This window comes from Pinus tabuliformis, chromosome 8 (assembly GCF_031772625.1).
Source record: "Pinus tabuliformis cultivar Carrire ecotype Pingquan chromosome 8, CPIR1, whole genome shotgun sequence".
NCBI lineage: Eukaryota > Viridiplantae > Streptophyta > Pinopsida > Pinales > Pinaceae > Pinus > Pinus tabuliformis.
The window spans coordinates 287,623,720-287,745,615 of record NC_142294.1 but is presented as its reverse complement, the minus strand read 5'-3'; the positions used below and the strand labels follow the sequence as shown (position 1 = coordinate 287,745,615).

The 121,896-nt window shown below is 38.3% G+C and overlaps 2 pseudogenes; one reads left to right on the top strand and one right to left on the bottom strand.

Moving 5' to 3' along the window:
* Positions 1-513: 513 nt before the first annotated feature.
* LOC149235254 (ubiquitin-like domain-containing CTD phosphatase pseudogene) lies at positions 514-68,226 on the bottom strand (annotated as a pseudogene).
* Positions 68,227-78,924: 10,698 nt separating this feature from the next.
* On the top strand, positions 78,925-80,718 carry LOC149235253 (uncharacterized; annotated as a pseudogene).
* Positions 80,719-121,896: the final 41,178 nt, after the last annotated feature.

Sequence of the window (121,896 nt, the reverse complement as noted above, 5' to 3'; positions counted from 1 at the left end):
GATGGAATAACACTAATGACAATGACAATGATTTGAATAGTGCAAAAGGAAATTCCAAGGGATATAGTGGTCATGTTGTTCTCAGATTGACAAGTTTGGTTTGATCATAGTGGTAAAATAAAGTTTGACATCTAGTGGATAAACCCTTTTTTCTGAATCTTGAATATTAAGTGATAAGGGACATCAAAATTGCAGGAAGTGGACAGAGTGAGTTTCCTTCTGAAGCTAATGTTAATAGGTTCAAAGCTCAAGAAAGAGAAAATATCCCCTTCTGTGAGAAATAGATGTAATTAATGTAGCATCTTTAGTCTGATTATAGTGTTCTAGTCAGATTAGATTTGCAATGCTTGACAAATGTAGTGGCAATATGATACAATTTTTCTTCATATAATATGGTGGTTTTTACTTGTTGCTTTAATTATTTTTTATCACTATTCATAGATAGTGAGTTGCGACTGCATGTAAGTGTTGACATATTTGATGTGTTTCACTTTGTTACCTCTTTATTTGTTATTAATGGTGAAACGTTTGTATTTTAAGAATCCTTGGTCTTTGCCCTTGTTCAGTGTATCCCTCCTACTTCTTGTGATCGAGGTGGCTAAGATCATTCAATTCTACTATTGCAAGAAAATATTGTGTAAGCCCGACAAGCTCTTAAACAACATTGTGATTCAAATGAGCTTTATGAAAAGGTCATACCACAAGCCCATTCTATGGTTTCTTGAAAAAAATCCTTCTAAGGTTATCAAACATAATTGTATTATTAAGAATGTGGTACTTGGGAAACAAGCCCCATATTAGCCCAAGTGGCTTGCAATCAAAGACACCATGCAAATAAGATTTCATAGTGATCATTGTTAGATGATCAAGAAGGGCCATAACATTGTAATTCAAATTATTGAGAACTCCAAGCTACTCCATATTCACCTCATCCCACTTCATTCTAGTTGCAAACCATATGATTATATCACATTTCTCATAAGCAACTGCCAAAATTTCATGGAGATATGGACACATAAAATACACAGGATTTTCAGTTGTAGATTGATGGTCAAATAATGTGTATTCAATGTGCAACACAACTCAAAATCATCAATTATTTCCAGGGCATCCAATGGATCCACAATAATATAATCTTCCATAATATTGATCATAGTCATATTGAGGGAAGGTTTGAGGGATAGATCGAAGAGCAGAGTGGCACCATTTACTAATAACAGGGGTGCCTCTACCCACTTTGGCAGCACATGCAAACATAAATTCGTAGCTATATTTTTAGATTTCTTGTGTATTTGTATCCGAAGGCTTTTGGTCCTTTTATATTTATTAATGGAAGCCTTGATCTCTACATACCTGTAGATAGTACGCCTTCAAATGAACCAATATTCTTCCAAATAACGATGACTATGGAACCATACCATTGTATTATCCTCTTCCTATGTTTATTGAGAATGGTTGGACAAAGTGTTTTTCTTGTATAAATGAAGATTGGCTTTCATTCTTTTACCATGGGTAGTAAAACTTTTGGGAAACGTGGCATTAGTAGTTATGTTTCATGTGCACCATTAGGCCTCTGTAAGCACTTTACCTTTGTAGAGATCAATGGAGGTGTTGTCACTCACTGCAAATTATGTTTTCAGTCCCCCAAAGTGAAGAAGAGCAGTAAATTTTGCAGTCACCTTCCAAGCCACAGAATCACTCAAAGCTAAATCGACCCCCCTCCATTGCATAGTGCTCGGAACAAGATTTCTAACAGTATATGGAACTCCTCAAATGGACCCCGAAATCAGAAGATATGACCTGTTAAAGATGAGGGTTTTGTCACCTTTGAAAGAAGGAAAGAATCGCAAATCGGAGGTCTGGGAACATATCACAAATCGTAAGTCGACGGATGAGGCATCGATCAGGCTTATCAATGGGGTGAATTGGAGATTGACAATCACAACAGCATAGATATATCACAAATCACAAATTGAGGATCCGTGGCAATCGACGATCACGCTTAGAACATCATGGCTTATTGGCACGCTAGCGGGGTGACAACTCTAAAATATTGCGATATGAGGAGTTGCGATATGTTAGTGTTGAAGCACTGGGAAGGCCGAAAATCGATATACAAAGGAAATCAGCAAAAAACCAAGGGCGGATGGGCATTTTCTCTCTCCTATAGAGGGCCAAGTGGCGGAATACCATTGGTCCCGATAAGTCCATGGTGGCACTGACGTCAGCATGACGTGAAAGTACATCGGACATGTGGCATGCAGATTCAACATGTCAAGGGGTCATAAGGGGCCAAAATAGGGTGACATATGTCACCACTCATAAGGTGACACGTGGTAGAGGATGACATCACATCAGAGATCGCAAATCGGTGTTCGCAGGTTGAGGCATGTTATTACATCAAGGTTAAAACCCCAATTGCGATTCACTGAGAAAGGGGCTCCGATAGGGTCTAGCCCACAGTCACATAAAAATCTAAAAGAACCAAGGGCTAAGCATGAAGGGTGATTGGAAATTGGAGATCGACGTTATGGTGTGCATCAAAAAGGAATCATCGATTATGAACCTTCGATTGGGGAGCTCTCATAAGGAGAATGGCCCATGGTCAAATAAAGAGCCGAGGAACCAAGGGGTAAGCACTGAAGGGCTATTGAAAAATCAGAGTTCGCAAACATGTTGCGGCTCCAATATAGAAACCCCGACTAGAAACCTCTGATTTAGAGGGGCTCTAATACAGGGGCCGGTCCGCAATCACTTGAATAGCCAAAGGAACCGAGGGCTAAGCGTGGAATGTGGTTGGAGATCGGCAATTGGTAACACCTGATATCGCCTCACTCTAAGTTGAATCTTCGATTTTAAAATGTCAACTGGGGAGCTCTGATATAAAGGCTGAGCCCCAAGTCACAACCCCTAGTCATGTGAGAAGAAAGGAAGAAAGGGGGCTAAACCAAAGGGGGCTAAAGGAAATTAAGACCCATTATTCTCTAACGCCTCTTAGCATGAAAGTCTTGATATAGATACGCCTTGATAGTATGGTACAAGGCTTTGAAGGTGGATGGGTTGACATCTGAGATATTGAATGAAGGCATGGTGCAATGGTAAATCAGTATGGGGACTCAAGAATATTAATGGATCACGAAGAGGCTCCACTCAGATACATAACGAAGGACTGCCAAGACAATCTCCACTTCTACTCTGTGACAAGAAAACACAGTCGATTGCTACCAACTACAAAGAGTGGAGAAGTTGGGCAGTTCAAGCAAAAGTGACAGGAACCGACCGAACAACAGGAAATGCATCATGGTAGAGACGTGGCCTAATCAAGGGCCTCCACAAGAACAACAGAAGGACATCTTCCTCCATCATCTTTCCATTTTCCTTTTCTTTTCATTATTCTATAATTTTTGTTTATTTTCAAGAAAGGAATCAAATCATTGGAAATCATTTTGGGCAGCAGAGCTATTGCAGTCGAGGCAGCTAAACAATTAGACAGTTGGCCCTTGGCTAAGATATTTTGTAAATGTTGATCCAAAGTCCCCCCTTCTCTATATAAATAGGGGGAGAAACACTTAATATAGGTTCCATAATTCTACACCCACAGTGGTCGAAATTCTTTGGTTCCATTTTGGTTCTAATCGCTTGTTCATGAGGGACTTGATTTGCAGATTGCTTAATGTAAATGGACTGGTGAATGGGACTCTTTTTGAAGATTAATGAAACTCTTTGGTGATTCCAATCATGGCAATGTGTAGTATGTTTTCCCCTATGTAAATCCCATTTCATATATGTTTTTTTTTTCGTTGAAATAGTGTGATGAAGGCGCAAGTTTCGCCCTCGTTCATGATTGTCTAGTTGTTACTAAGCAGTGACAATACTTGTGTTAGCTACAAATTTACTTATGTACCTATAATCTGCACAAATTTGCTTATGCTTTTGGTGATAAATGTACCCATGAGCTATATAGGATGAAACCTTAATTCGCACTCCACTCTTTCCACTCTTTCATCTCCTCCCTCTTCCATATTTCTGTCGGGACATCATTGCTTAGGATTCTGTATTGCAATCATCCCTATGCACCGAATCCCCTCCTCCCTTTCTTCCTCTTCACTTTACTACAGTGTCAATATTAAGCTACCTATTGTTGTGTGTCGACCACTAGAACCAAACATTTCTCTTTGAGGTTGGCCCGATTTACCCCCTGAACATTTGGATCCATGTATTGGCTTGAGTCTACCTTGATGAAAGGCTATTGAACCAAGCCCCCCTTTTATTCTCTTTTTCAAACTTCGTGACAATTGGAGTGAAACTAATCTCTCAGGTAATCTCAAATGCACTCCTATCTTTAAGAATTAGAATTTTTCCCCTGGGTACAACAAATTTTTACGTTCCCTTTGTTAGGTGAGAAAGGGAAGTGTGGGTTGAAGATATCTCACCTTGGCGACTCCACTGTTTCAATCTTATGGAAAACAACCTAGTGACTCCGCGATCTGAATTTCTACCTCATCCGATTTATGATTCATATGATTTAGAGGAGGATGAGGTGGTTACAAATTGTCAACGGGATCTACTTACAAACTAGTGGGGAGAAGGCTCCCAATAACAAATTTTTCAAGAAGAGTGTTATCGGGAAAACTAGTGTCCATTTAGAGCTGCTAGTCCCACTAAGACGGGCAACTATCTTAGAAACAAACAAACTAAAGTTACTTGTGTTTTCATTTACGAGAGATAGATGAGAGAGAAGCATAGAGTACCAACCTCAGTCTTTCACTAGTCTCCGTGCTTGTTTCCTCTCTCCCTTGATAGAGCTTTCGCCACTCCTTTCTCACTTGTCCCCCTTCAAAGAACACCTGTAGAGTTAAAGCAGAAAAATACCATCAAAGCATAGAGATCTATAACCATAAACAATGTAGGATTAGATGTACATTAACCATATAAATGCATATACAAATACAAGATTCAGAGATATACAAGCATATGGAGGAAAACTCAAATAGCTTTATTGATAAAAGTAGTAGAAGAGAGGATTACAACCAAGTTTTCTGATCCGGTATCATCATCCCAGCATGAAAGCCCTCTTCACCTCATACAAAGCAAGATCACCCAACAATGTCTTCAAAGAGAAACCAACATCACTTCCTTGCAAATTATAAAATTCCAGCCCTCGAATCTCTAGGATGAGGGATCCATATATAGATGTTTGTAGGAGAGTGAGTCAGCTTCTGGGATTTTGATTAGTGTCATTTCACTGATAGTTCTTGGTTCCACTTGGAGATTTCATGATCTCTTACTCATCCCTGGGCGAATTCAGAGAGGCAAGTGTCATATGAGCAGTTTCTAGAAGATTCTTTGAGTTTCCACCTAGCAAACTGCTTCTGCCATTTGTCTACTCTCGCTCATCGCACCCTACAGAAGGGATTTTTAGTATGCATCGCACCCCCCGTGTGTAATAGGTGAGATGCATCGCACCCTTAGCATGGAGCAGTCTGTATGGTCCAGTTTTGACCAGTTCTGAGCAGTTTTTCAGGGAGAACTTTTGGGAAATGATGTAATCAGCTGACCTTGTTCCTTTAGGGTATGAAACAACACTTTTAGGGGTTTAGAAGCCCTTGGTTTATGGACATATGTGATTGGGGTTGCAGTGCCCAAATATGTCTATAACAGTTGCCCCCTAAAGCATGAGGTCGTAAATCTTCTGATGTCGGGTGAAATGCTTTATAATGAGGATCTGAGGTTTTTCGAACTAGAAGGTGACCTGTAATAAGATACAATACAATACATTATCTTCATAACATTTTCATGATCTAGCTGAGGCAGGCATTCCCATGCTCATCTTTATAAATTGATTTTCATGTACATAAGATAGACAATCTTCTATGTGGCAGACTGATGATTCTGGTAGAGCCATCATCCCTTAGTTTGGGTGATTATCTATGTAGCTGTGATGTACATTTGATGTCTTTATTTTCCTAAATATATTGCAGCCCAAATGGATGAAACTAGATCCAGGGTCTTCAAACTCGTTCAATCTTTGCCCAAAGTACAAGTCGATCCATGTGAAAAGATGTTCTAATGTCGAACATGGAAATACATCGCCTGATTACCAGCCAATGATGTAAGATGTTAACAAGCGCGAGAGGAATTACCAATAATGATAATGACCCTCAATGTACTGCAGTACAATTCATGTGGTGTGAATACATGAGTTGATGTCAAACACCAGGCAAAAATATTTCAGTCGAAGGCCATTGATGTACACCTGTCACCGGAAGTGAGAAACTTGCCATTAAGGCATGCAAGCTTCAAAGTACTGAAAGGGTTGTTCCTAAGTCAACTTCTTGGATAATGAGCTGATGTCGACAAGAAATGACCCGTCGTAGGAGGGCATTAATGAATCCCACATCTACGACACGGAACAGAGCAAATGAGTTTGTGGAGGTGAAAACGATATGATGATACAAGGTTCAGGGTGGCGGTCATGAAAAATGGAGAGTGAAGGTTTTGCAGCGGATGAGGCGTTAGCTAGGTTGGTGAATTCTCTAAGTGAATTCTCTTGAACATATCAACGACACTGAAATGGATTGGTAGCGTTAACCCCAAAATGGATGGTACGATGGACCAATGGTGATATGACCAGTGAACAGAATAACCCAACCCGACTCAATCATGGTGACGGAGTGAAAGTGTCATGTTCAAGAGCGACCTGCTACCAATGAAGTTATTCAAGTTTTCTTCCCTTTTTCCCTAGTCATTACTGACCAGTACCTCTTTATTTTTGTCAAGCTTGAGGAGGATAAAATATGCTTGTTCTATAATTTTCCCTTTGGGCAAACCTGTCGCTATGTTTTAACGAGCCTAGCGACAGTGAAACTCGCTCTTATCTGCATGGACAAGTTTGTCGCTATTATTTTAACGAGTTTAACGACAAAGATAACTCGGCCCTTTTCAATTTTAGAGAGTCTAAAAAGAGACGTAAAGGCAACTCCAGTAGTCCTTTTTCGTAATATAATCCCTTAAGTCCATAAAAGTATAAAATAATACGAAAGATATGACTTTTCGATAGTTTTAACAAGCCGAACAAGACAAGCACTCGATCTTTTTGTGTAATGATCCCTCAAGTCCAAAAAGATTAAAATCTAGAGGAGGGATGGCACTTCCAATCACTTTAATGAGCTGAAGAGGCCAATTGCTCGACAATATTTTCATATTTTATGAGTCAGATGAAAAGAGCTTAAAGGAGACTCGTTTTTTGAGGAACAAGTGATGTTTTTGGATAGCAACTGGTTCCAGGTAAGGGAACTTTTTCAATCACGGCAGTGTAAAGAAGGTGGCTAATAGAATCACTCATCGCAGTTGTTCCTCAAAAGGGTAAACAATCAAATGGAGGCGTATGATCGGTTAAAAAAGAGTAGAGGTGATGGTATGAACACGACCAAGGCTCAAAAGCTAATAACTATGCGATCGTAATGGTTATTTACCGAAGGTGGGTTCATTTTTTAATGAGCTTAAACTCTGGGGGAACATTTGCTCATTGCTAGGTTTATTTTTTAACGAGCTTGAACTTCACGTAAAACTGCTCGTGGCTAGGTTTATTTTTTAACGAGCTTGAACTTCGCGTAAAACTGCTCGTGATAATAGTCAGAGATGTTGATTTCACCATTAACACTATGTTCTTTTGACGGTCATACTACCTATTCAATTACTCCATCAAATTGATTAGAAATGTAAATACATGCTTGAAAAATGAGCCAAACACTAATATTTTACTTGAATTACATGAATAGTAACATAAAAGTAGTTTTTACTTCTCATTTTTATTGTTTCATTCAAATTTGGGATTTTTGGAGCTCTGGAGGTGTTTTACCTCTCAATTTTCATTAGCTGATTCTGGGAGATTCTGTGGACTATTTTCGGCGCCATCTAGACTAGGTAGGAGCTAACCCTGAGCTCTTCAATTGCATTCTTTCCTTTTCTAATTCTGAGCATGTTTTCCTGTTCTTCTGGGCCTCTGGGGTTTGAACAATTTGTTCTCTCCCCATCGCACCTAGTATACATCGAAAGGTGCGATGCATACTGAGCTGGCCATTGGCCAGTCAGGATGCATCCCACCTAGTACACAGCTGGGGTGCGATGGGCGCAAAAAGGAAAGTTTATGCACTGTTTTTTCATGGAAATTTTGCCTGTTTTTGCCTAAATCAGGATCTTAATTCTTCTCTTATTTGTTTTTCAGAGATTCATCGGATCAAGATGGTCGTTACATGGCATGAATGCGAGCATGAAGAAGAGGACATGGTTGCTTTACATGATCTGGGTACGGTGACTGCATTGCGGAACTGTGGCTTGCTCAAATTCTTCCGCATATCCAGCATGAGGCAACAAATCAATTTGTTGCAATATTTTCTCGATGCATGGGATCCTACCAACCAAGTGTTCCAGATTCGAGGTAAATCCATCCCTTTGACAGTTGAGGATATCTACTTCTTGACCAGTTTATCAAGGCGTGGTGCCCCTCTCTCACTATCAGGATCCGCCCATGGGGGTGAATCCGTGAGGGATTATATTCGCCAATTCTGTAGAGATGGATCTCAGCCGAGCAGGGACGGCAAGATCAGTATTCGAGATGTCACTGACCGGTCCTTGAGGACTATTTTATTCACCTTTGCTAGATTGGCTGGTAGCGCGGCTCTCCATTTGGCTAACAGGTCCTATATGCAGTATGCTTTGGAATGCCTTGAACCAAAGGTATTCAACTGGTGTGATGCAGTACTTCTGGTTGTAAAAGAATAGCTTACCAAGGTGAAGAATGGAAGATCCAAGAACTTTGGTTATGGTTCTATCCTAACCACTTTCTCCTTGGAGAAGATCCCACTGATGTAGCCACAGTACATTTCACTTAGAGTGCCAGCACCGAAAGAACCACGGATGCAGAGATGGGTTAATTTTATGGCTAGACATTCTAGTCAATCGCAGATTTCATTCATTCTCTGATGCCTTCTTTGAGTGGTTCAACCATCAGCAGATGGTCTTTACCGAGTATTCGTATGCTGGGATGGTTTTACGGGGTGACCCAGATTTGGTGTTGCCGGCTGGCGAGCAGTGGGGTGTTAGAGGTAAAAGATATGACCATATCTCTATTTATCGTCTTTATAATGTTCTTGTGTCTTTTAAATGTTATCAAGGCTAATCAAACCCATATATTTGTGCAGATATTGGACCAGTGCGACCAGCAGTGTGCCCGAGGGTAGCTGCTGTCGTTCCAGTAGGAGAGGCTGTAGGGAGGGCTATCCTTCGTGATCTGGACATAGTTGAGACCCTTGCAGTATTGCAGGATTAGATCAAGGGTCTCACCCTTGGTATTTAGGATGTGAGGACCGATGAGTTACCTCTGAGATTACAGTGCCATACTACTGGCGTGCTGAGTCGATGGACTAGGCTCTTACATTTGATCGCACAGGCGGTGACTTGTTATCACAAGCACCATTAGTCTAGGGTGCTTACCTGCATTTTTTGAGTTTTTGGGTCATGTGACCGATTTTGTCTTGGACACAGAACATTTTGACAAACTACAAACAGTTATATATATTTTTTATTTTCGGAGCTTTATTTTGGTTAAGTTATATGATCCTGATGCAAATGTTGATTAAAATGATTTCTTTTATAAATGCCGCAAATGTCTATCTAACACATAATTTGCTAATGAATCAGTTAATGTGTTTAAGTTTCTGGAAATGTGTTGATATTGAATAGAATCAAATTACGTTTCCAAAATCCTGACCCTTAGGAACATACGATAGATAGTTGGATTCCGAACAGAATAGATGCCAGTAAGTTGTAGGATGACAAGTTGTGAGTCTATCCTAACAATAAGTCGGTGTATGCCACGTGCGATGGCATCAGAGAGAAGTTCTATCAACACGCTATACTCAGCGATGTTGTTCGTTGACCGACCAATACATACTCCTCTGAAACTCACTAACTCGCTGCTTGGATCAAAAATGGCCCAGGCCGCAGAAGATAGGTTCTGCGTACTACGACTAGCTCCGTCGGCATATCCAACAAATGATTCCAATAGGTTCGACATCTGCAACAAATGAAAAAGTGGATTACCTAACCAAAACGATCACTCTTGATGAAAACAAAAATGTAACAAAAGCATATAAAGAGGTTACTACACTTAGTCAAGCATAGTAACACTTAAGGTACAACCCATTTCGGGGTTGCGCCAGTGGAATCCCATCGTAATATACTAGCTTGTAGGCTCCTTTTGCTAACACTCATTTAACAATGTAGGGACCCATCCATAAAGATTGGAACTTACCTGCTCCCAATTTATCGGATCACTGATTGTAAAGCAAGACCAGGTCACCTTCTGAGAACACACAGGGTTTTACATTTTTTTCAAATTTCACCTTAACTCATTTCTTATGAGCTTCGTTAGCCAAGGCGGTGTCACAACGGGTTTCATCCAATTGGATTAGTTCCAAGAAACGAGCCTCTTCCTCTGAAGTTCCGGGGAGAAGGTCGATTGCGAGCTTGAGAGATGAAATCTCACACTGAATTGGTAATACAGCTTCCAGGCCATACACCAACTGAAAGGGTGTAAACCCGGTCGCATTCCTTACCGAGGTTCTATATGCCCACAAGGCTGAGTACAGGATTAGGTGCCAACTCCGTTTGTGGACTCCAATCATCCTTTGCAGCATGCGCTTCAGGACTTTGTTGATGGCCTCAACTTGTCCGTTAGCTTGCAGATAATACGGAGTAGAATTGTCGTGGGACAATCCTAATTTGGTAGCCAATTCGACCATCAAGTGATTGCAGAAATGCGATCCATGATCTGTGACTATAGCTTGTGGAACAGCAAACCTAGAGACTACATGATTGAAATAGAATAGAGCAGCCGTGTCGTTGTTGTTGTTTAATGTAGGCATCGCCTCGGCCCATTTCGTAAAATAGTCAACTGCGACTATGATATACCCATGCCCCCCGGCCGAGGTGGGGTTACATGTCATGAAATCTATGCCCCATTTGGCGAATGGCCCAACAGCAACTACTGGATGCAGAGGTGCGGGTAGTATTCTGGTTTTGCGATCGAAGATTTGGAAAGCATGGCAACTTCAAACTGCGGTTATGTAATCTTTGAACATTTTTTGCCAGAAGTAACCTGCTCGTAAAATCTTTTGCGCCATAGCATAACTAGATTGATGTCCCCCACACGTGACATCTGAATGACAATCATTCAGGACTTTTTCGGCCTCCTCATGGGTGAGGCACCTTCGCAAAATTGTATCGATACCGCGACGGTAAAGCGTATCACCGACGATCATGTAGTCTTTTGCTTGGTATCGAGTACATCGTTGTTCAGAGCGAGAGGTATTAGGCCTGTATGTTTGAGTTTGGAGATAGATGATTATATCTCTGTACGACGGATCACTTGATGAAATCAGAAACAAAGATTCATCCACAATTGTTGCTTTGGATGTTGAATCGTTGGACGACAATGGGAAGTTGCATAATAACTCCGCGAAAACTAGAGATTTATTTGATTTGGATTTTACGAATTCCATATCAAACTCTTGCAAAATAGCTATCCATTTCGAATATTTTCCCCCAATTAACTGACGTGAAAGAATGTAAGTCATAGGGTTGCAATCTAACAAAATGGTAGTTTTGCAAAAGAGGATATAGTGTCAAAATCTCTGTACTACTTGAACAGCTGCAAGAACCAGCTTTTCAACATAGGAGTATTTTCTTTCTGTGTCATTTAAGTTTCGGCTTAAATAATAGACAGGATGTTCAATTCCATTTTCTTCTTGAACTAAAACCATTGTGATGGTTGTATCTGTTGCAGCTAGATACAGGTTAAAGTCTTTTTGATAATCAGGAGCGTACATTAATGATGCTTTTATTAGGGATTCCTTTAGAGCATCAAAGGAAGCTTGCGCAACGTGATCCCAGTTGAAGGGTACTTCTTTTTTCAAAAGACGTGTATAACCTTTAGCAAGTTCGGCGTAATTTGGAATGAACCTCCTCAGAAAGTTTGCTTTCCCTTGGAGTTTCTGAATTTGAAGCAAATTTGAAGGTGGAGGCATATCGATGATTGCCTGAACCTTACATGGGTCAAGTCAAATTCCGTCCTTAGAAACCATGAAGCCAAGTAAACGACCAGAACCAACACAAAACACACATTTGTGTAGATTGAGTCGTATTTTGTAGTGTCGGCAACGTAGAAATATAGCTCTCAAATGCTACAGATGATTAGTCTGCTTTCGCGAATGAGCCAGAAGATCGTCGAGATATGGTTGAACGATGTTCTTGATGTCATGGAAGGCATAATTCATAGCCCTCTGAAAGGTTTCCCCTGTGTTCTTTAAACCGAAAGGTAATTTGCGGTACGCGAATGTGCCCCACGGACATATAAATGCAATCTTCGACTAGTCCTGTGGGCGGATATTTATTTGATTATACCCGGAAAATCCATCCATAAATGAAAAGATTTCGCATCCGGCGCATTCATCAATTATCTGGTCAATGAAGGGTGTAGGGTAGTTTTCCTTTGGACAAGCTTGATTTACATCCCTGTAATCAACACACACTCTAATCGTTCCTTGCTTTTTCATCACAGGAACAATATTTGATACCCAATCAGTTAGAGGAACTGGGTAAATGAAACCAGCATGTAAAATTTTTTCAACTTCTACCTTGATGGCAACGGCTTTCTTCGGGTGCACCTGCCGAAGCCATTGTCGTACCGGTTTGACATCTGGATACATCTTGATTTCGTGTTCAACTATGCTCGAGTCAATGCCTGGCATTTCTTCATATGACCATGCAAAGACATCTCTGAATTCGCAAAAGAGAGCACAATATATTTCCAGTTCTGAAGAAGAACAAGATTTTCCGACATGAATATTCTCTACAACATTAGGTTTGATCGAGATATTTATGGCGATAGTCTCTTCAATATTGGACAGATTTTGCTTGGAATCCACCGTATTTACAGTATTTGATAGAAAATAAAAAACTGAAGGATGATCAAGGTTGCTGGAATAATCTTCATTGTAATCCGAAAGATGGGAACGATGGTGGTAATCTTCCCATGGTGCCTCTGCTATCATCATTGGCTAAATAATTCCTTCGTCTGTAGAATGTACATGTGACCAGGGATCTGAAGAGGTGTCATATTCCTTTGACCTATCTATCTAAACACTTAATGAGCGTTGATTTGGGTTTGCCACCTAGGTCGAGAAAATTTATTGCTACAAAATCTCTATTAGGCTTGGAGGCAATACCTGTTGATGATCCATGCTAACAAAATGTTCAGAAATCTTCTGAATGGAAGATATCATATTGCAAGTTTCTATAGTTGCCACTTCCGCCAGATTACTTGGAGGCAGTAGGTCAAAAGTACCCATCAAGGAAGGGTCTTTCAATAGTCCTACTCCGACATTTTTGAAGCGAATGAGAGCTTCCATGGATCATTGGAATGCTTCTTGTAACTTGTGAACTATTGGGGAGAAAGGTTTGTTGATCAACGATTGTAATTCCTCCTTGAAAAGGAAATGCAATCTTTCTAAAGTAAGTTGATACAACAGCAGCCATAGCATAAATCCAGGGCCTTCCTAGTAGGATATTGTAATCGAGGTTTCCATCGATAACTTCGACGTCAATTTCTATTGTTTTGCCCCCCAATTCAACTTGCAAGTTACTTAAAATCCTATACAGGGTGTATGTTCGTCCATCGCATGCTTTTAATGTCAATGATGATCTTGACAAGGGTGGTGATCCTAAAGTTTTCCAGCAACTCATTGACATAATGTAGGTACATGCCCCCTCATCAATAATTGTTCGATGAACAGTTTTGTTGAGGGCTTTCACTTGGATGAGGAAAGCGAGTTTTGCTGGTAACTGAGGTTCATATCCTTTATGATTAAAGGCCACAGGATTGGAATCCGCTGGGTCAATCCCACCTATTGTTTATAATAGAGCCTGCTTTTGGGAGGGGCAATTTTGTAGTACCTCAAGTGTCGACATAGCGGACGGCGTTTGGGCCAAATCCTCTACTATATTATAATTCTATGCTGCTCGGGCATGAGGATTAAATGTCGATTTGTGTACTACTCCCTTTGGCGGCATTATTGTTAGCTCATGAATGATGGGTGGCACAACTTCGGTTGAAGTTGTTGTTGAACTACTAGGTTGATCTGCAGCCTTATTGTTCGACAGTTGTGGATTCTCGTAATCTTTATTCCTTGTCGATATCAAAGCATCATTTTGTTGCTTCGAAATGGACAACATAAGCACTTGGGAAGGGGAAGAATTGTCGCTAGCAACCAGATTGGCTTCTGGGTTTGGAAACGAATCAGTCAATACTGCTAAGGTTTTTGAACTTTCAAAGAGCTTCTTAATTTCAGCTTTATATGGACAATCTCTCATCCAATGGTCCTCATCGCATATGAGACATGGCCGATTAGGTTTCTTTTGCCTAGAAGGTTTTGCAGAAGATTTTTCAGGAGACGAAACATCCAATTTCTTCTTTTTGCTTTTCCCTTTCTTCTTGCCCCCTGGTTGCTTCAGTTCTTTGTCTTTGTCAGTCGACATGGCATTAACCTCCGAGGCAAGAAGTTCTTCATTTGCATTTTGAACAGAAACCGTATGGCCTTTCTTAGATGTAGCCTTTGCGATTTTCATGCTGGTTGACCTATCACACCATCGTCGGCATGAGAGTCTTTGTTTGAATTAGTAGGAGGAGGAACAAAAAAATCTGGTCTAGGAGAATGAGGGATTTTGTCGTAGAGCATGCCAGACTGAGTATAAATCAAGTCTAGATATTGCGCACGAGCAATGACTTGCTCTTCAGTGAAACCCCCCCCCCCTAGCCACATCTTCTGTAATAGAAGGTAATAATGACTTAATAAACCATTCAGCTAGCAGCTGATCAAGAACATATGTTATTATGATTCGACGATGACGTCGCCACTCATGAATATGATCAAATATGTGAGTGGTTTTCGTCTACTTAAAATTGGTAAGAAGCTCCATTCCTATTTCGTACCTTATGGGTAGCTGAAAATGGGTTGAAAAGGTTGTGGCAAGGGCACTGAAGTTATCGAATGAAGATCTAGACAATTCGATGTACCATTTTGTTGTCGGACCAATTAACGTTTGCTGAAAAAGGCGAAGCCTAATTGAATCATCATTGAGAGTGTTGGACGAACACCACAGATGAAAGGTCATCACATGATTCGACGGATCTTCACCCGGATTTCCATTGAATTTAGGAATATCTGACGGAAGTTTATGAGGAATCGCCAGCCACCAAGGGGCGTAAGCAATTGGATCATTTGTTAGCCGATTCAGATCTGGTAATTCTAAAGTTGTAATGAAAGGCAACTGTTGATTCAGTTTTGGTGAAGCATACCCAGGATAAGATGGTACCGCCTAGGTCGAGAAAATTGATTGCTACAAAATCTCTATTAGGCTTGCAGGCAATACCTGTTGATGATCCATGCTAACAAAATGTTCAGAAATCTTCTGAATGGAAGATATCATATTGCAAGTTTCTATAGTTGCCACTTCCGCCAGATTACTTGGAGGTAGTAGGGCAAAAGTACCCATCAAGAAAGGGTCTTTCAGTAGTCCTACTCCGACATTTTGAAGCGAATGAGAGCTTCCATGGATCATTGGAATGCTTCTTGTAACTTGTGAACTATTGGGGAGAAAGGTTTGTTGATCAATGATTGTAATTCCTCCTTGAAAAGGAAATGCAATCTTTCTAAAGTAAGTTGATACAACAGCAGCCATAGCATAAATCCAAGGCCTTCCTAGTAGGATATTGTAATCGAGGTTTCCATCGATAACTTCGACGTCAATTTCTACTGTTTTGCCCCCCAATTCAACTTGCAAGTTACTTAAAATCCCGTACGGGGTGTATGTTCGTCCATCGAATGCTTTTAATGTCATTGATGATCTTGACAAGGGTGGTGATCCTAAAGTTTTCCAGCAACTCATTGACATAATGTAGGTAGATGCCCCCTCATCAATAATTGTTCGATGAACAGTTTTGTTGAGGGCTTTCACTTGGATGAGGAAAGCGAGTTGTGCTGGTAACTAAGGTTCATATCCTTTATGATTAAAGGCCACAAGATTGGAATCCGCTGGGTCAATCCCACCTATTGTTGATAATAGAGCCTGCTTTTGGGAGGGGCAATTTTGTAGTACCTCAAGTGTCGACATAGCGGACGGCGATTGGGCCAAATCCTCTACTATATTATAATTCTGTGCTGCTCGGGCACGAGGATTAAATGTCGATTTGTGTACTACTCCCTTTGGCAGCATTATTGTTAGCTCATGAATGATGGGTGGCACAACTTTGGTTGAAGTTGTTGTTGAACTACTAGGTTGATCTGCAGCCTTGTTGTTCGACAGCTGTGGATTCTCGTAAGCTTTATTCCTTGTCGATATCAAAGCATCATTTTGTTGCTTCGAAATGGACAACATAAGCACTTGGGAAGGGGAAGAATTGTCACTAGCAACCAGATTGGGTTCTGGGTTTGGAAACGGATCAGTCAATACTACTAAGGTTTTTGAACTTTCAAAGAGCTTCTTAATCTCAGCTTTATATGGAAAATCTCTCGTCCAATGGTCCTCATCGCATATGAGACATGGCCGATTAGGTTTCTTTTGCCTAGAAGGGTTTGCAGAAGATTTTTCAGGAGACGAAACATCCTATTTCTTCTTTTTGCTTTTCCCTTTCTTCTTGCCCCCTGGTTGCTTCAGTTCTTTGCCTTTGTCAGTCGACATGGCATTAACCTCCGAGGCAAGAAGTTCTTCATTTGCATTTTGACCAGAAACCGTACGTGCTTTCTTAGATGTAGCCTTTGCGGTTTTCATGATGGTTGACCTATCACACCATCGTCGGCATGAGAGTCTTTGTTTGACTTAGTAGGAGGAGGAACAAAAAACTCTGGTCTAGGAGAATCATGGATTTTGTCGTAGAGCATGCGAGACTGAGTATAAATCAAGTCTAGATATTGCACACGAGCAATGACTTGCTCTTCAGTGAAACCCCCCCCCCCCCCTTAGCCACATCTTCTGTAATAGAAGGTAATAATGACTTAATAAACCATTCAGCTAGCAGCTGATCAAGAACATATGTTTTCACCATTCGACGATGACGTCGCCACTCATGAATATGATCAGATATGTGAGTGGTTGTTGTCTACTTAAAATTGGTAAGAAGCTCCATTCCTATTTCGTACCTTATGGGTAACTGAAAATGGGTTAAAAAGGTTGTGGCAAGGGCACTGAAGTTATCGAATGAAGCTCTAGGCAATTCGATGTACCATTTTGCTGCCGGACCAGTTAACGTTTGCTGAAAAAGGCGAAGCCTAATCGAATCATCATTGAGAGTGTTGGACGAACACCACAGATGAAAGGTCATCACATGATTCGACAGATCTTCACCCGGATTTCCATTGAATTTAGGAATATCTGACGGAAGTTTATGAGGAATCGCCGACCACCAAGGGGTGTAAGCAATTGGATCATTTGTTAGCCGATTCAGATCTGGTAATTCTAAAGTTGCAATGAAAGGCAACTGTTGATTCAGGTTTGGTGAAGCATACCCAGGATAAGATGGGATCGCCTGAGCAGTGGGTCTTTGCATACCAGCATAATGTATTTGATGCTGATAACTTTGATAAGGTTGATGGGCATAACCATTATGATATGATTGATGGTAACTGTTTTGAATATACGGCTGCCCATTACCCACAAAGCTTTGTTGCTCAGGTCCTCGGTAAGCTTGTTGGAATTGCGGTTGTTGATATTGCACCAACCATGGTTGTGAAGCCATTTGTTGTTGTCCAATACTGGATGTTTGACCAAGATGAGGGGTGATAGTACCCGTTTGAGCCTGAGTCGCTTCAGTTAAGGAGCCACTAATCGGCGATTATGGTTGTGTCGTGGAGACAAGAGGCTGTTGTATTATGACCTGAGAGACTTGAGGTTGACATACAACAGGCAGCGCTTGTACTTGCGACACCATCACAATAGCTGGTGTAGTGGGAATATTCGACACAGGTAGATTTGGTTGCATTGAATATACAACTCTTGGTTGTTGAGGCAGTATTGGCACCCAACCACTGGATGTAATTCCAGCTTGACCTGAATTATGTTGTGAACTCTCATATGGTTGTTCTCCTGAAGGGAATAATGAAAAGGCATACTGCCCCCCATATGGCGGCAATCCAGTGTTCAAAGGAAAAATTGGTCTTTGTAGACTGGAATACCCAAATTGATACTGTTGTGAAGGATCAATTTGCTGAGACTCAACATAAGAAATTCCAGATATTATTCTGGATGAACAAACGGGAACAGACCATACTGTTGAAACAGTCCCTGGGTAGACTTCATCTAGTAGTTGAGAGCTAGTCGGGACAGATGGTATACAACGAACATTGTCGGAGTAGTGGCAGGAGGTTCTGCTACTGCTGCATCGGATGACACAGTCCTAGATGTCAATGGTTTTTCAGACATATTGAGTCTATCCAAAAGACTTCCTAGCGATTCTACAGGAACTTGCAATGAAGGGTGATTAAATTCTGAATTAGAAGGATATAGGTGGATCCCAGTTCCAAAATGTAATGGAATACTGGATGGAAGATCGTCCACAATCTCTTCTATCGCAATCAATCCAGGTGGAAGAGGCAGACCGTCAGGTCCGTAAAATATTTCTGGTGCCAAAGAAGGTACACACTCTACAGCGACAAATGTTGGAGGGGTGACACCTTCCGATTCAGTCCTAGATGGAGTTGGCTCAGGAATAGATGTGTTTACCATTACACTAGGATTAGTTCTAGTGTCCTCTTGTAACTGTGGAACTTCTTCTGTAGAGGCTTGGATACCAGAAATAGTTGGAGTAACTGGAGTCTCTAAGGATGTTGAAACACAAGTTTCAAACAAACCAGGGGACTTTGAACCAGTTAAATGAGATTGCTTGGCCCAGAATGGTTTCGTTTCCGAAGTCAAAGACGGTTGACTCGTTAGTCTCCACGAACAACAGGGTTTTGATTGACTTTCTTCCACGATTGCGGATTACTTGATCAACTCAAAATAAAAATGGGAAATGTTATTCCGAATTAAATGAATTTTATGATGCTTTGACACAACTTGCTTTTTCAATTTTTAAGAGTCGAGAAAAAGCTAAAGATGACTCTAGTCGCCTTCGATTTTTAATGAGCCTAAAGTGACAAGTGCTCAGATGGACCTTTTCTTTTAAGGAGTCTAAAAAGGAATGAAAGTGACTACTCTAGAAATCTAGGCAGAGGGATTACCAAACCAATCGCAAAACTACAGAATACTTTTTACAGGACAGCAGTCAATCTTCCTGAATGTTGTGTTCAATGCATTGCGATCGATAGGGTGGCAGACACGGCTTCCTAAGGATAAAGGATGTAGCCTATTGTGGTCTCCCAATATATACTCGACGGAACGTGGGAGCACAAGTCCGTACTGGTACTTGTCATATCAAAGAGGAGGAATCACCCAACCTACGATGAAGACGATAGTTTCCTGGCTTTACAACGCCGGATACGTCTCTAGCCTAGACTTCTAGATGTTGTGCATTAGGTTCCAAAGCGTTTTTATGTTCATTGAGGTTTATTTTACAGTTGATCTTTCTTAAGAGGTTTTCCTTTAAGGTTCACCATATGATGTAGATATACAATTCCTAAATATGCAATCTAAGATGATAAACAGTCGTTTACTTTCTTTTTGCAATGAAAATCCTAGCTACTAAGGAAAGAGAAATGAAATTCTTTCAACATAGAGCAGAGAGCACACACTAGATGCACTTTTCCTAAATCAATTTCAGCATGCAGTCTAAATGCAAATGCACATGCATGTATTGTTTTTTAGTTTCCTTAATGTGAGAATGACAAAAAGAAAACTAAGTACAAATCTGAATTATTTTCTTTCAAAGCGACAGTACTAACAATTTTCTCTTCAAAAAAATGAAAGGAAGACTAAGACGACACTTTGCGATTTCGAATTTAAAATTGATTTCGACACTTGAAATACTATTAATTCAAAACAAATACAATGGCAAAAGTGTAATTGACTATCTGAAAGAGGAAGGCTTTACGACACTCTTTTTCTTGACTGAAAACAACACTTGCGACACTTTCAAATCAAAAAATGACAGTTCGATTAAGCTACTATTTACAAAGGAGAACTATAAATGATGAAAAATACATAAAAAACATTCACAATTCCTTCTGATGGAGGCTGAAATAATGCAAAGGAAGATGGTTTCAACAGTGATGTACTGATCATAGACAGCAAAACTACTGAATAAAGCTGAAGACAATGAAGAAAAAACCAAAATCTGGAGGTAGAAACAGTCTTAGTCAATCATCGCACCTGTAACACAGGGAAACAGGGATGCATCTCACCTGCAACACATGGGAGGTGCGATGCATCCAGATTGCCAAGAAGAGATAGTGCGATGGTCTAGGGATGAGACTGAGCTTGGTTTTCACTCACAGTTTATAGCTAAGTTCATGGATTTAGGCTAAGGTAATGATTGTCAATAAACACAAAGCATAAGGGCTGATCTAATGAGGTTATTTGAGCTACCACCAGGGCACTTAGGGTTTTCAAGCTAGATGTTCAGTTCATAAACCAACCTGGTGATTGACTGAAGCAGCGTTGATCTAGTTTGCAATTGCATAGCAAAAGCAGTTCGAAGGCTGGCTGGCTTAACTTCAAGCTCTGTCTGTGGTTTATAAAGCAAACAACAATAACAAAACAAACAAACTATTCGCTCCCCAGTGGAGTCGCCATTTTGTTATCGGGAAAACTAGTGTCCATTCCGAGGTGCTAGTCCCACTAAGACGGCTAACTCTCTTAGAAACAAACAAACTAAAGTTACTTGTGTTTTCCTTTATGAGAGATAGATGAGAGAGAAGTAGATAGTACCAACCTCAGTCTTTTGCTAGTCTCCTTGCTTGTTTCCTCTCTCCCTTGATAGAGCTTTCACCACTCCTTTCTCACTTGTCTCGCTTCAAAGAACACCTGTAGAGTCAAAGCAGCAAAATACCATCAAAGCATAGAGATCTATAACCATAAACAATGTAAGATCAAATGTACATTAACAATATAAATGCATATACAAATACAAGATTCAGAGATATACAAGCATATGGAGGAAAACTCAAATAGCTTTATTGATAAAAGTAGTAGAAGAGAGGATTACAACCAAGCTGTCTGATCCAGCATCATCCTCCCAGCATGAAAGCCCTCTTCACCTCATACAAAGCAAGATCACCCAACAATGTCTTCAAAGAGAAACCAACAACACTTCCTTGCAAATTACAAAATTCCAGCCCTCGAATCTCTAGGATGAGGGATCCATATATAGATGTTTGTAGGAGAGTGAGTCAGCTTCTGGGATTTTGATTAGTGTCATTTCACTGATAGTTCTTGGTTCCACTTTGAGATTTCATGATCTCTTACACATCCCTGGGCGAATTCAAAGAGGCAAGTGTCATATGAGCAGTTTCTAGAAGATTCTTTGAGTTTCCACCTAGCAAACTGCTTTTGCCATTTTTCTGCTCTTGCTCATCACACCCTACAGAAGGGCTTTGCAGCATGCATCGCACCCCCCGTGTGTAATAGGTGAGATGCATCGCACCCTTAGCATGGAGCAGCTTGTATGGTCCAGTTTTGACCAGTTCTGAGCAGTTTTTCAGGGAGAACTTCTGGGAAATGATGTAATCAGCTGACCTTGTTCCTTTAAGGTATGAAAAAACACTTTTAGAGGTTTAGAAGCCCTTGGTTTATGGACATATGTGATTGGGGTTGCATTGCCCAAATATGTCTATAACAAAGAGCCCAAAGTTGAAGGACCAAGCAGAGTCTATGACTGCCGGTTACAGAAAGATTCCTGCCAAGAATTCTCAATAGATTCTCCAATCTATGACTTACAATTTGGACAATGAAGAATATATTGCAGATTTACAAGATGGTTGGCCCATTGACAAATGGGTAGCAAATGATCAGCAACAATATTTTCTTGAAAAATCTAAAGCTGAGGAGTTGAACAATATTTGTGGCTGCCCTGACCAAGAAGATATTGGTCTATAGAATTTTCATGAAAATAACGCAGCTGCAAATTTTTCTTGTTAGCTTTATGACCTTGAAGCTAACTACATGACAACATTCTTAAGTCGGCAACAAAGGTTATTTCTAGAGTATGTATCATATTTTTTGTTTGAAGCATTTTCATAGTGCATGCTTGTTTTGATCTTTAAATTTCAGTAGCATGGAGGCATAGGGTCCAGTACTCTAATGTTGGCATGGCTCCATTGGAGCGTTGAACTCACTTAGGTGAATTGAGCCCTATACATAGGTAGAAGTTTTGTATAAATAATCTCACTAGCTGAGCATTTACTTTCCAATTGGTGGGATATATTTTTCTGCATTTTAGAGTGATGAGGCAAGGACTCCTTGCAAGCAAAGATTCATGGAGATTTTATGGTTATACAAGTTCATTATAATTTTAACTACATGCACAATGGTGAAGGCTACTATTCCTGTAGGTTCTCAACACCTTTCTAGCAAGGAACTATCCCCAATTGCAGCCAATGTTGTCACTCACTGAAAATTGTATTTTCAGTCGCCCAAAGTGCAAAAGCGTAGTAAAGTTTGCAATCATCCTCCAAGCCATAGAATCACTCAAGGCTAAATCGGCCCCCCTCCATTACAAATTTCTTAGACCGAGCTTTCTAATGGTATATGGAACTCCTCAAATGGACCCCGGAATTAGAATATAATGCTTGTTAAAGATGAGGGTTTTGTCACCTTTGAAAGAAGGAAAGAATTGCAGATCGGAGATCCGCGAACATATCGTAAATCGGTGGATTAGGTAGTGATCAGGCTTATCAGTGAGGTGAATCAAAGATCGACAATCGCAATAGTACAGATATATCACAAATCGCAAATTGGGGGTCCGTGGTAATCGACAATCGCACTCAGAAAATCTTGGCTTATCGGCGCACCAGCGAGGTGACAACTCTAAAATATTGTGATATCGCGAGCTGCGATATGGAAGTGTTGAAGCACCGGGAAGGCTGAAAAGAAATTTACAAAGGAAATAAGCAAAAAACCAAGGGCAGATGGGCCTTTTCTCTCTCCTCTAGAGTGACATGTGGCGAAATACCATTGGTCCCAATAAGTCCATGGTGGCGCTGACATAAGCATGACGTGGCAGTACGACGAACATGTGGCATGCAAATTCAACGTGTCGAGGGATCATAAGGGGCCAAAACAAGATGACACATGTCACCACTCACAAGGTGACACGTGGTAGAGGATGACGTCACATCGGAGATCGCAAATTGGCATGTTATTACATCATGGTTAAAACCCTAATTGTGATCCACCGAGATAGGGGCTCTAATAGGAGCTGGCCCACAGTCACATAAAAAGCTAAAAGAACCAGAGGCTAAGCATGGAGGGTGATCAGCAGTTGTGGTGTGCTTTAAAAAGGAAACGTCGATTGTGAATCTCTGATTCGGGAGCTCTGATAAGGGGGCTAGCCCGTGGTCACATAAAGAGTCGAGGAACCAAGGGGTAAGCATTGAGGGATATCATAGTCGGAGATCGCAAACATGTTGCAGCTCCAATATAGAAACCCTGACTGGAAGCCTCCGATGTAGAGGGGCTCCGATATAGGGGTTGGCCCGCAGTCACATGAATAGCCAAAGGAACTGAGGACTAAGCGTAGAAGGTGGACGGTGATCGGCAATCGCTGAAACCTGATATCACCTCACTCTAAGTTGAACCCGCGATTTGAAAACACCGATTAGGGAGCTTCGATATAAAGGCTAAGCCCCAGGTCACAACCCCTGGTCATATGAGAAGAAAGGAAGAAAGGGAGCTAAACCAAAAGGGGCCAACGGAAATCGGGACTCGTTGTTCTGTAACGCCTCTTAGTGTGAAAGTCTCGGTACAGTGATGCTCTGATATTATGGTACAAGGATTTGAAGGCAGATGGGCGGGCAACTGAGACATTGAATGAAGGCATGGTGTAGTGGTAAATCAGTATGGGGACTCATAAATATTAATGGCTCAACATGGGGCTCCACTCATATACATAGCGAAGGACTTCCAGGACAATCTCCACTTCTACTCTGTGACAAGAAAACACATTTGATCGCTACCAATTATAGAGAGTAGAGAAGTCAGGCAGTTAAGGCGAAAGCGACAAGAACCAGCCGAACAACAGGAAAGGCATCACGACAAAGACATAGCCTGATCAAGGGCCTTCATAGGAACATCAAAAGGACATCTTCCTCCATCATCTTTCTGTTTTCCTTTTCTTTTCATTATTTTGTAATTTCTATTTATTTTCAAGAAAGGAATCAAATCCTTGGAAATCATTTTGGGCAGCAGAGCTATCGCAGGTCGAGGCAGCTAGTCAATCAAACAATTAGCCCTTGGCTGAGATATTTTGTAAATGTTGATTCAAATCCCCCCCTTCTCTATATAAATAGGGGGGAGAAACACTTAATACAGGTTCCAGAATTCTGCACCCGTAGTGGTCCAAATTCTTTGGTTCCATTTTGGTTCTAATCGATTGTTCATGAGGGACTTGAGTTGTAGATTGTTGAATGTAAATGGATTGGTGAATGGGACTCCTTTTGAACATTAATGAAACTCTTTGGTGATTCCAATCATGGAAATGCACAATATTTTTCCCCCTATGTAAATCCCATTTCATATATGTTTTTCCTTTCGCTAAAATAGTGTGATGAAGTCGCAGGTTTTGACCTCAGTCATGATTGTATAGTTGTTACTAAGTAGTGACAATACATGTGTTAGCTACAGATTTACTTATGTACCTGTAATGTGCACATATTTACTTATGCTTTTGGTTCGAAATGTACCCATGAGCTATATAGGATGAAACCTTAATTTGCGCTCCACTCTTTCCACTCTTTCATCTTCTCTCTCTTCCATTATTCTGCCAAGACATCATTGCTTAGGATTTTGTATTGCAATCATCCCTATGCACCGAATCCCCTCCTCCTTTTATTCCTCTTCACTTTACTACAATGTCAATATTAAGCTACTTGTTGTTGTGTTTCGGCCACTAGAACCAGACATTTCTCTTTGAGGTTGGCCTGATTTACCCCTTGAACATTTGGATCCATGTATTGGCTTGAGTCTACCTTGATGAAGGGCTATTAAACCAAGCCCCCCTTTTATTCTCTTTTTCTAACTTCATGACAATTGGAGTACAACTAATCCCTCAAATAATATCAAATGCACTCCTCTCTTTAAGATGTCTTAGGCACTGGTCTACAATCAACCCAGAGGCTATCTCTAAGAAGCTTTCTATGTCTCCCAAAGAACTTGTGCTACAGGTGCCAGAAAAAGAAACAACAGGAGGCACCAAGGTTGCAAGTGAAAAGAAGAAACCCACTTTTTGCACAAGGTATCAATGATTTCATAATGAGATAGAGTTGCTTTCCAAGCTTCGCCATAGAAATTTGGTGTCTCTGATTGGTTGTTGCAAAGATAATTGTGAGGAGTTTTCACTAAAGTTTGTTTTTATGTCCATAATAATCCTTATTTGAGTGTAATATTCGAACATGGTGGAAAATGGAGGTTGTTAGTGTTATAAACGCTACAAGAAAGAAAACAAATTATACAATTGTTCTCTAAAATTGGTGGTTTCAATTTGAAACTATCTGCAATTGGTAACTCTAGAGAGAGCATTCACCTACAATTTCACCCATAATTAAAACTAGTGCCCATATTTGAGCAAAAGACAAAATCAGTGGCTAGCACAACAAAGGAGGAATGAATCTCAACCACGATGAATTATGGAAATGATTTGTTGTATCTAATTTGTATTTTGGGGAGAAAATCAACCAATATTTCTTTGGACAATTCATTTTGCTAATTTGTATCTATCTCATAAGTAGAAAAATATGGGATTGAGTTTGATCCACCCTAATGCTCTCTTTGTACAAATATTCATATCAAGAACAAAGTTTGGGATGTTAGTCATTCATTTTGTGATAGGCTTGGGATAGGTAGTTGATAGGAGGTTCATTGTAGCAGCAAACTAGTGTGTTTCCCTTCTTATAAAACAAAGCTTATTCTTTGTCAATGAATGTTGCTTGTTCATAAGTTTTGGTGCATCATATCAACCTAATTTTATTAATCTTGACAGCATCACTCAGAATGAGAAGGATCCCTCAATGTTAGGTGATGCCTTGCCTATTTATTTTGGTATTTTAGCTTAGGTTAATCATATTGTTTTTCATGCCTTTACCTTAGTTTAATTTAGACTAATTAATGAGTTTCCTATTTATCTTGATTGGTTTCATTCCCTTACATTATGTTATAATGTATTGCCTTTATTTTCGATCTTTGATTTTGGGAAGCTAACCACCTAAACTAGAATCTTTCGATTCTTCAAGTCCATTCTACTATTGAATGCATGAACACTATCTTATCAAGTGAAAGATTGCATTCTGAGGCTATGTCAGGGGATTTGAGACAAGGATTGGTTTTCGATGTTTAGTTTCAGTTTGTGTTGATTCACACTCATTCTTTCCTTTTATGAACATGTTATTTAATACTTTTCAGTAGTAGTTGCCAACATTATATTAGATAGATTAGGACTTTGAGCCTGCATATATTTTTCTAGCATCTCCAAGTATTACGATCTTGGTTTGATAATAAAATGTTCGTAATATAATACATGTATTTTGACCAACAACAACGACACTATGGGGACAATAACCATAAAAAACATGATGTTTCCATATATAAGAATGTCTTAAAAGAACATCACAAACTTCAAGTGGGGAAACATCATAAAGTACCTCATATTTGAAGGGCTTTAGGCCACAGAATAGGTGTTATTGTTGGTTGACATAAATGTTTTTTCCATGGATCAACCAACCAATGGTGTATGGTTGGGGATGTGGAACTATTGGTAGTTTGAATATCTTGATGACCTCAGCTGATATCAAGTTCTTTTTGCTCCCACTATCAATGATGAAATGGAGTGGGGTCACCTTCGCCCACATTTATAAATGGAAGAGGCACTCCCCCTCTTTAAGCTCTATTAACTCTTTCTTCTAGTTGGATATTTTTTGGTCACTATGGTAGCACTAGATTCTACATCAATGATTAGCTTTCATTTATCATATTCCAAATCAAAATCAAAGCCAAATTCTACTTCATTTTCATTAAGCTCAGCCAAAAACGATTCTTTTGAGCAACGTTCATCAATGTTGTGCTAGGGGCTTTTATGGAACTTACACCAATTTCTAGTGTCCTCTTTTAACTTCCTATTACCATTCTTCACTTGCAACTTGGGGTGGTTTTCTTGAGGTTGGATCTAATTTCTTTGTCCCTTTATTTGTGGGTTAGGGCCACCTTTTCTAGGCTTCTATTGTGGTATATTTGAAGACCCGAACTACTGTTTATTCTATTGCTTCAATTTCTGCTCAATTTTGATAGCATATCGATAAGTGGCTCCCAATGAGGAGATGTCTAGGAAATCCTTCTTTCTTTGGATGTACCTATGTAGCACATTGTAATACTTTAGGACTAGGTTCCACTTAGAGTCTCTAATGCCTATCTTTGAGCGCAAGGTATGGAAATTATTGGTGTACTCTGACACCATTTGGTCTCTCTCCCATCACAAATGTGTCCATCTCCTCTATTGGTCATCATAGTTCCCTACATGATAGATTCCTCCTTAAGGGAATCAACAAAAGTGGCCCAAGTTAGTCCTACATTAAACATTGTAGACTCATCTTCATTCTTTCTCTCCCAATAACTTTCCCACCAATCTTTGACATGAGGGATGACTTTTAGTAACATGAAGGTGGTATTATCATTGTCAATTTTTTTTAGATAGAGTAATAGCCCTCTAATGGATTTAACCATTTCTCCAAATCATCTACATCCATTTTGCCTTCGAGTAAGGGAATATTAAATTTAACTTGTACTTTAAAGGGTTTTGAACTTCCAAAAAAATTTCTTGTTGAAGATGTCTCGATCATCGTTGGAATTCCTCAAAGTATCTAAGGGAAATAGTCCATCAACTCATTACTTTGTTGCACGAGTGATTCCTCGATAAAAAAAATGATGGGATCTCTGACTCCATCATCTCTCTTTTCTTCTTCCATGGGAGGTTGTTTCGGTTTTTGAGAGTGATTGTTCCCAAGCGAAATTAGTTTGAGACCCAACTTTCCATATCTTGACCTCATTGGGGACATGCACTGAGAAACAACAAGGAGAAGATTACTTTGATTCCACTAATCTGAGTTGTACGAGGAATGAAATGAAATATAGGAAAGTAAATGGAACACACACATAGATATGCAACATAGATTACAATAATATGGTGAAAAACCAACTTCTATTAATAAATGAAATAACAAAATATTGCAGAACACAAACTAGCTAGAATGGTGGTAGATATATCTTAATAGAGAGAGATCGTAGCTATGTGAATTCACAAAATTTGTTATAGGAGGCCAAAAGAATGTAATTTTAACATATATAAAGTACCCTAAATGTCCACAAACCTAACTCTAGAAGATGAAACACCAAAAGGTTTGTGGGCCTCAAGGTGGTTAATTGGTACATCAATTTCCGAGGGGCACAAATTTTGCATACAATATCCATTTTGAGTGCACGATAGTTCATTGGAAAGAAATATAGGACTAAAAGTTTGGATTAGGGCTAGGGCAATCCATGGAAACCCATAACCCCACAAATTGCCAAAAAACATTCTTTAGGGCCTCAAAATAACCTTGGAAGTTTGGGACACAAAAATCATAGAAAATTTGCTAAGACAAGAATTGTTGATACAATAGAAGATATGGGTGGCCACTATTAGCCACCTCGATCATGTATCCTTTGTTTCCCGTAGATTTCATATTTTGAAACATCTAAAAGAAAGGTTATAATGAAAATGCCATGATGGCTTGTTTGAAGCATATTTTAGGAGCATTCATGAATCCTAACTTTCTCAAAGAATAGATCTAAGATATCTCTTCTCTAACTCCTTTGAATTTCCCAATTTTGAAACATCTTAGAAAAATTTATAGCCAAAATTTCAAGCTAACTTGTTCAAAGTTGATTTGAGGAGCGTTCGGGAAGCCTAACTTCCTCAAATTATATCTATGAAATTATAGTGCACCATAGTTTGAAATTTCTACTATAGGTACATGAATATATTTTCCCTATCTCCTCCAAGTTTCATGGTCTAACACAAACCAGAAGAAAAGTTATAGTAACAATTCCAAGTTGACTTATTTGAAGCAGATTTGAAGAGCATTAAGGAACCCTAAATTCCTCATATCATATCTTCAAAACTATAAAGAGCCGAAGTATGAAATTCCTGCCATGGGTGTAGGAATATATCCCTCTATATCTCCAAGTTTCATTGTCTAAAACATCCTATAATAAAAGTTATAACAAAAATTCCAAGATGGCTCATTCACTCCGCAAATCACATTTTTCTCCATCTTTGAGACCTCAAGAGTATTCCCTAGCTTTTGTTGCACACCTCAAATCTCTTCTTACTTGGGTGAGATAAAAATTCATTCATTTTTCCTTTATTTATAGTGTTTCTGTGTTCACTTATGGGGTTTACTTGTAAAATTATATGGGTCAACCTGTACTTTCTCACTGGATTGGCCTGAATGAATCTTTCATATCTCCTCATTCCTATGGAGTTAGAAGGAGTATCATATGCCATTGAAAAGGTATTGGAATGATATATATAACCATATACCTTATGCTCTCATTTAAGCTAGGTATTTAGAGTAAAAATGAAATCAAAGACAGGGTATCCAAAACAAGCATTAAGAAAAAAACTAGGTATCCAAATAATGTTCACAACATGTAGAAATTCCTTGTAAATTCAAACTGCAAATTGTAATATGCTAAAACAATTGAATTGAATCTACTATACTCATCAATGAAAACAATAAACGATCGATGAAATCACGAAGCATGTAAGAGAAAGAATTCAATAACACACAACACAATGACATTCTAGGAAAATCCACAACTAAAAACCCTCGTTATCTATGTATTGCATTAGTTAGAAAATATGAGAAGATTACATTGTTTTTCTCAACCCCGAGAAACCTCTACACTATCTCTATCTATCTCACTGCTTCCTAGGCAAGCCTTGGATGAATACAATATGCTCTGCTCAACCTTGATCTCAACCTGCACAAGTATTTTCTATCCTCTACTTGACTGACTACCTTTGGCCAATACTTAGCCAAATTTCCTAGCCTTCCAAGCTCCTACTTCCTTGCCCTCACAAGATCCATGCACAAACTTGTGCTTCCTATTGCTTGGTCTCACAACTCATGCTCACCAAAACAATGATTAAACTTGTGCCTTCATTCCTCCTTTTAAAGGCAATTTGAATGGTTAAAATTAGTGAGTTTTCTAATTGAGAAATGGTTTATTTTAGGCCTTATTCTGATTGCATGCACCATATGTTTAATTTAGATGATTTTACAACTAATAGTACATTGTCCCTGAACTCCAATCTCAACTGGGTCTTTCTCTGATCTGACATGCATGAGTTAATTATGAGTGAATCTTCAATTTACTGGTTGATCACTGTAGGCAGCACCACACTGCACTTCATGCAACACCCCACTATTCGACAGGTTACACCCCACTACTGAACCTCCCACTAATTCCTCCATCAGTTGGAACTAGTTTAGCTAGCTTTAACTCACTTATATTGAATTAAATAATTACAACTAAAAAAAAAACTCAACTAGTGCTCCTAATTGTATGAGACACTTTACATGACTCTAGTTAGACCCTCAACTCGAATTAATTGAGATAACTAAGTCAAACTAAGTTAGTTAACTATTACAATTTGTCATGAGATGTGGAGTTACAATTTTATTCCCAATTTAATTCAAGGACAAATTAAATTAGGATTTTTTTCTTGATGTTATTTTTCACATTTCTTTTTGCTATTTTCAACACAAAAATATTCATCTTGCAATCCTTATCTTGGAGATGTATAGTCTCCCTCTATCTTTGACATAAGTAACAACAATATTTCCAACAATCTCTCCTTTGTCGTTCATGGCAACCCTTAGTTGAACAATATTATAGTACTCCTTAACCTTTAGTTGGGCATCCATCTTCATCTCCCACTATCTTTGACAACAATGACAACACAAAATTTAATGATATCCCCCCTTTTCATTGATGGAAATGCCATAAATTTGAGCATTGTTGCTTAATAATTCCCCCTCTCTATACTTTCTCCCCCTTTAACAATAATGGCAAAGGGCTACTCTCCCTTTCTGCAACTTCTCCCTTTTTCTGAAAGCTCTCTCCTTTTGACATCAATTGTGAATGGATACTCCTCCTAAGCTTACTCTTTGATTTAATATGGATATCAAATTAATTTTCTCCTTTAACTTCATCAAGGACATATACATTACTTGTGGTCCTATTTTCTTTTTCCATTAATATTCATGAACCTGCTTTATTTATTTTACATCCTTCATAATGAAATGTGATGTCATATCTGTGATCACATGTTTTACTCTTATAGTATTGTTTTTTAGACCTTCAATATATATGACATTACAAATTTTATTATTTCCATGATCAAGACAATTATGCCCTTTCTAGCTATCCTTTCTAATGAATTATCTCCAAAGGTAGAATTGCCTTTGTTTTCTTCCTTTGCTTCTTTTGAAAATGCATGATCTCTTTTCATGTGTTTTGAACATGCACTAAATATTTCCAAATTTCAAAACCAAGATACATTAGACAAGTCCTCATCCTTACCCTCCAGAGACATAATTTGTTCCATTGAATAACGTAGTTTTGCTTGTGAAAAAGACTTCATAATTTGCCATGATCCCTTTTAGATCTTCTTTCTAGTGATTGAACTGCTTCCAAAGGAACCTACTCTAATACTGATTGTTGGATTCACATTTATATTGAGTGGTGGGTGGAGAGGGTGGAGGGAAGTAAATCAATATAAGACAATTTCTTACTTATGCAAATATTCATGAATCATAATCACACAATCTCACATGTGGAACAAAAAATATAAATGAAAACTTCTTTATAACATATATTTGTAAGAGCCAACCAACTAATACAAACTTTGTAGGCACCAACCCACTAATACACACTTTGTAGGAACCAACCTACTAATACAAACTTTGTAGGCACCAACCCACTAATACACACTTTGTAGGAACCAACCTACTAATACAAACTTTGTAGGCACCAAACTACTATTAAAAACTTTGTGGGCACCAGCTTATGTGAGACATCAATTGCCCTTGCTACAATATTTGTAGGAACCAGCCTACAAGAGACACAAATACACTTGTTGCAATATTTGTAGGCACCATCCTACATGAGACATCAATACTCCATGTTGTATCTTTGTAGGCACCAACTTATAGGAGATAACAGTTCCCCCTACTGCAATATTTGTAGGTACCAACCTACAATAGACACCAATCCCCTCGACTACAAGATTTGTAGGCATGGACCTATAGGAGACAACAATATTATTTGTTTCAAGATATATAGGCACCAACCTACTTCAAAGAGTCTACCTATACTTCTACCTTCACCAAGTATTTTGTTGCTTCTACTTTCACCGGGTTTGTTTCTCCCTAAACTTGATGTTTTTGGCCTCTTCCAAAAAAAACTGTAAAACATGCCATGTATCCAATTTTGCAATTTTTATTATGAAATTTTTACCCAAGGCACTTCTATATGTATCTTCAAATCTCTGAAATTCTCGCAGTATGAAAGTCCCAAAAAATAAGTTATTGCAAAAATGCTACATTGACTTGTTTGAAGCTTATTTTGGGACTTTTCAATAGCCTGAACTTCCATAGGGCATATTCTGAAATTATAGCAAACAAAAGTCTAAAATTTCTACCATAGGTACCTAGAGATGTCTCCTTTATCTCCTCCAAATATCACCATTTGAAACATCTCAAAGAAAAAACAAAGTTATAGTGAAAATTTCAAGCTAATTTGTTTGAAGCAAATTTCAAGAGCATTCACAAACCCTAAATTTTCTAGAGCATATGTTTGAATTATAGTTAATTAGAGTTTAAAATTTATATCACATGTGCATGAAGATATCCTCTCCATCTCCTCCAATTTTGATGATCTGAAACATCCTAGAAGAAAAATTGTAGCAAAAATGCCAAGTTGACTTCTTTGAAGTAGATTTCCAGAGCATTTAGGAACCCTAAATTCCTCTATTCATATCTATAAAATTACAATGAACCAAAGTTTCAAATTTCTATTGTATGTGTATGAATATTTCTACCTATCTCCTCAAAGTTTCATGGACTGAAATATCCTAGAAGAAAAGTTAAAGCAAAAATGCCAAGATGCCAAATTCACTCTACAAATCACATATTTTCTCCACCTTTAAGATCCCAAGAGTATTCACCAACTTCTGTTTCACACCTCATATCTCTCTTATTATTTGGATGATATAAAACTACACTCATCTATCCTTTATTTAAAGTCGTTATATGTTCACTTATGGGGTTGACTTGTAAAGTTGGCTAGGTTGAACTATAGTTTCTCGCTTGACCGACCTAACAAACCATTTCATATCTCCTCATTCCTATGGAGTTATAAGGAGTTACATATACCATTGGAAAGGTATCAAAATAAGATATTCAACCATATGTCTTATGCTCCCGGTTGAGCACGGTATTTCAAGTATTTTTTTTGTCAAAGATAGGGTATCAAACTAGGCATAAAGGAAAAATGAGGTATCCAAACAATACTTCCAACCATCTTCATCTCACGACCTTTATTTTGGAAATTTATAGTCTCCCCTTGTCTTTGACATCAATGAAACAAATATTTTCAAAAATATCCCCCTTTGTCATTGATGGAAAATATTAGTCAATTCTAAAACAATATTGTAGTACTCACTAACCTTTAATTGGGAATCTGTCTTTGTCTCCCCTTACCTTTTACATCAATGAAAACATAATATTCAGTAATCTCCCCATTTGTCATTGATGGAAAGCCCATACATTTGAGCTTTATTTTTGAAGAACTACCCCTACCTACAATTCCTCCCTCTTTGACATCAATGGCAAAGGGTTACTCCCCCTATATATAACTTCTCCCCTTGTTTGAAACATCTACCCCTTTAACATCAATGGCAAAGGGCTACTCCCTTTTAGCTTACTATTTTTTTATTGATAATTTGAGATGGATATCACATTAATTTTTACCATTAACTTCATTAAGGACATATATGTTACTTGAGGTTCACATTACTTTTTCCACCAATTTTCTTGAACATGATTTCCTTATTTCACATTCTTTAGAATGAAATGTGAGATAGTGTCCTTGATTACACATAGAATAATTTGTTTTAAACCTTAAACATATAGGATGTTATGATTTATAGGTTTGCCATGATCAAGACTAACTATGCACTTTCTAAATATCCTTGCTGATCCATTATCTCCACAGGTAACAATGCCTCCTTTTTCTTCTTTTAGAGTAATAAATTTACTCTAATCTCTTGTCATGTGCTTTAAACATCCACCGAATATTTCCAAATCTCAAAGGCAAGAGACATTAGATAATTCCCTCATCCTTATGTTGGCATTGCTACAACACCCTCCAAATTTTGGCCTATATTCTAACTTTGGAGCCTATTTAACCTTGTGAGTTGTCATTTCTTGTAATAAAAGAAATTCCATGCTTGTCCTCTAAGTTCCCTAGTCCCTTTGTGAAGACAACCTAAGTGTCGTCTTTTGGTAAGGGAAGTGTCTCACATTGTGAAAGGAAGTTATAGTGCATCCTGAAGAGGAAAATTTGGTACTAATGGGTCATATCTATCATAGATACATGTACTAGACTCATTCCCAAAGTTTTATGCACTATTTTGTTTGTGTTGTCACTTGCATCGTAAAGTGTATCTTAAGTGTCGCACTTGGAGGTAAGTATCATTATTTTGTCGTATAAATGGGTTCATGCTAATTTTGGGTGTTAAGTGTACATTGTTGTGTCATCAATCATTCTGAGTATGTGATCATGTTCAAGTCTTGTAATGGTTTTACCCTTGCCTCACTAATCCCATAGTCAAATTCCGAAGAATTCCTTACCCAATAAACCCTGCTTCACTTTTCCTCCCTAAACTGTGCATTGCATAGTTGCAAGCCTCAGTTAGCATCCCTTGCTTCCTAGAAATGCACAATTTGTAATCACCACCTCCAAGGACTGCACATTATGCATTCATAGTGCTGAGAGTTACCTCCTGTCTCTCAGAATTGTGCAATCTGTCTCCTGGTCAATCTCTCACCGTGCACTGTGTAATTTCAGTTAGCATTTAGTCTCATTGTCTCTTTGAACTATGAAACTGCGGAATCCAATGGCCCAGTGTCTCTCTTGAACTACACATTGTGCATTCATAATGGAAATCTTGCCTCATTGTGTTACTATCTCCCTCACATGCGCATTATTGGCCTCCAACCAATGTTCATTGTACAATCATAGTCACCAACCCCTCACTTCTACCTCCTGGAACTGTGCACTATGCAATCCCTGAGCCTTCTCCTCTGTTCAACACTCAGTTTTGGGTTTATCTATAAATTACATGAAGAATACACTAGGAGATTTTCATATTGATTTCGTCTTATCATGAGTGAATTTCATCTGTAGATACCATATCTTGACATGATAGGATGATGCTCAAGAAGGATGACAAGGAGACCATGCAAGAAGACACTTATGAAGTTGTAAAGACAAGATGATCATCAAACAAGAAGATGAAGGGACACTAGATCACGACAGAAGATGGAAGATCAAGATCACATAGGAGACTCCATATATTCAAGCCTTTTGGAGGAGGAAGATGAAGAACATGCAACATCTACCATGAAGATACAAATATAACAACAAGAAGAGAAGCTTGACATTGACACATCATCATAAATTCCATGTCATCAGTGCCAAGTCATGTCTTGTCTAAGTGTCATCTCAAGAGTCATATGAGTCATCATGTTGCCACATCATTTGTGGATGTAATTATGTAATTTTCAAGAAAATGAGAAATGTAAATTGTGTGGAAGTCCAAAGGTCACCCAAAGAATGTGAAAATTCATGTATAAGTCTAAAGGTCTCTTAGGAGTTTGAAAAGTCATATGGAAGCTCAAGAGTCACAAAGGAGGTGAAGAGTCACCCCATTTGTTATGTATACACCCTCATAGCTCAAGCAAATGATTTTTCACCTTGGATTCTCAAGCTAGGCATATGAGAGAAGAATAGGCTTTTGAGAAGCAAGTAGTGGCTTAAAGTTCCACTATTGGAACAAGTGTTGTATCGTTGTAATGGTGTATCTTGGAACTTTCACTTCATAATTTGAAGCTCTTGGAGCTAGCACACTTTGCATGCATATGTCGTAAATGATTATGAGATTATTATTTCATTGTTTATGGTGTATGCTTATGTTAATTCATACTAATGAAAATGAATTATTTTGTTGGATTTAGTATGATTCTTTGAAACGTGTGTCTTATTGTTGAGAATAGCAACAATAAATGCTAAAAATAAGATTCAAAATATTCCAAATTTAATTTTTCCTTGAATTAAAATTCGAATTTAGTCACACCAACTGCTTGAAAAATAATTAATTAATTCATCTTGGATTAATTAGTTGGAGAAATTCAAGCTAGAAGTCTTTGTGAAGTCATGCAACATGTATCCCTTAAATTAAGGAGATTATCCTTCTTTTAAGGAGATAAGGATGAGTTGTATTTTAGTTGTAATTAGTTAGCTCAGTTAACGGATTTATATCCAGTTAAATTAGTTCCAAACAGTTTGAGGAACTAATTGTGAGTTCAGTGAGTTAATGCATGCATGCATGCAACTAGTGTACTCCATATAACTGAAGATTCTCTCATAAATAACTCATGCATGTCTATTATGAGAAAGGCCCAGTTGAGATTAAAGACAGGGACATTGTACTATCAGTTGCATGAGTTTTCCTATAATGGAAACTCATCCATGTAGAAGGAATAAGGTTCCTTGAGGATTGCGTAATTTTACAGGGTGTGAGATCAGTGTTACACTTGGTAACAGTAGAATCACCCAGGAGAAAATGCGCAAGGAAATAGGAGGCTTGGAGGGCTGAGGAGAAGGTTTGTGAGAAGCCTTGTCAACCTGTGAGCATCCAGGAGGATTGTACTGAGAGCTGGCTAGCTGTGAGAGCTAAAGCTTTGTGTAATCTTGATGTATTTCCACCTTGTATGATAATATAGATAGTGGGGTTTTTAGCTAAGGCTTTCCCCTGAGTATTCTTCTGTGTTTCATGTGCATTGATTCTGCTTCTGGTTGTATGTGTTCTTCTTGATCTTTCTCAAATCTATTAAGCTTCCGCAAGTTTGAAAGTAGAAGTATATTATTGTATTTTGCTTTGGTATATTGCATTATCGAGTTAATCTACAGTGAGATTTTCTGCATAGATCTCAGAGGTAGATTTGTAGAGAATTTGTAGGAAATTCTACATGGTATCAGAGCTGTGAATAGTATACAGAGAAGATAATTCAAAGTTTGAAGTTCGGGGTTGCAGGTGCAAATCAAATTCATATCATACTTTAAAAAAAAATAAAAAAATATTGAGATGGGACATTATGCGACTAATTTCCCATCGAAGAAGTCCAAGAAGGGATCCTCGGAAGGATCAGAAGGTGAGGCATTAGCCTCTCAGTTCGAAATGGACTTCACCCTCATCGCATGCATGGTGTCATATATGATGGGATGTGGTTGGTTTCTTAACAGTGGAGCCTCATTCCACATGACCGGTGATAAAAGTTTATTCAATGCCTTGGAGGAGAAAGACCTCAAGATGCGCATAGAGATGGGTGACGATGAAAGGTATAATGTTTCAGGAGTGGGCACGATTGCTTTTCAGAGGGAGCATGAACCTCCTATCACCTTGACTGATGTGAAATATGTGCTTGGACTGAAGAAGAACTTGGTATTGGTCGCGATGTTGGAAGACTGTGGCTATGATATGTTTTTTAGTAAGGAAAAGGTTTTCCTTAGACACATCACCACGAGACAGGTGAAACAAATCGGTTCACGAGTTAAGAACCTGTATGCTCTTGAGGTTCAAGATGCATGCAAAGCCTTGAGGATCAAGGAAAATGTTAGAGACTTGGTGGTTGATAGGGAGATTAAATTACCTCTCAACATGCAGTACCAGAAGAAGTCTCAGACAATTGTGGAGGAGCCACAATTGGAGAAGTGGGCAGAGGGATCACATGCAGCCATACCTCCAGGTGTGAGGTGGGGTGATGCGAAGTGATAGTACCAAGAAGGCTGAAATTGGGCAGGGTCCATTGAGAGGTTTTATCTCATGGATTGTACCTTACTACGGGAGCCCAAAGTACATAGTAGCAGGAGGAATCAGTGGGATTAATGCAATCAGAGATCTAAGTGACAGAGGCTAGAGCAGTCAAATATTGAAGAGCGCAGAGAAGGACTAACAATAGTGCAGAAAGGGTAAGACAGTAGAAGCGCAGAGTTTTCAGTCAACAGAGGCAATAACAATCAGAGACTTTGATGACAGAGGCATCATTCTGATTCAAGTTGGATATTGTTATGAAACCAGCTCACAAAAAGATAGAAAAGAGAGATCCACGCCTTAGAATTCAGCCTCTTCGAGGGGGCAACCTCCTTTACATTACATAAATGAACAATTCTTGGATGATACAAATGAAAATACCTCCTTTCTATATATAGGAGTCTAAGTGGTCCCAATACAATCAAAGCCTACATAACAATAATATTGTAGGGCACAACAATAACAATAGTGGGCTTCTATGTGGCACAATAGTAACAATATGGGCACTACATGGGTACATCAATATAAATAAGGGGTATAACTACAATAGTAATGGGGTAATCACTAGTATTATAGGGACCCAACATGCCCCTCTCCTTCAAAAAAGTGTTGTCCTCAACGCTTGAGTAGTTCAGGATACTTCTGCATAAAATTCTCATCCTCCCATGTGGAATCTTCAGCGGATAAGTTCTTCCACTTGATAAGGTACTCTGAAATTGATCGATTTCGTAGCTGTCGAGTTCTTGTTTTTATAACTGCTTCCAGTTCCAATATAATTTTTCCTTCTTCGTCAAGTTCTGGCAATATTGTTTGAACTGGGAGCTTGTCGCCTATAACCTTCTTTAAGCATGAAACATGGAAAACTGGGTGCAATCGAGAAGCTGCAGGAAGCTCCAATTTGTATGCCATAGTACCAATCTTTTGCAACACCTTGTACGGACCATAATACTTTGGTGATAATTTATTATCCTTCTTAGCTTGCTTGAGGGACATTTGCTTATATGGTTGTAGCCGTAGGAATACCCAATCACCTACATCAAAACTTCTTTCACTGCGATGTTGATCTGCCTGTTGTTTCATTCTATTCTGTGCCAACACAAGGTTATCCTTTAAGAGTTGGAGGACTTGTTGTTGATGTTCGATGTGATGTTCCACTGCCTGAACCTTAGAATTTTCTCTTAAATATGATGTGATGGATGGTGGTTGATACCCATAAAGTGCCATAAATGGGGTCATTTTTGTTGCTGTATGAAAGGAAGTGTTATACCACCATTCAGCCAGAGGCAACCATTTGACCCATTGTGTCTGTTTATCAGATACAAAGCAACGAAGATATCCTTCCAAACATTTGTTTACTATCTCAGTTTGCCCATCAGATTGAGGATGATAAGATGAGCTATGAGCTAACTGAGTACCAAGACAAGAAAATAATTTTGTCCAAAAATTTCCAGTGAAAATGGGATCTCTGTCACTTACAATAATCTTTGGGTTTCCATGTAGCTTTTGAATTGTTTCCATAAATGCAGTAGAAACTGTACTGGCTTTAAATGGATGTGATAATGCACAAAAGTGTGCATACTTGGTAAGTCTGTCAACTACCACCATGATGACACTCTTTCCCTCAGACTTGGGTAAACCTGTGATAAAATCCATTGAAACCTCCTCCCAACGTTGGCTTGGAATGGATAAAGGTTGTAATAGACCCGGTGTCTTAATTGTTTCAACTTTATTTTGTTGGCAAACCAAACATTCTACCACAAACTTTTGAATATCTGATTTAAGGCCATCCCAAAAAAATTCCTTCTTAACCCTGTGGTAAGTTTTTAAAAATCCTGAGTGCCCTCCTAAGGGAGAAGTGTGCAATTCCATAAGAATCTTTTGTTTTAGCTGGGAATTCTTACAGAGGTATAAGCGATCTTTGTACCATAACGAATCATTTTTCCAGCTAAATGTATCAGACGTACTGGAATCTTGTTGTAGCTTTCGAATAAGTGCCCACACTTCTTCGTCATTCTTCCATTCCTCCCTTGCTTCATTTATCCAATCTGGTTGGATAATAGAAATAGCGCACAACAATGCTTCCACATCCTCATCCTTCTTGAGAGTGCATCTGCCACCACATTTTGCTTCCCTTTTTTGTAGATGATTTCAAAGTCATAACCCAACATCTTTGTGACCCACTTTTGTTGCTCTTCAGAGGATAATCTTTGTTCTAAAAAGTATTTAAGGCTATCATGATCTGTTTTTACCTTGAAGTGTCTTCCCATTAGGTAGGGTCGCCATTTCTTAAGTGCATGGAGTATTGCCAACATTTCCTTCTCATAAATAGCTTTGCTTAAAAACTTTCCCTTGATTGGACGACTTTCAAAAGCAATGGGTCTTTCATCTTGCATTAGAACAGCACCAATTCCATTTCCTGAAGCATCACATTCCACAATAAAGGTTTTTGTGAAGTCCGGTGTAGCTAAGACCGGTGCTTGGCACATTGCCTCTTTAAGATGTTCAAAGGCCTTTGTTGCTTCCGGAGTCCATGAAAATGCATCTTTCTTCAATAATGTCGTTAGAGGTGCTGCTATTCTCCCATAATTCTTAACAAACTTGCGATAATACCCTGTCAACCCAAGAAATCCGCGCAAATGCTTTATGGATGTGGGGATTTTCCATTCCTTAATGGCTTTAATTTTGGTAGGGTCTACCTTAACTCCTTCATGAGATACAATATGACCCAAATATTCCACCTCCTGGACTCCAAAGAAACATTTGGATCTTTTGGCATATAATTGTTTCTCTTCCAATAGTTGTAGCACCCTGTCAACATGTTCAACATGATCCTTCCAAGACTTGCTGTAGATTAGTATATCATCAAAAAATACTAACACAAATTTTCTAAGGAATGGTTTGAAAATTGAATTCATCAAACCTTGAAATGTTGAAGGTGCATTGGTAAGGCCAAAAGGCATGACCAAAAATTCATAATGACCCTCATGAGTTCTAAATGCCGTTTTCGGAATGTCTTCAATCTTCATTCTGATTTGATGATATCCTGAACGAAGATCCAACTTGGTGAAGTAAATTGATCCATGCAATTCATCCAGTAATTCATCAATGACAGGAATGGGGAACTTATCTTTAATAGTGAGCTTGTTGAGCTCCCTATAATCTGGACACATGCGCCATGATCCATCCTTCTTGTGCACCAATACTACTGGAGCAGAGAAAGAACTTTGACTCGGTTGAATTATACCAGCCTCTAGCATTTCTGCAACCATACGTTCAATTTCACTTTTTTGGACATAGGGATATCTGTACGGCCTGATGTTTGGAGGAACACTTCCTGGAATCAGATGAATAGCATGATCATGATCACGCATAGGTGGGAGACCTTTGGGAGTCTCAAATACCTTGGAATGATTGTCCAGGACTTTTTGGAGATCTGGAGAAATAGATGATTCCAATGTGGAAACATCTAGCGAACATAATTGTGCAATTACACCCTTTGCTCCTTTTTTAGAAGCTTTGTCATACCATTAGAGCTGATTATCTTTCCTGGTTTCCCTGCAATACCCCTTAATTCAACTTCCTTTCCTTCCACAGAAAATTTCATGAAAAGTTCTTGAAAATTAAAAGCTATTGTACCCAAGGATTGTAGCCATTGGACTCCTAGTACAACATCAGCACCTCCCATTGGAATGGAAAGCATTGGGCTAGTCAATACATATTCTCCCATGGATAGCTTGATATTATGGCACTTTCCAGAGCAATTTATTGTTCCTCCATTTGCAATCATCACTTGACACTCTGGTGCTGGATATAGGAAGCAATTCAATTCTTTTGCTACCCTACAATGAATAAAATTGTGGGTGCTTCCTGAATCAATCAACACTATTACCTTTTTCTTCTTGATTTGTCCTTCTATCTTGATGGTTTGAGGAGTGGTAATTCCCGCCAATGCATTACAAGATATGGTTGGATTTATTTGTTCTTCATCTAGGCTTTGTTCCTGGAGTATATCTTCTTCTTTTGACCTTTCTTGCTCCTTTTCTTCTTCCTCTTCACAATCTATGTAGAATAATTTCTTCTCAGCACACTTATGACCCTTTGTGTATTTGCTATCACAATTGTAACAAAGCCCTTTTTCTCTTTTTTCTTCCAATTGTTGTGGTGTCAACCTTGTAGGTTGTGGAAGACTATGGGCAACAACACCTCCATCTTTATAGTTGTGAATGGTATGCTTTCTAGTTGCCATAATTTTGCTTTCCATTTTTCTTGCTAACCTGAATGCCTTCTCTAATGAATCAGGTTCCCAAAGGCGAACATCATGTTGGATATTATCCTTTAAAGACCCTATGAACACATCAATCCTATGCTGCTCTGGAATATCTTTTACCCTTATGTTCAATTTTTGGAACTCCTCAATGTGCTCCATTATTGAACCCTTTTGTTTGAGACTTATCAATTGGCTAAAAAAAGTGTTGCTTTTTGTATCCTCATAATGTGCTATCAATTCTTCCGTAAAAATTGCCCAAGTGATAAATTGTTTACGAGAGCAAAGCCATTGATACCATACAAATTGATTTGGTTCCAAATATAAAGTTGCCATACGTACCTTTTGTGTGTTTTGCACATTATTGAGATCAAAGAACTGCTCCATCTGTAATATCCATGTGGCGGGATCCTTGCCATCAAACTTCCTCATATCGATTTTTGGAATATGGAGGGTCTTCGATCCAACATTAGAATCTATGGAATCATGATTAACATTACTTTTGTTCACATCATGAGTTTCCTTTACAACCTTTTCACCATTAGTAAGTATCTCTTGTAGAAAATTTGTCAAATCTGTCTTCAAATCTGCCATGTCTGTCTTCAAATCTGTCTTCAAACTTGCCATGTCTTTCTTCAAATCTGTCTTCAAATCAATCTTCAAATCATCCATCTTAGCTTCCATGCCCTTTATCTTAGCATCTGTTAGCTTTTGTGAGCGTGACATTTGTTGCACTTGTTCTTGTAATTTTGATATATCATGTAGCATTTCTTCCTCTTCTTCATGAGTCATGCTAGAGCTTTCAGGTTCCTTACTAGGCGTTTGCATTTTCTTTCCTCGGGGCATCAGTTACCGATAATAATGCTTTACTATGCCCTTTGAATTCCTTCAAACCAAGCTTATGCAAAAATAAAAAATAAAAACTACACACCTTTTTTTTACTTTGTAGAAGCCTGATATTGAATCTGATGTACCTCTGTAATTTCGAATCATCCAATTCTGAAATTGTGATCTGTAGTAGCTTTCTGTGTCCTCTTTCCAATGCCACTAGTCTGAACCAAATTGGATTCTCCAAGAAAGAGTTATGCACAATCTCCCGCAGTGACCTGATTATAGACTGTTTCAGTAGAGCGAACTTGTATGAAGTGCCACGTGTCACTGTTTCAACCCTTGACTCTGAAAAATATATAAACAAAAACTACAGTTCGTCCTCTTTCTGTAACTTCTTACGAAATTTCAATCCGATGCTCAGAAAGAAAGTTATGACGATTTTCCCCAGGTCACCTGTTTTGAGTGTAATTCAGGAGTCTGCAAAAAGACCAACTTCCGCAGATCATATCTCCGAAAATATTGCGCGAAAAGATCTGAAATTCGGACCCAAGGTTCAGCGCCAATTCTTCTCAAATGGGTTTTTCTTTCGACTTCTGAAACGTCACAGAAAAAAGGTTATAGCGAAAATTCCACGATGACCTGTTTGGAGCAGCGAAACCCTAGAATCCAAAGCTCTGATACCAAATGTTATGAAACCAGCTCACAAAAAGATAGAAAAGAGAGATCCACGCCTTAGAATTCAGCCTCTTCGAGGGGGCAACCTCCTTTACATTACATAAATGAACAATTCTTGGATGATACAAATGAAAATACCTCCTTTCTATATATAGGAGTCTAAGTGGTCCCAATACAATCAAAGCCTACATAACAATAATATTGTAGGGCACAACAATAACAATAGTGGGCTTCTATGTGGCACAATAGTAACAATATGGGCACTACATGGGTACATCAATATAAATAAGGGGTATAACTACAATAGTAATGGGGTAATCACTAGTATTATAGGGACCCAACAGATATTTTTTTTGTTTTTTTGTTTTTTGTTTCTGGAGTTGTTGGAGCAACAAAACCATAGAGAAGTGTTGCATGCAGAACATTCCAAAGGTTCACGATTAGGATCGAGTTGAGTTCCTTTCTTGTTGAGAGGGAGTGTTGAGAATAGCAACAAGAAATGCTAAAAATAGCATTCAGAATATTCTAATTTTAATTTGTCCTTGAATTAAAATTGTGAATTAAAACATAAATTTAGTCTCACCAATTGCTTGAAAAATAATTAATTAATTCATCTTGGATTAATTAGTTGGATAAATTCAAGCTAGAAGTCTTTGTGAAGTCATGCAACAGTTATCCCTTAAATTAGGGAGATTATCCCTTAATTAAGGAGATAAGGATGAGTTGTAATTAGTTAGCTTAGTTAACTGAGTTATGTCCAATTAAATTAGTTCCAAACAGTTTGAGAAACTAATTGTGAGTTCAGTCAGTTAATGCATGCATGCATGCAACTAGTGTACTCCCGATAACTGAAGATTCTCTCATAAATAACTCATACATGTCTATTTTGAGAAAGACCCAATTGAGATTAAAGACAGGGACATTGTACTATCAGTTGCATGAGTTTTCCTATAAAGGAAACTCATCCATGCAGAAGGAATAAGGTTCCTTGAGGATTGAGCAATTTTATAGGGTGTGAGATCAGTGTGAGTGATCAGTGTTACACTTGGTAACAGTAGGATCACCCAGGAGAAACTGTGCAAGGAAATAAGAGGCTTGGAGGGCTAAGGAGAAGGTTCGTGAGAAGCCTTGTTAGCCTGTGAACATCTAGGAGGATTGTACTGAGAGCTGGCTAGCTGTGAGAGCTAAAGCTTTATGTAATCTTGATGTATTTCCACCTTGTATGATAATATAGATAGTGGGGTTTTTAGCTTAGGCTTTCCCTTGAGTATTCTTATGTGTTTCATGTGCATTGATTTTGCTTCTAGTTATATGTGTTCTGCTTGATCTTGCTCAAATCTATTAAGCTTCCGCAAGTTTGAAAGTAGAAGTATATTATTGTATTTTTCTTTGGTATATTGCATTATCGCGTTAATCTACAGTCAGATTTTCTACATAGATCTCATAGGTAGATTTGTAGAGAATTTGCAGGAAATTCTACACTTATGATTTCATGAACATGGTTTCTTAGTGAACTATTTCGCAAGATTACTAATGATTCTTTCAAATTTATGTGTGTGTCTTTGCTAGGATAGTACTATTACTTTTCTTTCAAAGACTCACTTTCTTTTCTGTTTCGTGAAAGAACCATCATACACTTTACAATTGAATACATCACAAGGCTAACATACTTGTTTATCTTGAAAGTGCATGCATTTCTCTTGCGTCGTTTATTGCAGCCAAGGAAAATCTTTAAGATAATGGAAACCATCCATACTTTTTGGTTGGGGCTCCTACTCCAAATTGTGTGAGATCTAATTGGGATTTCATACTGGAGAGACCCCCTTATTGTTGGTGGCATCCAACACCGTCAACACCTTATCGTCCAAAAGGCATAATTTGCTTCATCGAATAGTGGAACTTTGCTTGTGAAAGAACCTTCATGATTGGCCATGGTCCCTTTGAGATATTCCTTCTAGTGGTTGGATTGGTTTCAAAGGAACCTACTCTAATACAAATTGTTGTATTCAAGCTTATATTGAGACGAGAGGGCAGGGGTGATGAGTCAATATAAGAAAATTTAACCAAACAATCTCACATATGGAACACAATATATAAATGAAAACTTCTTTATAACATATCACTATAAGCATTGACCTATTGATACAAAATTTGTAGGCACAAACATGTTGTTACAAAATTTGTAGGCACCAACCCCCCTTGTTACAAGATTTGTAGGTGCCAACCTATAGGAGACACTAATCCCCCCTATTGCAAGATTTGTAGGCACCAACCTATAGGAGACACCAATCCCCTTTATTGTAATATTTATAGGCACCAACCTGTAGGAGAGACCAATCCCCTCTACTACAATATTTGTATGCACCAACCTATAGGAGACACGAATCCCCTCTTCTACAATATATTCATAGGAAACGACCGACTTCAATGAGTTTGCTTACTAGTTCTACCTTCACCAAGTCTATTTTTTGCTTCTACCTTCTCTGGGTATGCTTGCTGCTTCTACCTTCACCAAATCTATTTCTCACAAAACGTGTTGGTTTTTGCCTCTTCCCAAGGAAAAACTTATACAACATGCCACACATCCAATTTTACAAATCTGATTCTAAAATCAGTTATGTCTGTCTCCTTGAATCTCTAAAAATTTTACAATCTAAAAAGCCTCGGAAAATAAGTTATTGCAAAATTCCAAACTGAATTGTTTGAAGTTGATTTCAAGACTATTTAATAATCATAAGTTCCATAGGGAATATCTCTAAATTACAGCGAATTAAAGTCTAAAATTTATACCATGGGTACCTAGAGATCTCTCCTTTGTCCCCTCTAGATTTCATTATCTAAAACATCTTAGAAATAAATTATAATGAAAATTCCAACCTGTCATATTTCAAGAATATTCAAGAGTATTCATGAACCATAACTTCCCTAAAGAATATCTCCAAAATTATAGTGAACAAAGTTCTAAAATATCTACCAAATGTTCTTAAAGATCTCTCTTCCGTCTCCTCTAGATTTCATAGTCTGAAACATTTTAGAGAAAAAGGTTATACCGAAAATGTCAAGTTGACTTGTTTGAAGCATATTTCAGGAGCATTCATGAACCCTAACTTCTTATAGCATATCTCCAAAATTCTCATGAACAAATAAATTTTTGCCATAGGTACTTAGAGATATATCCTCTGTGTCCTCTTGATTTTCCAAGATCTTGTTCACCCCACAATTCACATTTTTGCTCCACCTTTAAGACCTCAAGAGAATTCCCCGACATTTGTTGCACACCTCATATCCATTCTTGCTTAGATGATATAAAATGCATTCATCTATCCTTTATTTATAATATTCCTGTGTATACTTATAAGGCTTATTTGTAAAAATTGTTAGGGACAACCTATACTTTATGGCTAGGCTTACTTGTAATTTTTGTTGGGTCAACCTATACCTTCTTTCTGGACCAATTTGATAGAAAATTTCATATCTCCTCATTCCTATGGAGTTAAAGGGAGTGTCATATACCATTGGAAAGGTCTTGGAAAAAGTTATTCAATATAACTTATGCTCTCATTTGAGCTAGTTATTTAAAGTAAAAATGTCGTAAAAAATAGGGTATCCAAATTGGGAATCAAGAACAATTGGATATCCAAATAACATTTTCAACCATCTTCATCTTGTAATATTTATCTTGGACATATATATTCTCCATATAGTCTACCCCTATCTTTAACATCAATGACAATAATATTTCCAATAATATTCCCCCTTGTCATTGATGACAAACCTTAGTTAATTCTGCAACAATAGTGTAGTACTCCCTAACCTTTAGTTGGGAATCCCCCTTGGTCTCCCTAAGATAGATGACAAATAATATAATGATATAATCTAGATCAATTACATAGGTTGGGAATGGGTTCCATTGTTGAATGTGACTGTATGTGCCAACACAACATGAGCATGAGGGAGGTCAAAATACTTATGCATGGTATTGTTGTGATTACCTAGGATAATATTTTAAAAAATGTCCCATATTAACATGATTGATCTCATTGCTCTATATTCCTATTTTCTATGACCTCATAATGATTGTTTTTACGAGCATGGTTGACTTCTTTGATGTCACTCTACCACAATTTTTTTCCCAAATCCCATGAATCTTCTTGCCAACACAAGATACTTACTCAATAAGTGCTCCACTAGCTACTCAATGACGAGCTCCTTCATGTCTTATTAGATGTTCCCTTCCCCCAATCACTTTATCATTATCATTTGCTCATGAAGGCAATATGCTAGTTTTATTCTGGGGTAGTAAAACATGGTAGTATTCTCATAAAAAATTATTGTGTCAAGGTTGCTATTAGTAAGAGAGAAATTGACTCATGAAATATAAATTGACCGTAAATGGAATTTGTCTCCCAAGGACATGTGATCTTGATGAAGGATCCTTCCTAGTTTTGACTGCATCTTTTATTGTCGAGAAGAGCAAAGGGTTTTGAGACATAAGGAAATATTGATAACAAGTTGCATATGCTTCTCATTTAGTGCTCAATATGCCAACTCCATGAAAAATTGAGTAGGTCAAACCTTAGTCATAATAGAGTTTTCCATAACAAACCAAAGGTTTTTCTTAATGATTCATGTGTTAGTTGTATCACAAGCATTATTTTCTTCCTCAAGTGGATATGATTTTTTTTATTTTTGGAAACAAGGATGATAACATAGTGCAACATCTTCAACTTGTACCCTTTAATCGATATCATAATATTAAGCAAGCCCTGAATCGTTAATGGTGACATATGGACATTTAGGAAATAATAGATGAATGGTGATGATAGTTTGGATTGTTGTGTAACACCCCTTCTCATAATGAAAAACACCCATCAACATAAAAATTATATATAATAACTAAAGAGTTCAGAGTGTTGAGTGTAGTGGTTGGTCACATTCATCACAATGAAAATTTATTTCAAAAATAGATGTAAGATGAGCACAAAACTCATGTAAGCTTGTTGGAATAAATATGCTCACATTTATTTAACGTCATTTTGTAGAAATCGTCACTATTAACTTACAAGGGAAATGCTTGTAGCAAAGCTTCATAACCAATTTGGTAAATGAATCAACTTAAAAAATAATGCAATGGTGGTATAATAAGTCCATTTACATTATAAACACATTTCCTCAAGAAACCAAGACACAACCTGATACTTATCTAATAATATAATAATACATTGGTGAATGCATTCTTGATATTTTTTCCCTTGGAAACATAATTGTAATGTTATTTACCAAAAACAATATTATATTTTGTGGATGCATTAAAGCATTGTTAGTTTCCTCAAAAGGAAATCATATTTCAAAAATTATTTCTATCTTCATTTAATCTTCCAACAGTATTTCTCTCTCCAAATTAGTATGGTGGAGATGTTATAATGTAATGTAATGTCCTATAAACATTTTGACTTGGTGAAAATAAAATAATTACATTATTATTATTATTATTATTATTATTATTTTGTGATGGGTAGTTAAGGTAAACTTAACTTGGGTTACCAATATTTTTTGAGCACCAGGTTTATGAGAACCCATGGTATTCATGTGAAATATAGCCTATTTAAAAGGGTAATTAATTTAGCTTAGATCCATCTTAATTTTGAATATACCAAGCACCGAGAGGGATCAAATATCTTGAGATGAAAACCTCTTTTAGAGTGAAAAGAGATTTGGTCCCTCTTGACGCTTGACAAAGCCAATTTAAAATGGATCTAGGCTAGTCATACAATTGAACAACTCCCAAAAAATCACATCTCTTTTGAAGAGATACAACATAAAATATGCATTTAATAAGAATCATAAAGTTTCTAGTCTATCACTGACATATTAATTACATCAAATAAAAAGTAGTAAATAAATACATCATGATAACCAAGGCACATGAATCATTGAAGAACCCTAAAAAAAATAGGGTGATGGAGATATCCAAAGGGATGCCCCTCCAAAATATCTTAAATATGCCAACTTCAAAGAACCAATTATAACCCATTATTGGACATTCCATTCACATCAACAATCTTTTTCTATATAAAAAATATGCAATTAAAAGAAAATTTAAAATATTGAAACTCCTCATAGATGGGCTTCAAATAAAAATTAAAGTCACTTCCTCCCACATTCACTTAATTACCACAAGAGAATCACCAAAAAATTGAAGTTTTCTGGCACCTTTTTGGATTGCTAACATTACAACTAGCTTTAATGTCAACAACTCTACATAGTTGTTTGTTTCTGCCTAAGCCAGTTTGACATTACAAACATGATAAAATTTAAATATAAGATCCCTCTTGCACCACAAACAGGTGTATCCCCTTGGAAAACACCATCAAAATAAGCAAGTTCCTTTCGACAACAATTTTCCTTAAAAACTGTTGAAAAGTGTGCAACAAGAAATGCTTGTTGAGAATGCAACAAGATGATGGAGCTTAGTGAAAAGAGTCACCTTCACTAAGTGGGTCCGCAGGCAAATTATGGCGCAAGTTCTATTTTTTATCACAGTGTAGATGATCACAGTGTGGGTGATCACAGTGTGGGTGATCACAGTGTGGGTGACCACAGTGTGGGTGACCACAGTGTGGGTGACCACAGTGTGGGTGATCACAGTGTGAGTGATCAAAGTCTATTTTTAGACTGGCTGTCAAAAATAGAAAAGTCAAATATTATTGTCTCATAATAATATTTGGACTATAAACTTGATCTTATTCTCTTGGATCACTTCAGGATGAGCTACGGATGTGGTACATGCAGATCCCAGAAGGAAATACGTGGTTACCTATGGGATGACTAATATTTTCATGTAGGACTTCAGTTAGAACTCAAGTGAGTTGAGTTTAGTGGACTGGAGGTGCAGTTGATGGAGTTGTGTTCAGTTTAGCTTTGTTAAACTGGTTGTATTTAGTCTAACTGGCAAATAGACTAGAGATGAGTTGGGTGAATTAGTTATTAATTAATTCACAAGTTATTAACTCATAATGCAACTATAGAATACATCAGTTAACTCAGTTGCATGTCAGTGCATGTTCAGTTCAGCAGGGACAGGTGTTAGAGGATTAGATTGCTATCAGTTGTGACTATAGCTGTGCATGATGATTTGCACAATCAGAGGGATTGGGTATGCTAATGAATTGGCAAATATCAAGAATTGTAGCTTGTGCTCACGTCCAACATAGTGTGAGTGATTATTTGCAGGTCAAATACGAGTTTGGTAAGCCATTCTCATCAGTTCTTGAGCAGGTATTGAGCTGTGGAGGCAGGCAAGCAGCGGGGGAGATTTGGAGATCAGATATGAGCTGTATTGTGTGTAAGAGGTGGAGCTGGTACTGGATTGCTTGTGATAAGCATTGTACTTTGTAATGTTACATGATTCAATCAATATAATATACAGATAGTGTGGGTTTTTTAGCGAGATGCTTTCCCCAGGATACATACTGTGTTAATGAGTTTGATTGATGCTTCTATGTGTGCCTGTGAATGTTTTTGCTCCTGTAAATTGATGATCAACGTAGAGAAGGTTATGTATTATGCATGTTTCGCTTATAAGTGTATAATCAGGATAATCTCTGTGAATATGTGTCATATTATTCAAAATTTCTACATGGTATCAGAGCTAGCTGATTTGTAGAAGAAGTTCTACATGATATCAGTGCTGTATTGATCATCAGATCTATTATTCAGAAAGTGTTTACATTTTATTTCTTCAGGCAGAGTTTGTAATCGGGCCAGGTAGCCTCTGGATTCATCCTTCTTTTGGAAGGTGAGATATCCGGTGAATGCCCATACAGTCGATCTCTGTACAAGAAATAATTTGTTCTCACGAATTCTAGATCGGAAGCGGTTGAGTTTTGAGCTGGTGGAATTCGTTTATTCCAAAGCAAGAGATAAACTCAGAAACATTCAGTGTGAGAATGGAGACAGCATGCCCCAGTATCTCACGAAGTTCACCCAATGCCGGGATGAACTGGGAAGTGTGGGGGTGACTGTCGGATGAGGATGGTGAGTCTAGCACTCCTTGACCTTCCTAAGAGTTGGCATAGCTACTAGGACTCGGTGAATGGAAGGGAGAAACTGCCAGGATGGGAGAGACTTTGGTCGGATCTTGTGCAGGAGGAGATTAGACGGAGCACCAGAGACAGTTCTTCATCTATGCATGATGAGGAGAACTGTGCCTTACTGAGTAAGGCGAAGAAGGGGAAGGAGAAGGTTTCTCTTTTCGAATCCAGTTCTTCCAATGATGGGAAGAAGGTTGACAAGGCGAAGGTGAGATGCTTTCGTTGTCATGAGTTGGGTCATTATGCTACTAATTGCCCAAAGAAGAAGTCCAAGAAGGGATCCGGGGAAGGATCTGAAGGTGAGGCACTTGCTTCACAGTTTGAGTTGGATTTCACACTCTTCGCATGCATGGTTTCATCCATGATGGGAAGTGGTTGGTTTCTTGACAGTGGAGCTTCTTTCCACATGACCAGTGACAAAAGTTTGTTCAGTACTTTGGAGGAGAAAGATCTCCAGATACTCATAGGGATGGGTAATGATGAGAAGTATAGTGTCTCAGGTGTAGGCACGGTTATTTTTCAGAGGGAGCATCGAGCTCACCTTACCTTGACCGATGTCAAGTATGTACCAGGACTGAAGAGAAACTTGGTGTCGATCGCGATGTTGGAAGACAGAGGCTATGATGTGGTCTTCAGTAAGGGAAAGGTTTTCCTTAGACACATCATCACTAGACAGGTGAAGCAGATTGGTTCACGTGTCAAGAACCTGTATGCTCTTGAGGTTCAAGATGCATGCAAAGCCTTGAGCAGCGAGGCAACTGATGGAGACTTGGTGGTTGAGAGGGAGCGTATATTACCTCTCAACATGCAGAGCCAGAAGAAGTCTCAGACGATTGTGGAGGAGCCACGATTGGTGCATCAGCTTCAGGACGTTGTGGAGGAGCCACAATAGGGGAAGCTGAGAGGAGATCGAGTAGAGACATATACTAATCTAGAGACCTCCAGTAGGGGGAAACTTCGAGCCAGGTGGGTTGAGGGATCACGTGCAGCCATACCTCCAAGTAGGAGGTGGGGTGATGTGGATTGATCGTCTCAAGGAGGAGGGGCAGGATCCTTGAGGTACCCAACCTCTTGGATGAGACCTTGCTACGGGAGCCCCAAATGTGTAGTAGCAAGAACTGACTGATTAGGTAGAGACGGATGCGGATGGAGCGGCAGAGAGAGCGACAGTGCAGGGAATCCTAGGACAACGCATAGCTAGCAAGCTGCAGCAATGCGAGAGGCACAAGTGTTTTGCACAGTGCTAGGTGGCACAGAGAGGTGTGCAATGGTGTGAGATGCATGGAGATGTTGCAGTAGCGCAGATGTCAGAGAGGGAGCACTTGTCAGCAGCAAGTAGAGCTTCAGCATCAGAGGATGTTTCTAGCCCAATAGGGAGGTCAGTTGGGAGGTGCAGTGCGGATGCAATGTTAGGAGATAGAACTAGCAGCAGCACGGATGCAGTCAGAGATCAAAGTGACAGAGGCTAGAGCAGTCGGATACTGAAGAGCACAGAGATGCAGAGTCTTCAGTCGACAAAGGCAATAGCAGTCAGAGACTTTGATGACAGATCAAGTGGACCAGCCAGATGTGTTGCATGGAGAACATTCCAGAGTTTCAGGATCGGGTTTGAGAGGAAGCCTTTCTTGTTGAGAGGGAGTGTTGAAAAGTGTGCAACAAGAAATGCTTGTTGAGAATGCAACAAGATGATGGAGCTTAGTGAAAAGAGTCGCCTTCACTAAGTGGGCCCGCATGCAAATTATGGCGCAAGTTCTATTTTTGATCACAGTGTGGATGATCACAGTGTGGATGATCACAGTGTGGGTGACCATAGTGTGGGTGACCACAGTGTGAGTGATCACATTGTGAGTGATCAAAGTCTATTTTTAGACTGGCTGTCAAAAATAGAAAAGTCAAATATTATTGTCTCATAATAATATTTGGACTATAAACTTGATCTTATTCTCTTGGAGCACTTCAGGATGAGCTACGGATGTGGTACATGTAGATCCCAGAAGGAAATACGTGGTTACCTATGGGATGACTAATATTTGCATGCAGGACTTCAGTTAGAACTCAAGTGAGTTGAGTTTAGTGGACTGGAGGTGCAGTTGATGGAGTTGTGTTCAGTTTAGCTTTGTTAAACTAGTTGTATTTAGTCTAACTGGCAAATAGACTAGAGATGAGTTGGGTGAATTAGTTATTAATTAATTCACAAGTTATTAACTCATAATGCAACTATAGAATACATCAGTTAACTCAGTTGCAGGTCAGTGCATGTTCAGTTCAGCAGGGACAGGTGTTAGAGGATTAGATTGCTATCAGTTGTGACTATAGCTGTGCATGATGATTTGCACAATCAGAGGGATTGAGTATGCCAATGAATTGGCCAATAGCAAGAATTGTAGCTTGTGCTCACGTCCAACATAGTGTGAGTGATTATTTGCAGGTCAAATACGAGTTTGGTAAGCCATTCTCATCAGTTCTTGAGCAGGTATTGAGCTGTGGAGGCAGGCAAGCAGCGGGGGAGATTTGGAGATTAGATCTGAGCTGTATTTTGTGTAACAGGTGGAGCTGGTACTGGATTGCTTGTGATAAGCATTGTACTTTGTAATGTTACATGATTCAATCAATATAATATACAGATAGTGTGGGGATTTTAGCGAGATGCTTTCCCCGGGATACATACTGTGTTAATGAGTTTGATTGATGCTTCTATGTGCGCCTGTGAATGTTTCTGCTTCTGTAAATTGATGATCAACGTAGAAGAGGTTATGTATTATGCATGTTCCGCTTATAAGTGTATAATCAGGATAATCTCTGTGAATATGTGTCATATTATTCAAAATTTCTACAAAAACTTCCCGTTTGAAGGTTGTTTGAATGTTTGGAGAATTGCCAAACTTTGAGGGGAATTTCAATAGGAAGAATAAACTTGTTTTCAAAGACACTACTATCAGGACCAGCCATACCCACTAGACTATTAATATAGGAAGATGTTTATATTACTTAACCAAAATGTTGTTATCCTAAGCATGTAAACTTTATTCAATAAAATTTCCTCTTCCTTGGACCTCAAGACCCTAAATATCCTCTAACTCTTTCCAACTTGGACTGAATAACAACAAAATAGTATAAGTGTTGAATATTTTATTCTTTTTCTTGCATAATGGGAACCTACTTAGCTATTCCAACTTCTCTTTTTCAATACTTCTTGGGTGAGAACCTTATTTTGAAGGGCAAGCTACATACAATTTGATATTTTTAAAGGAAAGTTCATGTTCCATATTGATTTTGCACCATTGAATTGTCTCACCCTTACCCATCCTTTCACATAATACCTTATATCCACCTTAGGAGCATATATATGTATAGGTGGATTCTTTGACCAAATCAACTCTCATCAAAATCTCAAATTCTAACATCGCTGGAATTTAGGTTAGTGATGCATGCTTCCCACATCACTTCATCTTCATCTCCCACCCTAATCTCCTGAACACATTTCCATTCCTAACTCTGAGTCTTGTAGCTATTTGACTTAGACAAAACAATCCTTGTTCATGAAGCACATTAATAAGATTATGAGAGAACTTGCACAGGTTTCCACAATCCACCTAATGGTCTTCACTTAACCTAACTCTAATCCCATTTTATACCTTTTAAACAAACTATGTATCAATCAAAAGAAAAGTAAGCATAGTCGCCTTCCAAATTTTAAATCATTATGACAATTCTTTGATGGATTCTTGATCCATTTCTTAACAAAATCAGGAGTTATTTTTGCACAATTCCCAAACACCAAAAATGCTTACTAGTATTTAGCCTCCAAACTTTCTTTGTGATGAAATATTTTAAAATGAATGGATGTTTTTAAGATGACATCCACCTAATACTTTAGCAACATCAAAGACTTTCAAAAAATAGAGACAAATTCTAAAATGAAGTTGATTAAGACCAACCTACTTGTTGTGGACAACGATCTATTACTTCATACTAACAATGTACTCTCTATTTTGGCTATTAGCCAATCTCAATCTTTTACTCATAAGCATTTGGTTAAAAAAAAACCAAATACTTCTAACCATATTACAAATTAGTGTGTTGGTAATGAAACAGTTGGGTAAAAAATATGACACAAATAGAGATGTAAGGCTCAAAACCCTTTGTAAGCATTACTATACTAGAAAGTTCATAACCCAGACGTACATCTATTTCGATGTTTCTTCATTCAACCTTAGATGCTAGGAGAGATGGTTTTAGTGGAGCAGAATAGGCTCCTCTCACTTGTGCCATAGATTTGTGACATACTCATCTTATACATCTTTCTCTTAGACCACCTCTTCATTTTTTAAGTCAACGATCTAGGCTTTAGATCATACCTCTATTATGTTTTTACGTTTTTTCCCTTGTTTTCTTTAGACATCATTATACCTAAAACTCCCATTGACCTAATTCCATGGCCATTTGTCAAACATTAATACATTTATCTTATCTTATCTTATCTAAATTATTTTATTATTATTATTAATTTTCTAATATTAATTTTTTCATTAAAAATTTCAAATTTCAAATTTTAATTTAATAACATCATATTAAGTTAAACATGCTATATCGTGGGTGAGTTGTAAATTACATCTTAATTTTTTTAAATTAAATAATAAACCACTTTCATTTTATTTTATTGAAAAATTCAAACAATAAAATCTTTTAATTAATTTATCTAAAAAAAATTATTTAATAAACCAACGCAAAAGATAAGGATCGGATCATGGGCCCCAAGGGTTTGTCCCTATCATTTTGGTCTTTTGATAAGATTATGAGATAACTTGTATAGGTTTCCACAATCCACCTAATGGTCTTCAACTAACCTAACTCTAATCACATTTCCTACCTTTTAAACAAACCATGTATCAATCAAAAGAAAAGTAAGCAAAATCGCCTTGCAAATTTTGAATCATTATGGCAATTCTTTGATGGACTCTTGATCCATTTCTTAACAAAACCAGGGGTTATTGTTTGCACAATTCCCAAACACCAAAAACCCTTACTAGTATTTATCCTCCAAACTTTCTTTGTGATGAAAGATTTTACAAATGAATGGATGTTTTTAAGATGTCATCCACCTAATAATTTTGTTGAAAATAGCAACAAGAAATGCTAAAAATAACATTTCTATAGATAGCATTTCGAGATACATTCCAATTTTAATTAGTCCCTAAATTAAAACTATGAATTAAAATTCGAATTTGAGCTCAGCAGTTGTTTGTAAAATAATTAATTAATTTGTCTTGAGTTAATTAGTTAGAAAAAATCAAACATGAAGTCTATGTGAAGACATGCAATAGTTATCCCTTTGATTGAGGAAGTTATCCCTTAATTAAGGAGATCAGGATGAGTTGTACTTTGAGTTGTAATTAGTTAGCTCAATTAACTGAGTTAAGTCCAATTAGATTAGTTCCAACAGTTTGTGGAACTGATTGTGAGTTCAGTTAGTCAATGCATGCATGCATGCAACTAGTGTACTTTAGATAACTGAATATTCTCTCATAAATAACTCATGCATGTCAGTTCAAACAGAGACCCAGTTGATATCAAAGGATGGGACAGTGTACTATCAGTTGCAGGAATATTCCCATGAGGATATCTCTTGCATGCAGAAGGAATTCTTTCCTTGAGGATTGCGCAGTTATTTTTGAGGTTGGTGAGCAGTGTGTGAGGTAATTACACACAGGTGGCAGCTTGAGGACCCAGGAGAAACTGCGCAAGGAAATAGGAGGCTTGGAGGACTGAAGGAAGGCATATGTGTTGTCTATTCTGTCTATGAGCAACAATGAGGGATTGTACTGAGAGCTAGATAGCTTAAGAGCTAAATCTTTGTGTAATCCTGGGATATTTCCACTTGTATGATAATACAGATAGCAGGGTTTTTTAGCTGAGGCTTTCCCCAGAGTATTCTTCTGTGTTTCACGTGTGATTGATTTCTTCTTCATCTATTATATGTGTTCTATTTGATCTTGCTCAAAATCGATTAAGCTTCCACAATTTTGTTTGTAGAAGTAGATCAAGTATTTTGCTTTAGTATATTGCATTATCAGGTGATCTACAGTGAGAATTTCTACATGGTATCGGAGCTGAGGTGATCAAAGCAGAGAACAGTATACAAAGAAGGGAGAAGTTTGAAGTTTGAAGTTCTTGATTATAGAAATCGATTCTTATCACTTCTCAAATTTCACCAATGGCGTTCAATGGTTTGAGACATGAGTATGCCCTAGATGGCAGCTCGAATTATATAGCCTGGAAGGATCACATGGAAGTGGTATTAGAGGAAAATGGTTTGAAGGACTTCATTGATCAAGAAGTCCCCAAGCCAGCAGCAGCTAATGCCCAGGAATTGGCGAAATGGAAGAAATGTGTGGCTAGAGCGAGGAGGATTCTTCTTGAGGGAGTTCGAGACCATATTGTCTTGAGTCTCCATGGGAAGGAGACACCTTTTTCAATGTGGAAGACATTGAAGGATCTATATTAGAATAGCAGTGATCAGAGGAAGCTGGCGCTGAAAGACAAGCTTCGGAAAATCAAGTGTGAAAAGGGCGACATGATCTCTACATATATGAACAAGCTCACCACTTACAGGGATGAGCTTGGCAGTGTAGGAATCATGACAGCCGATGATGACATGGTGAGTCTTACTCTCCTCGATCTTCCTAAGAGCTGGCATAGCTACTAAGACTCAGTAAATGGAAGAGAGAAACTGCTAGATTGGGAAAGACTGTGGTCGGATCTGATGTAGGAGGAGATCAAGAGAAGCACCAGAGATGGTTCTTCATCAAAGCATGATGATGAAGAAAATCTAGCCTTAGCGAGTAAGGCGAGGAAAGGGAAAGGGAAGGCTTCCCATTCCAAATCGAGTTTTTCCTATGGTGGGAAGAAGATTGACAAATCTAAAGTGCGATGCTTTAATTGTCATGAGGTGAGCCATCATGCAACAAATTGTCCACATAAGAAATCCAAGAAGGGATCCTCAAAAGGATCAGATGGTGAGGCACTTGCCTCACAGTTCGAATTGGATTTTGTTAATTTTAGGTATGTTCTATGCTAGAGCAATTTATTTAAATTTTCACAGTTAGTAATCACATCAGCATTAAGATCAACTGCAGATAGAACATAAATATAAATCACAAAAGACAAGCCAAGACAAGAGGACACAAGATGTGGCGCTAGCCAGGGACAAACCCCACAATGTGGGGAAACCCTTGATTAATTCTTCTTTTATGTTCTTCAAAGTTCAGCAGAGAAAAAGAGACAAAGAGATAATACATTTACAACAGAAGTCAACACTTTGACTTATCTAGATCTAGCATAGATCATTTCGTATAACGATGAGATCAGTTGAAGACATTCTACTTCAACTGATTCTCCAAGGTGACTCCTTCACCTATCATCGTGCCACATCTGGTTCTCATGCTGTACCACTACATACTGCACCATGTTGCACTAATCATGATTATCATCATGCTACCCATGTGCATGATCTTATCCATCATCATGCTGCCCTTCATGTCCATGATCTCATTCATCATCATGTTGCCCTTCATGTCCATGATCATCATTCATCATCATGCTACCCTTCATGTCCATGATCATCATTCAACTTCATGCTGCCCATACTAATGTGCATCATCATCATGTTGTTGCCTTAACAGATGGCATTCTAGCACTGTTGTTCATTGTGATAGGGCTACTACAGGTATGCCATTCTATCATTGTAGATTATGCTTAGAGTGTAGTAGACACAGTCATCACTTGTCAACATGATCACATCAATGCTGAGACTGAGATAGCAACTACACGATTACTATGATCTCTATTAGACCCAGACAGTGAGGATAGTAAGGTGACAAAAAGCACTTCTGTATATGCCAAGATTAATAACACAGACTTCATGCTAATGTTGTAACCTTATCCGTAGTCCTTTCTCCTTCATCCATCCGTGATCTACAAAGTATGAGATCCAAGATTCATCTAGACTGCACCTATAGGTATGCTGAGAATGGAACCTACTCCAGACCTTAGTTAATGATGTGTCCTCAACGAATTAGATCATGTACCTGAGATCTGGCCATGACTGCACCTAATGCCCAACTGAGGTGCAGTCAAGCCCTAATGTGAATCTTCTTTTGATTGTGGATATGAGAAGTCTATCTCTCCTTGACTGCGTATACCTGTAACCAATGCTCACCCAAAATTTCAGAGAGAAGTGCGAGGATATGATCTATAGCTTCTTGCTCCTTGACTGCGGCTTCACCTTTTTGTTAGTTCAGTCCTCTTCTTGACTGCAGCTATTACTTCTGGACAACGTAGTGTATAAGGCTTCTATACAGTGTGTTAGAGCCTATTCATAAGGCTTCTTGATAGCGTGTTAGGGCCTGTTCATAAGGCTTCTTGACAGCGTGTATTAGGTCTAGTTCATAAGGCTTCTTGACAGCGTGTATTAGGGCTAGTTCATAAGGCTTCTTGACAGCGTGTATTACGCCTTTCCTTAATCACGTTGACAGTGTATATGAGCTCCCTTCACTGCAGCTAGGGCATGGCTTGACTACGGCTAGAATACTCCTTAGACAGCATATAGGTGTCTCTGTTTGCTGCATAGATTGACCTGTGGCTAGGGCATCACCATTAGGCCAGCATATTATTCTTGGTGTCTCACTCCTCCAAAAACCCAAGATGTGGAGAGGAGGAGATCACCTCAAGAATGTGTTCCAAATGACATCAAAACTCTTCTATTTATACCAAAAACGTATAGGTTGAATGGACATGACATTTGGGCTTCTTGAGCCTACATAAGTTGTTGGTCGGCTTGATAATAATTCCATAATCAAAATAAATTCATATCTCCATAAATACTTATCAGAATTGGATGATCTTTAGATCAATCCTACACCTCTTGATGAGAGGGATCCAATAAAAATATTAGCTGCCATAAATAAGCTGACCCACATGGAGTTTGGCCCTAGTTGCCAATTTTAACACTCCCTCTCAACTAGGGAGAACTCCATCCATTGATCCATATGTCCAACTGTACTATCTCTGCCATCAGTGCCCTGCACTTCCCTACTTAGCTCTACTTAGCTCTGCCCAGCTCTGCTCAGCTTTGCTAGCTCTGCTGGCTCTGCTGGCTCTGCTCTGCTCTGCTCTACTCTGCTCAACTTAGCTCTGCTGAATTACGAAGAAGAATAATTGATCGAGAATGTCTCATACCATTCTCCACTGACCCGAAGTAAGTCTCAAAGTGCGTACCACTGGTCCCAGACCAGTCTCAGCTGACCCAAAGTTAGCGTCATAGTGGGTACCACTCCTACTACTGGTCCCAAACCAGTATCATCAGTCTCAGAGAGTGTACCATTGGTCCCAGACTAGTCTCAACCGACCCAAAGTCAGCGTCATAGCATGTACCACTCTCACTGGTCCCAAACCAGTCTTCCACTGACCCTAAGTCAGTCTCAGAGTATGTACCACTGGTCCCAGACCAGTCTCAACCGACCCGAAGTCAACGTCATAGTAGGTACAACTCCTACCACTGGTCCCAGACCAGTGTCATTGATCCCAGATCAATGAAGGTCATCCTAGCATAGGGAGTACGGTAGATACAACAATGCGTCCATCGGTACTACTATGGTCCCTATCCTCATTTCCCTGCTCATTGATCAGATGAGAGGTACTTCCCATGAGTCCCAGACTGCATGGGTAGGATGCCTCGACAGGAGAACTTAATCAATCATGTCCTCATAGGAGAACTAATCATCCTGCTACACAGGAGAGCGAATCATCTTGTCCCACAAGAGATTGAATCATCTTGTTCCACAAGAGAGCGAATCATCTTGTCCACAGGAGAGCGAATCATCCTGTTACAAAAGAGAACGAATCATCTTGTCCACAGGAGAGCGAATCATCCTGTCCATAGGAGAGCGGATCATCCTGTCCCACAAGAGAGCGAATCATCTTGTTCCACAAGAGAGCTAATCATCTTGTCCACAGGAGAGTGAATCATCCTGTCCCACAAGAGAGCAAAATCATCTTGTCCACACTACGCACCACCAGGGGAGGGTGAGTCACCCTATGGTCGTATGTTGCTCCAATAAGAACTACAAGCCCCCAGAGCTCCCAGATCTCAATGTATGCAACATGCAGGACCCTTTTACAAGGGTCTTTCAACGACTCCAAGTTGTTCAAGATAATCACAAATTTGATCTTTCCCCGGGGCTCTGACAAAGTGTAGCGACCTATACATCATCTCAGTGCGATGGAGCCTCCTTGCTCATCGACTTACCATATCCCAGGCAAGGCAGTATCTGATGTATATATACTGTAGCAATCATTGAATATGGGATTCCTCAATAATCGAATCCCACGTCTGGTTGTCACAGAGAATCACAGTGGTATTCATCATGTGTACAACCAAGCAACTTCATACAAGGTCATACTCGTAGTTATGTATCCAGTCTCGACGGTACTTATAACAACCGACTTTTGCTTCCTGCTCATCCATGATATCGAAGCAGAATCCAAAGAGATCCAGCACAAAAAAGTGCTCTGGTGATCCTCCACACTTCCTGCCCAGTCAACATTCGAATAATCATGCAATTTTCATATTGCCAGCAATGTATCTCAATCCATGAGATATTGTGGCCCGAAGATATTCTTGGCATCAATCCAGTGAGGCTCAACCAAATATGTGCTCACCATGCTAATTGCAAAACATATGTTTGGAATCCAACTCCCTCTTACTTCTGTAAATGAGAGGGTTTACACCTGTCATAAATAGGTTGTCCTGATGAGGTGCCAGTGTGAGAGGTCTATCATCCACAACCTTCGAGTAATGGTTTGGATCAGTTTCACTCCTAGTGAATCTCAACTTCATCAAATAGTTATCAATCCTCTCATACTACACCCGGGGTGTTTTGTTTCAAGCCATAGAGGGCTTTCATCCACCTGTATACATGAGATTCCCGTTCATGAATCTCAAACTCCACGGGTTATTCCAAACCTGTGGACCTGCTACATGAGGGGAATGGTCCCCTTGTAAGATTTTCATTCATTACATCTCAAACATGTACCTTCATGCTCTCTTTTTTTTTTTTTGAATTCAGGCATCCCGATCACCATCTGACTCATAGACCTCCAGTGCTGAGTCAATGGACATGGTCCATAGTGGACTTGATACAATCCTGAACTCCAAACATCTTTGAAAAATCTATTTTCAAACACGTACCTTTCCATCAATGAGTGCCACCCTGAAACCTTAAACTTCCATTTCCAAGATGGACACTAGGTTCTTCTTGCGATCAGGTACATAAAAGAGATTTTGGGTTTCCTTGCTTTCTTTGAAGAGACAGTCGTGTCCTTGATGACCTACTTCTCTGCCATTGGACACTCCTTCGCATAAGGGTCGAACTTATTGTAACCAAGGCATCTGCCTTTCCTTCCATCCTTAGATCCAAACTTCCCAATGAAGTGATCTTTAGGTAGGCTGATCCGGATTTAAACAGGAACGCAATAAAACACAGAGATAACCATATACACAAAGATGCAGCAGAAATAATACTTCATTTCATTACTGTAAAATACTGAAATATGCTTACAAACAGAAATGGAAATAAACCAGCTAGGGCGATGGTAGCTTATCCCTGAGAAGAGATGTGGCGGCTACATGCCTCTGAACTGTTCTAAAAACTGTGTTACAATGAGGCTCGAAGGCCTATTTATTGTTGAGAAACAATGGAAAACCCTTCACATCCCGAAACCTAACCCTAGAAGATGAAACGCCAAATTGTGGGCCCCGTTTGGGTAAATTGGTACATCAATTTCCTGGGGTCGTAACTTTGGCATACGATCTCTGTTTGACGCGTACGACAACTCGTTAGAAAGATCTATCCGAGTACTACCACTTTGGGAGGCAACATGGGTCCATGGACCCATGTTGCCCCAGATTCCCAAAAAAACATCGTTTAGGGCCTCAAAACGGCTCCGGAAGTTCAGGACCCGAAAAACTGCTAAAAATAGTAAACTGTGCTACAATTTAGGAAACTAAAAAAGCTGAAAGAGACAGTTGTGGGGGTCCAAATGGGATAGGTGGGTGGCCACCAACATCCACCTGGATCATTCCTCCCCCCTTAGGAAGCAATGGTCCCCATTGCGTTGAGTTCCTCCCTGAGATGAGGAAGCTTCTGCTGAGCTGGGTCTCTAGTGAGCTGTTCTGCAATCTCTGCTGTGACCAGAAATGGTGGGAAGCATGGTCGGCGATGGTCCACATTGAACACTTGGTGCAAGCGAAGGAATGGAGGAATGCTGTGCTTCAAAGCATTGTTTCCCGTAGCCTTGGTACTGGTGTAAGGACCATGTCAGAGTGGTCGGCGCTTCTAATGGGCTCTTGTAAGGCGTTCTTTCTGCAAATGTAACCAAACTTTGTTGCCCACCTAAAACTTATTTGGTACCCCTGTGGGTGAGGAGAAGTTGTTCCTGTGTTCTGTCATGACCATATCCCTTTGCTGTTGCTGCTGCGTGGAGGAACCCTTTGCAGGGGTCATGGATGTAGCAACGATCTTCCCCTTACTTTGGGAGTGAACCAGACAGATGAATTTCCTAGTCTGGGAGATGAGCTTGCTGCCTTTCTTAGTAGTGATCAAAGATGTGGCGGTAGGTGGGGCTACCTCCGGTATCCTGTATAATGAATTATTCAAAGAAATAATGACAGCACGAGGCCTAGACTCATACACAGCATGTCGCCTCCACAAGTATGGCTGGCCTAATAATACATCACAAACATCTAGAGGTGTAACATCACACAATACCTTGTCTGTGAAGGGTTTGATGCTATAGGGAAGGCGACATCGTTGGCGAACTTTGAGATCTCGTCTGCTTTTTCTCTGTTTTTCTTTGCATGTCCCCAACGAGGTCGGGATATAAGGAGTTAGGGCTTGAACTGGTCGAACCTTTTCAAGACCAGCCTCGCAAATCCCAACGGCCTCCCATGGCGGGATGAGAAGAAAGACGAGGGGGTAGGAGATCCTATCAAAATCTTGCTCGAAGAAGCGCTTGAGCGGCAAAGGAACGCGATGATGGATAACTTTGTGCAGATCCTTCAGCGGCTACCCAGAGGTGATGCATCGGCTTCCAACAACGACTCTGGAAACGCCACACCATTTAAGGTACAAGTTAATTTTGAAATCCCCATCTTCGAGGGTCAAATAGATGCAGATGCTGTAGATAAATGGTTAAATCTGCTAGATGGGTATTTTTCTGTTCACGAATTTTCAAGTCAAGAAAAGATTGTTTTCGCTCTTCTCAAAGTAGCCCCCCATGTCAAGGACTGGTGGGAAACCTACTGCTAGCAGAAGGATGAAAGTATAGGCTCACTATTTTCAGCCGCACCCACTTGGAATGACTTTCGGGATGCCATCAAGGAGCAGTACTACCCTGTCGGAAGCTATGAGGACAAATACATCAAATGGACCACACTGCGGCAGGGACGAGACCAAGATGTGCCGAAGTTCACAAACATTTTTCATACCCTTCGCACACAGTTGGGTATCAAAGATTCTGGGTTGCATCTGGTACTCAAATACCGCGGCTGCCTACACAGATACATCCAGGAAGAGATGGTGTTCTTGAACATCTCCTCACTCAGCACAACATACCGATACGCTGTCAAAATCGAGCAAAAGTTCAAACAGAAGAAGCGAGACTTTGGATCTGCAAATCCGAAGCCCAAAGGACAAAGCCAAAGCGGGGTGACCCAAGACAACCCCGTCGAAGCCGCAAGAAAAGAACAACACCATGAAGCCGAAGAAGGACACAAGGAAGTGGTGTGAGTTCCACAAGAGTCCCACTCATAACACAAGTGAGTGTCGGACCAAGCAGTCGCTGGTGGCTAAGTTGAAGGCTTCCGAATCATATGCATGTTCCGACCCTGAGCCAGAACCCGACAAGGGGAATGGCAAAGGGAAGCAGATCATTGATGCGGATCCTAGCGCCACTGTTGCCACTGCCAAGATCCAGAAGAATGAACCTACTGATCCGGATTTAAACAGGAACGCAATAAAACACAGAGATAACCATATACACAAAGATGCAGCGGAAATAATACTTCATTTCATTACTGTAAAATACTGAAATATGCTTACAAACAGAAATGGAAATAAACCAGCTAGGGCGATGGTAGCTTATCCCTTAGAAGAGATGTGGCGGCTACATGCCTCTGAACTGTTCTAAAAATTGTGTTACAATGATGCTCGAAGGCCTATTTATTGTTGAGAAACAATGGAAAACCCTTCACATCCCGAAACCTAACCCTAGAAGATGAAACGCCAAATTGTGGGCCCCGTTTGGGTAAATTGGTACATCAATTTCCCGGGGTCGTAACTTTGGCATACGATCTCCGTTTGACGCGTACGATAGCTCGTTAGAAAGATCTATCCGAGTACTACCACTTTGGAAGGCAACATTAGTTCATGGACCCATGTTGCCCCAGATTCCCAAAAAAACGTCGTTTAGGGCCTCAAAATGGCTTCGGAAGTTCAGGACCCGAAAAACTGCTAAAAATAGTAAACTGTGCTACAATTTAGGAAACTAAAAAAGATAAAAGAGACAGTTGTGGGGGTCCAAATGGGATAGGTGGGTGGCCACCAACATCCACCTGGATCATAGGCCATCAGAAATTTCCACTGCGCCAATCTGATAATATTCTCTGCTTTGACTTCACCATGGGTGAATTATGAGGAACCCATTGATCCTTTTGTATTGTCCTAACTATCTTCGGTGATTGCTCTTTCACTCTTACTTGGGCATTGTCTTCACCTCAGCTATGATACCATGTTAATTTTAGGTATGTTCTATGTTAGAGCAATTTATTTAAATTTTCACAATTAGCAATCACATCAGCATTAAGATAAACTGCAGATAGAACATAAATATAAATCGCAGAAGACAAGCCATGACAAGAGGACACAAGATGTGGCGCTAGCCAGGGACAAACCACACAATGTGGGAAAACCCTTGATCAATTCTTCTTTTATGTTCTTCAAAGTTCAGCAGAGAAAGAGAGAGAGAGAGAGATAGTACATTTAAAATAGAAGTCAACACTTTGACTTATCTAGATCTAGCATAGATCATTTCGTATAACGATAAGATCAGTTGAAGACATTCTACTTCAATTGATTCTCCAAGGTGACTCCTTCACCTATCATCGTGCTGCATCTGGTTCTCATGTTGTACCATTGCATACTGCACCATGTTGCACTAATCATGATTATCATCATGCTGCCCATGTGCATGATCTTATCCATCATCATGTTGCCCTTCATGTCCATGATCTCATTCATCATCATGCTGCCCTTCATGTCCATGATCATCATTCATCATCATGCTGCCCTTCATGTCCATGATCATCATTCAACTTCATGCTGCCCATACTAATGTGCATCATCATCATGTTGCTGCCTTAACAGATGGCATTCTATCACTGTTGTTCATTGTGATAGGGCTACTACATGTATGCCATTCTATCACTGTAGATTATGCTTAGAGCTTAGTAGACATAGTCATCACTTAAACACTCTCTAACATGATCACATCAATGATGACTCTGAGATAGCAACTACAGGATTACTATGATCTCCATTAGACCCAGACAGTGAGGAAGGGCACAAAAAACACTTATGTATATATCGAGATTAATAGCACAGACTTCATGCTAATGTTGTAACCTTATCCGCGGTCCTTTCTCCTTCATCCATTCGTGATCTAGAGAGTATGAGATCTGAGATTCATCTAGACTGCACCTACAGGTATGCTGATAATGGAACCTACTCCAGACCTTAGTTAATGTCGTGTCCTCATCGAATTAGATCATGTACCTGAGATCTGGCCATGACTGCACCTAATGCCCAACTGAGGTGCAGTCAAGCCCTAATGTGAATCTTCTTCTATTTGCGGACATGAGAAGTTCGTCTCTCCTTGAGGGCGTATACCTGTAACCAATGCTCACTCGAAATTTTAGAGAGAAGTGCAAGGATCTGATCTGCAGCTTCTTGCTCCTTGACTGTGGCTCCTTTCTCCTTGACTACGGCTTCACCTTTTTGCGAGTTCAGTCCTCTTCTTGACTGCGGCTATTACTTTTGGACAACATAGTGTATAAGGCTTCTGTACAGTGTGTTAGGGCCTGTTCATAAGGCTTCTTGACAGTGTGTTAGGGCTTGTTCATAAGGCTTCTTGACAACGTATATTAGGGCCAGTTCATAAGGCTTCTTGACAGTGTGTATTAAGCCTTTCCTTAACCACATTGACAATGTATATGAGCTCCCTTGACTGCAGCTAGGGCATGGCTTGACTGCGGCCAAAATACTCCTTAGACAGCGTATAGGTGTCTCTATTTGCTGTGTAGATCGACCTGTGGCTAGGGCATCACCATTAGGCCAATATATTATTCTTGGTGTCTCAATCCTTCTCCAGAAACCCAAGACGTGGAGAGGAGGAGATCACCTCAAGAATGTGTTGCAAATGACATCAAGACTCTTCTATTTATACCAAAAATGTATAGGTTGAATGGACATGACGTTTGGGCTTCTTGAGCCTACATAAGTTGTTGGTCGGCTTGATAATAATTCCATAATCAAAATAAATTCATATCTCCATAAATACTTATAGGAATCGGATGATCTTTAGATCAATCTTACACCTCTCGATGAGGGGGATCCAATAAAAATATCAATTGCCATAAATAAGCTGACCCACATGGAGTTTGGCCCTAGTTGCCAATTTTAACATATTTTACCCTAATCACATGCATGGTTTCATCAATGGTGGGTTGTGTTTGGTACCTGGACAGTGGAGCCTCATTCCACATGACCGGCGACAAGAGTTTATTTAGTACCTTGGAGGAGAAGGACCTCCAGATGTGCACAGAGATGGGTGATGATGGAAAGTACTGTGTTTCAGGTGAAGGCACGGTCGTGTTTCAGAGGGAGCATGGAGCTCCGCTCACCCTGACTGATGTAAATTATGTGCTTGGACTGAAGAATAACCTAGTATCCGTCGCAATGTTGGAAGACAAAGGCTATGATGTAGTCCTCAGTAAAGGAAAGGCATTCCTGAGACACATCGCCACGGGACATACTAAGGGGATTGGGATTCAAGTGAAGAATCTCTACAAGCTGGAGATTGATGATTGTGTTGCATTGAGTTCTAAAGCAGAGTTGGTGCAAAGCCAAGATATTGGCGAGCTATGGCATAGAAGATTGGGCCACTTCCACCATGGGGCCTTGAAGATCATGCAACAGATTTCTACTGGACTTCCCAAGGGTAAACTTGAGCAAGTGGATACATGCAAAGGTTGTACCTTGGGTAAGTATGCAAAATCTTCCTTTCAGGATCGAGACAGTCGAGCTAAAGCAATCTTGGAGCGAGTTCATACAAATGTGTGTGGACCATTCTCGACAACCTCCACCGCTAAACAAAGGTACTATGTTATTTTCATTGATGATTTTTCTTGTAGATGCTGGATCTATTTCATGCAGAAGAAGGATCAAACCTTCTCAAGGTTTTGTGAGTTCAAAGCCTTGGTTGAGAAAGAATCAGGAAAGAAGATCAGGGCCTTGCAAAGCGACAATGGTGGAGAGTATGTCTCTCAAGAGTTTAAGGACTTCTGTGTAGCAGAAGGAATTAAACAAGAGTTGACGGCACCCCATAACCCACAATAGAATGGGGTGGCCGAAAGGAAGAACAGAACGATTATGGGACCAACTCGGGCGATGTTGCATGACCAAGGCCTACCACTTCATTTGTGGGCTGAGGCATGCAATACAACGGTATACTTGTAAAATAGAAGCCTGCATTGCATACTGGGGATGAAGACACCAGAGGAGGCTTTCTCCGGGAAGAGACCAGATGTGAGTCACTTCAAGAATTTTGGCTCATCGGTATTTTGCCATGTGACCAAAGATGCCTGGAAGAAATTTGAGCCAACAGCTGAGTTGGGGATACTTGTGGGGTACATTGATACACCCCACAACTATCAGGTGTTCTTGCCTACCAGTCAAAGGACAGTGGTACGCAGAGATCTCAAGTTCGACGAGCAGAAGGTCATGCGAGTATCCCTTGAGAGGAAGCTCAAGTTGCATGCAGAGGAGGAACTTTTGGTTCCTAAGGAGGAGGAGCCTCAGATTGATGCAGAGCAGTTGCATGCAGAGTATCCAGAAGTGGATACATCCACTCATGCAGAGTCTTCCAAAGATGGGCGGAAACACTCAAGGGAAGCTGACAGATTGTTGATGGATGCGAGAGAGAATTTGGGAGAGCCATCTTCTCTGCGCACACAGAGGAGATCACCTAAGTGGTACACTGGTTACATGGCCCTTGTTGGGGAATGTATAGAGACCGAACCATCTTCCTTTGAGGAAGCAGTGCAGCAGCCAGTTTGGGTTGATGCTATGGTGGAGGAGTATGACTCCATAGTTCGAAACAATGTTTGGGATGTTGTTCCAAGATCGGAGAACAAGTCAGTGGTGAGTTCCCATTGGCTTTACAAGGTAAAGCAAGCAGCTGATGGTAGTGTGGAGAAACATAAGGCAAGGTTTGTTTCCCATGGTTTCTCACAGGTCGAGGGGATTGACTATGATGAGACTTTTGCTCCTATAGCAAGGTACTCATCTATCAGATCGATGTTGGCACTATTAGCACATATGGGTTGGAAGATCCATCAGATGGATGTGAAGACTGCATTCCTCAATGGAAAGATTGAGGAAGAGGTGTGCATAGAGCAGATGGAAGGATTTGAGACCTTCGATCGTGAGTCACATGTGTGCCGACTCAAGAGAGCTTTGTATGGGCTGAAGCAAGCACCTCGTGCTTGGTACACCAGGATCGACAACTACTTCACAGGATTAGGCTTCACAAAGAGTGAAGCAGATGCAAACCTATACCACATCATGGTAGAAGTTAAGCCATTGATCATTGTTCTTTATGTTGATGATCTAATATTAACAGGTGATGTTTAGTTGATCAAGTCTTGCAAGGAGGACCTTGCAAGAGAGTTCGAGATGAAAGACATGGGTCTCATGCACTACTTTCTAGGCATGGAAGTGTGGCAAAAGGATGGGGAAGTGTTTGTGTCTCAAGGCAAGTATGCCAATGAGATACTCAGGAGATTCCACATGGAGAAGTACAAGCCCATGCAGACTCCTCTAGCAGGTAACTGGAGGAAGGAGGATGCTACTTCAAGTGAGGTAGTAGTTGCTACTGTGTATCGGCAACTTGTGGGTTCATTGATGTATTTAGTGAACACATGACTAGATTTGTGCTTTGTGGTGAACCAGCTGAGTCAAGCTATGGTTCAGCCTACCAAGTTGTTTTGGAAGGCAGCTAAGCATGTGCTGAGATACCTCAGAGGCACATCTCAGTATGGATTATGGTACAGACGGACAGAGGGAGTGAAGCTTTAGGGCTTCACAGATGCAGATTGGGCAGGGAGTCCATCAGATCGGAAGAGCACTTCAGGAGGAATTTTCAACCTTGGTTTAACTATAGTTTCTTGGTACAACAAGAAACAGAGGTCAGTTGCACTTAGCTCAGCAGAGGCTGAATACATGGCTGCAAGCCAGGCAACATGTGAGGCCATTTGGATGCGGAAAATTCTAGTTGGGTTGTTTGATCAGAGGATGGATCCAACTGTGATCTATTGCGATAATCAGAGTTGTATCAAACTCTCTAAGAATCCAGTATTTCATGACAGGTCCAAGCACATCGATATCTGGTATCATCATCTTCGAGACTGTGTGGTGAAGAGGATCATGTTGTTGCAGTATGTTTCGACCGAGGAGCAGGATGTAGATATTTTGACTAAGGCATTGTCAAAATGCAAATTCGAGTTCCACAGAGACAGGATCGAGGTGATAGATAATCCCTTATTGAGAGGGAGTGTTGAAAATAACAACAAGAAATGCTAAAAATAACATTCCTATAGATAGCATTTTGGGATACATTCCAATTTTAATTAATCCCTAAATTAAAATTCGAATTTGAGCTCAGCAGCTATTGGTAAAATAATTAATTAATTCATCTTGAGTTAATTAGTTAGACAAAATAAAACATGAAGTCTATGTGAAGACATGCAACAATTATCCCTTTGATTGAGGAAGTTATCCCTTAATTAAGGAGACCAGGACGAGTTGTACTTTGAGTTGTAATTAGTTAGCTCAGTTAACTAAGTTAAGTCCAATTAGATTAGTTCCAACAGTTTGTGGAACCGATTGTGAGTTTATTTAGTCAATGCATGCATGCATGCAACTAGTGTACTTCAGATAACTGAATATTCTCTCATAAATAACTCATGCATGTCAGTTCAGACAGAGACCTAGTTGAGATCAAAGGATGGGACAATGTACTATCAGTTGCAGGAATATTCCCATGAGGATATCTCTTGCATGCAGAAGGAATTCTTTCCTTGAGGATTGCGCAGTTATTTCTGAGGTTAGTGAGCAGTGTGTGAGGTAATTACACACAGGTGGTAGCTTGAGGACCCAAGAGAAACTGCGCAAGGAAATAGGAGGCTTGGAGGACTGAAGGAAGGCATATGTGTTGTCTATTTTGTCTATGAGCAACAGTGAGGGATTGTACTAAGAGCTGGATAGCTTGAGAGCTAAATCTTTGTGTAATCCTGAGATATTTCCACTTGTATGATAATACAGATAGCGGGGTTTTTTAGCTGAGGCTTTCCCCAGAGTATTCTTCTGTGTTTCATGTGTGATTGATTTCTTCTTCATCTATTATATGTGTTCTATTTGATCTTGCTCAAAATCGATTAAGCTTCCACAAGTTTGTTTGTAGAAGTAGATCAAGTATTTTGCTTTAGTATATTGCATTATCAGGTGATCTACAGTGAGAATTTCTACAACTTTATCAACATCAAGGACATCCAATAAATAGGAATAAAATCTAAAAAAAATCAACTAAGACCAACCTACTTGTTCTGGAAAATGATATATTACTTCAAACTAAAAATGTACTCTCTATTTTGGCTAATAGCCAATCTCAAACTTTTATTCACAAGTTGATTTGGTTTAAAAAAAAGCCAAATACTTCAAACCATCTTACAAATTAGTGTGTTGGAAAATTGGGTTAAAAGTATAACTCAAATATAGATGCAAGGTTCAAAACCCTTTGTATGCATTACTATAATAGAAAGTTCATAACTCATGATTTCTCAAGTCCAAGCCCAAACTTCTTACTACTAAAAACCTTTATTTTCTTAGATTTTTATTTTTTCTAAAGGTGGAAAAACCTATCATAACTCAATTGTCAACACTAGTGAGGCCATCCTTGACTACTATCTAGGACTACGATTTAACACATTGTCATTATTCAAGAAAAACCACACCATCTAAAATAACTTGTTAGTTGTTTGTAAGAGGGCATACTTTCACCCTTGTTAAATGCCTCTAGTCTTGGGCCATTAACCTATTTCCTTACATTTAAGGAAGACGATCTCTTAGCCAATCAAACATTATTTTAGGCCTTTCTCTAGGACCAAAAAGGTTGTTTCAACCCTTGATAGTATCCCAAGGTACCAAGTATGCCATGTACTCCATCAATGCTAACCCTAGGCAAAGCTCGTATGATATCAAGTATACAGCTCAACTTGGCTCCATATATAAAACTAAGATACTAAACCCACTTGTAGTTTTACAATATATCCAGGATAATTACTACATTAAAATTCATATAAAAGAGATAAAAATAGTTTTACTCTAGACATGACAACACTTATTCCAACTTCTCTTTTGATTCTTCTCCCAGACGTACATCTATTTCAATGTTTCTTCATTCAATCTTAGATATTAGGAGAGATGCTTTTAGTGGAGCAGAATAGGCTCCTCTTACTCATGTAATAGATTTTTAACACACTCATCTTATACATCTTTCTCTTGGACCACCTCTTCATTTTTTATGTCAACGATCTAGGCTTTAGGTCATACCTCTATTATGTTTTTACATTTTGTCCCTTGTTTTCTTTAGACATCTTTATACCTAAAACTCCCATTGACCTAATTCTATGGCCATTTGTCAAACATTAATACATTTATCCTATCTTATCTTATCTAAATTATTTATTATTATTATTATTACTTCTAATATTATTTTTTTCATTAAAAATTTCAATTTTCAAATTTTAATTTAATAACATCATATTAAGTTAAACATGCCATATTGTGGGTGAGTTGTAAATTACACCTTAATTTTTAAAAATTAAATAATAAACCACTTTCATTTTATTTATTTGAAAAATTTAAACAATAGCATCTTTTAATTAATTTATGTAAAAAATTTATTTAATAAACCGACACAAAGATAGGGATCAGATCATGGGCCTTATTCATGGGCCCCAAGGGTTTGTCCCTATCATTTTGATCTTTCTATAAGATTATGAGATAACTTGTATAGGTTTCCACAATCCACCAAACGATCTTCACCTAACCTAACTCTAATCCCATTTCCTACCTTTTAAACAAACCATGTACCAATCAAAAGAAAAGTAAGCATAGCTGCCTTCCAAATTTTAAGTCATTATGACAATTCTTTGATGGATTCTTGATCCATTTCTAAACAAAACTAGAAATTATTTTTTCCACAATTCTCAAACACCAAAAACCCTTACTAGTATTTAGCCTCCAAACTTTCTTTGTGATGACATATTTTATAAATGAATGGATGTTTTTAAGATGCCATCCACCTAATAGTTTAGCAACATCAAGGACATCCAATAAATAGGGATAAATTCTAAAATAAAGTTGATTAAGACCAACCTACTTGTTGTGGACAACGATCTATTACTTCATACTAACAATGTACTCTTTATTTTGGCTATAGCCAATGTCAATATTTTACTCATAAGCATTTGGTTTAAAAAAACCTAAATACTTCAAACCATCTTACAAATTAGTGTGTTGGAAATGAAACAATTGGGTAAAAAATATGACTCAGATAGAGATGCAAGGTTAAAAACCCTTTGTATGCATTAATATACTAGAAAGTTCATAACTCATGATTTCTCAAGTCCAAGTCCAAGCCCAAACTTCTTACTACTTAAAAATTCTATTTTCTTAGATTTTTATTTTTTCCAAAGGTGGCAAAACCTATCATAACTCAATTGCCAACACTAGTGAGGACAACCATCCTTGGCTACTATTTAGGACTGTGAGTTAACACATTGTCGTTATTCAAGAAAAACCACACCATCTAAAATAACTTGCTAGTAGTTCGTAAGAGGGCATACATTCATCCTTGTCAGATGCCTCTAGTCTTGGGCCATTAACATATTTCTTTACATTCGAGGAAGATAAACTCTTAGCCAATCAAGCATTATCTTAGGCCTTTCTTTAGGACCAAAAGGGTTGTTTCAACCCTTAATAGTATCCCAAGATACTCAATATGCCGTGTGCTCCATCATCACTAATGCTACACAGAGCTCATATGATATCAAGTATCCAACTCAACCTAGATCCATATATAAAACTAAGATACTAAACCTACTTGTAGTTTTACATTATATCTAGGATAATTACCGCATTAAAATTTATATAAAAGAGATAAAGATAGTTTTACTCTAGACACGACTACACTTATTCCACCTTCTCTTTTGATTCTTTTCCTAGATGTACATCTATTTTGATGTTTCTTCATTCTACCTTAGATGTCAGGAGAGATGGTTTTGGTGGAGCAAAATAGGCTCCTCTCACTCATGCAATATATTTGTGACACACTCATCTTATACATCTTTCTCTTGGACCACCTCTTCATTTTTTAAGTCAACGATCTAGGCTTTAAATCATACCTCTATTATGTTTTACTTTTTGTCCCTTGTTTTCTTTAGACATCATTATACCTAAAACTCCCATTGACCTAATTCCATGGCCATTTCTCAAACATTAATACATTTGTCCTATCTTATCTTAGCTAAATTATTATTATTATTTTTTTTTCTAAAAAATTTCAAATTTCAAATTTTAATTTAATAACGCTATATTAAGTTAAACATGCCATATTGTGGGTGAGTTGTAAATTACAGCTTAAATTTTTAAAATTAAATAATAAACCACTTTCAATTTATTTATTTGAAGAATTTAAATAATAAAATCTTTTAATTAATTAATTTAAAATTTTTATTTAATATATATAAATAATAAAGTATTTTTCAAATTTCAAGGCTATTGGATTGGGAAGATAGTCCTAGTCGAGTTCCCATAGTAGTTAGGGTTTCTTTAACCCTCTCCCTCTATGCCTAATTCTAGTTGCTACTACTTCGATGCATGTTGACACCCATGTCTCCTCCCATTAGAATATGCATGGGGATATTTATGTTATCAACTTGTTCTTAGAAGCCACAAATTAGTGTGTCATTACCTTGCTCAGTTAGATATGAGGATTTGCCTCAGACAATATTGTAGGTGTTGTTTGCGGTCTTTCTTCGTCGATCCTTCAATGTAGATTCAAAGGTTTACTCCAATGTTTTTGTTAATTCTCAATGGGCATCCATTCTTTTGGGGCATAATCCCACCTTTGAAAATAACATATGTGCCAAAAGGTCTAATGTAATCCCCAAGTTGGACTTATGACCCTTTGTGGCAAATCAAAATATCGATATATTGAAGGAGATAGGATTAACATGTAAATTTACAGGGCTTTGGTCCAATCCTAACATTGTTTTTGAATGGTCTGTCGAGATTTGGAGTGATCATCAACTCGCTAGAATGTTTTATTGTGGTAAAGGTTTTTTTACTTTTATTTTTGAAAACACAAAAGATAGGGATTAGATCATGGGCCATGGGCCTCAAGGGTTTGTCCCTATCATTTGGTCTTTTGATTTCAATCTACACATGGAAATATCTTCACCCCCTGTCTGGCTTAGACTTCTATTTCGCCCCATTTTTTTGGGGTAATTATCCCTTCACAACAATAAGAAACAAGCTGAGTCATTACATAACCCATGTAGAACCTAAAGACAACATTCTCACCTGTGCTATAGTATGTGTGGAAATAGATTTTGATAAGGGATTGAATAAGGCAACCTAGTTTGATCTAGAAGGATAAAACCATGTTCAATATGTTGATTACGAGTAGGTCCCTTTTAAATGTAACTCTTTCCATGTGTATGGGCACTTTGCAAAAAAGTTATCCAATCCAAAGGTTCCTCGTCTCTTTCAAAGTTGAATCCAACTCCTTAGAATGATGGTGAACAAGGCTTTAATAAAGTTTCAAGAAAGAGAAAAAACCAAGTCCCAAAGGAGTCTTAATTTTCCTTCTAGCTTCAACCTCCCTCCAAGCTAGATTTTCTCTCTAATAATAGATTTGGAGCTCTGCAATCTCAGGATGAAGTTGAAGATGTTCATGATCCCAAATCATCTTTAGTTCCTTTCTAATCAAAGAATCTAGATTCTCCAAAAGTGAATGTAATTCCCATTCAAGGTCCTCTAAAAACTTCTCAAAGCAAGGCCTGGCTCAAGGAAAAGAAGTTCCACTTGCAAAAAAGAAGAAAGAGAAGGTTGGTGATAATGCATCTAAAATTAAGGTGATAAAGCCCCCCTTCTCTTCATCCTTTTCAGGAGTTTTAAAGAAAAACTCATTTCCATCCCTCCTTTGACCAGAGGCAGGAAACTCTGCCAAGAAAGAAATCCGAACTCCCAACAATCTCTAAACTACTTTGATTTTTTGGGGGGTACATTTTCACCAATTCTTGATTATATTATGTTTGGGTATCAGTGTGTGTAAGCATTATGTAAGAAACTACTCTTATAAGCGTGAAATAATAATTTTATGTTTTGGAAGGTCTAGAGTTGGATCCCTCCATTTTTTCCTTTTGATGGGGAAGGATTGTTTTTTGTTTTGTCAACCATCTTTGCTCTAAATTTCTGAAGTACATTTCCTTTGTAACTCTCTTGCATACATTTGTCGTAGTCTTTTCTAATGTATATATTTCCTAATTCTTGTTAAAAAAGAAGAAGTATTTTTTATTTTATTTACATAACAATGACAACTTAAATGTACCTAATGCAATAATGGAATAAAGTATATATATCTCCTTTTATATATCAATTTAGTATTTGAATGTGTTGCGATCTTAAAATTATATTATTAGTAATATAATTTAGATGGTTTAAATAATAAGATACAATTTAAATGGGCCTAATGGAATAGAGTATGTAAATGGGTGTTTGAATGTGTTGTGATCTTAAAATTATATTATTAATAATATAAAAATAAATAATTTATAATTTCTTTATAATTTCTATGATCCATAATGAATTAAATGTCCGTCAAAGATTCTCTTATGTGATTTCTAAAAAAACCTTATTTAATTTAAATTTATTTTTTAATTAATTAGATATTATTTTAATATAAAAATCACTATTTATTAATGTAAAAATTTATTATTTTGTTAAAATATTAGTTTGGTATTTTTAATTTCTCTCCGTAGACAGAGAAAATTGATCCATATTTTGACAAACCAAATTAATTTAAATAAAGGAAGTTTAATAGAATTTATATAAAACTACAATCTATTTATTTATACTTCTCAGTTAGATTCGTTATTATCGCTTACAGGATCCTGTGATGGAAGTTGTGTGAGCTAATTTAAAAGGGTTTTTCAGAGTGTGCACGGTATATCAGCCCTACTGTGGACATAGAATTACACTCACTGGTAGCCGTGAAGGATTGTGAAGTAACCACTGTGAAGTCGGGTTTAAGAAGGAATATCAATGAAGGAGGCAGACATAATTCGATGCCAGATACAGGAATGGTACCCGCGTTTCCACAGGGTTTCCATCAAGACCATTCTCCATCCTTTGCCGGAGCCGTTCGTGGAGTTTCTGCTGGACGACGGTGGCTTATTCCTCCCTAAAACCTCCTCTAGCGATGGTGAAGATGCCTTGCCAACCAGAGTTCGAATCACATGCCCGGATCTCCAGGCAGAAGATTACCATCACTGGGAGGAAGAGGACGAAGACGATGAAGCTTCGGCTCGGCCATCGTTTCCAGAATTGGAGAAGGAGGTGAAGAAATCCATTAAAACCCTAGGAGGGTTCGTGTTTCCCAAGCTGAATTGGAGCGCCCCCAAAGACACCGCCTGGATTGCCACCAATGGTACGCTCAAATGCTCTTCTTTTAGTGAAATCGTTCTTCTTTTGAGGGCATCCGATAGCTTAGTTAACGATCTTTGCCATGCCTTTGATTCGTGCGAGGATAAAACCGCCGATAGGCCTGCTAGATTTTATCTGGCATTGCGTAAATGGTATGACTTGAGGCCGGAAATGGAGTTTCGCGGGTTTGTTCGAAGGGGTTTGCTGGTGGGGGTTTCACAGAGAGAAGTTACCGGGTTTTATCCAAGCTTATTAGAGGAGCGGGAGGAGTTAGAATCCTCCATTTTTGGGTTTTTTAAAGATCACATAAGCGAGGAATTTGAATTAAATGATTATACATTCGATTGCTATGTTACCAGAGACGGCAGAGTGAAGTTGATTGATTTCAGTCCTTGGAGGGCATTTACTCTTCCTCTTCTCTTCTCCTGGGAGGAGTTGGAGAAGAACTATGACGAGGCTCTTGAAAAGATTAAGGAAATGAAATCCAAACCATGTAATGGGGCATGCTTATGTGACGCCTTGACAGAGAATTTGGGTAACTTGGGTTTTGATTTCTATACGGAGGCGAAGAATTGGACGCAGTTGAACTTAAAGTTAAGAGAAGAGGGCCATGTGTTGGATTTCAGGATCGTGGGCAGCGAGGGACGAGTACAACCAAGTCTTACAGCTTCTAGTGGAGTTCCTTATGACTACATTGACACAGCCCCTGGAAGTGCCTGGGACGAGTTTTTAAGGAGAGCTGATGAGGAAGTCAGGAAACAGGCCAATGGTCCTGCTGCAGGAGCGTGAAATGGGTTCATACACGTAACTGATCCTATGCAAGATCCCGGATGATTTGGGTTGTAATCATTATCAAGTAAAGTGGATTCTAATCTTAAGGATCTATGTAATAGAAGCTCCTTTTTTTCTGTGTCATGATGCTCTACAATGATTTTGAAGTCTATTAGGGGATAGGTGTTCCTTGGAAAATATCCCACCTACAGTGGAAATCAAAACCAAACAATAAAATAATTCGAGGAAATTTGGATTATTACATGTTTGCTCCCCTTACATCATTGGGAGGATTGTTGGAACGGGGTTGTTATGCATCAAAGGTCCAAATTAACAAAGCTGTTTACTAAAGGCAATATACTTGATGAGTCAAATTTGTAGGCTTTGCTTGCTATTTGCACTTCCATGTTTGGTGACTATTAATGACATGGTTTATTTATATATACTTGTTTTAATTTGATTTTTCTGATAGTAGTATATAAAAAGAGTATTTAACTACATACTTTTGTTTGCATGCCTGTTAACACCATATTTTTTTGCAAGCAAAATCCAATGTTGACCTCAACGCTTTGACCCCTGTACCTGCACAGACAAACAGAACACAAGTTGAGATCAGATTTTGCAGCTTGAACTTGCTCTGGGAAGAGTACCTTCATGAAGACTTTTTGGGCACTCCTCTCAAGGAAGATCCTTACCTTCTATACATTGTCATTCGAGACATATTCCGATTGGATACCCACTGATTGTAGCCCAGGTCTGCATGAAAGCAGAGTTTTTCTTGAGGTGTAAGTATAGTTTCTGTAGCAAAGTGCAACTTGCTTCTCTAGTTTGTTTTTGTGCTGATTTGGGCATCTCCTTGAGAAAATTTCAGCTGCTGTTGGACTGGTAATCAGTGTTCCATGGGGACGCATACCCAGTGTGGGATGCCCACACCTCATGTTTTCCACGCAACTGGGACTTGGGGATGCTCGTGTAAATAGTTCCCCAAGCCTCCCTTTTGGGGAGACACGGGGAAATGTTTCCCTAGTGTGCTTGGATGCATTTCCACAAAAGGGGTGCTTGTGGGTGTCTTCCCTCAGAATGGGCTAGGTGTCAGACTTAACAATTTTCAGGATTTTAGGATTGGGGGAAATTGCAATGTTTCCATTGGATTCTGTCATGTATGAGGGTCTGGAACTAGCATTTAATCAAGAGCACCAAGCCTAGAAGCACCCCTTTTGAGGGGGACGTCCCCTCAATTTTGTCTAATAACCTTTGAAATTTAAAAGAAATTAAAAAAAAAGCATAAAAAATAAAAAGCTAAAAAGAAATATACATAACAACTATCAAAACTAATTTGCAATCCCTAACTCATTCGACTTACCAAACTTATCTGTACTCGACTTACCCAACAACACTATCTAAATTACCAGTTAATTGTTGCCTCTGCTCCCTCGCGATGCTCCTTCAATGTTCACTGTCCATTTATAATTCACTTTTAACTTTCGAGGCTTGACTCTGGATATCGATGACCTTAGTTTGATTCCTTGACTCGTCACTCTTTACTATTTTTGAGCTTGAGTTATATCTATTTACTATTCCAATCTTCAGACTTCAATATCTACCATAGTTTATTTTGCTTAGTATGAATTAGATTCTAGAATGATGAATGATGAATTAAAATTTTAAATCAATTTAGAATCTAGAATGATGAATGATGAGTATGGATCGGTGTAATTCATTCTTTAATTCTATTATGTATGGATCAATGTATTTATGTTTTCAATAGATATATATATATATATTGCACGAAACTTCTAAGAACCCCGATGTTTTGGGCTGTACTTGTACGCGAAACTTGGTCGAAACTCGGCTGAAACTTGACAGTCATGTAATCATCTATGAGAGTTAATATAGACTTGGTTTTCCTTCTAAATTGTCATCTATGGGTCTTATTCCCTTTATTCTTGCAAGATAATGTGTTATTCACTTATATATATATATATATCTTTTTTTTTTCTTTTTTCTTTTTATGTATATATACATATATAACGTTTCAGATGATGTTTCCATTTTTGGGAGGTGACGTTTCTAAATGTACCCATTTCAGAAACCATGAAATGTTTCAGCGCTTTGTGCAACTTATATATATATCAACTTACATGCGTCAACAACCCCCCCCTAAATTTCCATAAAATTTGAGGGTACTCCCACACATCCCCTGTGCATCTCCCCACACCCATGTCCCCCTGTCTCGGAGTCTTGATGGAAAATAGCTATTAATGACAGAGGGAGGGTGCCTTTCTGAAGAATATAGCAGGAGCTAAAGGGGACAGTCTTGAGGACTTTATTGCAGCATGAGACTGCCTTACTTGATGGCTACTGTGTACCGTTCTACTATTCTTAGTAGCATGAAGGACAAATTAGAGGCAGTTACACTGTTCCACCCTAGAAGTAGTAAAGGTGCCCTTATGAGAGCAGTTTTACACCATTCTTAGCTTCAAACATGGAAGGCACTTCATTAGGAGTTACACTATTTTTTGTACATGCAGGATGCATTAAACTTGGCAGGTAGGATGACGCTGCATCAGTGGGAGCTACACCCATTTTAGTGTGAGGGTGCTGGCATTCCTTAATCACTGAATGCTGATGCATGCAGACCAGCAAGAGAAGATTCCCTTAGAGTTACTCAAGCTGTTATTGGGGTGTGTAAGAGGACATTTGATTTAGGAGTTTAATACCTATTCTAGGAGGTGCAGCAACTGAAGATATAGTCATGACTCATAATTAGAGGAGTTACATTTGCTTAGGGAAGAGTTCCCTTTAGGTGGAAGTTGCACTCGTAATTTTCTATTTTAAGGTTTTTTAATTTCTGAGAAAAAGATTGATGGTAACCTCTTTGTTCATATTATAACAGCTGGAGGAGAGTGAGAGTTAAGCGTTGATTGGTTATTCTTGAATCTTTCATTTCTTCTTCTTCCTCTGTCTTTCATTCTTGTCACCTTGCAGCAGCAGAGGAGTGATTTTATATGAGTTGCTTATACTGAGAAGTAGGAAAATTTATTTACATGATACTAACGAGTAGCAAAGTTTCTGTTACAAACATTGTTACAAGCATAGATGCATGCATTGAGACACTTTTCAGAAGTTCAAGTAGCTGTTAGTATAATGAAGAGCTAGACTGAAATGCATATTTACGGATGTGTCATACGGCACAAATACCACGAAGTTATCCTCTCCAAAAATTTAAAAGATAATCTGTCACATGAGAAACACCATAGTAGTACATCCTTAACTAAATCTGTAGAAAAAAGGTTGCCAGTAAGAATAAGAAAGAGAGGAACTTTATGACATGTTGAAGATACTTTATAGAATTGTCAGATGGATTTATCATAAGAAAACTCAGTTGAACAGTTCATCGATGCATAATAGAATAAAAACAGATCTCAATATTGTGTAAGGAATGAGACAATTCTTCTAACTATTTTAGATTATTGATGGTACACAAAGGTCAATGAGCTTATTGCTCCCAGATCTCGCTTCAAGATCTGTCAGATAGTGGGTAAAATAACCAAAGTAAATTCCTAGTTGCAATGCCATAGCCAACCATATAAATGATGGAGGCAAATGGATATGTGACTATACCTCAAACCCTGACAAGTTGATGTAGTTTGCAGACCACTCTCTCAGTTGGAAAACCTGCTCCTATTTGGAGATTCTGCTCCAGCTCCTAGATCTGAACCTTTACACACAAGCACAAACAAACAAGGGCGAGATTTTATTCCATAGAAGGCAAATTAGCATGCAGCATAAATTTAATGCAGTAAATTGATCAAGTTTCTTACATACATAGACATGAAATGGAGAGGGAAAATAGTTTGCATTCATATCATAGTGAAAATATACAAGGCAATATACCTCAGCTGTAGGATGTGCTCTCCGCCGATTCCTCAATTATCTTCTTCCCTCATTTTATTGAGAAACTGGGCTCATTTGAGATTCAAGATCAGATCACTAGAGTGATATTTCACCAGCATTAGGGTCTCACTAAATAGGCCTTTCCTGTATTCAAGAGGATGGAGATGGACACCTAGGACCATGAGAAGTTAGGAAGCTTCTTCAAGAAATGACCCTCGGATACATGACTTGCCTTCATCCTGGCTTCTCCATCACTCCCAGGATGAAGGCAAGTCGTGTATCCGAGTGACAGGCTGCATCACTATAATGGAGTGATGTGTTACATGATGATAGGCTTGTGGGAGTGATGGGATACTAGATGAGCACAAACAAGGATGAGAAGATACACATTCTGGTCAACAATTGAAAGGGATTGATACTATGTTTCTCTCAATGACATAAAGTGGCAAAAAGGGTTATAACAGGTTTCCTTGGTAGAATAAATAGATATCTCAATAGAACTTTGCATATAACCCTAGAATTGTTTGAATTCCTGATCTAATAATTTTCTCATCCATGTTTGATCATCACTTTTTAGTCTTCAGGTGTATTTGAGAAACAAAATCAATTTCGGCAAAAAAATTGAGAAAAATTGTAGTTGCCAATTTGAGATCCATATGCATATCGTATGACTATGGTAGCTGTGAGAATATAGTAAATCGCTGTTACAAGCTTTTGAGAGTCGAGCTAATTGTTATATACCTTATGTTTTTGCTTTGTTCTAAACACACTTTATAGACTTCAGATAGTTATCTAGTGCAGGACAATCTAATTCCAACAAATAGCAAAGTTGTCGAATATACGAGAATATGGATTTTATTAAACCATCCTCGATGTTAACTAACTTACATATAAAGCTATCTTTGTATCCTTGTGGGTAGTGTCGAACTCCCCCGAATTCTTCATTCTATGCTAAAAATATTGCAGATAAGATTACGAAGAGGAAGAAAAGAAAGCATTGACAAAGCATGGTTTCGTCCAATATCATGGGAACATAAAAGCATTGGATTAATCTTGCCATCATGTTTGCATTGATCCCTACTGTTTCTCCCTGAAAAGCTACTTCCTAGCCACTAATCCAAAGGTAGCAATGTAATTGATAAATAGAACATGCAGTCATTTGATGGATGTAATTATACATAGTAATATTGCTATGGATTAGTCCATTTGCATACTTTAATATTTCCTAGGAAAGAAAAATTCCTATCTTACATGGGGGATGTGTCGGCCCTTGAAAACCCTTCCCGTTCCTTGCATTTCAACAATTCGTGGACCTAGGGACTCGTCAATTATGTTAAAAAAATGACAGGTACATCATAAAGGAAGCGGGGACTTTAATGGCATTCCCAATCCGTACCTGGCACATGACAGAGCGACTAGGGTGTGTCTAGTTGTCCCTCGACCCCACTAACGACTTGGATTAAATCAATGAAAAAAGGGCAGTTTTTTAACTCTGCTTTCATCCTTTCATCGCCTTTCCCTTTGCCATTGTTCGCTCTGTGGCTTCCTTCTCTTCATGCTCGAGTATGGGGCAGTTTTCTAACCATACTCTTTCATCGTTCTGTCGCTTTTCCCTTTGCCATCATTCCCTCTTTAGCTTCTCCTCTTTGTGCTTGAGTTAGTCTCCTACAATGTAGGTTGCTTTAAAGATTGGTTACAGGTGTGGTACAGTGCCCCTTTACCCACATTTCAATCACAGTCGAGGGTTTTATCAACAGTTTGGTTGTGGCTATGGGCGTCACGAGCTTCATCATGGTGTTGTCGTGATCGAGGGCTTCTTCTCCACAGTTCGAGTGTCTTCTGTACACTGTTTCGACCATTCTCCTTTGTGTTTCGGGCTGAGCTGACTTCGGCCCTTGTCCTCTCTATTTGTCGTCGTTCTGAACTAACCTTTTCCTTTGTCCTCTTCGTTTGCTGTCGGGCTGAACTTATTTGACCTTTGCCCTTTGTTTGCCGCCAGTGTATATTCGGCACTTGCGCAGACAGTGACATGTGGTCTAACTTGCTGGGGAAACCAATGAGACTGAGGTTGAAATCCCAAATCTCATAGTATATGGATTTCGGCCCAAGGAGTAGATTTCCTTTTTCTGGGAGTAGATTCCTCTTTTCCTTTTTCTCTAAGAGTTTCCGCTCTTTCTAAATCATAAGATCAGGTATATCTTCCTTGCAGGTTTTTAGATATACTCTTGGTGTTATAAGTTAGCCATGAAAGTGATCCAGGATATCTCTTGATTAGTTCAAAAAATTACCGATTTACCATAATTAAAAAAGCCATCATAAAAACCATCCTAGTTAAGAAAACATTAGTCACTTGTGCACTTCATAGCCTCCACTATATAAATTTGTTTATATTTAGTTTTCTATATATATAATATCTATCCTCAACCTGCCATCCCCTTGAAAATTTGAGTGTGATCTAACCATCTTACAAACTCATTCCTCGTTTCCACTGCCCCCCATCCTCCAAGCTACTTTTTTTATATTTAGTTTTCTATATATATAATATCTATCCTCAACTTGCCATCCCCTTGAAAATTTGAGTGTGATCTAACCATCTTACAAACTCATTCCTCGTTTCCACGGCCCCCCATCCTCCAAGCTTCCCCTTGAAAATTTGAGTGTGATCTAGCCATCTTATAAACTCATTCCTTGTTTCCACGGCCCCCCATCCTCCAAGCCTGTGCAACATAGGAAAATTTTCCTATAAATTAAATTTCTACATTATAGAGGTATTATTCAAGTCGAGAGATTGTGTTGGAGGACCTCCTCAATACATATGCCCCTTGTCCCATAAACTAGGGGGTTTCATACATCAATTTGATATTTGGCTTGGCCGTGACCTAAAAATTAAATAATAATAATAATAATATAATATTTCGACACTATATAGGTATTATTCAAATGGAGAATATAGGTATTATTCAAATGGAGAGATTGTGTTGAGGACCTCCTCGATATAAGTTAATTATAATGTAATATTTTGAATGGTGTCATTAGTTTTTATAAACAATTCCCTATGAATTAAATTCAACACAGTAAAGGTATTATTCAAGTTGAGAGATTGTGTTGGAGGACCTCCTCAAAATAAGTTAATTATAATGTAATATTTTTAATGGTGTCATTAGTTAATACGAGGTTAGAGTATAACCATGTAAGTGGTAAATAGAAGGGGATTAAATCCGTTTTATTTAATTGACTTTGATAGATGATTCACATATTTTTGTATAATGTAAGTATATTTTCCAACTAACCAAAACTTATGAGAAATAGTTAGATGGTGAATTGGAGAAATAGTTAGATGGTGAATTGGTGGCTATGGAAGTTTAATAAATTGTTCAGTCTAATAATAGACGAAATATTTATAGTTTGATATAATATTTTTTTTTTATTAAGTTTAGGAATGTTATAACATGAGTCGGGAAGGATCCAATTTTTTCAAATGTAAATTTATAAATTAATTTATTTTTAAATAGTTTGATATAATATTTTTTTGATTGGTTAAATTTATGGTTAGAAATGTTATAACATGAGTTGAGAAGGATCCAGTTTCATCAAATGCAATTTTTTTATGAGTTGATATTATTTAAATGTTTTCTATAGTTATTTTTTTGGTTTGATTTTTTTTTTCAATTCAGTTTTTCTTTCTTTAATTTTCGTTGAAATGAGCAAAATTTCAACTTTGATGACAAACGGACAAGGTTATACATCAAGGTTACACACATCGTACTACACATCACACTAGTACATCATAGTACATCACACTGGGCTCTAGAGTTACACATCAAGCTGGGTTGTAGAATGATCCTCCACTGGGCTCTAGAGTTACACATCAAACTGGGTTGACTAAAAAAATTAAAAATGTATTAAAATTAAAAAGTAAATATTAAGTTTTAATTTATCAAATTAGTACTATGTTTTTTATATTAAATTTCGAAATTATTTTATTATTTTGGTTGGTTTCGTCAAATACTTCAAGGCTGTAGTTGTTAAACCTCGACTTTACTATGGGGATTTTTAACTTGTAAATAGGTTAACAGATTTCGTTGAAATACCATGGATGAATACCATAGCTTAACTTATAAATAACACGTCTAAAAAACCAGAACTATTTCATAGTTAAAATACTTTATATTATCATTTAATTTAATTTAATTTAATTTTATAACATATTTTTAATTAAATTGAAAAACAAAAGAGCATAAATACCTTTGAAATAACACTAACTCTTTAACTACTACACAAGCTTATTGACATAATGAGCTTGGCATAATAAAGTGATGTTTGTTGAATAAGTTAAGTAATAAAGTGGATTTTGTAAAGTTGAGTAATAAATATAATACAGTAAAGAGTAAATGAATCATTGAAATAGTGTTGTGTGCACATGCTCTCACACAATCACAAATAATAATAAGAAAATTAAAGATCTAATGACAATGTTTGACAATGTTCTAGGAGTAGGAATAGGAGTATATATATTTTAGATGTCCTAATAAAGATGTAAAGATAAGACAAAATGTTTTAGGATTATATAGTGTTTAGATGTCCTAAGATGTGATGTCCTAAATATATACAATAATGTATATTTTAGAGTGGTAGATGGTTGATGGAGCATGAGCTAGTGTATTTAAAGTATTATAACAAATTATAATTAGTGGAGCCATATAAATTAGATGATGGTTGATGGAGCATCAACTGGTGTATTTAAAGTATTATAACAAATTATAATTAGTGGAGCTATATAAATTAGATGGACTAGGACTAGGACTACATATATTTTAGATGTCCTAATAAAGATGTAAAGACAAGACAAAATGTTATAGGATTATATAGTGTTTAGATGTTCTAGGATTATATAGTGTTTAGATGTCCTAAGATGTGATGTCCTAAATATATATAATAACAAATTATAATTAGTGGAGCCATATAAATAAAATGATTAAGTAAACATTGATAGGCATCAAAATACTTGTGATACTTCTCACACTCTCTAAACTAAAAAAAATCATAAAAAAATAACTAAATTATTATTATTATTTTTAATCCAAAATGAGAATTTTGTATCTATTTGCAGGTTCATGCTTGGATCACAACAAATACATAAGGTAGTACATGGTTATATTTTCAAAAATTTGCAGGGAACCCTCTTATCCAACGTAACTACAACTTTTTCTAAAGGGACTCCAAACTAGACAACAAAAAATGAGGTTTTGTAGGGTATATAGTACTATAAAAAAATAAAATTTACATGTAGTACTATAATTGATTGATTGATAAATGAGGTTTTGTAGGTATATAGCTTACAAAATTGACCCACCAAAAAATAAAATTTACATGTAGTACTATAATTGATTGATTGATAGATAAATGAGGTTTTGTAGGTATATAGCTTGCAAAATTGACCCACCAAAAAATGAAATTTAGGTGTAGTACTACAATTGATTGATTGATAATGCGCTTCATGAATGTGTAATGCCAATCCATTTAACTTTAAGGTATGCAATGCTTCATAAATGTGTCATGCCAATCCATTTAGCTCTAAGGAATACGAGAGAGCTTGATTTGACCATTGATTTTAAAATATCCTAATATTAATTTACACCCTTTATTAGCAAATTAGTCCACGTTTTTATTGAGATCACGAAGAACATGGAAATATGCTAATGCTATTGAAGAGAACCTTTTCATTGCTTTCCTAATTCTTTTCTTTTCACAAGACGTTCTAATGTTTTGTTTCTCGGAGAGGAGCCTCGCTCCTCTCCCCCAAATACTAAATAAGGAGGGAGTCTCCCAAAACAAGGAGAGAATCTTGTGGTAGAGGGCATAAGCTTAAGCTTAGTTTTTTCTCATGCATCCTAAGCTCCATAACCTCAAAAAAATTAACTAAATTATAACCTTACTTTAGATTATTATTATTAATCATTATAAAAGAATTAATATATAAATTAAACATATAGACATTTAAAAAACATGTAACGAAATTCTTAACTATGGAGATCCACTTTATGTATTTTAAGAATTCCAAATTAATTGGAGGGGCCATATAATTAAATGGTAGGGTAAATGTTGATCGACATCAAAATACTCTTCTCATTTAATGATATTATAATTTTATTTTAAATTATTATTATTATTGTTTTTTACGAAAACGATTATAATTTGTATTAAAAGATTGGCAAAACTAGCTGGCAGATTACATTCAGATAGCCCAAGGACCGGCTATCCTCAACAGATAAATAAACTATTACCATAGTCCTAATGTTCTGGATCTTCTTAATATCGTCAGACGAGTCGATTTCCAGAATTTTCCCAAGCTTGTGGATACAAAGAAACTGCTGAAGTAAAAGATAGTGGAACATGATAAACAAAATTAAGAGATTGGATCCCAATCTTCAACCCCGTCTCTTATCTGAGTGCCAACAGGGAGGAGGACATTTTTATTAGCTTCCGCATCTGCTTCCTTGTTATTCTGTCGAAGAACGTGAAAAAAGTTCACCTGAAGGAAGGAGCCTACTAGCTTTCTTATTCTGGTAACCACTCTTGCTAGCCGGAAATCACGAGGGGACGTGTTATCCACGAGGATTCTAATCAAGGATTGGGAGTCACCAAGAATAATGACTTTCTCAATGCCAAGATCCTGTAAGTGCTTAAGGCCTTGCAACAGGGCCATAGCCTCTGCTTGCATGTTGGTACTATGACCCAAGCCCCAGGCATACCTGTGCTCAATGCTGCCATCCGCATTCCTGATGACACCTCCAGCCCCAGCAATCCCCGGATTGCCTTTGGCAGCCCCGTCAAAAAACAAAGAGGAGCTAGCACGCTTTTGGAGCCACATGTGGAATTCTTCCTCAGCAAGCCTAATCTGCCAGTCTTTCCAAGTGTTGTTCTGTCTCTCACCATCAGAATACTGGAGACCAAGCACACTCCCCCACGCCAAGTCTTGTGGACTTAGATTTTTATTCTCCAGCTTCCCAAACTTCTCACCAAGAGACTCCTTGAGCAGGCCGTTGGCTTTTGTCAAAACTAGCTTATAACTCTGCGCTTTCTCTTGAAAAATTTTGTGATTGCGCTCAATCCAGATGTGCCAGAAGATGAATTTCGGATAGGCCAGCCAAGCTGCCTTGAACCATTTGTTCTTGGGGAACTTCCTGGGATAGAGGTGAGCCCAATCAGCAAAGAAGCCAGAAATAGTGTTGGGCAGAGTAACTGTAGATCCCCATGGGGAAATCGCCTCTTCCCATATACTTTTGGCGAACCTGCATTCGATCAATAAGTGAGAGGCATTTTCCTCGTTTTCCAAGCAAAGGGCGCATCTGGAAGGGCCAAGGAAGCCTTTCTTCTTAAGTCTGTCATCTGTTAGAATGCTGTTGTGACACAATAACCAGTTGAAGAAGTCAATTTTCGGCACACACTTTTGCCTCCAAAGACCTCTCCAAATTGCAAGGCAGCAAGGAACATGAGGAATTTTTTTGAGTTGTGCATAGCCTTGCGCAACTGTGTAAAAACCAGTCTGAGAGCCCCAACCTCTCTTATCTTGTTTCCTGGTATTAATCAGGCCCATTCCTTTCAGCTTAGTCAACAGGAAGGACCACGCCTGATCAAGAGTGATCGGAATTTGAGGCTTCTTCCAGCCTGCCCACGCATTGCCCTTCCAAATAGAAATATCCCACAAAGTTTTAATGTCATTATTCAACATCCAGCTTCGAAGCTCAGCAAGCTCTTGGACACCACCTAATGGTTCTTCGTTCATAATTTTGTCATTCCAAATATTGATGAGCTTGCCATTACCCGGGATCCAAAAGGAATGCTTTTGTATCAGAGGTAAGGCCTGCATGCATAGCCTGTGAATTTGAGATCCTTTAATGGTGGGAGTAGGATCATCCAAGCTCCGTAACCTATGATCCCTGAAATATTTCTTCCATAGTGCCTTTTGAGCCCAGCCAGGTTTCGGGGCTATTTGTCTCCACAGAATCTTAGCCCCCATAGCGATATTATGAATCTGTAGGTCCTTGAAGTTCAGACCTCCTTCTAGTAGAGGTTTAGAAACTTTGTCCCAACTTTTTCCAATTCTCAGTCATGTTGGCACCCATCAACATTCTCAAGAAGATGGAGGAGTGGATTCATAGGTTTTTCTGGAAGGGTGGAAAGCTTGCTTGTGGAAGAAGGAGTTATTCCTATCTCTCGCTTTCAACCACAGACTACGAGATTTCTGTCTCCAATATTCTTCCTCTTGCAAGCAAGCTTTCTGGAAGCTTTGCTGCAGATTTTCTTCTTTGGATATAGAGTCCTCCGAGGGGTCCTCCTCTTCCATCTGCAGTTGGTGCTTCTCGAGGGAGGCATGGGCCATCTTCCTTTCATCAGCCGGATTGGGAAGAGATTTAGCCCAGCTCTTCAGGACAGCCTTTACTCTTCTCAATTTTTCCTCCCACACAAAAAAGGGAGACCTTGTGACGGGCTAATTCCAGCTTTCTTTAACCTTATCCATAAAGTCTGAGTGCTTAATCCATAAAGGACTGAATCGAAAAGGGATGGGCCCAAGGTTTCTGTGAGCTGAAAGCTCCAACCTTATGGGTTTATGATCCGAAGTACTGCATGGTAGAATGAGCATCCTAGCTTCTAAACCAAGGAGAAGATAGGAACTTTGAACAAGAAATCTATCTAATCTTGCAGCAATATGGCCAGGACCAATTCTTTTATTTGACCAAGTATACTTACCTTTCAAAGGATTTATGTTGAGCAGACCCCAATCTTGCATGATGTCCTCCACCCATTCTCTCGCTGGATCCCTTACAGAGCTGCCACCTCACTTCTTGGAAGGGCATAAAGTTATATTGAGGTCACCTACAATGATAATATTTCCCAGAATTTCTTCCTCAGCCATGAGTTTGATTGAGTCCCAACACTGCTTCTTCTCCCCTGCATTTACCGGCACATAAACATTGAAAAGACTAAAGGTCTCCCTTGTTTCTCGGCTTATGAATTGCATGAGCTGCCAGTGAGTGTTTTGTTTTCCATTGACCAATTCCAACTTGGCTTCATTCCAGAGAGCTCCCAGCCCTCCCGATGCTCCTCGGGCTGAGACAGCCTGCCCTCCACTTTTCCTCCAAAGATTCCTGCTTACGCGGAGGAAGATCTTCTCCTCCAATTTGGTCTCCTGGATCAGTAGGATATCTGGGGTTTCTATCCTAATCAAGCTTCGCATAGCTTCTTCTTTTTGCTTGCTCCCCAACCCCCTGCAATTCCAGGAGACAATATTCATTATTTACCTTTCTGAGATTGGGTAGCCCCTTTGGGGCCCTGTCCCTGACTTCTTGTAACCTTTGGTGTTCTTTCTAGAAGCTTCTCCAGCGTTGGTTGACTGCCTTGGAGCTTGTCTTTATATGTTTCTTGCTCTCTTTTTTCCCGATCAGATTTCCTTCCTCTTGTCGATCTGTGGGACAATGTTTGAGAGTCGCCTATTTCTCCTTCCTCCTCAAATTCTTCGAAATCTTGTTCTTCCTCTTCCATCTCTATAGCCTTTCCCTTAGGGCTTACTGCTACACTCTCGCCTTGCCTGGAGTTTTCAGGGACCTCTTTCTCATTTGCCTCCTTCTATTGCTGACCTATTTCTTGCACTTCAACTAAGGCTAAGTAAAGGGGTTCAAACGCATTCTCTTGGGCCTTTGGATGTGTATTTTGCTGTCCTTGGCTACTAGAAGGAAGCTGCTGCCCTTTTCCCTTTGCTGCTCCAGGAGGGTTTGAGGGCTTGGGGTTAGTCCTTGTTCTTTTGACCTGCTTCCAACCTTCTTCCTTACCTTGCACCGCCTCTTCATTTTTGGTACAGTTCTTGGCGAAATGTCCATATTCTTGACACTTGCGGCACTTGAATGGAAGCTGCTCGTAGTCAAGTTTTTGCACATGAGTCCAACTCCCTACATTTATCTTTATGGCCTCCGGCAGCCCCACTTCTAGATCCACTTCAACACAGATCCTAGCGCAGTCGTATTGGTCCTTAGTACTTGCACGATCTATGAATTTGCCCAGCGCGTTGCCTATATGTTTGAGGGAATCCCAGTTCCAGCAGTGCACAGGAAGGTTCGAAAGCCTTACCGACATTGGAACCGCTGACGGAATGTCTTCAGCTGGGTTAAAGGCGGGAGTCCATTTGTTCAAATAGAGACTTTGAGGGCCCATAAAATATGGCCCGTTCCTGAAGATTAGATCCTTGTCTTCTTTTGAAATAAACTCGAACAAAAAATAGCCTTGCCCTAGAAAGTACGAGGTGACACTTTGCTTGATTAACGGCCTCCAGTTCCTGCAGATCCAGGCTTCCATGGCTTTGGGAGAAGGCCAAAGTCCAGTGAACTGTCCTACTAGGGCCCTCTCCGCTAGTGACAAAGCTACCTTAACCGGCCCCTCCAGAGGAAGGGAAACCACCAGAATATTTTCCAATTTTTTGACAAACTTAGAAGCATTCGATTTTTTCTTGACTGGAAGCGAAGCTAGAAGGGTCTTGAACGCAACATCTTCAGCAGAAAGGGAGGACGATCGGGAGATGGGACGAGCCCAGCTCATCCATGGCAAAGGAGGCATAGCCCTAACACGACCAAAGGCAGCCCGTGAGCGCACACAATGATTCACACCAGAATTTTAATTGAGTCCTTTATTTTAAATTATTATTACTATTAACAATAAAAATAATTAATATATAAGTTAAACATATATACATTTAAAAAACATGTGACAAGATTTTTAATCTTGAAGATTCACCTCACTTTACCATGGAGATTTTTAACCTATAAATAGACTTTGCTACAATCTTATGAGTCAATACCTTGATTTACCAATACCACATGCCCAATAAAATATAACTCATGATCATATGACATATTTTTAATCAATCAATTTAATTAAAAAAGCAAAAATGACATAACTACTTTTAAGATAAGTTTCAACTTTTAATTAATCTATAACTAATATTAAGAATATTTTAAAATAATTTAAGATTAAATCTTTGCTATTCACAAAATAATTATTTGATATTTAAATAAAAATTTTAGAAATTATATTTCAAAATACACATATTTATCAAAATAATATAATAGAAAGCCATTTTGACATAATAATTATTTGATATTCAAATAAAATTGTGGGAAACCATATTTCAAAATACAGATGTCTATCAAAGTAACATAATAGAAAAGCCATGTTGATAGAAGCCTCACTCTTCATCTTTTAACATTAGCCACGGAAATGTTGTAAATAGAATTTGATCAGAGTCTCATTTACTTCTAAATGATAATTAGGCTGATAGGCCTTCCTATGCATCAACAATCGTCAACACTTTTACCCTGCTCCGTTGGATCAGGTGAGACACTTTCAACCGTTGATTTGAAGTGTCACTGTTGTTTCCAAATATCGGTTGAGTTGCCTCACTGCTTTTTCCATTTTTTTATGTCACTCTTGAAGATATTTTCACTGCTTTTTCCCTCCCAGTTGTTGTTGCTATTCTTCTTCCTGGCTTTTGGCGAGCACTGTTATTCTTCCCTGGCTTTTGGCAAGCATTGATTAGTATTAAGCATCTCACAGAGCGCATTCTCACTTTCATCTCATCATTTTCTTCAATACTCTGCATTGCATTGGCTTGCCTTGTTTCTTGTTCAAGTTTATTTTCTTTGTTGCATGGCAATGCATTTTGGATTTTACAGTGTTTTATTTTAGTTGTGTTTTTCTCTGTTTTGAATTTAATTTATGTTTTTTTTAAACGAGTGTTTGCATGGTTTATCCCAATGATTCTATTTTGTTGCTGTTATGTTGAGCAGAAGAATCGATAGAGATGAAATTCTTGATCCATTGGAATGAAATTCTCGACATTTTTTATAGATAGAAACAAGTATGCTTTTGGTTTTCAATATCTATGGGTTTTACTAATAAATTTGTACAGGGAAAAGCAGCGTGGTAGATTATGGCTATGCATGGAACCCAATTTTTTCAAAAGTTTCAATCCATTATTTCTTTATTACGGTGAATCTGTGGAAAATTCGCAAGGGCTTTAACCGTAGAGATAGTGCTTTTATTTTATTTGGCAGTTTTCGCTGAATGGTTTTGCCCTGCCTATTAATTTTGCAACAGGGGAAGAGAAGAGTTCGCCATGGAGAGATAATATAAGACGAGAAACTTCGATTTCTGAATCTGTTTAAGGTTTCATGACTGGGTCGATCTAACAGACTATCGAAACGGAAAGCGTATTGGAAGGGATGGAGCTCGATTCATTATGAAGGTAAAGTGGGGGGGGGGTTGGGATAAAGCAATAGACTATTGGTGTTACGTTCTGTATTGAGACTGAAAACACTCAACCTGCGTTGGTCAAACATGTATCGCAAAATAATCAGACATGGTAGCTTCTCTCCATCCATCTTCAGACGAAGGGGATGATACTTGTAGCTTTTATCCATTCAATGAAGGTTAAGCCCTTACCCTACTTTTCTCTGTTTAGATCTCACCCTTGGTCGTATTACGTATATAACAATTTTGAATTTCATCCCATCTTTTTTCTTAGTGTGCGTTATTCAATCCCTGCTCTTATTTGTCCTTTTTATATAAATATTGAGAGAGAAATTTATATAAATATTGAGAGAGAAAATATCTGAGGAAATTTCATTTGACATTGCCTTTTGGGCATGATGGATAAAATTCGAGGAAATATGGAATTGGACCCAATTGTATATATCAGAGCCCCTGCAGATCTGAAGAATCCCCGCCAATATTTGACCTCTTAGCGTGGGTTTTCTATTTTTTCCCTTTTCCTTTTTTCGATGGCTCAGAGAGAGTTGCAAAAACCAAATCATGGATGCCTGGCCCAACCTTGCCACTGTTTTTATATCCGATTCGGATGGTAGGCGAGGCTAGGGTTTGATTAGGGTCTCATGTGTAGAGGGCGCCAAATTACTCTAACCGTCGGATGCCCAAATGACGGTGTAGATGCTCTCCGAGCTTAATAACCTCTTTTGGTAGTGATTTTTTTTTTCTCGAAAGAAAATCATGATATTATATTGAGGATATATAAACATAATGTTCAGATAGATCTGAAAGAGTTTAAAGAACTCCTGATAACTACCGATAGACAGCATCTCAAAACCAAGTTGAGCAGATAACCATCATGTTTGAACATGTTCACAATATTTTCAGAAAGAAACAAAAACCATTGAACCTTTCAGCTGATCGGATGATAAAGAGCAGTGATGGATGATAGAACATATTTGGCGGATAAAGAAGAGTCCTCAAAAAAATTTTGATTCCGCCACCTCCAGAGTGACCAGATGGTGATGGGAAGAATGGGCCGGAGAGTCTTTTGTCGCCCCCACCAGGCAAACGCTGCATCCACAGAGATGAAGTTAAGATGTTGAAAGGAAAAAAATTGTGCAAGGTCATACCAGATTTGTTGAGAGACAATGCATTTGAAGAAGAGGTGGTAGTTTGTCTCCTCGTCCATATTGCAGAGAGAACATCTACTGGGGCCGTGCCATGACCATCTTCTCAAGGAGTCCCAAGTTAAATTCTTGTTGAAGAGCACCAACCAGGAGAATAAAATAACCTTGAGGGGGCAGCCAAGCTTCCACCAGAACACTGGAAAGCGCCGATTGGATGAAATGTTTGCAGAAATGAGATCAGAGTAAATGTCCTTTACATTTGCATGTGAGACAGAGAAAGGAAGGGACCAGATCAGGTGGTCGTCATTGGTGGATCGCTGGATGCCTCCCTGCTGGAGAGAGGAAGATAGATCGAACCATAGAGGATGTAGGTCTATTGGAAGACCAATATCATCTGCATCCCGAAGCATGGGCAAAGGGCCGCACCAATCCTTTATGATACGATCCCATGTGAAGTAGCCAGCTCTGCGGAGGAAAAAAAGAAGAGGGGGAGGAAACTGTAACGTTCCCCTGAAACCAGCGAAGGAGTCCAGGCCTATGATAATCTTTCTGCCTGTGAAGATTTTCCATTTTAGATTGCTGAGAAAATATCGCTGGACCCTTCTAAAACTGAGCCATATTGCGGAGCCTCGATTGATGCCAATAGAATCAAATCTGAACCAGAATTCAATTCCCCTGCCTCTTTGATATTTCTGTCTAATGATGTCGCTCCACGGATTGGTGCCATATATACCCCTCCAAAGTGATTTACAAATAAGAGCAGCCCCAAAAGTTTTAATGTTCAGTATGCCCCATCCATCAGAATTTTTCGGTAATGAGAGAAGGTCCAGCTTCGCAAGATGTATTTTGCTACGCTCGGCCTTGGCACCCCATATAAAGCTTGATATAATCCTGTTGATTGCTTGGATAATGCAGGTCGGGAGGAGGAAGAGGTGTCCCCAGAAGACTGATAGCTGTGTTAGGACCGATTTGACGAGAACGACCCTGCCTCCTAAAGAGAGGGTGCGGAAACTCCAGAGAGAGAGTTTATTGAGAAAGCGGTCAACGAGCCAGCGCCAGTCCGACGACTTGTAGGAACGACCTTTTAATTTGAAACCAAGATACTTGATTCCATCTGACAGTGGCTTATATTGAATGTCGAAAAGTAGGGCTATCCGGCAGATGAGGTGTTCATCAACTCCATTGTGATAGAGAATTGTTTTTGCTTTGTTCATGGCCAGCCCCGAAGCTTTGTGAAAGCGGTCCAGGATGGATTTTATGCATTGCCAAGAAGCCATTGTGAGCATAGCAAATATAAGCACATCGTCGACAAAGAGGTTGTGAGACATATTGATGTTCTTGCATATCCTTATCGGGAAAATTTCTTTCAGCGCCACAACACGATTGATATGTAGACTCATGGCATCAATCGCAAGGATAAAGAGGAGGGGGGAGAGAGGGCATCCTTGCCGGAGGCCCCTCTCAGCCTTGAAGAAAGGGGAAGGCTGTCCATTCACCAGAATTGCATAGTTAACATTTTCAATGCACCCGATAATCTAGTGGATGACAGCAGGAGATAAACCTATTTTGGCGAGGAGGCATTGAAGATATCCCCAATCGATAACATCGAAAGCCCACTCCAAGTCGATTTTCAGGATGGCAGCTTAGGTGTTATTGACGGCAATGGAATGGAGGCATTCCTGAGTGGAGGCGACAGCATCATGAATGTTTTGGCCCTTAAGGAAGGCATGCTGGTTTGGAGAAAGATGGCGGGCCAGTGATCCCTTTATTCTAAGTGCAATGATTTTTGTGATGATCTTGAAAGAGATGTTGCAAAGGGAGATAGGGCGGAAATCGAAGAAAGATTCAGGCTCATCATTTTTCGGAATGAGGGCAATGAGAGTGGAGGAGGTTAGGCTGTGGACTTGACCAGATAGTTTGGAATTGATGAATTAATGCAACGCCCACGGTCCTTTGTTGGATTTTCCTGCGACCTTGTCGAAGCATCCAACAGTTAGTTTTCAGTCCACCTCATTCTTAAAAAAAATAAAATTGTTTCTTCTTATTTTGAACCAATCAAGTTGAATTTTGGGTAAATTTGAGCCCCGAGCTATTTTGCCACACAACACCGCAAGGTGTGGATAAAGTCCCTTTTTAAACTAGATGTATGTACAATCCACAAAGTATACACTAAATTGCAATGAACCTCGCTGAGTGGACTAAGCATTCATTGAACATCCCATTTTCTTATTTATTCTTTTCTCCCTTTGTGATTTTTCATTCAGGTAATTTGTTAGAAATTTGCTATTTTAATTTTGAAAAAAATAAGTTTAAACTTGGTTAAGTGGATTTGGAATGGACTTAGGTAATAAAAGTGATAATTCTATGGTTTAATAATAATAAATTTAACATTAGTTTGATTTTTTATTAAATGACATTTTTATTAAATAATATAAATTTATCTTTTTCTTTTTTAAGTTAGGTGCCTTGAGATTATGGGTACACTTAAGTAGTCAAAATCATTAAGAGATCGCATTTTGCCTGACTACAATAGCCTGTAGTATGAACAGGCAGGACAATAATACGCGTGCAAAAGGATGTTCATACACCACTTTGCGGCATTCATTTTATTAGGTAAGGTGAGTAGCGATTCTTCTTTTCTCAAAGAGAGAAATCATTCGGTCATTTTCGGTTCGCTCTCTGCAAATTCTATCAACTCGATCCTTTCTTGTTTAATAACTTGTTATTTTGCTCAATATCATCAGTTGAATGTCTAGAACCTATATTTATGGAGATGACCCATGTAAATAGGTAGATGAGAATGCCTAAGTAAACAGTTAAGCTGGTAGAAGATGAGGGTTAACATTAATTGATTAATTTGTTCAGTATTGCCTTGTATATATGCACCATGGCATTTTTACCTTATTTTGGAGCCGTAGCTATTTTTCCATATATAGCACCTATATTTATGGAGATGACCCATGTAAATAGGTAGATGAGAATGCCCAAGTAAACAGTTAAGCTGGTAGAAGATGAGGGTTAACATTAATTGATTAATTTGTTCAGTATTGCCTTGTATATATGCACCATGGCATTTTTACCTTATTTTGGAGCCGTAGCTATTTTGCCATATTCTTGATATAGCAGGGAAGGTTAAACCGTTTTTGTTTATTATTTCACATGGTTTTAAGTTTTTTGCATAGGGCAGCGATAATTGTCCAATGGGCAATATGGACAAATCACATGGAAGGCACAAGTGTCAAAAGGAAATACGAATTATTAATTTGCAATTTAAAAGCATGGTGAAAATCAAATATCCCAGGGATCTTGGGGTTATGTCGGTAGTCAATCTTCAACCAAACTTGAAAAAAAAATGTCATATTTAAAATCACAAAGCTGTGCGGCCTTGTTTGACGTTTCAGACATCAAATCATCATGCTAATTTCTCGTTTTTGTTTATGCTAATTTAATAATCTTATCAGCTTTTCGAAATTTGACTTCCATTCTCTGATTTGCCTCGAGAGGCTTGGCTTGTTTTGTTTTTTGTGGTTCTGTTATGGCTCATGAATGGATGTGTTTATGGATTGAAATTTAAGGAAAATATGGGTTTACTGTAGCATATGAATGCCATGTATCCAAGCATTGAAATTTCAAAAGTTGGGTTTATTGTGCATATGAAATGGCATGTGTTCATGTTTTTGAAATTTTACTCAAAGATAAGAAAAGATGGATTTGGTATTACATATGAATGAGATGTATTCTTCTTATATGCTTGAGGTTTTTTGATTTTGGGTAATTAATTTAACCTCTTGATTTTGGGTAATTAACTTACTCTAAAATGAAATAAGACATTCAATGTGTTCCTTGTAATATAGATATAAACAAAACATCTAAAGAAAAGTAATTGCACAATGATCCAGTCCAAGAAAACAAGGTTTTCCACAAACTAATTAACTCTTCTAGAAAAATTCAACAATTCCAATTTAATAATCCTATGAGCTTCTCTTTGTACTTTTGAAACAATTGCTAGTTAAATCAACTACCAAATATCCATGTCTTAAAAGGATAAGCTATATTTTCTTAATCAAGGTTCAACTATCAAATATCCATGTCTTAAGAGGATAAACTATATTTGCTTAATCAAGGAAGCACGGAAATGCTGTAAATAGAATGGAAGCACGGAAATGCTGTAAATAGAATTTGGGTGATAAAGTCTCATTTACTTCTAAATGGTAATTAAGTCAACTATAAAATATCCATGTCCTAAGAGGATAACTTGGGATGAACTTCGTTTAAAACACGTGTATTTGAACCTGCATTGGGAATTTCATCTTTTTCCATCACACACATTTTTAAAATGAGGGGTAGTCCCTCTGAAGAAGCTTTATATTAACTTATAACACAATATTTACAATGGTCCGATGCTCAATAGAGTTGCGTCAAATGACAACAGCGCAACATGTAACAGGGATCAAACCCGGGTAGGGAGGTAAATAGGGCGCCATCCCAGCCACGCGGGATATCGCAGCTAGTACAAAAATAAGTTGGTTGGGCTTTGGATTTGGAAAACTTAATTTCATAATATTTGAGTACTTGTAAATATTATTTTAGGTTGTAAATTTTCACAATTAACAATATTTATATTGACATTGACAATTCTGTTTTGTGTTATCTCTTTATTGTACTAATTGAACTTTTTTAAGATGTCTCAATGCATGCATCTATGGTCTAGTTAGCAGAAATACAAATATTTCCCAATTTGCATTGCAAATTGACATCTTTATATGTTATTGGAGCTCGATGTCTATGATGGTAAGAGTCCCACACAAGCTGCATTACTGGTATATACTATCTGAACACTATCATAACATCCTTTGAACACTATTTCGTGTTATCTCCAGAGGTTGTTATGCTATTGCTAAATGAGATTGTATGAAGGCCAGGTACAACTTCTTGTCAAATCAATAAAATACAGAAAATTGGATCTTCTTGTCAAATCAATAAAATACAGAAAATTGGATCCAATGATGCGACTATTGAAGTCAAAGCCAAATAAAATCCCCACAAATAAGTTTCTAACAAAAACTATTTATCACACAGAATACCGATGGCAGTGGTATACCAATGCGGAATGCTAAGAAGTTATATTTAAGAAGACATAAATGATTCAACAAAGTGCCATAATGAGAACCATGGCTGTGGTTACTTGGACATTGAACTTTTGCCAGTGGTTGTGAGAAATTCAATGTGTATAAGGTTTGTGATCACTTCATCTATCGCGCTTAGATAGGCAAGGTCGATACTTGCCAAACCAAGGGAAATCTGGGAGGAGGCCGAATGTCACCTAGGGTCGGTCCCACTCTTTCGAAATGATCGTAAGTCATATAAACGAGGGCTTCCCTAAATGCTACTTTTGTACTGTGTCTCTGTTTATTCATGTGCATGAATGGTAATGATCGATTTTAAGAGATTATTCATTTTCAGCAACAATTTTTGAAACCATTGCATTAAAATTTAATTGCAGAATCTTTTTATAGTGAAGATCCCAATCATTTTTTTCAACCACCCTAAACACATACACACATTAATGTATTTATTATTTTCCCAAAAAAAAATTCTTACAATAAGTCAATTCCCCCTCCCAAACAAATCTTAATATATATAGATGCATTCATTCACATCAGTGATGAAAAAAACTAAAAAATTAAATTATATTTTTTTGCAGTAGAATCATCAAATCTGCATGCACAAAGGACAGACCAAAATGCCTCCAAATTTGCATACTAGCCAAAATGTTAATACATTCGAGAGCACAATTCTGCTACAAAGAAATCCAGATAGTTGGACTACACAGCCAAGCATGAAAATGACTATAACACTGCCTATTTGATCCCTCAAATCAGCATTAAAACAGAGATGTGTGTGGAATGATATCTGAATAAGTAAACAAAGCTAGAGATAATATAAGTGAGTTCTATAATTGTCATTTTAATTCTGATCAGAAACGTGGTCATGCTTTGTGTATTGTTACAATTAAACTTATTACCTTTTTCTGTTTTGGAAATAACGTAGATTGTTTTCTTTCCCTTGCAAAATAAACACAACCAGACAAGAAACCTCTGTAAGAACGGGCTGAAAGGATCACTATATTATCTAGGAGATCAACCAGTCGTAAAAAAAAACAAGAAGCTGGCATACAAAGGTTTGATAAGACATAGATTTAATTCGTCAAACAGTTTGCATAAAGCTTGAGTACTCAGGTATGCATACAAAAAATAATCCGGGGAGAGTTTCAAAAACTTATGAATTGACTTTAATTACAACATCTAGAACGGTTGAGTTAACCCCTTGCATTTACACCATTTAGCAGGCTACAAAACAAATGCTAACCTTAAGAGCTGCCACACAAAAATGAAAATATTCATTCATAACTTTTGTCAAACAAGCAGCGTGCGACCTCGTGCACCTAGGATTGTCCCCGGAATTGTATGAAATCTTTTAGCTTTGTAACTCAAGGGACCAATGTTTGAACACATATGTTTATGTTGGCATATATTTCCAGTAGAATCAATTTTTATTTGAACCGATATTTTGTGCGTTCCCAAACATAATATTATTATCAATTATCAAAATAAAATGAAGCGGTATTTTGTGTGTTCCCAAACATAATACCATTATCAAAATAAAATGAAAAGCCAAACCGAAGCATCCTGTGTTAATTCCGGCCGGCCCGGACTCCCCAGCCATTCAGCCGGCCGGCCCGGACTCCCCAAGCAATATTTTGTGTGTTCCTAAACCTAATATCATTATCAAAATGAAATGAAAATGAAATGAAAGTGAAGTCTGAAGCCAAACCCATGCGCCAGCGCGGACTCCACGACACTCCGCCGTCTTCAGCTGTCGCACGTACTCCCGACACTCCGTCGAGAGTATGCCTAGTACGTGCGAAGATAGAGGTGGCCATAATGAAGAGCAACGTGAATTAAATTTATATGCGAGGTTTGTCACCTCGGTATGTGGGGGAAATTGTAGAGATAATATTATGAGACCTGTTGAAAGAACCCTGGCATGAGGGTTTTAATGGAAGGGAAGAATATTTCCAGGTGGGATATTGCATAAGGCTGAGATGTAATATCTAGTGGGGGGCAAGGTTGTGTGGGACTCGTCTTGAGGTTGTGCAAGCATTGATAATTACTACCATTGTAACCATTGGAGGACGAGTACCCACAAGTGGGAAGAATGTGTTACCAAATATATCCTTGAAGAAAGTATAGCTGATTCTAATTTTTGTTCGTCGCAATAAGCAATTGAGGAGGAAAGTATCAACTAGTTGTTTACGTAACAACTATTTTTGTGCTTGGTTCAGTTCTTCTCGGTCTGTTTACTATTTGTATAAATTACAAGGAATTCTAGGTAGTTTATATGTAGAGTGGAATTTGTTGTTTCCTTTACCTTTATTATTTGTATAACTTGCCAGGAATTCTAGGTAGTTTATATGTAGGGTAGAATTTGTTGTTTCCTTTACTTGTGTGTCTTAACCTACTTTGTATCTCCATTTTTGGGTTGGAAATGCAGCCAGGGTGAGCCATTTTTGGGTTGGAAATGGAGCCAGGGTGGAGTATTAAAAATAATGGGTTAAAATATGTCCATAGGGGAATAATCATAGTTGGAAAATTCTTTTCTTTCTCTTTCCTGTTGGATATGAATTGAATTTTATGTTTTTTATTTTCTAGTGTGGGTTGTGATGTTGTTAACTACCTTGCAATTGGGTGATGTTGTTATTGGTTAGTGCACTTGCAGACCAATTGGGTGATGTTGTTATTGGTTAGTGCACTTGTAGACCAAGAGGGGGTGTGTGTTGGTGAGGGATTTTTCTGGGTGAAACAATTATCCTGAAGACTCCACTTGGTTTTATTATTCTGAGAATGTTTATCATTTGTATAAATAGGAAGGAATTATGGGAAGATTGTGGCTTATTGAGATGATTATGCTATTGCATATAATTGTCTATTTTTTAGCCTATACTATATCTCCTCTTTTGAGTTGGAAGTGGAGCTTGGGCTAGAATAGAAAAAGAAAATGGGGTGGAAGTTTTTCAGGGGGAAGAGAAGTAGTGAGAATGGTCTTTGCTTCATCTTATCTGTAGATTTTGAGTTACATTGTATCTTTGAATATTGTTGTGGTTTGTTTGGTGTGTGAAACCATTTTTTGAACGGGTGACGCTGGGCCTAGGTGGTACAAGTGTTGGCCTAGAAATGGTACGTTTTGGTGGGTTATTTCTTTGGGAGTGACGATTATCATGTAAAATAGTTAGTGACCTGGGCTGAGAACATATGATTCCCTTGTTTTCTAAGGGTTGGGTGGTATTTAAATATTTTTACCTTAGGCTCAGATCTTCACCCAGACAAGTGGAATTAATGGTTAAGAAAAATACTATTTATCTAGTATTAAGTAGCTGATAAAGACAACAATTGGAAATTGGTGGCATCTAGTGTTTACCCCACTGGATAGGGTGCCCCTTTGGAAATCAAAAACTCAACTAAATCAAAAAGTATCATATTATATAGTCTAAAGCACGAGGGTTTCTTTCCAATTGCTTAGGGAGAGAGGCCATGTAAGGAAAGGGCCAAAATACTATGAGGAATGAGCTCATAGAGGAAATTCAAGATTATTGGATAGAGTAATAGGTTTTGTAGCAAGGAAAAATGGTCATATTCTTGTACATGTGCAAGAAAAATTGACTTGGTCTGAAGGGGAAACTTCCTCACAAAGAACTTCCCATTCAAAATTTCAAAGTGAGGGAAAAATGGTCACGATGGGTCCCAGACATGGGGAATACATGAGGTAGAGCCAATCAATATATCCAAACAATGGATCTGTACTAGTAGATGATTGCAAATTAGAGATAATGGACTGAAGGATGGCAAGGATTGAACAACATCTTGAAATTCCTCAAGAAGCGGCCAAACCATCGGCAAACCCAACATCCCCTATCCCGGTAGCAACCTCATATTCTGAACCAAATCCCTAACTATATGATGGATTGTGATTACGATTTTATTTTTTAATTGAATTATGATCATGGAAAGAAAGGCCAATATTCTAACATAAGTTTATTTGGATGCAATTATGTTAGATTTTGTTTGTCTGTTATGTCCCTTTGAGGGGTACAATTTTGGTTGTTGTTTGTTCTTTCAATATAATCCACTTCATAAAAGAATATATTTTAAATATAAAAAATTTAGACTTTAAAAAGAGATTTATAAATAACAAAAAATCGTATAATATATAACTCTACTGTACTCGTAATGTAATGTCCCGTAAACATTTTGACTAGATCAAAACAAAATAAAAATAAAAATAATATGTTATTATTATTAATTTTTGTTGGGTAGTTAAGGTAAAATTTACTTTGTAATGTTACCTTGTTTTTGAGATCCAAGTTTATGAAAATTCATGGTATTCATGTGGAATATAGTCTCTATTTAAAGAGGGAAAAAAACCCATCGTAGATGGGATCTATTAAGCAAATCGGGATCTACCAATCATCGACAGGGATCAAATCTCTTTACACTCTAAAAGAGGTTTTGCATCTCAAGAGATTTGATCCCTCCTGATGTTTGGTAGATCAAGTTAAGATCGATAACTAAATACATATTATAGTAACCAAATATCTTAGTAATTTTAGATTTAAAATTACACAAATAAAATAAATATACTTTGATTAATATGATTTAAAATGATTTTTTTAATCAATACAGTGCAATATTGAATTTAAATTTAATTAATATAAAATACAATTGTTACCCTCTTTTTATATATATATATATATATATATATATATATATAAAACAATGATTAAATTATTTATTTAAATTTAAATGAATATATAAATATATAAAAGGGTTGGACTCAATAATGGAAAGTTAGTAGTTTTTCTTAGTAGTTGTGTTCACATACATGAATCAAAGAACACCCTGGTGCCCTCCTTTTATTTAAGTCCAAAAACATGCTCTCTATAGAAATTACCCTTAAATAACTTCTTTTGACGTGGCTCCTCTTTGTTATGCTTGGTGTTGAGAAATCTTTAGGACAACTTATTAGGGTGATTTCTCTTAACTTGATAGTTGCTTGTGACATTCTTTTACTTGATTAATTAGATTCTTCTTCTTCTTATTATTATTATGTTATTTATCATCAAACAACTACAAAAAACATAAAGATCATCAAGGACAAATGAACACAAGATGTAGGCACTTAACCAGGGAAAAATCCCTCTCCTAAGGGAAAACTCAAAAATAAATTTTCTCTTCTTTAGAATCAAATCCAATCAAATGAGACAACCAAGACCTTTTAACCAAGACATAAACTTTCTCCAATCCACCAAACCAACCTCCATGTAGACAAATCAAACTTTAGCCAAATTATAACCAGTCAAACTTTAGCCAATTTATGACAAGTCAAATTAAATCATCCTTCCATAAATAGGGTCTCGGCCTTCTCTCCAACACTTAGAAATCTCAGTCTGCACCCTCGACTATTATGCTTTAGGTCTCTTGCACGTGTGGCAGAATATGACGAATTTCAAACTTCTTTTACTTTGCTAGGCTTCCTTTATTTCTTGAAAAAAAAATAGGCTTTCCTTTATGCATTTCACACTTCTTCTTCACTTCTAGAATTGCAGATCGAATTCCGATGGATGTCCTCTCAATGTGTCGAATGCACTTATATACATAGTCTTCTTTAAGGTGGTCAAATCCCTTTATGATCCTGCTTATGTGGAGGGCAGGCCTACTTGGTGGAGGAGCCATATTGCACCAATTTACATAAAAATACATTTTCTTCTTTGACACAAAATTACTAATAAGGGACTATTACATGATGACGAAGACAGTAATTAAGGGATTATTACATGATGACGAAGACTAAGAGTTATGACACAAACCTTAGAAGCAAACAATTGGTGATTTGACCTGAACATAAAATAAATTGAGCATAAAACTCAGGCTTATATATAATTTCCTTTTACAGTAATTTTCTTTTGTTTAGACAAATACATTACATCATGAAACTGATACTGATACTAATTGTATTTCTGAAATCTTGGAAATATATAGGACAAATAGAAATATTATAAATATTTTAGAGACTTGCATTATAAATAGAAAAATTGTTAAAATTATAATAGTAAAAATCCAAATCAATCCTATATTAAATATATAAATTAAATAAATATATTTAATATTATTAAAATTATAGTTATTTTAATTATTATTATGATTTTAGATATTATTTTCGAAATGAATCAAATGTAATTAAAATGTACATTCTATTAAAAAAAAATCTATTAAATAATCCCAATAAGTTAATTCAAATGCTTTTAAGAAAATCAAAATTATCATTTTTAAATTAATTACTTTTGTAATATTATTAATCTTTGGCAATATTCATTTTTTTTAAATTAATGGCATTTCTAATATCATTATTATACTTTTATTTAAAACAAGTTTAAACAAATTGCCTTCCTCGTATCATTATTATATGTTTTTGTTTTTTTGTTTTTTTGTTTTTTTTTCACCTTAAACAAACTAATGATAAAAATATAGGAAGTTTCATTTTTTTAAATAATGATTACGAAACCCAAATTAACACACTCTTGACACCCAAAAATAAGTTTCTTAATTCAACCTTTTCATAGGGCATTTTTATCGGACTTTCACAATTTTAAGGGAACATGACTGGCTTAATCTAAGGAAGACCCAGGATCAATTCTCTGCCACTATAATACCAAGAGTATATCCAACAACCTGCAAGCAGATATACTAATTTCGTATGATTTTGGCACGAGTCGAGACTCATAGATAAAGGAAAGAGGAGTCTACTCCTTGAGCCGCACACCATAGCAGGATAATATACTCAATTAATTTGCAAATACAGCAATTTTAAATGTCTACAACTGAGCAGAAAATGAGACACGATTGAGATGACGTGTGCTTCCTTTCTAAGGTAACTGATCGAAGTGGAAACAACTAACTGATTTATGGGCGGCTGAAGTGCTGAATAGGTGGCAACAGAATCATGTAAACCCCAATATAATCCTAAACAGTGAAGAATCAAAGAAGCGAGCAGGAAATCAGTAATAAAAAATCAAATTACAGCCAAAAGGAAAAGAAAGAGCTCAGCGAAACGTAGCACTTATTAGTGATATAACCATTCTGAAAAGGTAGAGGCTACAGTGGGCTATCACTATCGTGTTTGAAATAATAATCCTAACCACCATAATAAACAACTTGACAATAGCCATACTTGTCAGACGCATTTTTGCAGGTTGCCTATCTATGTGAAGATGGAAGGACTGAAGCTAGGTGCAAACCATCTTGAAACGCAACAAAGAATTTAAAGCATTTAATGTATTTTGCTAAAAAGATATGGGCAAGTATTTACTGTGCTCATATTGCTCACACTCCACAAATGGGTGATTCTGATCACACTCAACAACATCATATTAATTATTTTTGCTCTGTCATGAATTAAATGTAAAATTGTATGTTGAGTTAAATATGAATGTAAAATTCATTTTGACAGATTAGAGAGTAAAAGAGAAAAAGAGCCCAAGTCTCTAGGGAGAAAATAGTGGAGTAAATTCTGGTGGGCACGTGAAAACAATAGTTACTGTGTTATTTCGCGTGAATGTAAATCAGTGTAAACCTTAGTTTTCACTTGGTGAATGAGCAGTAATCTTATGTGAATGTATTTGCAAGATTTATAAATCAATCCTAAGTTTTATTTGTGAGGCTCCAAGATTTTACTTTGTTTTTTTGCCATAAGTGAATTCTATGTATTTATTAAGTCCCTGCAATAGCTCTGCCAAATCAAGGTCAGCGAAATTCAAGTCTGTGAAATAGCTCCACCGCGCGAAGGTAGCTGCACGAAATCAGCTCTGCGGTGCACGAAAGTAGCTTCGTGAGAGTCAACAACCTGAGGTGCGCGAAAGTAGCTTCACCAAAGTCATAGACCTCTGCCACTCCACGAAAATTCTCTCCCCATAAATTTTATAAATTTTCTAACATGGTATCAGAGCGGGTTAAATATTGTTAGTGTAAAAACAAATGTTTTTACTAGCAGTAAGAATTGTTTTGAAGGCAGATTGTTTTTAGCATATTTACCAGCAGGTAGAAAGTTTTTATTTTATGCTCAGAAATGGAAACACAAGCTTGAATAATCCTCAAATACCTCAGTTTAATGGCGAAAATTATGATTATTGGGATATTACAATGAAGGCCCTGTTTTCTTGTCAAGACATTTGGGATTTGGTGGAGAATGGTTTTCAAGAACCAACAAATGCAGCAACATACAATGCTTTATCTCAACAAGAAAGAGATTTGTTAAGGAACGACAGGAAGAAGGATTCAAAATCCCTATTCTATATTTTTCAAGCAGTTCATGAAAGTATTTTCCCAAGGGTTGCAACAACAATGAAATCCAAGCAAGCATGGGACACCCTCCAGATAGCCTACTCATGCAGGAGCATCCAGCACCCTTAGACAAAGGGAGGAATCCAAAAGCAGAGAGAAGAGGAAGACGTGGACCAAGGGAGAAAACAAGGAAAATTTGTTTTAAAACAGATTTAAAGGATGGATTGGATAAGTCTCTCGAAAACTTGTTACTATTGTTATCTGCCATGTGTTATATGCATGCATGCATTATCGAGTTTTAAGGGCATTTGTTGGAGGATTGATTGGATCTTTTCATGATCCAATCCAACAATGCTTCCTTATATATATGTGATTGAACCTACGTGTTCAGAAGGAGGAGAAACACAGTGATAGATTGGATTTGAAAACCTTAGTGTTAAAAATGTAGTCGAGAGGGGACTCTGTTCTAACGCTGAAATGCCTTAGAAATTGTAATCGTGCTGCGTTTAATATAATATATGTGTGTTTGTGTTTCCAGCAGATATGTGTATTAAGCCTTTTCAACTCCGTTTCGCATATGTGTGCCGATGGTTTAATCCCAATTGTGAATGCATGTTAATCGACCATCGACCACTGTAGGATCGATGGCAATCCCAGGATATGTGAATTAACTGTTATATGTATGGAGTGATAACTGTGTAGATGGCAGATGGGCAGAAAACTGTGTTTTAAACACAGAAATCCATCAAACGGTGGATGAATGTGAGGAAGACTAAGTTAAAGAGGAAACGGGAAAGAATACTCAAGAACCGTTGGATCTGAATGATCAACGGTCGAGATCCTTTGTCGCATCGGCGGAATTCTTTATGAGTTATCGGAACCCGCACTTGGATCGGTGCGATTTCGATTAAATCGCAACTGTCGGATCAACATTCTAGATTGACAGCTTAAGTGCGATCGGTGATCGCATATTGGAGCGGCAAAGGACTTGGACAGTGGCGCAGTGGAAGGCCGATACACCGATGGTGATATCGCCAATAAACTAATCGACAATCAGAGCTCTACCTTATCGACGATCGGGCGATCGGGATTCGGAGTTAATACGCAGGACGGACCCGCCAATAGTTTGAACGCAGGTTTTTTATTATTTGAAGTCCGGCATGTATGTTTGGAGCGAGATTTATATGAGTTTCCCATATCTTCTGATATGTGTATGGATCGAGGTTTTAAGACTTGAACACCTATGTGCTAAGTTCGCGATATGTTATGAAAGCTCGATATGTTATATGGATTCGGGTCTATGTAAGTCCATGGTTTAAAGGCTAAAGGCCTAAGAAATGCTTCCGATAGGCTTTGTGGGCCATAACCCACAGGTCTCAGAATCAATTTATTTAAGGGAAAGGGATTTTGATTAACCCCCAACATCTCATTCCCATCATTTGGTATCAGAGCAGGAAAGTTTCCTGTGAGAAGAATGAGCAGGAGATACAATTGTTTAAAGCTGGAGAGTTTGTGGTCTTACTATCGCATAGAGAATGACAACAGAAGGTGAGATGACTTGCATCAAACCTAGAGCAAGGTGTGCTCATATGGTTCCAGAGGAGAGAACCTGAAGGATGCCAAAAGACTGAGTGAGGAGAGCTTGGTGAGGTATCATGTAGCAGAAGGAGATTGTTACTGCAGAGGTTTGGTTGCAGCTCACAAAAGACCATGAAGGCAGTTCCACTAAAGAAATGCAGTGGGTAGAATTGTTAAGGACAAGGAGAAGCATATGACTAAGAGGTCATAAATTTTTGTGCCTCGGGAGTCTGATGCAGGAGCATCCAGCACCCTCAGAAAAAGGGAGGAATCCAAAAGTAGAGAGAAGAGGAAGACGTGGACCAAGGGAGAAAAACAAGGAAAATCTGCTTTAAAACAAATTTAAAGGATGGATTTAAAATAGATGTGTTATATTCATGTATGCATTATCGAGCTTTAACGGCTTTTGTTGGAGGATTGATTGAATCCTTCCATGATCGGATCCAACAATGATTCCTTATATATATGTGATTGAACCTGCGTGTTCAGAAGGAGGAGAAACAGAGTGATAGACTTGATTTGAAAACCTTAGTGTTAAAAATGTAGTTGAGAGGAGACTCTGTTCTAAGGCTGAAATGCCTTAGAAACTGTAATCACGCTGTGATTAATATAATATATGTGTGTTTGTGTTTCTAGCAGATCTGTGTATTAAGCCTTTTCAACTCTGTTTTGCATATATGTGTGCCAAGGGTTTAATCCCAATTGTGAATGCATGTTGATCGAACATCGACCACTGTAGGATCGATGGCGATCCCAAGATATGTGAATTAATTGTTATATGTATGGAGTGATAACTGTGTAGATGGCAGATGGGCAGAGAACTGTGTTTTAAACACAGAAATCCATCAAGCAGCGGATGAATGCGAGGAAGACTAAGTTAAAGAGGAAACGGGAAAGAATACTCAGGAACCGTTGGATCTGAATGATCAACGTTCGAGATCCTTTGTTGCATCGGCGAAACTCTTTATGAGTTATCGGAACTCGCAGTTTGATTGGTGCGATTGCGATAGACAATTAACTCGCAACCGTCTAATCGAAGTTCTAGATCGACGGCTTAAGTGCGATTGGCAATCGCATATTGGAGCGGCAGAGGACTTGGACAGTGGCGCAGTGGAAGGCCGATACGTCGATGGCGATATCGCCAATAAACTAATTGGCGATCGGAGCTCTTCCTTATCAGCGATCGGGCGATCGGGATTCAGAGTTAATATGAAGGACGAACCCGCCGATAGTTTGAACTTTTTATTATTTGAAGTCCAGCATGTATGTTTGGAGCGGGATTTATATGGATTTCCCGTGTATTCTGATATATGTATGGATCGGGGTTTTAAGGCTTGAACGCCTATGTGCTAAGCTCCCGATATGTTATAAAAGCCCGATATGTTATATGGATTCGGGTCTATGTAATTCCATGGTTTAAAGGATAAAGGCCTAAGAAACGCTTCCGATAGGCTTTGTGGGCCGTAACCCACACGCCTCATAATCAATTTATTTAAGGGAAAGGGATTTTGATTAATCCCCAATATATCATTCCCATCACCTACCAAGGCATGGCAAAAGTCAAGACAACAAAGCTGCAAATGTTGAGGAGAGATTTTGAAACACTTTGTATGAAAGAGTTTGAGAATATAGACTCGTTTTTTACACATGTAAGTGGGCTGGTTACTCAAATCAAGTCTCATGGTGAGACACTTGAGGAAAGAAGAATAGTTGAGAAAGTTTTGAGAAGTTTGCCAGCAAGGTTTGAGGCCATTGTTGTGGCCATAGAAGAGACAAAGGATCTCTCACAGTTCTCAGTGGATGAGCTTAATGCATCACTGATTTCTCATGAACATAGACTGAATAGAGCAGCAAGCTCCTCATTGGAGCATGCCTTCAAGAGACAAGTATCATTTGGTCAAGGTTGAGGCAAAGGAAGATCATATGCTAGAAGAAGAGGAAGAAGCCCGCACAAAGGTGGAAGAAGTAGCCCTTCAAGCACAAATGGAAGAGGCAACAATCAAAATCCAAGTCAAGGCCCAAGCTAAAATCAAGCACAAGGTCAGAGGTATGATAAATCTCAAGTTAAATGTCACTACTGTAAGAAGTATGGTCATTATGCAAATGAATGTATAAAGAAGCAAGATGACATTAATAACAAACCAAGTGTAAATTTCACAAGAGAAAATCAGAACCATGATAGCATGTTTTTAGCTTGTAATGTAGCACAAGAAAAACAGAGTGATATATGGTATCTAGATTCAGGGTGTAGCAACCACATGTCAGGAAACATAGAAATGTTTTCTGATCTAAATGCAAGTGTGAAATTTGAAGTGACATTAGGAACTGATAGCAAAGTCTCTGCCATGGGAAAAGGAAGGGTTAATATCCTAACAAAGAAGGGGGGGAAGAAATACATCTCAGATGTTTACTTTGTTCTTGGTCTGAAGCATATCCTCATGAGTGTTGGACAACTCGTGCAAAAGGGCTACAATGTCTTATTTAAGAATGATGCATGCACAATTTTGGATAGGCCTCCAAGCAAAAAACTGATTGCAAAGGTTCAGATGACAAACAATAGAAATTTTCCCTTAAAAATAGTTTCAGATTTGCAAAAAAAAGGTACACAAGCACAACTCTCAATGAACTCAGAAGAAGCTATGTGAAAAGAGGTAGTTGTCATATAAGTAAATTTTCAAGTAGAGGCTAAAGATGAAAGCTGGTTATGGCATTTGAGATTTGGACATCTCAACTTTGGAGGTTTGAATTTGCTGCATAGGAAAGACATGGTGAAGGGTTTACCACTCATAGAAAAACCAGAGCACATATTTGAAGGATGTATCTTGGGCAAACAACATAAAGAGGCATTTCCAGTAGGAAAGTCAATAAGGGCAAAGGCAGCTTTGGACATTGTCCACTCAGATTTATGTGGACCAATGTAGACACCATCAATTGGTGGCAGCCACTATGCATTGACCTTCATAGATGACTACACAAGGAAGACATGGGTCTATCTCCTAAAACAAAAAAGTGAAGTGTTTGAGCACTTTCACCAATACAAGGCTCTTGTTGAGAAGCAAAGTGGACACTACATCAAAGTCCTCAGGACTGATAGAGGTGGCAAATATATCTCAAATGACTTCCTTCGATTTTGTAGGGAGCATGGAATTCACAGGCAATTTACAACAAGATATACACCGCAAAATGGTGTGGCGGAAAGAAAGAATAGGACCATTATGGAAATGGAAAGGAGTATGATGAAGGCAAAACATTTTCCAAATGATTATTGGGTTGAAGTTGTCACATGTGCAGCATATATCTTGAATAGATGTCCAACCAAAAGCGTTCAGAACATAGTTCCTGAAGAAGCATGGAGTGGAAGAAAGCATAGTGTCATTCACACGAGAGTTTTTGGATGTGTGGCATATGCACATGTCCTAGATGAGTTGAGAAAGAAGTTGGACAACAAGGGGGAGAAATGCATATTTTTTGGATACAGTGATGAATACAAGGCATACAATCTCTACAATCTATCAACCAAGAAGGTCATAATAAGCAGAGATGTGCAGTTCATAGAAGAGGAAGCATGGGATGGAAGTTTAGAAAAGACTGTCAATTTCAAAGCATGCATACCACATGAGGACAAAGAGGAATTAATAGCAACAAGTAATTCTTCAATAGTGACTCCCTCTACTCCTATTCAAGCACAACAAAGCAGGCAACAAGAAACGTCATCAACAAATAACAATATAGTTTCGCGTAGCCAAGCAAGTGCTTCTCCAAGCACACTGCGAAGCGCGACACTAAGTGACATGTCAAGCCCATCTTTAGAAAGCAAAATAAGACCAAAGTTTAGAAATTTAAATGAAATTTATGAGCAAGATGAAGTCGATAGTAGCACAAGTCTGAATTCCTTATTTGCATTATTTTGTCATGTAGATGACCCAATCCACTTTGAAGATGCAATCAAAGAAGAAAAATGGGTTGCGGCAATGGAAGAAGAAATAGAAGTAATAGAAAGGAATGGCACATGGGAGTTAGTGAGCCTTCTAAAAGGAAATCATGTCATTGAAGTGAAGTGGGTCTATAAGACCAAAAGAAACATTGAGGGAAAGATTGAAAGGCACAAAGCAAGACTAGTTGTCAAAGAATACAAGCAACAACATGGAAGAGATTACGCAGAGATGTTCACGGCAGTCGCACGAATGGAGACAGTGCATGCAGTTGTGGTGATTGCTGCACAACATAAATGGACAGTGTATCGGATGGACATAAAATCAACGTTCTTCAATGGAGTGCTAAAAGAGGAAGTGTATGCTGCACAACCGCTTAGTTATGAGGTTGAAGGCCAAGAAGACAAAGTGTATTGGTTGAGGAAAGCTCTTTATGGATTGAAGCAAGCACTGCGCGCATGGTACAGGAGCATAGATGCCTACTTGTTGGACAATGGTTTCAACAATTGTGACAGTGAGCCTACTCTCTACATCAAAGAGAGCAAAGGTAAGATTCTCATTGTTGTCTTATATGTAAATGATTTGATTTTTACAAGAAGTGATTATTTCCTCATCGATGATTTCAAACAAGTCATAAAGAGTGAATTTGAAATGACTGACTTGGGATTGTTAAGATATTTTTTGAGCATAGAAGTGAAGCAAACAGAAAATGGCATATATATCTCTCAAGCAAAGTATGTGGCAGAAATTTTGGAGAGGTTTAAAATATAGAACAACGAGTCCACACCAACTCCAACTATTATAGGGTTGAAGTTGAGCAAAGAAGATTGCAGCAGCAATGTCAAGATGACATTATACAAAAGCATGATAGGAAACTTGATGTATTTGACTGCCACTAGGCCAGATATAATGTATGTAGTAAGTTTGGTGTCAAGGTTCATGGAGACACCCAAGGAGACACATTGGCAAGCAGCGAAAAGGATTCTAAGGTATGTCAATGGGACAAAACAGTATGGCATTTTGTACACAGCAACAAGTGATTTTAGGCTGGTTGGTTACACTGACAGTGATTGGGCAGGCAATGTCGATGACAAAAAGAGCACGTTAGGATATTTTTTTCATTTGGGTTCCGGAGCCATTTCATGGGCCTCAAAGAAGCAGCTAATAATGTCATTGTCAATAGTAGAAGCTGAATATGTCGCAACAACAACAATAACGTGTCAGGCAGTTTGGATGAGAAGGATGTTGAGGGATCTTTGTCATGACCAAGAGGGAGCAACAACTATTTTCTGTGACAACACCTCAGCAATTGCATTGTCAAAGAATTCTGTCTTCCACAAAAGGACCAAGCATATTGATGCTAAATATCATTTTATTAGAGAGTTGATTAACAATGATGAAATTGTGTTGTAGCACTGCAGGTCACAAGAACAATTCGCTGATATTTTCACAAAGCCATTGGCAGGTGAAATTTTTGTTTATCTCAAAAACTGTTTGGGAATTGTCAATGGCGGCAATTGTGATTAAGGGGGAGTGTTGGAAATAATAATCCCAACCACTGCAATAAACAGCGTGACAACAACCATACTTGTCAGATGTATTTTTGTAGGTTGTGTCTCTGTTTGAAGATGGAAGGACTGAAGCTAGGCGTGAACCATTCTGAAACGCAACAAGGAATTTAAAGGATTTAATGTATTTTGGTAACTAGAAATAGGCAAGTATTTACTACGCCAATATTGCCCACACTCCACAAATGCGTGATTCTGATCACACTCAACAACAACATCATATTAATTATTTTTACTCTATCATGAATTAAATATAAAATTGTATGTTGAGTTAAATATGAATGTAAATTCAGGTTAGAGAGTAAGAGGGTAAGAGAGAAAAAGAGCGCAAGCCTCTAGGGATAAAATGGTGGAGAAAATTTTGGTGAGCGTGTGAAAAACAGTTACCGTGTTTTACTATGTTATTCCGCGTGAATGTAAATCAGTATAAACCTTAGTTTTTACTTGGTGAATGAGCCGCAGTCTCATGTGAATGTATCTGCAAGATTTATAAATCAATCCTAAGTTTTATTTGTGAGGCTCCAAGCTTTTACTTTGTTTTTTGCCATAAGTGAATTTTGTGTATTTATTAAGTCCCTGCAATAGCTTCGCGAAATCAAGGTCCGTGAAATTCAAGTATGTGAAATAACTCTGTGGTACGCGAAGGTAGCTGCGTGAAAGTAGCTTTGCGAGAATCATAGATCTCTACCCCTCCGCGAAAATTCTCTTCACGTAAATTTTGTAAATTTTCTAACATATCGAAAATGAATTCAAGTCGGATCATTACAGGGTTTCATCCATTGAGTGCCTTTGAAGAACAATTGCCATGCACGATGTTAGCCAAGAAAAGGCAAGAGGAGAGTGTACATGGAAATTAGCACCATTGAACTAATTAACATTTAAAACAGAGTAATCATACCATCAACTACGGAATAACAATAGAAACTTTGTGTAATTTTCGTACAACCAAATAAAATCCCAAATGATAAGCAACAAGAAAAATCAAGGTAGCAATTACCAGCAATAATGTTATCGCGAAAAACAGTGGAGTAGGAAGCAACCAGGCCTTTATAGCATTTGTTAACTGAAGAAGTTGCAGATCAATTTACTAGAAAAATGTTGAAAGATGTTGGACGAGAATTACTATTTAATAAAACTACCATTACATTTCTATAAACGGTCAAGAGAGAGTAACCATTGAAACCAAATGCATTTTTTCGAAAATTCTTGAATTAGCGTAGAATTATAATATATCACACGCGAGTACCCTGCAACCCGGCCTTTCCCAGTTTTCCATCAATGATCAGGGAAGTAAGAGCCCTTAACTAACATTGGAAGCGAAGCTAAAAGAAAATTGTAATAGAACTAGCCACTAGTGCCCTGCAACCTAGCCTTTTCCAGTTTTCCATTAATGATCAGTTATGTGATCAAAACAAACCAACAAAAGTGCCAAGAAAGGAGGAAGAACAGATATTATTGTTAGTACAACGGGTCACAATATTTAAATCCATACGTTTCCGCTACATAATCTTTAACATAATCATTTTGTTGTAAATAACCATTCACTTGATATGAAATATACCTTGAGCCATCACATATGATAAATGGAATTTAATTAGAAATTAAGAGGGAAATTAAGTAATCACGCACGAGCGACCTTCATCTCCCTCTGCATCCTCAACGGTGCTGCATGGCCTCTATATTGCCTTCATCTCTCACTTATCTTTGGAATGATGAAATTGCATACCTGGACGAAACCGCTAGGGTTAAAAAAGAAGGGGCAATGCATTAAAACCCTACACCGCATCAAACTGCGGAACATTTTCGTTTCAATGAAGTACAAATGACTACAGGGGGGATGAATCAAAACTAAACTTGAACAAACAATGCTATGCAACTCAGGAAAGGAACCAAGGATACACGATTTTATCCCACACGTCGCTTTTAAGGACTGAGTCTACCATTGCACAATGAAAGCAACCAAATCAGAGTAAGAATCTGTTCAAAAACCCATAATACTAACCCAAATATTAAGTTGCAGAGAGTTTAACCTTTAGATTTTTATTCTACCCTTCTAATCGTTGTTTTCTCCAATGTCCTAGCGATGCCCACTACTTTGAAACTATTTCCCATTGATTAAACCCTCACCATCCCCTGTCTACATGTCAACATCTAGCAATTCAAAACAAACATCAACCCAACTTTCTAAACTACCCAACAGTAAAAAGGGAGACAAATGAAACTTTCAATGCGCCAAACATTTGAAAAAGATCCAATGCAAAAAGTAAAAAAATAAACCATAAAGTGAAAAATAAAAGAGGAGAGCATAGATAGATCAATCATGGCCATGCATAACTTAAATATAATAAAGAGAAAGAACATAGGCATATCTATTTCAATTTTTGGATGTAGTTTTGCAAAGTTAAAAAAAAAAGTAAAAAGTTTGAATTTGATTTGAATGGAATATTCATAGTAATATAACACCATAAACAGTTCAGATTAATTTCGTTCTCCTAATATTTTCCGTTACGGCTTCAATAATGAATTAAAATCTTCAATTAAATTTCCAATCGTTTCAACTTTCAATTACTTGACAGGTAGCATAGTGCTATGGTTTTGGTTTCCAACCGTTTCAATTACTTGACAGGTAGTGTGAGGATCTTGACCTATAATGTATTTGGGCAAGGGTGCACAACGAAGAGCGCGAGGGAGTCGATTAGATAAATGCAACTGCAGAGGTGAAACACACGAAGTCACTTGTAAAAATGACTAAGTGTGGGAGCTGCACGAAGTTTATAAGGTGAGGTGGTCCCGAGGTAGTGGCACCCAACCGATGGGCCGACATGCGGACAAGTTGAAACATAGATCGAATGGGTGGGTCGGCCGGGCGAGCCGACGTGATAACCATTGTGGGCGAAGTGTATAAGAACGTGACGATGGGGAGGAGTTTACTCAATCAAATCATCGAACAAGTACACAGTGCGAGCAAGTGAGGAGTGAGCAAGGTGCGAGTTTGGGTCTAGAGTTAAGGTGGAGGTGCAGGCGGACAACGAAGCACCCGAGCCACAAGTTGAAGGTGTGCCGCAGAGGTACGTGCAGACCATTGGGCAAACAATGAACGGTTTCTACGGGCATGGTTCGGGCAGCATGAGGGCAAGCGTACATGGTGACGTTTCGTAGATAGGTAGTGCGATGCATGGTGGAAGGGCGAGTCAACGAGACGAGCTTGTGTGCGGGCGCCTGGTGGTAGGAACGTCAAGTGAGGCTGAACAAGAGAACCAGCGAATGGGCGAACCATCAAACGTTGGGCATGCACAGGTGTGCTGACAGGCGAGTCGTGCAGGCACGCCCGACACGATGACACAGTCGATAGTTGGTGGTGAATGCGGTTGAAGGGCGAGCTGGGTGAGCGCGCTCAAGCGTAGTGAAACGTGAACAACGTGAACGTGCGGTTGGCGGGCGAGTTGGTGAACGAGCTCATGCATGGGTAAATGGTGAAAGTTGAGAAGGTCGTGGTGGGCGCACCTGAATGAAATTCGAAGTTTTGCGACAAGGCATTGGTGAATGGTGGGCTGTGCACGGGTGAACGATGATGGGTGGCACGACGAAATGACGAACGTGTGACTTTGCCCAGTGGCTGGGCAAGGCTGCATGACAGGTGCAGGAAGGTGAATTTGTATAAGTGTAAAGGTGAAACTTGGGGTTTCCCTCGGTTGTAAGCTTATATGTGAATTCTGAATATTAACATTATTGATATGGGTAGACTCATAATTACAGGGAGTTGCCCCTCCCATGATATTTCGCTGTGCACTTGAATGTTAATGATGATGAAAGTTTTCGCTGTGTT